The 144,179-nt window shown below is 33.8% G+C and overlaps 8 protein-coding genes across 9 annotated transcripts; 2 read left to right on the top strand and 6 right to left on the bottom strand.

The window, feature by feature from the left end:
- Positions 1 to 16,327: 16,327 nt before the first annotated feature.
- LOC126728634 (uncharacterized) lies at positions 16,328 to 18,634 on the bottom strand. Its single transcript, XM_050434429.1, has one exon. It carries the CDS (start codon positions 18,632 to 18,634, stop codon positions 16,328 to 16,330), a length of 2,307 nt encoding a protein of 768 aa, XP_050290386.1.
- An 18,607-nt stretch (positions 18,635 to 37,241) lies between these two features.
- LOC126726895 (uncharacterized) lies at positions 37,242 to 38,855 on the bottom strand. The gene is made up of 3 exons (XM_050432308.1): positions 38,721 to 38,855; positions 38,226 to 38,310; positions 37,242 to 38,114 (listed from the first exon to the last, which is right to left on the bottom strand). Exons 1-3 carry the CDS (start codon positions 38,733 to 38,735, stop codon positions 37,525 to 37,527), a joined length of 690 nt encoding a protein of 229 aa, XP_050288265.1. The 5' UTR covers positions 38,736 to 38,855; the 3' UTR covers positions 37,242 to 37,524.
- Positions 38,856 to 52,332: 13,477 nt separating this feature from the next.
- On the bottom strand, positions 52,333 to 53,398 carry LOC126728633 (alcohol dehydrogenase class-P-like). Its single transcript, XM_050434428.1, has 5 exons — positions 53,380 to 53,398; positions 53,268 to 53,329; positions 52,979 to 53,074; positions 52,718 to 52,879; positions 52,333 to 52,459 (listed from the first exon to the last, which is right to left on the bottom strand). Exons 1-5 carry the CDS (start codon positions 53,396 to 53,398, stop codon positions 52,343 to 52,345), a joined length of 456 nt encoding a protein of 151 aa, XP_050290385.1. The 3' UTR covers positions 52,333 to 52,342.
- A 345-nt stretch (positions 53,399 to 53,743) lies between these two features.
- LOC126728632 (alcohol dehydrogenase 1-like) lies at positions 53,744 to 55,283 on the bottom strand. Its single transcript, XM_050434427.1, has 3 exons — positions 55,257 to 55,283; positions 54,219 to 54,265; positions 53,744 to 54,092 (listed from the first exon to the last, which is right to left on the bottom strand). Exons 1-3 carry the CDS (start codon positions 55,281 to 55,283, stop codon positions 53,744 to 53,746), a joined length of 423 nt encoding a protein of 140 aa, XP_050290384.1.
- Positions 55,284 to 68,380: 13,097 nt separating this feature from the next.
- On the bottom strand, positions 68,381 to 77,586 carry LOC126728631 (uncharacterized). The gene is made up of 6 exons (XM_050434426.1): positions 77,473 to 77,586; positions 77,014 to 77,098; positions 76,463 to 76,877; positions 69,861 to 69,885; positions 69,365 to 69,449; positions 68,381 to 69,253 (listed from the first exon to the last, which is right to left on the bottom strand). Exons 1-6 carry the CDS (start codon positions 77,485 to 77,487, stop codon positions 68,664 to 68,666), a joined length of 1,215 nt encoding a protein of 404 aa, XP_050290383.1. The 5' UTR covers positions 77,488 to 77,586; the 3' UTR covers positions 68,381 to 68,663.
- A 17,871-nt stretch (positions 77,587 to 95,457) lies between these two features.
- LOC126726894 (heavy metal-associated isoprenylated plant protein 7-like) lies at positions 95,458 to 105,589 on the top strand. 2 transcript variants are annotated; one of them, XM_050432307.1, is made up of 5 exons: positions 95,458 to 95,687; positions 95,976 to 96,141; positions 96,626 to 96,819; positions 100,195 to 100,285; positions 105,011 to 105,589. In XM_050432307.1, exons 1-5 carry the CDS (start codon positions 95,679 to 95,681, stop codon positions 105,337 to 105,339), a joined length of 789 nt encoding a protein of 262 aa, XP_050288264.1. In that variant the 5' UTR covers positions 95,458 to 95,678; the 3' UTR covers positions 105,340 to 105,589. The 2 variants fall into 2 exon arrangements, with proteins under 2 accessions (XP_050288264.1, XP_050288263.1); XM_050432306.1 differs by lacking the exon at positions 95,458 to 95,687 and having other exon boundaries at positions 95,964 to 96,141.
- A 23,005-nt stretch (positions 105,590 to 128,594) lies between these two features.
- Positions 128,595 to 133,190, top strand: LOC126726893 (oligopeptide transporter 3). Its single transcript, XM_050432304.1, has 7 exons — positions 128,595 to 128,782; positions 128,878 to 129,412; positions 129,756 to 129,853; positions 130,516 to 131,085; positions 131,628 to 131,883; positions 132,027 to 132,209; positions 132,299 to 133,190. The coding sequence occupies exons 2-7, from the start codon at positions 128,897 to 128,899 to the stop codon at positions 132,911 to 132,913; spliced, it is 2,238 nt and encodes a 745-aa protein (XP_050288261.1). The 5' UTR covers positions 128,595 to 128,782; positions 128,878 to 128,896; the 3' UTR covers positions 132,914 to 133,190.
- A 3,195-nt stretch (positions 133,191 to 136,385) lies between these two features.
- On the bottom strand, positions 136,386 to 140,740 carry LOC126726892 (SNF1-related protein kinase regulatory subunit beta-2). The gene is made up of 4 exons (XM_050432303.1): positions 140,481 to 140,740; positions 138,484 to 138,662; positions 138,216 to 138,378; positions 136,386 to 136,894 (listed from the first exon to the last, which is right to left on the bottom strand). Exons 1-4 carry the CDS (start codon positions 140,706 to 140,708, stop codon positions 136,568 to 136,570), a joined length of 897 nt encoding a protein of 298 aa, XP_050288260.1. The 5' UTR covers positions 140,709 to 140,740; the 3' UTR covers positions 136,386 to 136,567.
- Between the last annotated feature and the right edge of the window lie 3,439 nt (positions 140,741 to 144,179).

Here is a 144,179-nt window from a genome sequence, read left to right as displayed (position 1 = left end):
ACCCCTTTTTCTCCCCCTTGTTATGAAAAATGGTTACTGTTCCGTTAAAAATTTGATCTTTGATAAAATCTTTTTTTTTTTTTTTGGGGTTAAAATCTTTAAAAACCTCGTCAAAATCTTTGTGCCTCTCCATTCCTAGGACAATATATACGGTTATAATAAACACCTATTAATTACCACAAATATAATTTTCAAATTTTTTCTACCAAAAGAGAGATGATATTAACTATAAAAAGACAATAAAAGGAGAAAGAAGAACTTTGGCAACTAATCCATATGAAATTTCTCGTGAAACTCTTCCTATATCTTTGGCAAACTAGTTTGAAAAAAGAAACTCTTCAAACTTTACCTATATCTTTTTATTGGATGTGAATTTTGAAAATTCAACCATTGGATTGCATGTTCTTATTATATTCTTCATACTTGCAAAATTTCAAGAAAATTAAATATCAATAACTATGTCATCAATGACATGTTTAAATTTCGAGTTTTTTGTGGTAATTATATACAAAAAATAAGTTTTTTTTTATTGAATAGTAAATAACATCCGATTTAAATGAAATATGATATGTATGTTAAGAACATAAAGAATATATAATTCAACAATTAGATTTTCAAAATTCACATTCAATAAAAAGATATAGGACAAGTTTAGAGGGCTAGTTTGGAGAAAAAACGTGTCCCTTTTATAACGATTATTGTCTGAAAATTGTAATATGTTCTTTTACAAATGATTCTATTCTTAGTAATTAATGGACTGAAAGTATGATAATTTATTCAATGTATTGCCCTAAATATTAACTTGGTAAATACTCCGTTTTTTTTTTTTTTCCCACATGGAATTTCGTATTTGTTATTTATTTTAGTTAGTAGGCATTTATTACCAACTATATCTGAAAACTGATGTGAAATTTTATAGGGAATTGTTAATATCAAAAAAATATCATCTGAAATGCGTTACCTTGGCTTCCCAAAAGTAAACATCAGAGTGGCAAAGTGCAGTGAAGAGAATCTGTAAGCGGACTTCATTTTCCTGAGGTGGTGCCACCTCCACTTCTTCAATCACTAATGGTTTTCCAGCCTCCCATGCCACCGCGGCTTACATTAAAACACATATCCAATTTAGTCCACTAATTAATTCCAATACAACATTAAAGTTTCAACTGGTTACAACTTCATAGTGTTTCCAATAAAGACATCTATAATTCAAATGGATCTTTCCTGTTATAACTATCAAATTATCAAAAAAAAATTAAATTAAATTTCAAGAATGATGGAAGGGGCATCAATCTATGACATTTGCCAATATCCTTGTAGCTCAACTAATTAGCATCTCTAAGTATTTCTAAATGAAAACATCAAGTCTATAAATCTCTCCATCCCCAACTATCAAATTATCAAAAAAAAAAGTAAAGTTAATCTCCCCATTTTGTTTCAAGGTTCATTTAAACCCTCTGCCTTGGAAAAGAAATTATATATATAGCCAAGGTTTTATATATATATATATATATATATATTTATATATATTATTCTACTAGTTTAATTTATCCTTTAAAATATTTTTGCACATCCTAATCATAGATCAACCCATCTCAAAACCAAACAACAATACAAATCACATATCTCTATGACACTCCGTTTCTGATCTGATCTCTGATCTAATTCTCATAAATCTCATCTCTTTTCTCTGTCTGACTATTTTAGTATCTCCGACTTTAAGAGTAAAAAGTGGGTATTTGTGAGTTGTGAGTATCTCTCTCTTTATTTATATTATATGTGTGTAAGTGTCTTTGATACAGATTATATTCGTTATTTTTTACTTTTTAATTTGTTATAATGTTATTTGTATGAAATTTAGTGTGTGTGAAGGTGTGCATGTATAATATAAATATAATATAATTTTATATAATTTAATAATTAATAAATGCAAGGGGTTTATTACATGTACATGTGTATTATTATCATGTTATAATAACTTTTTGTAATAAAGTTAGTGTTTCAAGAAAGGAAAAAAAAGTAAAGTTAGTGATTGTTCAAGCATATGATTGGTTAAGTAAACACTTAGTGTATTACTTATGTATGAATGAGTGTAACTATGTGGGTCAATAATTACAATACTAGTGGGTTAAGTTCATCATTTAGTTTAAAATATTTTTATAAAAAACAATGAAAAATAGATAATGACAATTACGTAAAAATAAAAATGTTATACTAAATTTTTTTAAAAATGGAATGTTATACAAATTTAAAACGAAATAAAATGGTCATACCTACTAACATTTACAATAAATAATAACAACTAACAATGAACTATCATGTAATGATTTTAAAATATGAAAATTCGTTCAAAATAATAATAAAACTTCGTGTATTTGCTTATGTTTGTGTGCACGTGTGTTTTTTTTTTTTTTTTAGTTTGTTTATTAAATTAAATAAATTTTAATAAAAAGAGAATTTAAATATATTGAGTGTGCATTTGGCACAAATTAAAAAACCAGTTTTTTTTACTATTCAACTTATTTTTACTACTATTTATGAGTCTCATTGCACTTTTTAGTAATATTTATGAGTCTTACTATATTATTTCAACTCCTTTTAACTTTATCTAAGGTACTTTCAACAAAAAGTTTTCAACTTTAGTTAAATAAACTGTTCCTACAAATCTGACACAGAATAATAAGCCATGAAGATGTCAACTCACGAAAATGCAAACACCGAAGCATGCATGTCTCTATTCTCTAAACAACAAAACTAAAAGGTGATCAATTTATACATATAGTCCGACTTAAATAGCTGCATAAGATCAATCAAAACGAAAAAAAAATAATTATAAACAGAAACAGAGAAGAAAACAACAATAAAAACATGGTCATATTGAGAAAAGAAGAGTGTGGTGGTTCACCTTTGCACTTAATGACCTGACCGGCTGTGCTTGACATGGCTAACTTGGAATGCGACGACTGTTATTGTCTGACTGAAATTAGATCACTTTTGTTTTGAATGTGAGTGCTCTGTTTTTGTCTCTCTGTGATAGTATTTATACTATTGGTCTAGACTTATTAAGGATGGTCCAACTAAGATTTTATCTTCCATCTATCAATTTATCAAAATAAAGATCGACTGTCATCTATTTAGGATATTTTTAGATTGCTGATGACATAGTTAAATCTAATTCATTTTAAAATAGAAAAAGTTTGCCTACAAATTTGGTCAACGATATAAAGATGAAATGTGTCATTGTCATTTACATTCACTTACGCTTTTTTTGGGAGTTCATAAAGAAATGTAATGGAATGATCATAAAAGAATGAATTGAAATATATTTAAGCAAAGGAAAAAAAAATGGAAAAGAAATGAATGAAATGGAATGGAATTATGTAACTTTGTTTGGATATTTTAAAATAAATGAATGAAAGATAAGTAATCTTGTTTGGGTGTTATATAGAGGGAAATGAATGAAATCATTTTATGATAATATTATTTTTAGACCCCTATTTTAAAATAAAATGCTAAATATATAGGGGTATTTTAGGAGTTTTAATAAAAAAATAATTAAATCTAATTCTATTCCCTTTAATTTCTCCCAATTTTAAAGGAAATGAAAATTTGAGGTTTTGAGGTAATAGAGAAGAATAAGTATTCCCCTACCCATTCCATTCTCTCCCACTTAAATTCTCAAAAAATGGAATGGACTTTCATTCCCTCCATTCAAACTCTCAAACAAGGGAATGGAAAAATATTCTAAAATTATTCATTTTCATCCCATTCCTTTCTCTCCTCCCAAACGAGGACTGAGAAATTAGTAAGACTTTTTTTAGTTGCAATTTCTGCTGGACTAGTAGAGTTTGTAGTACTGCAATCCATGCTACTGCTAAGTTGGGCAGTAATCTTAAAAGCCATTTTTCTTGTAATAAGTTCAATCTCCCTTCTAGTATTGCTGATGTTTGTTGGGATCATAGGCAGAGCTTGGGAGTGCCAAGGGGGGCCATGGCCCCCTTAGTTTTGAAATGGAGTTTGGAAATTTTCCATTAATCTTCTTTTACATTTGGTAATAAATCTAAAATTACACAAAAATGTATTCACTGGCCCCCCTGAGAAAATTTCCTGACTCTACCACTCTTGGGATGATTGTTCTTCTTACATTCCTTTATAGCTTTAAATCTTGAATTTATGCCTTACATTAAGCCCAATTTATTCCCTCCGCTATCTTCTCATGGGTGCAAAGGTTCAAAGGTACTAGCTTTCTAACTGGCACCACGAAACCTAAGCCACCATACAATGAGAAGCTTGATTTGAGTAAAACTTCTTAAAAATGCATTGTTAAGAAGATAGTTTTGCAAAAAGGCTCCAAATGCCATCATTTTTCAAAAATGGGCTTCTCAAACAAAATAAAATGAAAACTTTTCGAGCCTAGCTTTAAATAAAAAGTCTTCTGATGGGGCATTTTTAAATATTCAATAGATATCATTTTCAAAACCATTTTTGCTAAAAGGTATAAAGTTTTAACATTTCTTTAAAGCCTTAACCAAAAACCCTGGATTTTCACTTTTTAAACTCTCTTATTTACACGCACACACACACACACAAATCCTGGAAATTATTTTTTTATATAAAACTCTATCCTTAAATAACATTGATTTTAATTTTTTTTTTTTTTTTTTTTTTTACAAGATAGAATTCTACTCAAGTCTAATCTAAGTGCTTGTGGAGTGACCATCGCACCAAGGGAGTGCGGTGATAACATTGATTTTAATCTTGAATATGGTTTTCTTAGGTGCATAAAAATCCCTTTTCCTTAAAATAAGATTGCTCTTTCCTTATATTTTTCCCATTAAAATAAAAAAAAAAAAAAAAAAAAGGCCTTTTCTTAGAAAGTCAAGAGTAAAACCTTTTTCAAAACCCTTTTCCCAAAAGTGTTGTGAAATTTTAAAGTACTCGCAAATGTACGAACCATACCAAAGTATAGTTGGACAAGAATGAGGTCGAACCCACAGGGACTTGTATGAACGTAAGAAAATTAATTAAACCTTAATCAAATTAATCCTGATCTAGTTTAAATAAAAATTGGTTGGTTGCAATAAAATAAACTAAGCAAATAATAAACTTCAGCGAATAGTTAAACTAAGCAAAAGATATAAAGCAATGAAAAGATGTAAGCAATCAAGGGAAAGGAATTAAGGTTTTGGAATCCGCCTTGTAAGTGATATCAGCATATATTTATAATCATTAATTTTTCCCAACTCACTACATGATAATCTAGAAATCAATCTTGCTATCATGGAAAATATCATCATTAAAACTTATGTTTAAAAATCTAAAGCATGTTCTTCTTCGCTTCTTAAGTATAAAACCAAATCATTAATTGTATCCGTAGCCAAACAAATCATAATATATATCCAATTCTAAAAATTAAATCATAAATTGTATCCATTGACAGACAAATCACAAGTGATATCCAATTTTATAATCAAGAATTAATAAACCAAGTATTCAATTAATTAAGACAAATCCTAAATCATGAGAAAACATGATTGAACTCATATCTAGAATCTCATCTTAGTCAATTGATATGAAGTAAGAACAATTTAAATCATTAAAGAACAACTATTGTGGGAAAAATCAAATCACATAAATATTATTGATAATCCTTAACAAGGTTTCATCCTCAATCCTAATTATAAATTTAGCTACTCATAATAATTGAAAGAAAACACAAAAATAAAATACTAAACATTAAACTAGACAAATAAAATAAAACTAACTGTCACCGAAGAAAACCAAAGAAGTAGTCGCACTCTCTATACATTCAGCCCTCAGCCCTAGCACTAGCCTCCGCCTACCTGAATTTTGCCCTAAAGAGCCTTTAAATAGGTCAAGGACTCCTATTACAAGTTGAATTCTCGTTTGGAGAAAATCCCAGATTTTTAGGCTTCACTTAACCGATTATTTTGGCCCATTTAACGTCAGAATTCGGACTTTTGCTAAACTACAAAGTTGTAGCCCTTTAAGTTAACTTTTCAGCCCAACTTGAATCATCTTGATTGGACATCTAAGCCGAAAGTTATGCCAAACATACTAACTGATGTGCAGTCTGGAATCCTAATTCGAATTGGACTTGGATTTGGTGCAAATTTCCTTTGATTCTTTACTCCAATTGGACTTAAATTTAATTGGGTTAGTCTTTTCTTGAATTCATGCCTGGCTAGATGTAAGTTGGCTTGAATCAATTGGCCTAACCCCACTTTGCATGTAAAGCCCTTGTTACCTACAACACAAAGATATTATATAATCAGTCACAAAATAACATAAAAGTAAGGCTAAATATGTAGATAGGTGAGTACTTTATTGTATATATTTCATACACATCAAAAAGTTTATAACATTCTTCCTTAAAATAAGTCTTTCCCAGCTTCTCAAAAAAAAAAAAAAAAAAAAGTCTTTCCCAAAAAAGTCTTGAGCTTTTTCAAAAGGAAAATACTCATTTTTTTCAAATGTAAATAATGGTGTTTTTTTTTTTTTTTTTACCTCTCTACATAAATAAAATTGTTTTCAATCAATTTCCTTTCAATGACAAAATTTTTAAAGAGGTTGTGACATGTCCATAATTCATTTCAATTGAATTAATGGTCTATAATCAAGCTACTACATCCCCCCCCCCCCCCCCCAACCCACATACTAAGCATTTTGGTTTGTTGTGTTTATGCATGAGAATAAATATGTTTATTGCTTTAAAGGGCATAATGTGACTTTTTCCTCTCCTCTTCTCTCCTTTTTGCTTTATATTGTAGAGTAGTATATATTCATATGCTAGATACATAGCAAATAATACTCACATGCCAGCTATATATATTTACTATCTTGCAATGTAATATTCACATGTTATTTTTATATATTCACATGTTTGATTGTACATATTCTTTGCAATAATATTCATATGTTATGTATATGTATTGTTTGTACAAACATTCTTTCAAAAACAAATGCCAAGTATTTAATTTATTTTTCTAAAATGTAAACCTTGTGATTAAATTAAAAGAAGGTACTATCCTTTGGATAGGCAATATGGGGTGTCTAACACCTTCCCCACTCGTAACCGAACTTCTGAGTCTGAGAATCTTTGATTCGAAACTTTGGTTACCTTAATTAATTTAATAACCCTTGAATCGATTTTTTGTTAATTAAAATAAATTAGACAAATAGCTGACCAATCACACCTAGAACAAAACCAATGGTTGGTGGCGACTCCTTAAAATAAAATAAGAAAAGAGACTCACACATTCACACACCTCACCCTAGTAACACATACACACAATTAACATGTTGCCAAGCATCTAATGCGGAAAAACTCGGGGGAACACACTGTCGATACCTCCACACTCACCAGTGCGATGATGAGTACGACTCTAAACACCATAAACAGCAACGCGTGCGTATAAGGGAAGGAAATGGGTGTCCCTAAAAGTGTGCACAGTGGGTGTGAATTATAAAGTGATCAATTTTATTTTGTATTAAATATATATTAGTAATTTAATATCATATGAAGTAAGTGGCCTATTCAGCGTTAGTGGATTCCAGTTTCACATTAAAAACGATTTTGTTTTAGTTAATAAAAAATCAAAAGTTCAAAACTCATTTACCTCTCCATCTCACACTCTCACTCTTCTCTTTTGATAACCTCATTTGGAGACGCATATTTTTAATCATGAATGCCATTAACGGATTTATCTAAATTCATATATTCACAACAAACTTGAACCCCCCCCCCCCCCCCCCGCCTTTTCTACCATAGCTGTCCATACCACCAATATTGCAATTACTTCTCTCTTTTTATAATCTCATCATAACATAAACATAAATATTAATGGAAAATTGAGGTGGCCAGAATATACTAAATTATCTATGGGTTAATGCTAATTAAATGATAGAAATCACAAGTGGAATTCACCCTTCTAATTGAACAATAAAAAAAAATACACACTGATAATGTCACATCATATTCAACAAGAAAATATATGATTCCCTTAATCACAGGACAAACACCTAAGGCAATTGCATTGAAAACCAAACCCCTTTGACAGGAGGGTTTGACGAGCATCATGACCCATACTTGCATCAATATAGCTGTAAGCGACTAAATTTCTAGTTTGAGATTAATCAAACAAGTAAAATAGTTTCACAAATGCGAATTTTGTATTGATGATTGTGTGGTACAATTCTCTGGAATTACAAAAGAGTGATCCTCTGATTCGATCTCCTTGCAAAACTTATTGATTAGATTTATGGTAATGTGGATTTGACTTGAACACAAAATATCCTTCAATTTGGTTGAGGGATGGATTGAAGATTACTGAAACGGAATTACAATGAATCTCTGGCTATGAGCTTGCTTAGAAATCCTTTGTCCTTCGCGTTCTTCGTGTTCTTCGTGCGTTCTTCGTCTTCGAAGGTTTTGTGGTGGAAGTTCTTCGGAGCTTTAGAGGCTTGAATCCGTTGAGCTTCAATGATTTGTGATTTATTGATGTTTTCAGACACTTTTGGCTGGATTCCTGTGAACTTTAGGATCTAGGCAGATGATCTGGATGATTCTGCTTCGAATGTTCTCCGATTTTGGGGTTGAAGTTCTTGAAGGCTTTGAGGCTTGATCTTCGCAGAGCTTCTTCACTTCTAAATTTTTTTTTGGTCCCCCTCAATGTCTCAGGAAGGCTTCTATTTATAGGAGTTTTGGGGTGGGTGAGCGACACGTGGCGGAGCTTGATTGGTGACACATGTCACAGCTTGATTGGTCCGCTTAAGTCATCGCTTACACGTGCGAGGTTGCTTGAGTCATTGCTTACACGTGCGAGGCTGCTTGAGTCATCGCTTACACGTGCACTGATGCGTGATTGGCTCTTGCATGACACTTGGCCAATTTCTGTTGGCTTCTGAATAGTGATAGCAAAACCTAGCAATACATGGTGTTCTGTAATTGGCTGTATTTTGTGGACTTGGTAATGTGATGTGTCAGCTTGTGATAGGTCGGGAATTTTCCCTCTCTACAAATGCCCCCTCGAGACTCGTTCACGCACACAGATTGATGATTGTGGTGTGGGAATGAGTTTCGAAAATGGATTTTTGGTACTTGACTCTTTAAGTGAAGCAGTTGAAGGTAGTGGAGCTGTTGAAGGTGGTGGAGCTGTTGAAGGTGGTGGAGCTTTCAGGAGGATAAGATTAAGTTGAAGTACTTTCAGAAGAGTATTTTGGATCGTTGGCGGCGATCACAAGATGTTGAAGATGGGGAAGATGAGAGAATGGTGGCTGGATACAGCATGCAGGGTCATGGAACTAACCTCGTGTTCTTAAGAACTTCTGGTGAAGTTATTTCAGAAGATCACGCGTTGGATTTCAACGAGGACAGGTGGGAAAATGGTTGAATGCACCTGCATATTTGTATCACCCAAATTAAGTTGAAGTAATTTCAGAAGCTTATGTATTCTGGGTATGCTGGTAGCGGCAATGAAGCAGATGGAGATGAAGCAAAGCAAACGAGCAAAGCGTACACCACCATGGTACTGGCCCTGTATGCTGGGACCCTTCTGGTGTAGATGTTTATGGGAAGTACCACTTTGAATATGGGATTGACTGTGCGTTGCATGGGGTCCGGCAGTAAGTAATTGAATGCGCCTGTGTAATGGGACCATGCTAACGGACATTATGTTGAAGTAATTTCAGAAGAGTATCTTCTGAAATTCTTCAAGCTGATTTTAAGTTGGAGTAATTTCAGAAAATGAGTTTTGAGGTACCAGCAACGATGACCTTTGGGTCCCCCAGTAGTGGGGACATGGAATAAGGCTTTGATGACCATTTACCAGCACCAAAGGCTGAATTCTGATGAGCTGGCGCCTTGGAGGTTGTTTTAAGTGTTGATGGAAAACAATTTGTAGGATACCCCAACACTTTTTTACCATCTTCATCTACTGCCACTTGTTGGAAAAGCACAGAAAAAATGAAAGATGGAACCAACTTGTGAACCTGGTTTGGAAACCAGACAAGTTGCTGTTTGTTCCGAACCACTGCTGCTGCTGGAAGATCAAGCAATTGGAAAGAGACTACAGGAGCCCTGAGGTTAGGAACAGGTGTGTCCGCTGGACTTGGATTCCCTGGCCAACCAAGTCCACGGAAACATGGGAGGTCGATGCAGACCTTGTTATGAGTAATCTTATGGACAAAGGTGGTCGTTAGGTGGAGAAACAAAGTTTGTTTGGATCTCAAAATTGCAATGATGTTGTAAATAGGGTTTCGATCGAACCATGGGAGGGTTGATCTCAAACCGATTATGAAGCAAAATCGGTTGCTAGGTGTTGAGAATGATGAGGTCATAGTGAGAAATGGTTGTGAAAATGAGGATTTGAAAATCTGAAAGAGGCAAATCTTCATTTCATGATTCAGTGTTTTTTTTTTTTTGGATGAGTTTTCGATGAACCCGGCCCTCCTATTTATAGTAGAGAGATGAAGAATGGTAGGTAGGTAGTTGAGAATGGTAGTTGAGAATTTTTGGTGAGAATGGTAGATGGGAACGGTAGGTGGGAACGGTAGGTGGAAATGGTAGGTTGGAACGGTAGGTGGGAATGGTAGGCACCGAACGGGAATGGTAAGTTGGAGACTGGTAGGCACCGAACGGGAATAGCAGATTGAACTAATGACCTAGTGTAATTTTAAGACACACTTGTGAGAGTTCATTTGTACTTTGAAAGGCAAGCCTTGATGGAATCTGGAGAATAACCCTGCGAGGATCCCAATTAAATGGATGAATCTCAAATTTTGCTCTTGAGGACCTAAGTTTTGAACACTTGGAATTGAGTCATTTTTGCAATTTTCAAGTCTCAAATGACAGAACGGACTCCAAAATCGGAATGTACTCGAAAAGTTGAGCAAGATAGGTCCATCTCAAAAATTTTGACATTTGGTCAACATTCGCACAAAAGTCAACTTTTTTGGAAATTGGACGTTTGCACAATTTCTGAGCTTCGAATGAAGAAACGGGTCCCAAAATCGGAATGTACTCGAAAAATCGAGTGGGATAAGTCCGTTTTGAAAATTTTGACTTTCTGGTTAATATTTGCACAAAAGTCAACTTTTTTGGAAATTGGATGTTTGCACAATTTCTGAACTTCGAATGAAGAAACGGGTCCCAAAATCGGAATGTACTCGAAAAATCGAGTGGGATAAGTCCGTTTTGAAAATTTTGATTTTCTGGTCAAGGTCAAAGGTCCATTTGGTCAAAGTATTTTTTTTTTTTTTTTTTTTTTTTGCAGGCGGTTCGGATCCGGGTCAAATTTCCGGGTCGGTCCGGGTCGAATCTGGACAAACAGGTCAGCAGTGGATGACGTCATCCATGACGTCACAGTGCTGAGGGTGCGTGTGGCACGAGCGGCACGTGCGGCATTTGTGGCACGTGTGACACATGCGAGCGCTGGCTGTCCTAATCGGCGCGTGGGACTGAAGGCCGCGAACGCCGATGTTGCCGGAGGCGCGTGGCGGTGCGTGGCTTGACGTTTGGGCCTGAAATTTTCAGGTTTTGCAGATTGGAGGCCTTAGAACACGATGGTATAGTCAGCTTTCCAAAATCATGGGCAGATTTGCACAGATTTGAAGGATTAGGCCGCGGATCGTCGCTAGCCTGTGGCGGCGCGTGGAGGCGCGTGCCTAGGATTTTGGACCTGAAATTTCTGGGTTTTGTAGATCGTGGGCCGTAAAAGACCATGGTATAGTCAGTTTTCTAAAACCATTGGCAGATTTGCACAGATTTGAAGGATTAGGCCGCGGGTCGTCGCGAGTCTGAGGCCATGCGTGGCGGTGCGTGGTGGCGCCGCTGCTGAAGATTTTTTCTGGGTTTTGTACACCAAAGTCCTTAGAAGATTTATGTGGATTGATTTCTTTGTGAAATCTTGTCAGAAAATTTAGAAATCCAAAATGGAGTCCGCACACATTGTTGGATTTGTTGCCACCTTGGTCTACTTTGGCGGGGGCCATTCTGACAATGCTTGACAATCCAGGCAGAGAGTGGTTCCAGAGTAATCACTGAATATCTCTGTTGTCCTCAAGAAGTCGGTGACATAGTAGAACAAGAAGCTTTCCTTCATCGGTCTAGGATGGGAGACTGAAAGCATTGCTGGACTTGTTGGCACCTTGATCTATATTAATGGTGGTTGTTCTGACAACATTTGACAATCCAGGCAGAGAGTGGTTCCAGAGTAATTACTGAGTGTCTCTGCTGTTCACAAAGGAGTAGAACAAGAAGCTTCCCTTCGTCAGTCTAAGACTTCATTCACAGTCTAGTGTCATAATTTCTGAGGTCTAGTGTAATTTTTTTCTTTCTGACAGCATGATACATTTATGGGCTTTGGTATTTCTGATTTTTCAAATGGGCACGTCACCCTTTGAAAATATGGCACTTTTAACTTTTTTACAGGTGTATTTTTTTGTTTTGTCTACTAGCTTCTATGGATCTCTATATAAAGCCACTCAGGACATGCACTAACTCGTACAAAGGTAATCTCTAATAACAGAATACTCTATAGTAACATAATACTCTGTATGGAGAAACCATGCCCACCCCCTTTTTATTTTATTTTATTTTATTTTATTTTATTTTATTTTATTTTATTTTATGTTAATTAATTTATTTTCTATTATTTGATTTTTTTTTTTTTTTTTTTCACAGGTATCATGATGCTCTTTTTTAAGGATTCGAAAATTGGTGAAGAACCAGCCTTGTTTATTTATAAGAAGAAAGATGACAAGGATGCGAAGCCTACGACCTTGATTGTTCGTCCGCCCACAATTGGAAAATTTTCAGAGAAATGGGGTCGTAACTCTTATCCTCTCAATTTGCCGAAATGGTCACAGGTTGTTTCTTCTAATGGCGGCTCTAACTTGGAAACAACCATCCTTCTTGCCTCGCATCACAAAAATGTTGCTAAATCAAAGCCGTACAACACTTTGGGACGGGAGATAATTGCCAAACATGCGGATTGGGATTTTTCCTTTAACGTGAATGGAGGATCTTCTTACTTCTTCCTTTATTGGGATTGGCTAGAAGATGTGCTCAGCCGGTGTAAACAACTCCTTGATGTGACCCACCTCTACAGTGCGGACTTTGCTTCCTTATTCACATATGATTATGATGAAAACCTCATGAAAGCATTTTGTGAGTGTTGGAGTCCGTCCACTAATACCCTCCATACCTCCATTGGGGAAATTTCCATCACACCATGGGATCTTTCCATTCTCGGTGGACTTCCTTGTACCGGTGCATTTTATGATGAAGTAGTACCCAATGCGGAAGAGCTAGATGGGATCAATGACCAAGGACGACCTTATCTACCGTACAGCTGTCGCTACCTCTTCCTGGCGTATCATCATCTTCAAAATCGGCTGAAGAAACAAGGGAAAGTAAGTGTTCGCGACTGGATTACTTTTTGGTATAGAGGAAATAGCAAGTATTCGGCTCCTAGAAAACCAGCGAGACGGACAACCATTCCCAAGTATAGTCAGAATCCCTCGGGTGAGATAAAGGAGCATGGGCCATGGCTTGATAAAGAACACGGGGTCTTTGTGGATCTTCAAGTTGAAGGTGTCTTAAAGGAGGAGACTTATTTATCGGCGCTTCTTTCCTGTTGGCTGTGCATATTTGTCTTCCCTATCAAGGATCAGAACAGCATCCGTCCTGGCACTTTCAAAATTGCTAGTTCCATAGCTAATGGTCGTTCATTTGGCCTTGCTTCCCCAGTATTGGCTAGCATTTATCGTGGGCTTAATTCCATTTCTTCCTCTTCTACCCCGAGCAAGTCTGGAGCTAGCTTTGCCATCCATTATGTTCATGCCTGGGTAGGTCATTTCTTCCGAAGCAATCGCCTCACCCAAGATAAACCATCTGATGCTTTGATGACTAAATATTCTGGTGTGGGCTATGTCTCTCCGTTCAACGAATTCTCTGCACGCAAGCATATACGAAACGCCACCAACTTTCTTTGGCACCGAACTGCTTTCAAGAAAAACTATGACCAGACTTTTATTGACAATGATCATTTATCCGTTCAGAAGTTCGACTACTTTATAAGCCTTCGCTCTGGGTACTTGTCACTTCGATGTGAAGACCAACATATTGTAGAAGCATATAGTCCTCACAGGTTCAGTCGGCGCTTTGGATTTCATCAAGACATCCCAGGTGATTTGAAGGAAGAAATTCACACCGGTTCTTTAAAAGACCTCTACCAATTCTATCAATCCTTCTCTTGCTGCAACACAGATTCTAAGATATTCATTCCAGCTTTTGCCACAGACTTTGGAAGTCGAGTCAGACATAGCTACAAACAATGGTGGGAAAGGGTTTGCGGCAATGATTTTACCAAAGGAACAGACCTCCTAGCTGACATCGCCTCCTTCCCTGTTAAGCCACTAACATCCAACAAGCCTCAGAAGGGAAAGAGGGAACTACAAGACCCATACATTCCACAGCCTTTGTCAGAGTTTGCACGACGTCGTCTTGAAGATGATAGTCATTCAAAAGCCTCATCTCGACATATCGAAGTCACCTGCAGTCAAGGCACCAAAGGTCTATTTGTTGTACCAGTTAAAGATGCCAGTAAGATTTCTGAGGAGGAAGTGGGTAACGACCTGGGCTATAATTGGAAACAATCGAAGAGTCCAATGGAGGGTGTTGATGTGGAGATTTCTATTAATCATGCACAGCTTCTTTCAAATAGCGAGTCTTCTATTTCAAAGCCATCTGCAAAGAGTTCGGATCTTGAGAGGTGTGAATTTGCTGATGTTGGTACGTCATCCCAATTTCCGATTGAGACAGAAAGGGCACCTCTGCCATCCGTACAACCAGTTAAACCTCCGGAAGTCTCTGTGTTTCAAGCCAAGGCACATATTTCTTTTGTGCGTAGGAAAGGGGCTTCTATGCTAGGAGATGTTCTTCTAAACAGGCTTTCAAATCTTTCCGTAGACACCATCCTCCCACAAGCTGAAGTACAAGAGATTTATAGTGGGGTTAAAAGTCTTGGAGTGGACCCTCAACACTTGCGCGAGAATGTTGACAAATATTGCGAGGGTATTGTAGACTATTTGAAGATGAAGGAATTTCTAAACCAACGACCAAGTTCTGTCATCTTGTCTCAACGCCAGGCTGAAGTTGAATCCCTTTTTTCTGAAGCATCGCAGAAGAAAGCGTCTTTGAAGACTGAACTTGATGCTGTTAGATTGAGGATGGTTGACTTGAAAACTGAGCTTGTCCAGTTAGAACAATTATTGTCTCAAATTGAAACTCATCAAGTTGAACAAGACGATGTTGTGCAAGACTTAGAAGAACAACTTGAAGAAGTCAAATCTACCCCCGCTCTTGAAGACCAGGATATGGAGGCTTTAGAGAAGATACGAGCCCTTCTGGAAGATAATCGTTCTAGCTTGAAAGATTTGAAATGGATGTCGTAATTTCTTTCGTTTTAATTTCCTTTATATATGTCAACATGCTTTCCTCTTGTACTATATTTCTTTCGTTAATCAATAAAGAAGACTTTATTTTCTGTTCCTTCATCATTTTTTTTTTTTTTTTTTTGAGACTGAACTTAGCAAAGGATACTAAGTTGCCTACGTACCCTTGAGAGGGATCAAGTCATCACGTAGTTCAAAAGATTTTTTGTGTTTTTTTTTTTATTTTTTTATTTTTGCAAAAAGGGGGGGCGCAATGTGTAATAGTGGGTATCACCACTGATCGAACCCGAGATGGCCTCAAGGGTGACACGGGCGTCCAACCGCTACGCCACACTCGCAATTGTTGACATGGAGTGAGATTAATTTCTCCTTATTGGTACACTTTCAAGCATGGAAGCATTTGAGGAACTTCCCATTGATGGGGCCGATCTTTGCATCGTCATTGTTGATCAACTTGTGAGCTTGGTTAGTGTTTGCCCCCTGCTTGAGAGTTGGAAGTACACCATAAGCAATGGTCACATGGTTTGACTTGACAACTTCATTGAAGTCTAGATCAATCTTGTTTTCTTTGGCAAAAATGGAGGGCTCATGTGTGTAATCCTCGCCCTACGCCCCACGGTATTTCATGGGTACCAATTGCGCATAGTGGGTATTACCACTAATCGAACCCGAGACCTTGGCCTCAAGGGCGACATAGGCATCCAACCACTACGCCACACTCGCAAATGGTGTCATAAAGGGGGATTAATTTTTCTTTATTTGTACGCTTTCAAAGGTAATGGGAAGACATCATGTACCCTTGCAGCGTTATGGTGGGTAGTTTAAGCTCTTACCGAGGAGCACTCCTCGATCTTTAAGCATAGAAGCGTTTGAGGAACTTCCCATTGATGGGGCCGATCCTTACACCATCATTATCAATCAACTTGTAAGCTCCATTGGTGTAGACTTCTTGCACAACATACGGTCCATCCCATTTTGAAGTGAACTTATTGCCTGTACGATGAGTTGTGATGATAGGTCTTCGAACGGCGAGGACTAAGTCACCAACTTGGAATGATCGTGGTTTGACTCTTTTATTGAATGCGCTTGAAAGACGAGCTTGATAGCATTCAAGGCGTTGTTGGACCTCAAGCCTTTTTTCATCAAGTGCCTCTAATTCTTGCAACCTGAGCTTGGCATTTTCTTCTCCAGTCAATCCTTCTTGAATGGCAATCCGTAATGATGGGATTTGGCGTTCTAAAGGAAGGACAGCTTCTACTCCATAGACAAGAGAATATGGCGTTGCTTGAGTAGGCGTTCGAAATGTTGTTCGATATGCCCATAATGCTTCTCCGATTCTTTCGTGCCAGTCTCGCTTTGTCTTGGATACCACTTTTTTCAATAAACTGCCAAGTGTTTTGTTAAACGCTTCAGCTAGTCCATTTGCCGGGGCATTGTACATGGAGGAGTTGTATTGTTTAAATTCAAACTTCTCACATAGCTCTGTCATCAGCCTATTGTAGAATGGTTTGCCATTATCAGTTATGATATACCGAGGGACACCATACCGATAGATCAAATGAGTTCGAATGAAATTGACCACCGTTTCTTTCTTCACTTCCCTAAGGGGTACAGCTTCCGCCCATTTTGAGAAGTAGTCAGTTGCGGCCAAGATGTACAAGTGGCCACCGGATGACTTTGGTAATGGCCCTATTGCATCAAGTCCCCATGCATCAAAAGGCCAAGAAGCTACAGTTGGGTGTAAAGGTTCTGGCGGTTGGTGGATGAAGTTTGCGTGATACTGACAAGCTTCACACTTTTTAGCACATTCCATAGAATCTTGCACCATTGTAGGCCAATAGTAACCCATTCGTTTGATCCTATAATGTAACTTAGGACCTGACTGATGTGCGCCGTATATTCCAGAATGAGCCTCCTCTAAGGCTTGTTTAGCCTCCTCCTCTCCTAAGCAACGGAGAAACAATCCATCAAATGAACGGCGGAAGAGAGTGTCTTTATAGTAAATGAATCGAGCAGCCCTCCGCCGAATTTCAGTCTTATGGCGTTTATCATCCGGGAGTCTTCCATGTTGAAGATATTCAATGATCACTTGTCGCCAATCTTCTTTTTCGACAAGGCATACAGAAATGATGTTGGCTTGCTCTTCTTCTTCTTCTTCAACCACGAGAGGTACCACCCACCTTTGGGAAATAGCGACCTTGGTTGTCTCTTCTTGGGATAATGCTAAGGCAGTAGCTAAATTAGCTAAAGCATCGGCCTGTCTATTCTCCTTCCTCGGTATATGCTCCAATGTGATGGCTTCAAAATTTGCTAGCAACTTCTTCGCATATTTGCAATAGGGGATGAGGTCTTCTTTCTTGACGTCATATTGCTCCAAGATTTGGTTGATAACTAATTTGGAGTCTCCCAAGATCTCAAGTTGCGATATGCCCATCTCAATAGCCATCTGTAGACCAATGATCAATGCTTGATATTCGGCCACGTTGTTAGAGCAGAGTTCGCTTAATGAGAACGAGTAAAGAAGTATTTGCCGTTGTGGAGAAACAAACACTACACCTGCCCCCGCTCCTTCTTGACGTGCAGCCCCATCAAAAAACATCACCCATGGTGGCATTATTTCAATGTAAAACACATCTTCATCCGGGAAATCATCAGAGAATTCCCAATCAGACGGAACTGGGTGATCAGCTAAGAAATCTGCCAATACTTGTCCTTTGACAGCTTTTTGTGGAACATATGCAAGGTCATATTGCTGAAGCAAGACTGCCCATCGAGCTATACGACCCGAAATCACTGGCCTGGAGAGGACATATTTGATCGGGTCTGCCTTTGCTATCAAACGGACCATATATGCTTGCATGTAGTGCTCCAGTTTGTTTATGGCAAAGAAAAGAGCGAGACACATCTTTTCAATAGGAGAATAGTTTAATTCAGCCCCATTGAGAGTTCGACTTAGATAATAAAGGGCTCTTTCTTTCCCCTCTTTATTTTCTTGCGCCATAAGAGCACCTAGAGACCTTTCTTGGGCCGCAATATACAGCACCAAAAGCTTTCCTGGGATAGGAGCACCTAAAACTGGAGGATTAAGTAAGTATCTTTTGATGCATGCAAAAGCATTGCTGCAAGCCTCATCCCATTCAAAGTGGACATCCTTTTTCATCAATCTATTGAAAGGTTGACATCGACCAGCCAAATTCGAGATAAATCGTCATATGTAGGCCAATTTTCCCTGCAAGCCTCTAAGTTCTCGCAGATTCTTGGGCTCTGGCATTTTCTGGATTGCTTCAATTTTGGACTGGTCAATTTCAATACCGCGGTGCCTCACAATGAAACCAAGAAATTTTCCAGATGTTACGCCAAAAGCGCATTTGCGGGGGTTCATTTTAAGCTGATATTTTCTCAGTCGGGTGAACACGGATCGTAGATCTGCCAGATGGTCTTCCCTCCTTTTTGTTTTAACCACCAAATCATCGACATAACACTCCACGTATTTATGAAGTACATTATCAAAGATCTTCTGCATGGCCCGTTGATAAGTAGCACCAGCATTCTTTAGTCCAAAGGGCATCACTTTGTAACAGTAAATTCCCTTAGGGGTACGGAAAGCTGTAAGCTGCTCATCCTTAGGATTCATTCGAATTTGGTTGTAACCCGAAGATCCATCCATGAAAGATAAAGCTTCATGACCAGTAGTGGCATCAACCATGACCTCAGTGATGGGTAATGGAAAATCATCTTTGGGACATGCATTATTCAAATCACGGAAGTCAACGCACACTCGGATTTGTCCATTCTTCTTCTTGACAGGGACGATGTTAGCAATCCATTCCGGGTATTGCACTTCGCGAATGAAGTTTGCTTCAATGAGCTTATTGACCTCGGTTTCTATTTGAGGGATAAGCTCTGGCCGAAAGCGTCTTTGAGCTTGTTTGACTGGGCGCACGCCTTTCTTTACTGCCAAATGGTGTAGAGCAATACTTGGATTGAGCCCAGGCTTTTCCTTGTAAGTCCAAGCGAACACATCTTTGTACTCTACTAGGAGCTTGAGGTATCCTTCTTCTTCTTCAGGAGTAAGAAGCGCACTGATGAAAATTGGCCGGGGTTCTTCAACAGTTCCTAAATTGATCTCTTTAAGTTCATCAACTGTAGCTTGTCCTCCATCTTCCAAGGCTGGAGGAGCTTCATCGACCTCTTCATTGGTTGCTTCAGCATCTGACAATGTACCCTCTTCTATTGTAATATGAAACGAGGATGATACCTCTTCAATTTCCTCATCATGGACGAGTGACTGACTTGTATGTACAATCGTTCGTCTTTTGACTTTGAGCGATCCTTCAGTGTTGATCTCCAAGGTAAAGTTACGTTTCATGCGTGAAGGAATGCTACTGCGGATTTCATCATTGGCTTTCTTCTCCCCTTGAACGTCAAAGTTTATTGGACTTTGAGAATGACTACCAATAGGCCTTTTCGTTGCCCCCAGTCGATCAAAGACTGATTTACAAGCAAGAGTGTCCCGATTTGGTGTTACACAAGCTGTATTTAACCTGTTGAACACTGTGATTCGTGATGACGAGGCCTCGATGCGATCAAACACTGAGACATGGGGTGAAGAATGGTCTTTTCTTTGATTTGAACTTTCGCCGACCTCCACCGTTATGTATTGAGAACTCGAAGGATCTCTTCTTCTCTTGATCCATATCTGAGCTGGTTGTTCGAGAGTATAACCTAATCCGGTCTTTGGGATAGGGATTTTATGCCCTTCAAGCCGCATTTTCCTTTGTGTTTTGCTAAGGCCATGCATCTTTTCTCCGGTGGCTTCTGGAATTAGCTTCCCTAAGTCTTCTTGTTTTGAGAAATCGTAGCCTGCTTTGGCTAACAGCCTATATGCCTTTGGGTCGAACCATTCTTTCGTCCGCTCACTTGGTAGAATACCATGCTCTATTGGACTTTGTGAAGACCTCACGAATCCATTTAACAGCTTCGAGGGCAAAGGATTTGTGGATGAAGTTAAAGGCATGACATGATTTTCTTTCAATATGGCTACATCCTTCATCGTGAGCTTTGCAGGTCTCGACATATCTTTTGTAGGTTGAAGGCATTCCGCGAATGGTGATTGTCCATTCTTGCGATGTGATAATGGTATATACCGAAGGAATGGTTCTGGACCTTTCTTTGGGGAAGAGATGTCCTTTTTGGCGATGAATTTAACATGCTCCTTTTCATCTTGTTTACCTTTCATAGACGGGATCTCAACTGAAAGAACCTCGTTAGAAATGTCTTCTTTTGCATAAAATTTTGCATCAGCAAAATGAGCTTCAGTTTCTGCAAAAGGCTTTAAATCGGCATCGACCTTTTTTATTCCATTTTGAAAGAACTTGAAGCATTGATGCAAGGTTGATGACACTATTCCATTTTCATGGATCCAAGGACGTCCTAACAACATGTTGTAGGTCGTCTTAGCGTCAATGACGTGGAACAAGACGTTGCTTTTCAATTCTCCAATGGATAATTCTAGGTGGATTAGGCCGATTGCACATTGTCCTCCTTGATTAAAACCTTGGATGACCAAACGACTGTGTGATAATTCTTCCATAGTAAAACCCAGTCGTTTCATGGTCATTTTTGGAAGTATGTTAACAGCTGAACCTCCATCAACAAGGACACGCTCGATCCTTTGTTTACGAGCATAACCAGAGACATAGAGTGGGCGATTGTGGGGCTTAGAGCCTAACAATAGATCCTCATCAGTGAAAGTCAAATCTGGAGAGCATGCGTAACATCCCTGTGTTTGTTGAAGCGTATTGGTATGAGGGGCGTATATCTCTGGCTCCTCAAGAGCTCGGGTGAGCACTTCTTTTGGTGATGTGGAGGATTGCAAGGGTTCAACTTCATCGACCTGAGATTGGAGTTCCTCCTAAGATGATAAGGTCTCTTTTGGATCATCATGGTCAACGTCCTCCTTTTCGTCCTGGATTTCGCAACGAGAAACTGTGTGGACGGCCTCAGCTGAGTTATTTTGAAAGAATTTTCTGGGGAAGAATTCTTCCAATGTGATGAGATTTCGAGATTTTTAGGTTTGTGCTGAATCTTCATATACTTTTGTTCCCAGTCTCCTTTGCCTCTTATCACTCATTCTTTTTGACCAAGGCTGAATCTGGTTTTGTGCTCTTTTGGACTCTTGGGTGATCAAATGGGAATGCTCGTTTCTTCTTCCATCTCTTGCGAACAACCATTGTCCAACCTTCTTCCTCGTCCATCGTTGACCTTTTATCATCGTTTGAACTATAATGAGGTGCTTTTTGTGAGAGCTGAACTTGAACCGGTTCTAAAGAACCAAAATGGATGAGCGTGGTATTTGCCCCCTTGCTTAGTATTTGGAGACAGGGAACTAGATAACTCACAAGAAAACGTGACCAGGTTTGACTGAGCAACATCATTAAAATCCAAGTCGATTTTCCTTTCCTTGGCTAGCTTCATGATGAGTTCTTTAAGAACAAAGCATTTTTGGATTGGATGACTTATGATGCGATGATACCTACAATAGTTCGGATCATCAACTTTTCTCATCTCTTCCGGTCGTTTGCATTCTGGCAATTCAATTAATTTCAACTTGAGCAGTTGTTCTAGCATTTCAGGCATATCGGCGTCTAGGAAAGGATAGACCTTTTGTTCCCATTCCTTAAGTGATGAGCGACGCGTCTCATGTTGTTGACCTCCTTCAGGCCTCTTTTCATTGGCCTTCACATTTTTTGTTGAAATTTTGATTGGGGCAGGATTGACATTCATTGAGTCTTTGATATTACTTTTTGCATTTTTGTCATTTTTCCTTATTTCCCGTCTTTCTTTCCTTTCTTCAGGTACGGGAGGTTTCGTATTTCCATGGCTGGAAATACTTAATTCCATGTCATGCGCACGAGTTGCCAACTCTTCAAATGTTCGAGGCTTTACTCCTTGAAGGATGTAAAGGAGTCCCCAATGCATGCCTTGGATGCACATCTCTATAGCAGATATTTCAGTAAGTCTATCCTTGCAGTCTAGACTCAAAGAACGCCACCGATTGATATAATCAACGACGGGCTCATCCTTCCACTGTTTAGTATTGGTAAGCTCCATCATGCTTACTGTGCGTCGTGTGCTGTAGAATCGGTTGAGAAACTCCCTTTCAAGTTGTTCCCAGCTATCGATTGATTCAGGCTCTAAGTCTGTATACCAATCGAAGGCATTCCCTTTTAGTGAACGGACAAACTGCTTTACAAAGAGGCCTCCTTGAGTCCCTGCATTCTCGCAAGTTTCCACAAAGTGAGCAATGTGTTGCTTAGGGTTTCCTTTGCCATCAAATTGCAAGAACTTAGGAGGTTGATACCCATTTGGCATTCTCATGTTATCGATGCGCTTTGTATAGGGTTTGGAATATATGAGAGAACTTGTGGAAGAACCTCCATATTGTGCTCGAATGGTATTTGTAATCATATCCTGCAGCTGTTGGACAGATATTGAGGCCATTGAGGTGGAATGTCCATGTTGAGAAGTGCCTTCACCTCCTTTTCCTTTATCACCTTTGGCGTTTTCTCCTTTGAAGGTAAAGCCAGGTGGCGGCTCAAGGCCAAGACTTGATTCACCCGTCTCTTGTACCTCCAGCTTATTCATTAGGGTTGCAATTTTGACATCCTTTTCTTCAAGTGCCTTTGTGAGAAGGATGACCCTTTGTTCCATTTCAGCCATCTTTTCTTCCATCGTAGAGGTATTAGTCATCATTACTGGCATGACCTCTATAGATGACGGGGAAAATGATGAAACAGGATGAGTCAATGGTACTTTACTCCTTAAGTTTCTCATCACGGGTGAAGAGTTGATAGAAAAGGTCTTTGTTGGAGATGATTCATTACTGGTCTCCAAATCTTTCGAGGCAGATGAATCTTTAGTGGTAGCTTTCCTATTTGCAAGAAAGTCTAGAGAGGTGACAGCAGGAGATTGGCTTTCTTGGGTTGGTTGAGGTTGGAGTCGATCAAGAGCTTTAGACCGACTGCGAGTGATTGGGCCGACATACTCATCAGCACTGGAATCATCAACCACTGACTTTCGAACATTCTTGCTAGAGGCCATTGAAGCTAGTAGCAAAATGACGTCGAATTTCTTTTCTTATGAAGGAGGAAGAGATGAGAGGCAGAGAGGTCCCACCGGGCGTGCCAGAATTTGTAAGCGACTAAATTTCTAGTTTGAGATTAATCAAACAAGTAAAATAGTTTCACAAATGCGAATTTTGTATTGATGATTGTGTGGTACAATTCTCTGGAATTACAAAAGAGTGATCCTCTGATTTGATCTCCTTGCAAAACTTATTGATTAGATTTATGGTAATGTGGATTTGACTTGAACACAAAATATCCTTCAATTTGGTTGAGGGATGGATTGAAGATTACTGAAACGGAATTACAATGAATCTCTGGCTATGAGCTTGCTTAGAAATCCTTTGTCCTTCGCGTTCTTCGTGTTCTTCGTGCGTTCTTCGTCTTCGAAGGTTTTGTGGTGGAAGTTCTTCGGAGCTTTAGAGGCTTGAATCCGTTGAGCTTCAATGATTTGTGATTTATTGATGTTTTCAGACACTTTTGGCTGGATTCCTGTGAACTTTAGGATCTAGGCAGATGATCTGGATGATTCTGCTTCGAATGTTCTCCGATTTTGGGGTTGAAGTTCTTGAAGGCTTTGAGGCTTGATCTTCGCAGAGCTTCTTCACTTCTAAATTTTTTTTTGGTCCCCCTCAATGTCTCAGGAAGGCTTCTATTTATAGGAGTTTTGGGGTGGGTGAGCGACACGTGGCGGAGCTTGATTGGTGACACATGTCACAGCTTGATTGGTCCGCTTAAGTCATCGCTTACACGTGCGAGGTTGCTTGAGTCATTGCTTACACGTGCGAGGCTGCTTGAGTCATCGCTTACACGTGCACTGATGCGTGATTGGCTCTTGCATGACACTTGGCCAATTTCTGTTGGCTTCTGAATAGTGATAGCAAAACCTAGCAATACATGGTGTTCTGTAATTGGCTGTATTTTGTGGACTTGGTAATGTGATGTGTCAGCTTGTGATAGGTCGGGAATTTTCCCTCTCTACAATAGCAGATCCGGAGCTCAGCCCCTAAAAAATACCAAACAAAGTTTGTAATGCATTGATATTAAAGAGAAGTGTAAGAATTCGCAAAGATAAGTATGCATAAACATAAACTACTTAGCTTAAAAAAAAAAAAAAAAAAAGTTTGCCAAAACCGGCTTGCAGAGGTACAGTAGTTAGTAATGGTTAAAAACCATTGATCTAACATTTTTCCCCCAGTGCTTATCCACACTGCAGCAGAGCAAACAGAAAAAAGGAGCTCAAGAAAGTGGTTTTAAGAACTATAAATTATGTTTGGATAGACTTTGTTGAAAATATTCCTTTATTTGTTGTTTCTTTAATTTAGGTACACCCTCCTCTCATGAAGCTCATACATTTCTTGCCAATAGCATATGATCATATCAACGTTGTGTCTCAACTAACTGCCTTCATACTCTCTTTTTCCCATATCTCATAATTTTTTGTTCAAATGGGCTCTAGCATACAAGCAGCTTGATGGGGCCTCATCTAACAAATGAAAATAGCCTTACTTTGAAAAAAAAAAGATGCTGGAGTATGAAGGCTACTTATAAATATGACAGGACAAATCTCATTGAATGCAGCTTCACATCTGTCTATGATTTCTCTTTCTCTTTCAGAGGTATAAGGTTGGTTAGGGAATGTGTTACGAAATGCAACGGTTGTGAGAAAAACATGATAACTGAGTGTTGAACCTAGGATAGTATGGATAAGTTGTGGAGATCTAACTCCTCTATCAGCTCCAGGACTAGTTGTCCTCCTGATATTGTAAATGAAGAAGATCACACTATTGATGATAATGAGTTAATCCCTGATTTTCGTAATTGGAATGTTCCTAAAGTTGATACTAAAACTGTTTATAAAACTAATTTTGTTGAAAGTACTTTTTATTCTGCTTACAAAGCCAGAACTGTTGAACAAATATTCTCTATTTCTAAAGTTCATGAAAAATGCTGCTTGTTTACTAAAAGAAATATTAATGAATTCCTTGCTGCCAAAAAATTCAGTTATTTGCATATTGGTATGGTTCAAGTTGCTATTAAACCACTCACCCGAAAGGGTATTAATGCTTCTGTTCTTATGTGTTTAAGAGATGCTAGATTTAAGCTCTTTAAAGATAGCATTCTTGATATGATTACTGCTTCTATGTATGATGGTCCTGTTTATTTTAACTGATATCCTGATCTTATTCTTGCTTTAGATGATCCTAATATAGTTAAAGCTTTGACATTGAATATTGCTTCATCTGGTTATCACATGGAAGAAGATAGTAAGCCTTTTGCTTTGATCTATCTCATTTATTATAGACTGATGGGTACTCAAATGAACCCATGTGCTAAAATTCCTAGAGAACCTTCTAGTAAAACCATGTTAATTCAATGTTCAACCCCTGATGCTAAAATTCAAGTTCCAAAAATTATTCAATGGCAAGATATTAAGCTTCCTAATGATTGGTTGTTCGAACAAGAATCCCCTCCTGCTAAACCTGTTTTTGATGAACTAGATCTCACCCATATTCAACAATATCTTGATGGTACTGTTAAAATAAGATTTCAAAACAATCCACCTTTGAGGATCAACGAAAGAAGACATTCCTTTGCTAGATCGAGGATCAACGAAGGAAGACATTCCTTTGTTGGATCTGAAAGTATTTCAAAAAGAGATCAAGAGATCAATGATTTTTTGAAAAAGAATTTGGAAAAACCCTCTGATTTAAAGCTAAAAGGAGTTTCCAGTGGTAATTCACAAGTTAGCACTCCTTTCTATTCTACTAAAGCTGAATCTTCCTCTCCTCATGGCAATGTTGCTGTTGATGATGAAGAAGACTCTGTATCTGTTACTCCATCAGACTTTGATTCTCCTCCTATTGAAGATCCTCCTGTTTACCAAAATCAATTAAGAGTATTGACTATTTTAAATGATGATTTTGAGATTGATTGGGATTCTTTACAATGAGTTTATGCTTTCAAAAAATAGACCTAAAAGAAAATATTTCCAAAATAATTTTGCTCAGTCTGAAAAAGACCATGATAAGAGAAAATGGTTGGAAAAGATGAATCAATTGAAAAAACATATTTTGTTTTTTGATTTTCTTGAAAACCATTATGTTTCAAAAGATGAGGTTTCAAAACAACATTTAAATGTGATAACAAAAAATCAAATTTTGTTAAAATAGATAAAACCATTATTAGGTCTAGTCATCCTCCTCTTGAGCCAATGTTGATAACTACTAAGAAGGATGAAGTGACAAAAGAGGAAGTGAAGGCCTCTCCTTTCAAAATTGCTAATGATCAAACTCCCATTGTTAGTCTTATTGAACAAAACAATTTTACTAATCAATCTTTGCATATTATTGGTCAACGGCTTAACCGTATTGAAGAAAAAATTGTTGAAAAACCTGTTTCTGAAAAATCTGTTTCTGTTAAAACTGAGAAAATTTGATTGATTTACCCAGTCAAAGAGAAAAAGTTATGTTTAAAACTTCTTAGTCCAAGACTCTTGAAATTGTTGAAAAAATGCTTTCTGATTTAAAAGTTAAAACTGAGGGTACTTCTACAAGTACTCCAGCTACTCGAACCACTACGAGTACTCCAACTATTCGAACTATTTCCAAAAAAGAAATTGTTTCTGAAGAAAATACAGATTATGATACTGTTTATTCTGTTTCTGCAAAAAGAATCTTTGATGATGATTTACCAGAAATTAAAAGATTTGTTAGAAACTCCAAACCCATGTCTTTTACTTAAGACTGGTATTCAAAACTCATTCCTCCTGATATGCAGTTTGAAGAGAGATCTTTTCAAACACAGTTTTCTGTTTCTACTGACAAGCTTTATGAATGGAATATTGATGGTTTGTCTGAACAAGAAATCATTAATAAAATGAGTCATATATCTATGGTTGGTATTGCTTATCAAAATAATCATGATCTTGATCAACCTTAAATTGTTAATTTACTTGTTACTGGTTTTTCTGGTACTCTTCATGGAAAGTGGGATTCTTACATCACTGAAGAATCCAGAGAGTCTATTAAACATGCTGTTAAAAACAATGATGGAGGTTTGCCTATTTTTGATGAAAGTATTGGTCGTGGTATTCCTGATGGTGTTATTACCCTGATCTATACTATTCTCAAACATTTTGTTGGTACTCCATCCAATATTTCATCTCGTGTTTCTGATTATTTGAATAATTTGAGTTGTCTTACCATGTCTGATTACAGATGGTATCAAGATGTTTTTACTTCCAGAGTGATGCTCTGGAAAAATTGTCATAAGCCTTATTGGAAAGAAAAGTTTATTGACGGTTTGCCTCCTATCTTTGCTCATAAGGTAAAACAAGAATTAATGGGTAAAAATGATTCTGTTGATTATGATAATTTAACCTATGGTGATATTTTCAGTACTATTAAAAAACTTGGCATCAATATGTGTAATGATGAAAAATTGTTAAAACACCAATTAAAGAATAAAAAGAAAGCTAAATATGAAATGGGAAATTTCTGTGAACAATATGGTTTGCCTCCTATTGCTCCTTCCAGGAAAAAAAGTAAAAAAACATGATAAAAGCCATAAAAAATACAGAAATAACTTTGTTAAACCTAATGATTTCTATGCTAAGAAGAAAAATGTTTCTAAAAAATATGTTAAACAAAGATCAGGTAAAGGTAAATGCTTTAACTGTGGTAAACCTAGACATTTCAGTAAAGACTGTAAGGAAAAACCTGGTAAGTTAAAAAACAAGTTTAACATGTTAAATATTAATGATAAAGAGCAAGAAGAATTATTCAGAATCCTTGAATCAAACAACTCGTCTAATTCTTTGGAAGATGATTTTTCTTCTTCATCTAATTCTTGCTATCAATCTGCTGATGATTCTTCTGATTCTCCTAATATTAAAATTGGCTGTAGAGATTCTTGTTGCAATGTTGTTAAAACTGTTGATGCTCTCACCAAGAGTGAAGAAGATGAAAAATTAATAATTCAACTGATAATTCAAATTCAAAATCCTGAATTACAAAAAGAATATTTGGATAAGTTTAAGAAAATTTTGGTGAAAGAAGAAACTGGTAAAAAACTAAAATCAACTATAAGCTTTGAAGAAACTTTGGAAAGATTTAATAAAAAGAAATCCAAAGAATTAATTGTTAATGATCTCCAACATGAAATTAATATTGTTAAACAAGAAATAAATGAATTAAAACATGAATTTAAAAGCATGAAAAGTGATAACAATAATCTCAAACAAGAATTGATAGTGTTAAAAATTGATAAAAATCTTAATAAATCTGGTAATGAACAAGATAAACAAGATGAGCACAACGATGAAACTGAATCCAGTCAATAGGCTCTTCTTTCTAATAAAGGTATTGTTGATGATCCTCAACTTGCTCTTGTTAATAAAATACTTCCTCCAAAATGGTTTATAAAAGTTAAAATTGTTGTTTCTCCTGATTATCATTTCACTGTTATTGCTATGATTGATTCTGGTGCTGATATGAACTGTATCCAAGAAGGATTGATTCCTTCAAAATATTTTGAAAAATATACTGAAAGATTGGTTTCTGCTAATGGTTCCCAAATGAAGATCAAATATGAATTGAATAATGCTCATGTTTGCCATGATAATGTCTATTTCAAGATTCCTTTTGTTCTTGTTAAAAATATGGCCGATAAAGTGATTCTTGGTCTGCCATTTATTAATGCTTTGTATCCCTTTCTTATTGAACATGATGGAATTACTACTGATCCATTTGGATAGAATGTAAAATTCAAATTTGCTTCAAAGATTGAAATTGACATCGATAATCTGTCCTATAAGAAAGACTCCCCCATGAATGAACTTATTCAAGAATTAGTGATGAGTTTTTGCCAAAATTTCACTGATGATTATAAAGGTAATATTCATAATACCAAAATGTTAAGTACTATCAACTATTCTAATATTATCAATGTTTCTTCGCAAGAATCGGAGAATGTTTCATGGATAAATACCACTAATAAGTGGAATAATACTAATACTTATACCACTAGTAAGTGGATTATTATGGCTTTCTCAGCAGAGAGGAAGAACAAGGGAAAAGCACTAGCACAGGGCTATTCTCAAGACAAAAGGTTCCCAGCGGGACAACCTTTTAAAATGCTTGAAGGCGCATCTTCTAGTGTCTAGTGGATCAACATCCCTTCAAGGAGATGTCCCGGCAGAGGTGACATACTCCTTCTGGTGATATGGTAATTGCTTTACAAGAAGTTTTGTCTCGAAATTTACAATTCCACAATGGAATCTATTTAGAGTTACCAAATTCTATTAAATTCATTCTTGATAACTTTCAATTTGCTTTTACTAGAAATCACCATAATGTTTTCCAAAAAACCCTTAAAGCCCTTGAAATCCACCTTGTTAACCTTATTGCTCAAAATGAGGTCCTTACTGCTCAAAATGAGGCTTATATTAGCCACCGTGGTAACCTTGCTCCAGAAAACAATTTTGTTTCAGAAAATAACCCTGTTGCAGAAAATGAGGCTCTTCAAAGCCATCTTAAAGCCTACATTAGTCAACTCTTTGGCAAAGAGGAAATCCATTCAATGGATAATGAGACTATAATGGATACTGATTATGCTAGATTGAGTCTTAAGACCGAATCTCTATTAAGAAGTGTTGTTGCCAACTTGTCGACAAATATACAATTACGTATTCTGAGAAGCAAGGCTATGCATAGGTCTGTTGACCTATGATTCAAATATTTCAAAAAACTTGTTACTACCACTATTTCTGATCCTAATGAATTAGACGAAGGTGATAATGTCTTTATTCAGCTTGATTGGGAAGAACACTTTGGGAGTACTCTCAGAGTGTATGAAAAGAAACACTCATTTCCTGGCCTCTTGATAAATTATGATGATGGTTCATATATTGCTAGTGATTCAGATGATGATGATGACAGGGACCCTAACTGGCTTTCCCAAATGTTTGAATATGGCTTTATCAGGTTCATAAAATTAACAAGCCATTATCAAGCCAGCCAACTCCCACAAATTATTCAGGATGCTATTAAAGGATTTAACAGTCCTTTTGTTTCCATCAGATGCTGGAGTACGTTGCCAAAATGGAAAAGAGATAATTGGATGAATGTCCAGCCCTCAAAGCATCTCATTCTCATTAATGGTCATACTCACCAAGGGCCATGGTTTGAAGGAAATTCTCAATTGTCCTTTGATGATCCTTTTGCTCTTGCAGAATGTTGGAGAAATTATTTTAATAACCAAATTATTAATGTTGCTAAGAATTTATGGAAAAATTATCATTTCATGGGAAATACAGATAGGATTTCTATCTTTGGTCCCATACCATATTCTGATGCCATTGCTCATTTGCGAATTGTTGATCATTGTAATCCAAGAAGTCTTCTCATCCTAGGGAAAACTCCAATGTTTGAGCCAATTTTATATTGTGGATTCTGTAATCAGTATGCTATTTACCATGAGCATGAATGTGATTCTCCACAAAGCCCTTTTGATCCTTTTGATGGTTATCCATCCGATACTCCTTCCACTGATTAGTGAGTTCATTCTTGAGATTTCTACTGTTTGAGACTGTTGCTACTTATTTGTCTGGCTTGCACAAAAGCAAAAATACTTCAATGGCTTTGAAGAATATGTTGCTGAAAAAGCGGAACTGTTTCAAGATACTCCGTATTTAGCGGAAGATTTTGATTCTCCTATTTGTCTGGCCTGCACAATGGCCAAAAAACTCCAATGTTTACTACTGCTAAAAGCTTGTTTCCCACCAATATGATACTTCTGAAAATTCCTAATAATTACTCTCAATTGGCACAGGATGACAAAGTTTCTTGTGATTGGTTCTTTTGGGCACCAATAATATGGCCTAAAAAGGTGGTCTAGAATCTAAAGACACCTATTATTTGGCCTAGGTTCTCAGATTTTCAGACATTCCAGCTCTACGGAAGGTTCCCCAAAATATGGAGACAAAAAAGAAAATTTACTATTCAATCACTATTCATCCGTTACTATTCATGACACTATTCATTCTGAATTTTGCCTATTTAAGGGGGGTTGTCTCTTATGTTTAGAACAAGTTTTACTTAAGTTTTACTTCAAGATTTTCTTTCCTTAGAACTCCTTCTCTTAGGAAGCCTTCTTAGAAAGAGAATTCCTTGTTTCTACTACTACCTTGTTCACTACAAATTGTTCACTACAAACCTTGTAACTAGGACTAGTTCAAGCTTTGTAACTGTCAACCTGTTCTGAGATCTTGTATTAACTACTACTACTGCTGTAAGTGTTTTGTACTACTTTCAATAAATAAGTATTTTTAGTTTTATGTTCATTATACTACTTGTTACTACCGCCACCTTAGACGGATTGCTGCCATATCGAACGGTTCTAAATTGTTTTCATTTACTTTGAATTATTTTTTATATATACTACTTGGCTGGTTCTACCGCCTTTATTATTGTTCTAACTTATTACTTTACATTACTTTCATTATATTACTGTTTGGCTAGTTCTACCCCCTTATTATTGTTCTTACATATTCTTTTACATTACATCCATTATATTATTACTGTGCTTCCGCCTTTAGCTGCGCGTCTTTCCCCCTTTATGGTATATATATATATATATATATATTAGTAAAGGTCTATCCTCTGCAACAAACGTGCAAAGAAATTGATTGACATCTGACTAATTGTTTGACATACATTTAAAATTTATTGAGCATGGTGGCTAATTCTTTTGGCCAAAGAATGTGCACCATCTACCATTCTTTGAAATTTGTGTATGTAGCCATTCAGTGCCGACCCAATAAATTTCGAGGCTTAAAGCTATAGCTTTAAATGGGTTTTTTTTTTTTTTTTTTTTGTCACTTAAAATAATATCATCATAAGTTTTTATTAAAAAATAAATAAGCTTACTTTTTAAAATGACTACTATTATTATTATTATTATTGGTTTTGGGAAAATGCTAAAGGTATAACAACTTTTACTACAAAAAAAAAAAAAAAAAAAAAAAAAAAAAAAAAAAAAAAACCTTCCAAATTGATATAATAATGAATGTGATTGATGACACTTCAAGAAAATAATAGACAAGTATTTGAATGAACAATGCTAGGGAATAATACTATAAATTTTACAATATGAGGCATATCATCAATCACAAAAATGAATTCAAATATGCATTTATTTGATTGTTGTAGTCCATCAATTATATTTAGTATAGTCACATCAATTTGTAAATGCTATGTAGTAAAATTTATAATATTTCAAGTATTTTCCTATTTGAATTACTTTTTATAATTGGTGACACATTTACTTGTAAGAGCTATCTATTTAAATTTAGGGTCTTCTTAAATGTGGAGGAAAAATGTGAAAGTAATGTGAGCGTTTGGATTCAACTTAATCCAGCGTTTTCAATTTGCGTTTGCGTTTTGCTGAAACTGGGACCCACGCGCACGGGAGGAAACGCAAGGCTGCTGAGAAACGCAAGTTTTCAGCCGCACTATTTGACCAAGTCAACCGTGAACAATGCACCTGTGCACTGTCTACGGACTCTCAAATTCCACTTTTCAACAATTTTTTTATTAAAAATGGGTCCCACGGCACTATTCACACATTTAAAAATTATTTTGCTACAATATTTTCAGTTTCAGTTTCCAGTTTCAGTAAAAATAAGTTCAATCCAAATGGACCCAATATATCTTTTTTATTAAAAAAAAAAGAAAAGAAAAGAAAAAGTGATTCTTCTAAAATTTTTTGGGTCTTCTTAGAAATCATTTTTTACCCTCACATTTGGGGCCTTCCACTACTAAGGGGGCCCTAGGCGACCTAAGTGGCCTAATGCCTAGAGCTAGCCCCTACAACCATCTATGACCCTTAGAGTCACAGTGGAGGAGGTAAAGCCACCAAAAAGCTATTTTTACCACTCAATGACCAAAATACATGCATTATCAATGGTTGTCAAGCTAAAAAGTTTGGCAACTTGCTACATTAAACTATCATCTTTAATAGTTTACTATAGCAACAAAGTTGTATAAAAAACAAATTTTATTTAGTTTCTCTTTGTTCTTTCATTATTATATATTTTCTCTTTTTTCTTTCTTTCTTCTTACTTCTCTCTTTTTTTCTTTGGTCGAGCCTCTCTCTTATGGCCTGTTTGGAAGTTTAGAGAATGAGGAGAGTAGAGGGGAGAAGAGTAGTGGAGAGGAGAGTAGAGTGGAATGGTTATCCTCCACCTTGTTTGGATGTTTTTAAAATTAGTAAGGGGGAAGGGAGTAATTAACTCTCCCTGTTGTTTGGATGTTTTAAAAATTAGGATGGAAATGAGAGGAAATGATTTAAATAGACAAATTTACCTTTATTTGAAAATGGACTTACAACATTGGTCTATGATTAATTTGTTAGATAAAATAATTATTTAATCAACATTTTCATTCCATCAAATACCATTGATAAAAGTATAAAACTATCCATCAAAAAGAAAGATATATATAAATATATATAACTACTATTAACTATTATAAAATAATTTTTATTACCTCAAAAAAAATTATAATAAAAATAAAATAAAATTTTCTTTATTGTATATACATGTGTTGTATTGAAGAAGAAAGAGTTTAACCTAAAAAAAAAAAAAAAAAAAAAAAAAAAAAAAAAAAAAGAGGTTTTCCCAACGAAAGCGAACCCCAAGGAGAACCCGTCGGAGCGAACCACCATAGTGTCAGAGTACGGCGAGTGGCGAACCCCAAGGAGAACTCGTCGGAGCGAGCCACCATCGTGTCGGAGCACGGTGAGTACTCGCTGTTGTTGTCGCTCACTGCGTCAACGGAGACCAGAAAATTGGAGCAACGCGCTCTCATGGGTGTTGTGGGATCGAAGCTCGAGTAAGCTCTCGGAGACCAGTTCCCTGAAGGTGAGTGCTACTTCGGTCTCGAAAATTTCGACAACACTTGCTATTGCAACGGCGTTTTGCAAGTTCAATCCGAATCGTTTTGCTTCTTTTTTTAAAAAAAAAAAATTTGTTTTGTTTTTATTTTTTGTTTTGATTTTGTGGTTAGGGTTTCAATTTCTAATGGAATTTGTATTTCATCACGAGCTTGAATTTTTCTTGTTGGGTTGCCTTATTTGCAAAGTCAATATCAAAGGTAAATAATGAGATTCAAATTTTTTTTTCATTCACCTCAAATTTTCTCAGGAAACAAACAAAGATTATTTATATAATCTATTTGTAATTTTGTTATTTTAGAAAGGGTAAATTAGGGAATTCATTTAGTCAATAATTTATCTACTCTACTCTCCCTTCAAATCTCTCCAATTTGGAGAATTAAAAATGAAGGGTTGGAGGTAGTTGAAATCCCTCCAAATCCCTCCCCCTCCTTCCTTAAAAAACTTCCAAACAAGGTAATTAAATTACTCTCCCTCCCTTTACTCTACTCCCCCTCCTTTTTTAAACTCCCAAACAGACCATTAGTCTTCACTCTCACCTCTCTTAGCACTCTTACACTTTCTCTTTAGTCTTTTATCTTTTGTCAGTGATGGTGGCAGTGGTGAGTCATTTTGTTGCTAGTGGTGCTGGTGGTAGTAATGGGTCATTGGTGTGGGTTCAATGATCCGTGGGTTTGGGTTGGGATCGAGCTGTGGTTTGAGGTTTGAGGTTTTATGGTTTTTTTTTTCCCGTCAATGTTGGTGGTTGCTAGCAGTGGGTTGTGGGTGGTTGGGTTATTGTTTGTGGGTTGAAGTTTTATGTTATTTTTCGCAGTGGTGGTGGTGGCTAGCAATGGGGTTGTGGGTTGTTGGGTTCTTGATGGTGGCTAGCATAGAAGAGAGAGAGATGGAAAATAAGATAATAGAGAAAGATGAGAGAGTAAGAATAAAAAAAAAAAAAAGAATATTCAAATAAAATGGAAAAAAATACAACCTTTGATATTGAGTGTATTACAAAGTGGGTTGTTAAAATACAACTTTTGAGTTACTAAAACTTAATTTTTTAGCATATTCACTATAAATACTCTTAACATTGAAGAACTCATTAAAATTAGTTAAAACGAGGAGTCAAAAGTAGGCAGTAGAGGGTGAATGACTAATAATAGGAGCTTTTCATTATTTTAAAAATCATTACAACTCAAGTAACATTAAAATGAACAACCATTTTGTCCCCCAAAGACATTGACTAATCAAACCCACCGCCGCCCCCCTCTCTCTCTCTCTCTCTCTCCCCCCCCCCCCCCCCCTTTTTTTTGGGTAAATCCTAGAAACCAACAAAAGAAAATACAAAACTCAGCTGGACCATGTGACATAGGCAACTAGAGATCACTTTTTTTTTTTTGTTTTCTTGCAAGTAGGCAACTTGAACATGATGATCATCATCAATCACCATGCATGCAAATTTCAATTACATGATGGTGCATAAAGGGGAAGGTTCAGGACTGAAGTGATCAAATTGATTTTGATTCACATTACAACTCCTTCTACACCCGCGACTAAAACTTTCACAATTTGGCCTTCCATGGCAGCTGCACAGTCACATCGGGGTGGCCTACATTGGCCACAATGGCATGACCCCTCACTACGACCTTGAACACATTCCGTACAACAACAGGGTCCCAAATCCAACCGGTCCATATATAGCCATAGGCAATTAGAGTCTAGAACATATTTTTTTTACTTGCAAGTAGGCAACTAGAACATGATCACCATTATCATCATCATGCATGCATTCAAATTCCCAATTACATGCTGGTGCATCCAGAGGAAGTTTCTTCACGAAAGAGACTGATTGATTGACATCCAACCAATTGTGTGAGATGTATATAAAATTTATTATGTTTAGTGGCTAATATCTTTTGGCCAAAGAACGTGCACCAACTACCATACTTTGAAATTTGCATATGCAGCCATTTAGGGCTGGCCTAGCAAATTTGGAGGCTTAAGATGATAGCTTTTTTTTTTTTTTTTTTTTTTTTTTTTTTTTTTTTTTTTTTTTTTTTTTATCATTTAAAATAAAATTTAACTTGTATTTTACTTCATGAATTTTTTTTATTAAAAAAAATCCATTATTCTTACTTTTTATATTTTAATATGACAATTATTTTTATTTTTTTGGTTTTATGAAAATGATAAAAGTATAACGAATATTACTATAAATAACTTAAAAATTGAAATAGTAATAAATGTGACTAATTGGTGACAGTTTAAGAAAATAATAAACGAGTATTTGAATGAACGATTCTATAAATTTTACAATATAAGGCTTACAAAAATGTATTACCAATTACAAAAAATAATTCAAATATACATTTATTAGGTTGTTGAAGTCTACCAATTATATTCATTAATTGTCATATTAATTTGTAAATTTTATATAGTAAAATTTATAATATTTTTCTATATGATTTTTTTTTTTTAAATATTGAAATTCTACTCTAATCTTATCTAAATAAATATAAGTGTGAATTTTTTTTTCCAAAGACTTAACCACAATTTATTTTTTACTCCTAACATTTTTTGTGGCAGGGGTGCCTAGGCTGCCTAATGCCTAGGGCCCTGCAGCAATCATCTATAACCCTTAACAGGAAGAACTCAATAAAATTAATTAACAAGGGAAATCAAAAGTAGGCATTACACATTGGATAGGGAATGATTGATAGAAGTATTTTAATATTTAAAAAATCATTACAACTCAAGTAGAGTAACACTAAAATGAACATCCATTTGGCCTCAACCACATTTATTAAACAACCCATATATACACATCCTGATTAATCTTCTTCTTTTAACCCAGACAGACAATTAAAAAAAAAACCAGCCGGACCATGTGATAACAAAGGCAACTAGAACATTATTTATTTTCCTGCAAGTAGGCAACTAGAACATGATTACCATTACCATCATGCGTGCTTGCAAACTCTAAAAACTACATGATGGTGCATCCAGAGGAAGTTTCTTCACATCTATACCCGCCACCATAACTATCATAAACGGGCCTTCCATAATAGCAGCCATCATAACATGGGGGTGGCCTACCATGACCATAATGGCATGGCCCTCCATCACGACCCTCATAGCATTCCGTACAACACGTCCCAAACCCAACCGGGCAAGCCGGCACTGCAGGTACAGGAACCGGTTTAGCATGAGGCCATCGCTTAGTACCATGACCACAAAGGCATGGCCCCCCACCACGACGCCCACAGCATTTCGGACAACAAGTCCCACATCCACACGGCCGTACAGGCACACAAACCGGTCCAAGAGTAAGCTTTGAAACCGGTTCAGGGTCTTTCTTTTGTGGTGGATTCTTCTCCTTCTCAGGTGGCTTCTCTTTTTCTGGTGGCTTCTCTTTCTCAGCTGGCTTGGTCGTCTTCTCAATCTCTCTAATCTCGATGCTCTTAATGGTATCACCACCCTTGCAAATTATCTTTTGCTTTACCTTTTCAGGACAGCAACATACCACTTTTATTACCACATAGTTTCCCTTCTCGTCGTACACCTGGTCTTGTATTTCTCTTGTTCACAACACGTATATGTATAATAACTCAGTTTTCTTTTTTAGCCACATAACAACGTATGTATTAGATAACTATCGTTTACTTAAGAAAAGAGCTAGGGACTCACGAGGGAATTTACAGAGCACTTCCTTGATCTTCTTGCGGCAGCGATGGCATTGAAGGTCGACCTTGATCCACATAATTGTTGTTTTCTATAATAGTAGAGAAATTGTGAGCATGTTATCCATATTTAAGCAAAAATAGAAAATAGAAAAAGCCCCCAAGAGCAATTATGAGCCGAAAGAGAAACTTGGAGATTTTGTCGGCAGAAGAATCAGAACAAACAGTATCAAGTTCTGACATGAAAAATTAATGATTGCGCGTGTGAATGAAGTGCGAATTTATTAATTTAATCTGATACTCTCTTTAGCTGCAATTGAGTGAGATCCCAGTCTAACAAGTGAAAATTTTAAATAAGATTTAAGGTGGAAACAGGTACAGTATTATATTAAAAAAAAAAAAAAAAAGGTACAGTATTATATTAACGCTTTTTAAAAAAATTTAAAATATAAAAAAAATAATAAATTTACTCATTTAATCTAACGTTTCAAAATTGACAAACCTTTTCCCCCGTCATGGCTCTATAGCTTTGAATTCAGATCTCAAATTGAGAAATCAAGTACAAGACTTGATTCTCCAAAAAAAAAAAAAAAAAAAAAAAAAAAAGAGTACAAGACTTTTTTTTTTTTTGAAGAGAAAAGAGTACAAGACTTCAAGTATGAGGAGCACAATGAGTACATATTTATCATGCCAAACCACACCTTAAGAAGACCATTTTTTTACTTAAAACAATAAAAGAAGATTTAAAACGTCATATGTCGTACGTCTTGACCCAATCGTAAACATCATATGTCTTCGTCTAGCCCAATGGGATGTAGACACGTGGAACTTCTTCTTTATTTAAAGAAACAAACACATGCAAGAGAGAGCGACACGTGGGGCATTTTTAATTAAATATTATGATCTAAAGTCTAGAGTCTGGACCCATTATTGTTATTTTATTTGCAAAGTGTGGTTTTACCTTGAATTCTCGCTATATAACGAATTGTGATGGATAAGATTGTGTTTCTACCTAATTCATTGACTTACTTTTATTAATCATAACTCATCATATAACAAATTGTGTTAAAAGTTGTGTTGTTAGCAAAATTCTTTTACCTTTATTTGTGATTGCTGACCCTACAATTATTATTTGCATGTGCCGGCCTTGATTGACCCACTTCACCTTTTTCCAACCTTCCTACATTATTAAGGAACCATTATTAGTTTGGTTTGTTCATTGTTAATTTGGTCGGGTGCAATTTGACTCATGCACGTGTTAAACATTAGCATAAGGTCTCTCAAATGGTATATGTTAGTATATTTTAGCATCAAAGTACCAAAACCTCCCGTTACCCGATTTATCACAATTATAATATGTAATTTGTAACCGTCTTAAAATTCAATGTTTAATTTAAAACTATAGGATCTAATTTCAAACAGTCCTTAAAACATACCGTTTAAAATGTAAGACACCAATTTTTAACTTTTTTTTTTTTTTTAAAATGTAATTATCAAAAAACAAATTGAAAATGCTATGCTCGGGTTTGATCAGTGGTGGCCTTACTTGCCTTAAATCAAAGTTGATTTTTTTTTTAAATCTAATATTCAAGAAATAATTTAGGGGACTTGGATTTTCATATATAAACTTTCACATTTTAAGCTAAAATGTCTCTTCGGAAAAAATGGAAATATGAAATGTACGAGGAAGTTAATGCACAAAAACATTTTATGCAAGATTAGCAAAAAAAAAAACATTTTATGCAAAGAGTGGTTGGACTGGGCCTAGGGCCAAATATTGCCATCAAGTTTGAAGGCCAGGCTTCAAAATCGCCTAAGAGATGGACTGGGTGGAATGCAGACCTGCCCAAATACCTAGTCAACCCAAAATGCATTTGAAAAAGTACTGAAACTTGTGATTTTTTTTTTTTTTTTTTTGGGATGAATGAAAACTCTCTATTAAAAAAGATGAAGAGCCAAAATTACAACTAGCTGCCAGCTTCATCCCACACAACAGGGGCAAAAACTGGAGACAGCAGCCAAGATCAAAAGAACAAAAAAACAATTAAATGATTGGCCATTTTGCTAGAGAATGAGCAACCGTATTGGCTAATCTAGGACATTACACCATTATTGATAAGCTACCTCACAATATTATGTATCAATCAGATATGTTAACTTTTCCTATTATAGATTTTATTCTTAGCATGTGCTAATGCAGCCTAGCAATCACAGTACATGCATACAAAGGCAATAGATAATTAGTATGCAATGATATATCAATTAATAAGCTTCTAAGCCACTCGGCTTTAGACCCAACCTTTTCCAAGGCTACTAACTTTGATTACATGGTGGATCTCTCTATACAAGTCTACTTGGATGACTTCCAAGAGACAACCCCTCCAGTTAGTGTAAATACATATCCATTAGTGGGCTTTATCTATCTATATCAGATTTCCAATTAGCAATACAATATTTTTCTAATATAGTGTCAGTTTGGTAAAAATTATTTTTGCCAACTTATTTTACTATTCAATTTATTTTTGCTACTATTTATGGGTCCTACTGTATTATTTCAGTTAACTTTCATATTTATCTACAGTACTTTCTGCAAAAAAATTTCAGTTTCAGCAAAATAAGCAGATCCCCAATAGACTTATATTAGGATAACCACAATATGAAAAACCAAAATCACAAGTACCCTCTAAATATCTCAACAATCTAGATATTTCATCTCAATGCTCCATACTAGGATCATGAATATACCTAATCAATCTACCTACAACATATGCAATATCAGGACAAGTTCAATTTATCAAAAACATTAAACTAGCAATAATTTGTGCATATTTATCTTGTGGGAAACTATCACCACGATTTTTAATCAAGTGCACCTTTGAGTCAAATGGAGTAGACATAGGTAACATATCAAAGAGTTTAAAATTTTTAAGAATTTTCTCTACATAATGAGATTGTGATAGTGTAATGCAATCATTATCCTTGAGGATCTTGATGCCCAACATTACATTTGTCTCACCCAAATCTTTCATATCAAAGTTAGAGGCAGGAAAACATTTAGCATTAAGCACAATTTCAAGGCTAGTACCAAATATAAGCAAGTCATCAACATATAAATGTATAATGACACATTCATTATTATTAAACTTGCTATATATGCATTTATCCACACCATTAATCACATATCCATGTGTAAACATAACATTATCAAATTTCTCATGCCATTGTTTAGGTGCTTATTATAAACTAGATAAAGATTTAACTAATTTACAAACTTTGTGTTCTTGTCCAAGAACAACATGACCCTTCAGTTGTTCCATATATATTTCTTCTTCTAAATCACCATTTAGAAAAGTAGTTTTTACATCCATTTGATGTACAACAAGTTTGTAAATAGATGCAATGACAAATAAAATTATAACAAATACAATTCTAGTATAATCAAAGAATAAGTATAAAAAATAAATAAATAAATAAAACTTTGATAAAATATATTTGAAGGCACTCAAACTGAGCCACACACGCCAAATTCTATTTGACACACTAATTAAGTATTTAGGCAGGTTAGCTTGTTGTGTCCTAAATACACTAACTATTATATTTATTTTATGTTTTAGTGAATTAAAAAAAAAAAATTGTCATGGTTCAACCTCGGTTGAACTTCTGACCTAAAAAACCTTAAACCTCTCTTTTTTCTAGTTCTTTGAACAATTTGAGTTTTAAAACTATGACAATATTCAAAGCAAAATAAATGAATAATGAACAATAAAAATAAAAAAAAATAAAAAAAAAAGGTTTAAGGTTTTGGGCAGAGAATCACCAATGACACCACCAATAGAGCTATCGACAACAACGCTGGTGATGACACACGAGCCGAACAACTAAACTCTCTTGTCGCCCCAATCTATTGAACTCATCCTCCCCAATCCTTCCACCCGCTCACACAACAACGCTGGTGATTTTAGAATTTGCAAAACTCGATAGATCAAGAAGTATTGAGCCTCATTAAATCTCGATAGAAGCAAGTATCGAGCCAGGTGTCGAGACAATAGTTTTCAACTTTTCACATTTGCTTTTTTGTACAGTCTTCATGTCTTCAATAGTACCACTTGTAATATCTTTTCAACATACTCATGATATTCTTGAATCTACTTAGAACTACCCAAAATCAAGTAAAGTGTGATTTATTATAGGATATACCAATTACATAAAAATATAACCTAGCAAGTTTGATTAAATAGTCCATTAAATTGCTAGAAAACAATAAGTAAAGGACAAAAGAAAGTTTTACGTCCACTCCTTTACATTGTTGTGGGTTCCGCTACATTAACGCCGAGAAAGCAAATATACATAAGAATAAGATAAAGAAGGTTGGTAGCAGTGACGGAACTATACTTGGCTGTGGGGGGTAGTGCCCCCCCCCCCCCCCCCCCCTCCCCAAAATTTTTCAAAATTTTTTTCAATAAATTTGCAGTTTGTCCCCTCAATAATATTATTGATCTTTTTAAAGGCTATAAAAAATTTTATTGATCTAAAATCTAAAATAAATTTAACAAGCTCAACAACAAAATTTACCAATAACAAACTTAAGCCCAAACAACACCCCAAAATAAACTCACACAAGACACAAACAAAAAATAAAATAAAAAATTCCTAAGCCGATTCTAAATAGTCTAAGTGAACACCCACACAGATTTGACAACACGCAAGACACTCAAAATAAAAACAAAACAAAAAAACACAAAAAAAAAAAAAAACATAACTTTCTAAATGAATACTTATTTTGAGTTTCAAAAAAAAAAAAAAAAAACTGCTTGTACTTATGCCCCCTAACTCCAAGTCCTGGCTCCGTCCCTAGCTGGTAGCAATACAATTAATCTTTAATAACCATTCGAATTGCGTCATGCGTGATTTCATGTCCAACTGCTAATATAAATAGATTGGTATGACTTCCTGTTAGCTCAATTGAATCAAATAATGCATCCACCAAAAGCATTTAGTTTGTGTTTTTGAACCTTGAAGCCATTACTCACATATTTTTGTTTGCATATTATTTCCCATCATATATATGTTTGTGTGTGAACAGGTATATACCATGATATACACATTTATATATTAGAAGATGGGTGCAGAGATATGGTTTAGTAGTGTATAAAATGGTCCATACACATGATTAAATTATAGAAAGTAATTATGTTTGATGTTATGGAAATATTAATGCACGAATATTCAATTAGTATGTAATTTATTCGTGATGCTTGGGAGTTAGTTTTGTTGGGTTATAAATTGACTCAAATTAATTAATTCAATAACTCAAGTTGACTAATTAAGTCCAATTACATGCAATATAGTGGGGGCACCAACAAATCACAATTTTAATCTAGAGTGCAACAAAAATTAAATTTAACACAGTGATTTGTTTATTAATTGGGAAAACCTTTACGAGACAAAAACCTCACTAGGTAAATTTTAGGTCACCACTCTCAAAAATCCACTAATCAATAATTAAGTTATTACAAGTATAAGGAATCTTGCCACTACTAGGTCTATCCCAAAGTACCTACCTATTGTAGACTCCTTACGCTAATCTCCAATTAGACTTGGTCTTATAGAGACTTTTTCAATTACACAAATCTCCAATTTGTGCCTAATCCCTAGCCACTTGAAGCTTGTTGTTAGATGCAAAGTTCTTCACTACACACTTGTAAAAGAGAAAGCAACTTGGTTACAAAACTCTAAGGCGCATAAGAACACAATAGCTTCACAATAAGTATGTAGATTCTCTGTGTGAGTCTCCGTGTATGATAATAACTATAAAATAATGCTTTTATATCATCTAGTAGGTTAGAGAACAAAACCCAAGAAAAGACACCTCATCATAAGCCGAAAATCATTTTTGAGATTTTAGAATTTACAAAGCTCGATAGATTAAGAAGTATTAAGCCTCATTAAATCTCGATAGAAGCAGGTATCTAGCTAGATGTCGAGACAATAGTTTTCAACTTTTCACATTTGCTTCTTTCTGCGGTCTTCATGTCTTCAATAGTACCACTTGTAAAATATTTTCAACATACTCATGATATTCTTGAATCTACTTAGAACTACCCAAATACAAGTAAAGTGTGATTTATTATAGGATATACCAATTGCATAAAAATATAACCTAACAAGTTTGATTCAATCTTTATGTCTCACTTGTATAGAGATACTTCTATGCTATTAGTATTTAAACTATATTTTACGATAGATTAAATGGGCTTATACCAAATAATTCTCTTAAGAAAAAATGTTTGCCAAATTTTCGAAATGTTTAACAAAGTGTTCTCCAAATAGATTTTCCCAAATGGTTTACAAATTATTTTCACAAGTTTTTCAAAGAATAAATTTTCCATTATACTTTCCAAAATCACATTCTAAGAGGGATTTCAAAGGTCATTAAAAATAGAATCTCTCAAAAATCTGTATGAAAATACCATGGGAATTTTAGTTCTTGAAAATATTTTTCTCTACAAAATCCATGGATCATTTTCCTTTAAAAATCCAATTTTTCTAAGAGACTTTGAAAATTACTCCTTGGAAATGATTTTATAAAGCACATAAGATTCCATTTTCTTAGAAAATATTTTTCCATAAAAAACATATGAGAAAATGATTTCAAGAGAATGTGATATGTCCATGGTTCAAATTAATTGAATTTATGAGATCCAATCAAGCCAAAAAATCCCCCTCCCCTAAACTAACCATTTTGGTTAATGCTATTTTCGCATGAGAATAACACTTAGAAATTTTCTACCAAAAAAAAATACACTTAGAATTAAATATGAAATTTTCTCAAAAAAAAAAAGAAAAAGAAATTAAATATGATAAAATGTATTAAGAGATTACCATTCATTCTCTCTCTCTCTCTCTCTCTCTCTCTCTCTCTCTCTCTCTCTCTCTCTCTCTCTCTCTATATATATATATATATATATTTTTTTTTTTTTTCTACTTAATATTATTCACATGCTAGATATGTGTATATCTAATATTTACATGTTAACTATGTATATATTATTTTATTATGGAGTAAAGTAAGATTATGTTATAGATCTATTTGATATTAATAATTAAAAAATATATCCATAAAGATAATTTCGATTTCTAAGTATTCTCACATGTTGTATGTGTATATGTATGTTATATTCACATGTTATTTATATATTTTTCTTGTAAATAAACCATTTTTAAAAAATGGCAAAAATTTTAGTTACTTTCCAAAAAGCAAATTGTTTGGATTGAATAAAAAGAGGTATTATTCGAAAGGTAAGCGGTGTGGGGGTGCCTAACACATTCTCCGCATATAATCTAGCTTTTAAGTGCAAAGTCTTTGGTTCAAGTCTTTATCCTACCTTATTAGCTTAAGAGTCCTTAGCAAGGCCCTTAGTTAATTAGGCAATTAAAATGAATTAGACAATAGGGGACCAATGACACCTAAAAATACCAATAATTGGCTTGGTGGTGACTCCCAAAAATTAAATAAGTAAAAATTGTAAAAGACTCGCTCACATGTACATCACCCTCATGTAAAAAATGCACACACGTCACACCTCACCAAAATTAAAACTCCTTACAAAGACTTCGTGGAGATCAAAGCTGGTCGGTAACAACTACCCACCGGCTTGTTTGGCATGATTTTGACATTAAATGCTCAAATTTCTTCAAATTTCAACTCTATTAATGAGGTCTTGGGCCGCAAGTTCAGCCAACTAACCCTAAACTTCCTCAATTGTATAAGGACTAATATATATATATATATATATATAAAACCGAAACTTTTGAAACTCCTACAATTTTCCACATCAGCACAATATTTAAAAAATAACTTTTTTTTATAAATTAAAAAAATAAAATTAAAAACTCTAGGGTTGAAAACACGGTTGGAGTTCTATTTTGCTATATTGGAATATTAATAGCCAAAAAAAAAAAAAAAAAAAAAAAAGGCGTTAGACACAATTACAAACTCAGCTGGAATACGAAACCCCAAAACTAAAAACCCTAGAACCAAATCCGTCTTCTTTGTCTCCACTCCCATCTGACCGGATGCTTATCTTTAAAAAAAAAAAAAAAAAAAAAAAAAGCGTTTTACACAAACTCAGCTTGGAAACATGATTGGAGTGTGCAAGAGAATACGCAGGAAACCCAAAACTGAAAACCCTAGACTCAAATCCTTCTCCTTGGTCACCACTCCCATCTGAGACAATCTTTTCCTGGCAACGGTAAGTGATCAAAACACTGCTCTATAAAAAAAAAAACAAAAATTCTGATTTTATATACAAAAATTTTGATTTTCTATTTTCTGATCTATTAGATAAAGAGGTTTTTGTGTGTTTTTGTTGTTGGAATTCTAGATTTTAAGTTTCAGTCCTGGAATTCAATCTCAAAATAAGCAAAAATAGAAATATATGTTTGATTTGATTCTCTCTCTTATATACCTACCCCATTAAAAAAATAAAATTAAAAACTCTAGGGTTGAAAACACGGTTGGAGTTCTATTTTGCTATATTGGAATATTAATAGCCAAAAAAAAAAAAAAAAAAAAGGCGTTAGACACAATTACAAACTTAGCTGGAATACGAAACCCCAAAACTAAAAACCCTAGAACCAAATCCGTCTTCTTTGTCTCCACTCCCATCTGACCGGATGCTTATCTTTAAAAAAAAAAAAAAAAAAAAAGCGTTTTACACAAACTCAGCTTGGAAACACGATTGGAGTGTGCAAGAGAATACGCAGAAAACCCAAAACTGAAAACCCTAGACTCAAATCCTTCTCCTTGGTCACCACTCCCATCTGAGACAATCTTTTCCTGGCAACGGTAAGTGATCAAAACCCTGCTCTATAAAAAAAAAAAAAAAACAAAAATTCTGATTTTATATACAAAAATTTTGATTTTCTATTTTCTGATCTATTAGATAAAGAGGTTTTTGTGTGTTTTTGTTGTTGGAATTCTAGATTTTAAGTTTCAGTCCTGGAATTCAATCTCAAAGTAAGCAAAAATAGAAATATATGTTTGATTTGATTCTCTCTCTTATATACCTACCCCATTAAAAAAATAAAATTAAAAACTCTAGGGTTGAAAACACGGTTGGAGTTCTATTTTGCTATATTGGAATATTAATAGCCAAAAAATAATAATAATAAAAAGGCGTTAGACACAATTACAAACTCAGCTGGAATACGAAACCCCAAAACTAAAAACCCTAGAACCAAATCCGTCTTCTTTGTCTCCACTCCCATCTGACCGGATGCTTATCTTTAAAAAATAAAAAATAAAAAGCGTTTTACACAAACTCAGCTTGGAAACACGATTGGAGTGTGCAAGAGAATACGCAGGAAACCCAAAACTGAAAACCCTAGACTCAAATCCTTCTCCTTGGTCGCCACTCCCATCTGAGACAATCTTTTCCTGGCAACGGTAAGTGATCAAAACCCTGCTCTATAAAAAAAAAAAAACAAAAATTCTGATTTTATATACAAAAATTTTGATTTTCTATTTTCTGATCTATTAGATTAAGAGGTTTTTGTGTGTTTTTGTTGTTGGAATTCTAGATTTTAAGTTTCAGTCCTGGAATTCAATCTCAAAGTAAGCAAAAATAGAAATATATGTTTGATTTGATTCTCTCTCTTATATACCTACCCCTGTTTTTGTTGTCTCTTTGGGTATCAGTAATAATATATACATACATATAAGTTTAGATCTTTCAATTGATTTTTTGTTTGTTAAATGGATCCTCTGTGTTTGTATTTAAACAATACGATTTCAATAATTCAAACACTAACTCAAGCTAATTCTTGCATTGTTGCAGCGGAGACTAGCTTCTGAACTACTAAACGTTCAATTGGAATTTATAAATATGGAGGTATGTTAAATTTATTTTTTTCCCCTCTTTTAACAATTAAACTTATGGCACTTTGAAATTTTAGGTCAGATGGTTTGTATTTTATATGAATTATGTGAACACTTTATGCTTGGGTAGGGGAAGCTATTCGATAAAATGCCTAAAAGAGATATTGTATCATGTTTGTAATAATAAACTTTGTAATTTGTTTAAATTATTGGCTTGGCTATCAGATCTGATTTGATGATTGCAGGTTATCAGTAAATGTGCACATCATGACCACTTCATTAGAGGAGGAGGATCAGCAATAATTGTGCAAAATAGAGAGGAAAAAGGTTTAGATATTTACTCCTTCCAGGTACAACATTATTTGGTTTCATAGTATTGTTTGTTACATATTTACATGTGCAAAGCTAAATACAAAAAATTCCTATGAGTTTGTTCGTTACATATTCCAACACTAATTCTTGCATTGTTGCAATAGAGACTAGCTTTGGAACTGATAAACCTTCTATTGGAATTTCAAAAAGTGGAGGTATGTTAAATTTTGATTCCCATATGTTAAATTGTTTTTTTTACCTCATAATATCTCTTATAGTTAGTAATTTATTTGAATTATTGAACCCTATATGCTCAGGCACGCATCTATATGACAAAATGCCTAGAAGAGGTATTGTATCATGTTTGAAATTTCACCTCAGTATCAGAGGATGTAGCTAACCAGTGCCTATAATCTCTCTTTGATTTGTTTCATTTGTTTCTCTTTTATTTTCTCAGGGCTCAAACTCAGACCCTATCCTCTCTCTTTAATCTCAGCCAAATCCATCACCACTCTCAATTTGCTTCTATTGCTAATGTTGCACAAGGTAATGTTTTGTATTCAATTCTTTATTATATAATATTTTCTCAAATTTAGTCAGTCTTTTGAGATATAGAGCAATTCTTATTGCTTAAATTTTATAAATTTTTTCTGCTATTAGATAATGCAATGGGTCTGAATGATTGATAGGATGCTTTTAAACCCATATATAATGGCTGCATGATAATGATTTTTAGTTATTAGAGTTCTAAAATTACTAGAAGTTAATTTGTAATATCGACATGTTTAATGTTGGCGATGCTCTTTTATTTGTCAGAATTGAATTGATATTACTATTTCATGAATAATACTACATTCTTACATGAAAGCATCTATTAGTGGAGAAGGTTTTGAATTGTCTACTTAATTCAATTGAATGTACGTTGTATATTATGTTTGATAACATATATTTGCTAAATGAGCTTCTATTTGTTTCAAAGGAAAATTATTTATTTTCAACAAAAACAATTGTTTAACAACTTGCTCCGTTGGGTTAAATTGTTGTAATTGGCTGCATATACTTTCATTCATAAGATATGCTTAATTCAAGGGCTTTTCACCCTTGAGGGGCTAAGCAGTTTACTTAGCATCCTGTTACTATGATTGACAAAAGAACCACAGTGAGTAACCATCTTTAATCTTGCTGTTTGCAGCATCACAAATTCACAATTTTAATATTTCATGAAGGTCATTAAAATGGATATTAGCTGGTGTCATCTCATCATATACATATAATAAATGCAAAAAAACCTGCATTTGTTGGGTTTTCTTTGGTTTTCAATGCAACTAAGCAATTGTAGTAGGTAGTTATGGATAAAGAGGTTGAACATGACCTAGGTGCTCTATGAGGGTGCCTTTTTTTTTTTTTTTCTTTCTGTATTCCTAAAAGGATTTAAATTCTAGACATCTAAAGTTTTTGGTGGCATGATTTGTCTCCAATCTAAATTCTAGACCAAAAGGATTCTAATTTTGTTGGCAAAGTTCTGCCTCCTTTGCCTTCCTTTTTGCCAAAAAATTTGTTGAGGACAATATACTCCTATGAAGCTGAAGCTCCAATTGTTTCTAATTGATGCTGGTACTCACAAAATGGTGAGAGACTAAAAAAAAAAACCTCTACTTTTTGATTAGTGAGATTTAAAGTTTAAAAAAAAAAAACAAAAAAACTTAAAGAGTAGCATAATCCTCACATGAGGCTCTTTTTTTGTGTGTTTATTTTTACTTTTTAATTGATTTGTTTGTTTGTAGTTCTTTTGGGCACTTATATAAATATATATATATATATATATATATATTATACTGTGAATGATGCTTTGATAAACATTTTCTTTCATCCTTTTTATTTTCTTTTAGGATTGGGAAGCGTTGTAGACTTTGCATTTTTTTTTTTTTTTTTTTGGGGCTAAATTGAAGTAATTGCCTATTTTTAGTCAAAATTTGTCAAAATTTTTTTACTAAGGTGTTGGTCTTTCTTTCCTCAAGCAAATGAGTTAGGTTGCTTATATTTTGTACAAATGTAACTTTTGCTTGAAACCACCGATTGACAATTTTCATTCTTAAATATTTTAACATGCAGGGGATGTGATGTAGAAGGAGGATGCTTGGGTCAAGACCATCAGGTGGAATACTCTCATGAAATTGAGCAATTGTGATATCTCTTGCAGCTACTATTGGCTTGCAAGAAGGAATGGGAGGACTTTTTTTTTTTTAATAGTAGTGGTTTATCCTAATAGTTTAGTTTGATTTGCATTTTGCTTGCACCCCATTAAGTTGAAATGTTCCCTCAAACATCACTATCTTAGCTTTAAGATAAAGATAGACCTAGCATTATTAGTTACTATTATTGTATAATTTTTTTTCGATGGCCTGTTGTAGTAATTGTGGAAATTGTTAATAGATGAATAAAAGCATTTAGAGTGCGCAACAATTTGATATACAAAATCTGATGTTTAGTAAGCATTTGGTTCCAAGAATACTAAAGTCAAGAGTGTGAAGTAGTTGCATGTTTTTTGGGGCTATTTGCTTTTCTGGCTTAATGTCAATTGGGCAAGAGGTTTTTATGGGATGTTACACTACTAAGTACGCATCTAAACAGGTGTTTGGTATAATAGCAATATGAAGTTGAGACAACTAATAATGAAATTGAAAATTGGGTAATGGTTTGTTGCGTGCCTTAGTTGGAAGTTGAATCTAAATTGGCTCTTCAATGAAAAGTTCATGTAGAATAATTTTTTAAATTATTCGTTATTTATTATTATTATTATTATTATTATTATTATTATTATTATTATTATTATTTGTTGAAAAAATTGATGCAAACTTTGACTGGTGTAAAATGTCATTTTGGTCAATTTTGTAAAAAGTTAATTGCCCATTGAAACAAAAGTGTGTAAATATTAACTATAAACACATCCAATTAAGAAAAACTCCAATCCTCTAATACAACCTTAACTAACAGATAAATGCTATAAATTTGTAAAGTTATTATAAAAATGTGATAAAAGTTATGCTTTTATTTAAAAAAATTAATGCATTTCTGACCCTCTAAGAACAACTTTTCACAATTTAGATTTTACACATACTCTTTCGTGAGCCTAACACATTATAGCATTAAGAAAAAAAAAGTTTAAGATATTATTAAGAAAAAAAGTTTAAGATGTTATAAAACTATAGATTTACTTTTCAAAATGATGTTATGCCCTATTCTTTTTATAGTTTTAATAAAATGTTAATCTATAGCGTCCGTTATATGATGATTGCTTTTAATCATTAGACATAAACTCTTATTTTAAAAGAATAAAATAAAGATTAAATTTAATAGAACAAAAAGATGGATTAAATTTATTTTCCAATAGTTTTCCCGTGCATCGCATGGGTTAGCGACTAGTTATCATTAAATTCAATCAATCAACCATTAATTATGTCCATTTAGGAATTTCATAATAACGGTTCCACCAAATTAAATTCTATGCATGCAATCCTACAATAAATCATGGTCTCAACTAATAGCGTTACGACATGTCCTAAATTTGAATTGGACCTAAATTGGACCAATTAAAACCAATTATTCATTATCACACATGGTTGGACTTAATTCGTGTAGTTGCATATTAACCGTTAAAACTCAATTTCGTGATATTTTTTAATCCGATGGTCTGTTTGAGGCTCTTGACTAGTCATTTTGATTTTTAGGCTTTCAAGATTTATTTTACATGATGCAATTTGAGATCAAAGGTCAAAATTACGGTGTTTCCCTTAGGACGTGAAATGATCGTTTTGCCCTTGAATGAGGTTATTAAATGTGAGTTGCAAAATAAGGTGTATATATTAAAATATCACAAACAAGTGACATAAACTCATACATTGCTTATTCTCCCACACCATATCGGTAATGTTTTAAGCTCCCATGCGGATAACACATCGGAGAGACTCCCCTTTTAACATGTAATCAAACGCTTTGTTGATCTCCGAGAAAGGGACTGAGTGAGTGATAAATTTATCCAGTTCCAATTCCTGCAAAATCAATTCACGGTATCATTATATAAGCATATAAAAACAAAGAATTAGGCCTGGTCGTTACATAAAAGTAACAATCACAAGCTATTACCCATAATAATAAAACATTAACACTTACTCAAAGTATGTCTATAAATTTCATAATAATCTAAGAAAGTTGCAATCCGCTTATTCCATTTTCAGTTGCTTATAAAAAAAAATACGTGTACAAGAAAGAACAATGAAATGGTTCATGAACTGAAAATATAAGCTTACCTTGTTCATGTACTTTTCCACCCGAGCAGGAATATCAGTGCGAGGCCTGTAATTGCCAAAAATGGTACCCTTAACTGTCCTCTCATTCAAAAAATTCATAGGATGAGTCTTGAATGCGTCATCTTTACTTGGCACTCCAACAAGTACTGCAAGACCCCAACCCTGAGAAGAATAAAATTTTAGTGTCGATGGAAACGTAATGGGAGATTTGGAAGCATTCTCTAATAAGAGAAAATGGTTATAAATTTGTTAAATGATTACATCATGAACACATTCAAATGCTGAGATCATGGCCTGGTAGCTTCCAGTACATTCAACAGCCCGATCTACTCCTCCATCAGTCATCTCAGCAATCACCTATAATTGAGTAGGCATAACTCGGATTAGTTTCAACAGGGAGAGCAGTGCAAACATTTTATACACCAAAACAGGCTTTTTGCCTGGTATTTTCAAAAACATAAAATAAGTAGTAGAAAAGAAATCCCAAAATTCATGCTAGTCATGCCAACTGATTAATCACGAAATAGCAAGTCATGGCGTCCAAACTAACCTGTTGAACTGGCTTGTCATGATCTTTTGGATTCACAAACTCAGTAACACCAAAATTTTTGGCTGCCAAAGAGATTAAGAATCAAAACCATCGCCAACATGTAAATAGGAACATATATTTATGTATACCATTAATGACTCACCCCTATCGAAACGAGCAGGGTTCAGATCAACACCAATGATTCTTGAAGCCCCAGCTATCCTTGCGCCTTCACAAGCCTAAATATCAGTACAAGATTAGAGACTTAGAAATTCTTTCTAATCCTTTTGCAGTTGCCAGAAACTATAGAACACAGCAACAAAGAAAACTCACAGCAAGGCCAACAGCACCCAATCCAAAGACGGCTACAGTTTGACCCTTTTGGGGTTTTGCAACATTCAAAGTGGCACCCATGCCTACAAGCACAAAAACAAATAGACCAATGGAAAATAATAAAAAAATAGTAGGAATATTATCACTGATATAGTTACTATTCTTCAAATCAAGAACTCCTCCAGACCTGTGGATACTCCACAACTAAGCACACAAACTTTGTCAAGTGGGGCTTCAGGGTTGATCTTGGCAACGCAGCCAGCATGAGAAACAGTGTATTCGCTAAATGTGGAGGTGCCAAGAAAGTGGTAAATGGGCTGTCCATTTTTGGAGAATCTTGTCTTGCCATCAGCGAGCATATGACCTCTGTCATTATCGAACCGAAGAGTTTCACACAAGTTGCTCTCCGCTGACTTACAGTGGCGGCATTCCTTACATTCTCCTGTGAAGATAGGGAGAACATGGTCTCCTGGTTTGAGCTCAGTCACACCCTCACCTACACTCTCCACAATTCTGAGCAACAACAATACAATCAATTAGTACTTGTTCACGCCATTAAAAAACTATTTACTAAACCTATTAGGATTTTCAATTGTGGTCTGAAGAGAGAGGATCTAAAAACTTAAAAGTTATACATACCCTCCAGCTTCATGACCAAATATGCGAGGAAACAGCGGCTTCTGCCCCTGCAATATAAAGGGACATTTTAGTTTCAACTACAAAATGAATACAGCCTCAACCCCACCAGTCTAATTTGAGCATGCTCAAATTTTACCAATCAATCTGTAAATACATTCATCAAATCTTGTTTATAAATTGCATGGAAATAGTGTGGCTAACTTCAAGCATTTTTCCCCGCACCTTAATACCAAATTTGATTTCAGAAATGGAACCAACAAAATTAATGAATGATTAATTACAAATATAACAGCATTTACTATTTTGCAATAATTCAATATATTAAAATTTCATTCGTATAGTATGGAATTTCTTAAGAATATGTACTTGCCTTGCCAAGCCTAAAAATAATAATTAAATTAAATTAAAAAAAACCTAAAGTTCCAAAACTTGACACCCAATAAAAAATTTTATTCTACTGAGTCTATTGCTCTTATTATATCGATGTGCCCCCTTCTCTCCCAAAAAAATTATAAAAAAAAATAATGGACCTTTCTTATTAAAATATTAATCAGAAATGTAAAAAAATTATATGTTAAATTCTACAAAAATTCCCTATAAAAAAAATTCTGAAGAAATTCCCTATAAAATTACAACCCCATATATCCACATACAAATGCATGCTAAAAATTAATGCTTATTGTAATTGCCTTTGTATTTTAAACTTATGTCTTTTTAATTTGGACAATTTCATGCATGTTATCTAATTGGGTGCAAGTTAGACAAGTGTAAGGTTATCATTTATATTTGAAGAGATATTCTTGTATTTATAGAAGTCTAGATCAATGAGACAAAAAAGAAAAAGTTATCACCCTTTTTCTCTTCTTGTATTTGGAGAAGTATAGAATCAATAGAGAAGAAGAGGAAAAAGTTACACCCCTTTTTCTCCCCCTTGTTATGAAAAATGGTTACTGTTCCGTTAAAAATTTGATCTTTGATAAAATCTTTTTTTTTTTTTTTTTTTTTGGGGTTAAAATCTTTGATAAAATCTTTAAAAACCTCGTCAAAATCTTTGTGCCTCTCCATTCCTAGGACAATATATACGGTTATAATAAACACCTATTAATTACCACAAATATAATTTTCAAATTTTTTCTACCAAAAGAGAGATGATATTAACTATAAAAAGACAATAAAAGGAGAAAGAAGAACTTTGGCAACTAATCCATATGAAATTTCTCGTGAAACTCTTCCTATATCTTTGGCAAACTAGTTTGAAAAAAGAAACTCTTCAAACTTTTCCTATATCTTTTTATTGGATGTGAATTTTGAAAATTTAACCATTGGATTGCATGTTCTTATTATATTCTTCATACTTGCAAAATTTCAAGAAGATTAAATATCAATAACTATGTCATCAATGACATGTTTAAATTTCAAGTTTTTTGTGGTAAAAATTATATACAAAAAATAAGTTTTTTTTTTATTGAATAGTAAATAACATCCGATTTAAATGAAATATGATATGCATGTTAAGAACATAAAAAATATATAATTCAACAATTAGATTTTCAAAATTCGCATTCAATAAAAAGATATAGGACAAGTTTAGAGGGCTAGTTTGGAGAAAAAACGTGTCCCTTTTATAACGATTATTGTCTGAAAATTGTAATATGTTCTTTTACAAAACACTTGCAAATGATTCTATTCTTAGTTATTAATGGACTGAAAGTATGATAATTTATTCAATGTATTGCCCTAAATATTAACTTGGTAAATACTCCGTTTTTTTTTTTTTCCCACATGGAATTTCGTATTTGTTATTTATATATTTTAGTTAGTAGGCATTTATTACCAACTATATCTGAAAACTGATGTGAAATTTTATAGGGAATTGTTAATATCAAAAAAATATCATCTGAAATGCGTTACCTTGGCTTCCCAAAAGTAAACATCAGAGTGGCAAAGTGCAGTGAAGAGAATCTGTAAGCGGACTTCATTTTCCTGAGGTGGTGCCACCTCCACTTCTTCAATCACTAATGGTTTTCCAGCCTCCCATGCCACCGCGGCTTACATTAAAACACATATCCAATTTAGTCCACTAATTAATTCCAATACAACATTAAAGTTTCAACTGGTTACAACTTCATAGTGTTTCCAATAAAGACATCCATAATTCAAATGGATCTTTCCTGTTATAACTATCAAATTATCAAAAAAAAATTAAATTAAATTTCAAGAATGATGGAAGGGGCATCAATCTATGACATTTGCCAATATCCTTGTAGCTCAACTAATTAGCATCTCTAAGTATTTCTAAATGAAAACATCAAGTCTATAAATCTCTCCATCCCCAACTATCAAATTATCAAAAAAAAAAGTAAAGTTAATCTCCCCATTTTGTTTCAAGGTTCATTTAAACCCTCTGCCTTGGAAAAGAAATTATATATATAGCCAAGGTTTTATATATATATATATATTTATATATTATTCTACTAGTTTAATTTATCCTTTAAAATATTTTTGCACATCCTAATCATAGATCAACCCATCTCAAAACCAAACAACAATACAAATCACATATCTCTATGACACTCCGTTTCTGATCTGATCTCTGATCTAATTCTCATAAATCTCATCTCTTTTCTCTGTCTGACTATTTTAGTATCTCCAACTTTAAGAGTAAAAAGTGGGTATTTGTGAGTTGTGAGTATCTCTCTCTTTATTTATATTATATGTGTGTAAGTGTCTTTGATACAGATTATATTCGTTATTTTTTACTTTTTAATTTGTTATAATGTTATTTGTATGAAATTTAGTGTGTGTGAAGGTGTGCATGTATAATATAAATATAATATAATTTTATATAATTTAATAATTAATAAATGCAAGGGGTTTATTACATGTACATGTGTATTATTATCATGTTATAATAACTTTTTGTAATAAAGTTAGTGTTTCAAGAAAAGAAAAAAAAGTAAAGTTAGTGATTGTTCAAGCATATGATTGGTTAAGTAAACACTTAGTGTATTACTTATGTATGAATGAGTGTAACTATGTGGGTCAATAATTACAATACTAGTGGGTTAAGTTCATCATTTAGTTTAAAATATTTTATAAAAAACAATGAAAAATAGATAATGACAATTACGTAAAAATAAAAATGTTATACTAAATTTTTTTAAAAATGGAATGTTATACAAATTTAAAACAAAATAAAATGGTCATACCTACTAACATTTACAATAAATAATAACAACTAATAGTGAACTATCATGTAATGATTTTAAAATATGAAAATTCGTTCAAAATAATAATAAAACTTCGTGTATTTGCTTATGTTTGTGTGCACGTGTGTTTTTTTTTTTTTTTTTTTAGTTTGTTTATTAAATTAAATAAATTTTAATAAAAAGAGAATTTAAATATATTGAGTGTGCATTTGGCACAAATTAAAAAACCAGTTTTTTTTACTATTCAACTTATTTTTACTACTATTTATGAGTCTCATTGTACTTTTTAGTAATATTTATGAGCCTTACTATATTATTTCAACTCCTTTTAACTTTATCTAAGGTATTTTCAACAAAAAGTTTTCAACTTTAGTTAAATAAACTGTTCCTACAAATCTGACACAGAATAATAAGCCATGAAGATGTCAACTCACGAAAATGCAAACACCGAAGCATGCATGTCTCTATTCTCTAAACAACAAAACTAAAAGGTGATCAATTTATACATATAGTCCGACTTAAATAGCTGCATAAGATCAATCAAAACGAAAAAAAAATAATTATAAACAGAAACAGAGAAGAAAACAACAATAAAAACATGGTCATATTGAGAAAAGAAGAGTGTGGTGGTTCACCTTTGCACTTAATGACCTGACCGGCTGTGCTTGACATGGCTAACTTGGAATGCGACGACTGTTATTGTCTGACTGAAATTAGATCACTTTTGTTTTGAATGTGAGTGCTCTGTTTTTGTCTCTCTGTGATAGTATTTATACTATTGGTCTAGACTTATTAAGGATGGTCCAACTAAGATTTTATCTTCCATCTATCAATTTATCAAAATAAAGATCGACTGTCATCTATTTAGGATATTTTTAGATTGCTGATGACATAGTTAAATCTAATTCATTTTAAAATAGAAAAAGTTTGCCTACAAATTTGGTCAACGATATAAAGATGAAATGTGTCATTGTCATGTACATTCACTTACGCTTTTTTTGGGAGTTCATAAAGAAATGTAATGGAATGATCATAAAAGAATGAATTGAAATATATTTAAGCAAAGGAAAAAAAAAATGGAAAAGAAATGAATGAAATGGAATGGAATTATGTAACTTTGTTTGGATATTTTAAAATAAATGAATGAAAGATAAGTAATCTTGTTTGGGTGTTATATAGAGGGAAATGAATGAAATCATTTTATGATAATATTATTTTTAGACCCCTATTTTAAAATAAAATGCTAAATATATAGGGGTATTTTAGGAGTTTTAATAAAAAAATAATTAAATCTAATTCTATTCCCTTTAATTTCTCCCAATTTTAAAGGAAATGAAAATTTGAGGTTTTGAGGTAATAGAGAAGAATAAGTATTCCCCTACCCATTCCATTCTCTCCTACTTAAATTCTCAAAAAATGGAATTGACTTTCATTCCCTCCATTCAAACTCTCAAACAAGGGAATGGAAAAATATTCTAAAATTATTCATTTTCATCCCATTCCTTTCTCTCCTCCCAAACGAGGACTGAGAAATTAGTAAGACTTTTTTTAGTTGCAATTTCTGCTGGACTAGTAGAGTTTGTAGTACTGCAATCCATGCTACTGCTAAGTTGGGCAGTAATCTTAAAAGCCATTTTTCTTGTAATAAGTTCAATCTCCCTTCTAGTATTGCTGATGTTTGTTGGGATCATAGGCAGAGCTTGGGAGTGCCAAGGGGGGCCATGGCCCCCTTAGTTTTGAAATGGAGTTTGGAAATTTTCCATTAATCTTCTTTTACATTTGGTAATAAATCTAAAATTACACAAAAATGTATTCACTGGCCCCCCTGAGAAAATTTCCTGACTCTACCACTCTTGGGATGATTGTTCTTCTTACATTCCTTTATAGCTTTAAATCTTGAATTTATGCCTTACATTAAGCCCAATTTATTCCCTCCGCTATCTTCTCATGGGTGCAAAGGTTCAAAGGTACTAGCTTTCTAACTGGCACCACGAAACCTAAGCCACCATACAATGAGAAGCTTGATTTGAGTAAACCTTCTTAAAAATGCATTGTTAAGAAGATAGTTTTGCAAAAAGGCTCCAAATGCCATCATTTTTCAAAAATGGGTTTCTCAAACAAAATAAAATGAAAACTTTTCGAGCCTAGCTTTAAATAAAAAGTCTTCTGATGGGGCATTTTTAAATATTCAATAGATATCATTTTCAAAACCATTTTTGCTAAAAGGTATAAAGTTTTAACATTTCTTTAAAGCCTTAACCAAAAACCCTGGATTTTCACTTTTTAAACTCTCTTATTTACACACACACACACACACACACACACAAATCCTGGAAATTATTTTTTTATATAAAACTCTATCCTTAAATAACATTGATTTTAAATTTTTTTTTTTTTTTTTTTTTACAAGATAGAATTCTACTCAAGTCTAATCTAAGTGCTTGTGGAGTGACCATCGCACCAAGGGAGTGCGGTGATAACATTGATTTTAATCTTGAATATGGTTTTCTTAGGTGCATAAAAATCCCTTTTCCTTAAAATAAGATTGCTCTTTCCTTATATTTTTCCCATTAAAAAAAAAAAGGCCTTTTCTTAGAAAGTCAAGAGTAAAACCTTTTTCAAAACCCTTTTCCCAAACGTGTTGTGAAATTTTAAAGTACTCATAAGTGTACGAACCATACCAAAGTATAGTTGGACAAGAATGAGGTCGAACCCACAGGGACTTGTATGAACGTAAGAAAATTAATTAAACCTTAATCAAATTAATCCTAATCTAGTTTAAATAAAAATTGGTTGGTTGCAATAAAATAAACTAAGCAAATAATAAAATTCAGCGAATAGTTAAACTAAGCAAAAGATATAAAGCAATGAAAATATGTAAACAATCAAGGGAAAGGAATTAAGGTTTTGGAATCCGCCTTGTAAGTGATATCAGCATATATTTATAATCATTAATTTTTCCCAACTCACTACATGATAATCTAGAAATCAATCTTGCTATCATGGAAAATATCATCATTAAAACTTATGTTTAAAAATCTAAAGCATGTTCTTCTTCGCTTCTTAAGTATAAAACCAAATCATTAATTGTATCCGTAGCCAAACAAATCATAATATATATCCAATTCTAAAAATTAAATCATAAATTGTATCCATTGACAGACAAATCACAAGTGATATCCAATTTTATAATCAAGAATTAATAAACCAAGTATTCAATTAATTAAGACAAATCCTAAATCATGAGAAAAACATGATTGAACTCATATCTAGAACCTCATCTTAGTCAATTGATATGAAGTAAGAACAATTTAAATCATTAAAGAACAACTATTGTGGGAAAAATCAAATCACATAAATATTATTGATAATCCTTAACAAGGTTTCATCCTCAATCCTAATTATAAATTTAGCTACTCATAATAATTGAAAGAAAACACAAAAATAAAATACTAAACATTAAACTAGACAAATAAAATAAAACTAACTGTCACCGAAGAAAACCAAAGAAGTAGTCGCACTCTCTATACATTCAGCCCTCAGCCCTAGCACTAGCCTCCGCCTACCTGAATTTTTCCCTAAAGAGCCTTTAAATAGGTCAAGGACTCCTATTACAAGTTGAATTCTCGTTTGGAGAAAATCCCAGATTTTTAGGCTTCACATAACCGATTATTTTGGCCCATTTAACGTCAGAATTCGGACTTTTGCTAAACTACAAAGTTGTAGCCCTTTAAGTTAACTTTTCAGCCCAACTTGAATCATCTTGATTGGACATCTAAGACGAAAGTTATGCCAAACATACTAACTGATGTGCAGTCTGGAATCCTAATTCGAATTGGACTTGGATTTGGTGCAAATTTCCTTTGATTCTTTACTCCAATTGGACTTAAATTTAATTGGGTTAGTCTTTTCTTGAATTCATGCCTGGCTAGATGTAAGTTGGCTTGAATCAATTGGCCTAGCCCCACTTTGCATGTAAAGCCCTTGTTACCTACAACACAAAGATATTATATAATCAGTCACAAAATAACATAAAAGTAAGGCTAAATATGTAAATAGGTGAGTACTTTATTGTATATATTTCATACACATCAAAAAGTTTATAACATTCTTCCTTAAAATAAGTCTTTCCCAGCTTCTCAAAAAAAAAAAAAAAAAAAAAGTCTTTCCCAAAAAAGTCTTGAGCTTTTTCAAAAGGAAAATACTCATTTTTTTCAAATGTAAATAATGATGATGACAGGGACCCTAACTAGCTTTCCCAAATGTTTGAATATGGCTTTATCAGGTTCATAAAATTAACAAGCCATTATCAAGCCAGCCAACTCCCACAAATTATTCAGGATGCTATTAAAGGATTTAATAGTCCTTTTGTTTCCATCAGATGCTGGAGTACGTTGCCAAAATGGAAAAGAGATAATTGGATGAATGTCCAGCCCTCAAAGCATCTCATTCTCATTAATGGTCATACTCACCAAGGGCCATGGTTTGAAGGAAATTCTCAATTGTCCTTTGATGATCCTTTTGCTCTTGCAGAATGTTGGAGAAATTATTTTAATAACCAAATTATTAATGTTGCTAAGAATTTATGGAAAAATTATCATTTCATGGGAAGTACAGACAGGATTTCTATCTTTGGTCCCAGACCATATTCTGATGCCATTGCTCATTTGCGAATTGTTGATCATTGTAATCCAAGAAGTCTTCTCATCCTAGGGAAAACTCCAATGTTTGAGCCAATTTTATATTGTGGATTCTGTAATCAGTATGCTATTTACCATGAGCATGAATGTGATTCTCCACAAAGCCCTTTTGATCCTTTTGATGGTTATCCATCCGATACTCCTTCCACTGATTAGTGAGTTCATTCTTGAGATTTCTACTGTTTGAGACTGTTGCTACTTATTTGTTTGGCTTGCACAAAAGCCAAAATACTTCAATGGCTTTGAAGAATATGTTGCTGAAAAAGCGGAACTGTTTCAAGATACTCCGTATTTAGCGGAAGATTTTGATTCTCCTATTTGTCTAGCCTGCACAATGGCCAAAAAACTCCAATGTTTACTACTGCTAAAAGCTTGTTTCCCACCAATATGATACTTCTGAAAATTCCTAATAATTACTCTCAATTGGCACAGGATGACAAAGTTTCTTGTGATTGGTTCTTTTGGGCACCAATAATATGGCCTAAAAAGGTGGTCTAGAATCTAAAGACACCTATTATTTGGCCTAGGTTCTCAGATTTTCAGACATTCCAGCTCTACGGAAGGTTCCCCAAAATATGGAGACAAAAAAGAAAATTTACTATTCAATCACTATTCATCCGTTACTATTCATGACACTATTCATTCCGAATTTTGCCTATTTAAGGGGGGTTGTCCCTTATGTTTAGAACAAGTTTTACTTAAGTTTTACTTCAAGATTTTCTTTCCTTAGAACTCCTTCTCTTAGGAAGCCTTCTTAGAAAGAGAATTCCTTGTTTCTACTACTACCTTGTTCACTACAAATTGTTCACTACAAACCTTGTAACTAGGACTAGTTCAAGTTTTATAACTGTCAACCTGTTCTGAGATCTTGTATTAACTACTACTACTGCTGTAAGTGTTTTGTACTACTTTCAATAAATAAGTATTTTTAGTTTTATGTTCATTATACTACTTGTTGCTACCGCCACCTTGGACGGATTATCGCCATATCAGACGGTTCTAAATTGCTTTCATTTACTTTGAATTATTTTTTATATATACTACTTGGCTGATTCTACCGCCTTTATTATTGTTCTAACTTATTACCTTACATTACTTTCATTATATTACTGCTTGGCTGGTTCTACCCCCTTATTATTGTTCTAACATATTCTTTTACATTACATCCATTATATTATTACTGTGCTTCCGCCTTCAGCTGTGCGTCTTTCCCCCTTTATGGTATATATATATATATATATATTAGTAAAGGTCTATCCTCTGCAACAAACGTGCAAAGAAATTGATTGACATCTGACTAATTGTGTGACATACATTTAAAATTTATTGAGCATGGTGGCTAATATCTTTTGGCCAAAGAATGTGCACCATCTACCATTCTTTGAAATTTGTGTATGTAGCCATTCAGTGCCGACCCAATAAATTTCGAGGCTTAAAGCTATAGCTTTAAATGGTTTTTTTTTTTTTTTTTTGTCACTTAAAATAATATCATCATAAGTTTTTATTAAAAAATAAATAAGCTTACTTTTTAAAATGACTATTATTATTATTATTATTATTGGTTTTGGGAAAATACTAAAGGTATAACAACTTTTACTCCAAAAAAAAAAAAAAAAAAAAAAAAAAAAAAACCTTACAAATTGATATAATAATGAATGTGATTGATGACACTTCAAGAAAATAATAGACAAGTATTTGAATGAACAATGCTAGGGAATAATACTATAAATTTTACAATATGAGGCATATCATCAATCACAAAAATGAATTCAAATATGCATTTATTTGATTGTTGTAGTCCATCAATTATATTTAGTATAGTCACATCAATTTGTAAATGCTATGTAGTAAAATTTATAATATTTCAAGTATTTTCCTGTTTGAATTACTTCTTATGATTGGTGACACATTTACTTGTAAGAGCTATCTATTTAAATTTAGGGTCTTCTTAAATGTGGAGGAAAAATGCGAAAGTAATGTGAGCATTTGGATTCAACTTAATCCAGAGTTTTCAATCTGCGTTTGCGTTTTGCTGAAGCTGGGACCCACGTGCACGGGAGGAAACGCAAGGCTGCTGAGAAACGCAAGTTTTCAGCCGCACTATTTGACCAAGTCAACCGTGAACAATGCACCTGTGCACTGTTCACGGACCCACAAATTCCACTTTTCAAAAAAAAATTTATTAAAAATGGGTCCCACGGCACTATTCACACATTTAAAAATTATTTTGCTACAATATTTTCAGTTTCAGTTTCCAATTTCAGCAAAAATAAGCTCAATCAAAATGGACCCAATATATCTTTTTTATTAAAAAAAAAAAAAGAAAAGAAAAAGTGATTCTTCTAAAATTTTTTGGGTCTTCTTAGAAATCATTTTTTACCCTCACATTTGGGGCCTTCCACTACTAAGGGGGCCCTAGGCGACCTAAGTGGCCTAATGCCTAGAGCCAGCCCCTACAACCATCTATGACCCTTAGAGTCACAGTGGAGGAGGTAAAGCCTCCGAAAAGCTATTTTTACCACTCAATGACCAAAATACATGCATTATCAATGGTTGTCAAGCTAAAAAGTTTGACAACTTGCTACATTAAACTATCATCTTTAATAGTTTACTATAGCAACAAAGTTGTATAAAAAACAAATTTTATTTAGTTTCTCTTTGTTCTTTCATTATTATATATTTTCTCTTTTTTCTTTCTTTCTTCTTACTTCTCTCTTTTTTTTCTTTGGTCAAGCCTCTCTCTTATGGCCTGTTTGGAAGTTTAGAAAATGAGGAGAGTAGAGGGGAGGAGAGTAGTGGAGAGGAGAGTAGAGTGGAATGGTTATCATCCACCTTGTTTGGATGTTTTTAAAATTAGTAAGGGGGAAGGGAGTAATTAACTCTCCCTCTTGTTTGAATGTTTTAAAAATTAGGATGGAAATGAGAGGAAATGATTTAAATAGACAAATTTACCCTTATTTGAAAATGGACTTACAACATTGGTCTATGATTAATTTGTTTGATAAAATAATTATTTAATCAACATTTTCATTCCATCAAATACCACTGATAAAAGTATAAAACTATCCATCAAAAAGAAAGATATATATAACTACTATTAACTATTATAAAATAATTTTTATTACCTCAAAAAAAAATTATAATAAAAATAAAATAAAATTTTCTTTATTGTATATACATGTGTTGTGTTGAAGAAGAAAGAGTTTAACCTAAAAAAAAAAAAAAAAAAAAAAAAAAAAAAAAAAAAAAGAGGTTTTCCCAACGAAAGTGAACCCCAAGGAGAACCCGTCGGAGCGAACCACCATGGTGTCAGAGTACGGCGAGTGGCGAACCCCAAGGAGAACCTGTCAGAGCGAGCCACCATCGTGTTGGAGCACGGCGAGTACTCACCGTTGTTGTCACTCACTGCGTCAACGGAGACCAGAAAGTTGGAGCAACGCGCTCTCATGGATGTTGCAGGATCAAAGCTCGAGTAAGCTCTCGGAGACCAGTTCCCTGAAGGTGAGTGCTACTTCGGTCTCGAAAATTTCGGCAACACTTGCTATTGCAACGGAGTTTTGCAAGTTCAATCCGAATCGTTTTGCTTCTTTTTAAAAAAAAATTTTGTTTTGTTTTTATTTTTCGTTTTGATTTTGTGGTTAGGGTTTCAATTTCTAATGGAATTTGTATTTCATCGCGAGCTTGAATTTTTCTTGTTGGGTTGCCTTATTTGCAAAGTCAGTATCAAAGGTAAATAATGAGATTCAAATTTTTTTTTCATTCACCTCAAATTTTCTCAGGAAACAAACAAAGATTATTTATATAATCTATTTGTAATTTTGTTATTTTAGAAAGGGTAAATTAGGGAATTCATTTAGTCAATAATTTATCTACTCTACTCTCCCTCCAAATCTCTCCAATTTGGAGAATTAAAAATGAAGGGTTGGAGGTAGTTGAAATCCCTTCAAATCCTCCCCCTCTTTCCTTAAAAAACTTCCAAACAAGGTAATTAAATTACTCTCCCTCCCTTTACTCTACTCTCCCTCCTTTTTTAAACTCCCAAACAGACCATTAGTCTTCACTCTCACCTTTCTTAGCACTCTTACACTTTCTCTTTAGTCTTTTATCTTTTGTCGGTGATGGTGGCAGTGGTGAGTCGTTTTGTTGCTAGTGGTGCTGGTGGTAGTAATGGGTCATTGGTTTGGGTTCAATGATCCGTGGGTTTGGGTTGGGATCGGGCTGTGGTTTGAGGTTTGAGGTTTTATGGTTTTTTTTTCCCCGTCAGTGTTGGTGGTTGCTAGCAGTGGGTTGTGGGTGGTTGGGTTATTGTTTGTGGGTTGAAGTTTTATGTTATTTTTCCCAATGGTGGTGGTGGCTAGCAATGGGGTTGTGGGTTGTTGGGTTCTTGTTTGTGAATATATATATATATATATATTTTTTTTTTAATCGATGGTGATGGTGGCTAGCATAGAAGAGAGAGAGATGGAAAATAAGATAATAGAGAAAGATGAGAGAGTAAGAATAAAAAAAAAAAAAAAAGAATATTCAAATAAAATGGAAAAAAATACAACCTTTGATATTGAGTGTATTACAAAGTGGGTTGTTAAAATACAACTTTTGAGTTACTAAAACTTAATTTTTTAGCATCTTCACTATAAATACTCTTAACATTGAAGAACTCATTAAAATTAGTTAAAACGAGGAGTCAAAAGTAGGCAGTAGAGGGTGAATGACTAATAATAGGAGCTTTTCATTATTTTAAAAATCATTACAACTCAAGTAACATTAAAATGAACAACCATTTTGTCCCCCAAAGACATTGACTAATCAAACCCACCACCGCCCCCTCTCTCTCTCTCTCTCTCTCCCCCCCCCCCCCCCCCCTTTTTTTTGGGTAAATCCTAGAAACCAACAAAAGAAAATACAAAACTCAGCTGGACCATGTGACATAGGCAACTAGAGATCACTTTTTTTTTTTTGTTTTCTTGCAAGTAGGCAACTTGAACATGATGATCATCATCAATCACCATGCATGCAAATTTCAATTACATGATGGTGCATAAAGGGGAAGGTTCAGGACTGAAGTGATCAAATTGATTTTGATTCACATTACAACTCCTTCTACACCCGCGACTAAAACTTTCACAATTTGGCCTTCCATGGCAGCTGCACAGTCACATCGGGGTGGCCTACATTGGCCACAATGGCATGACCCCTCACTACGACCTTGAACACATTCCGTACAACAACAGGGTCCCAAATCCAACCGGTCCATATATAGCCATAGGCAATTAGAGTCTAGAACATATTTTTTTTACTTGCAAGTAGGCAACTAGAACATGATCACCATTATCATCATCATGCATGCATTCAAATTCCCAATTACATGCTGGTGCATCCAGAGGAAGTTTCTTCACGAAAGAGACTGATTGATTGACATCCAACCAATTGTGTGAGATGTATATAAAATTTATTATGTTTAGTGGCTAATATCTTTTGGCCAAAGAACGTGCACCAACTACCATACTTTGAAATTTGCATATGCAGCCATTTAGGGCTGGCCTAGCAAATTTGGAGGCTTAAGATGATAGCTTTTTTTTTTTTTTTTTTTTTTTTTTTTTTTTTTTTTTTTTATCATTTAAAATAAAATTTAACTTGTATTTTACTTCATGAATTTTTTTTATTAAAAAAAATCCATTATTCTTACTTTTTATATTTTAATATGACAATTATTTTTATTTTTTTTGGTTTTATGAAAATGATAAAAGTATAACGAATATTACTATAAATAACTTAAAAATTGAAATAGTAATAAATGTGACTAATTGGTGACAGTTTAAGAAAATAATAAACGAGTATTTGAATGAACGATTCTATAAATTTTACAATATAAGGCTTACAAAAATGTATTACCAATTACAAAAAATAATTCAAATATACATTTATTAGGTTGTTGAAGTCTACCAATTATATTCATTAATTGTCATATTAATTTGTAAATTTTATATAGTAAAATTTATAATATTTTTCTATATGATTTTTTTTTTTAAATATTGAAATTCTACTCTAATCTTATCTAAATAAATATAAGTGTGAATTTTTTTTTCCAAAGACTTAACCACAATTTATTTTTTACTCCTAACATTTTTTGTGGCAGGGGTGCCTAGGCTGCCTAATGCCTAGGGCCCTGCAGCAATCATCTATAACCCTTAACAGGAAGAACTCAATAAAATTAATTAACAAGGGAAATCAAAAGTAGGCATTACACATTGGATAGGGAATGATTGATAGAAGTATTTTAATATTTAAAAAATCATTACAACTCAAGTAGAGTAACACTAAAATGAACATCCATTTGGCCTCAACCACATTTATTAAACAACCCATATATACACATCCTGATTAATCTTCTTCTTTTAACCCAGACAGACAATTAAAAAAAAAACCAGCCGGACCATGTGATAACAAAGGCAACTAGAACATTATTTATTTTCCTGCAAGTAGGCAACTAGAACATGATTACCATTACCATCATGCGTGCTTGCAAACTCTAAAAACTACATGATGGTGCATCCAGAGGAAGTTTCTTCACATCTATACCCGCCACCATAACTATCATAAACGGGCCTTCCATAATAGCAGCCATCATAACATGGGGGTGGCCTACCATGACCATAATGGCATGGCCCTCCATCACGACCCTCATAGCATTCCGTACAACACGTCCCAAACCCAACCGGGCAAGCCGGCACTGCAGGTACAGGAACCGGTTTAGCATGAGGCCATCGCTTAGTACCATGACCACAAAGGCATGGCCCCCCACCACGACGCCCACAGCATTTCGGACAACAAGTCCCACATCCACACGGCCGTACAGGCACACAAACCGGTCCAAGAGTAAGCTTTGAAACCGGTTCAGGGTCTTTCTTTTGTGGTGGATTCTTCTCCTTCTCAGGTGGCTTCTCTTTTTCTGGTGGCTTCTCTTTCTCAGCTGGCTTGGTCGTCTTCTCAATCTCTCTAATCTCGATGCTCTTAATGGTATCACCACCCTTGCAAATTATCTTTTGCTTTACCTTTTCAGGACAGCAACATACCACTTTTATTACCACATAGTTTCCCTTCTCGTCGTACACCTGGTCTTGTATTTCTCTTGTTCACAACACGTATATGTATAATAACTCAGTTTTCTTTTTTAGCCACATAACAACGTATGTATTAGATAACTATCGTTTACTTAAGAAAAGAGCTAGGGACTCACGAGGGAATTTACAGAGCACTTCCTTGATCTTCTTGCGGCAGCGATGGCATTGAAGGTCGACCTTGATCCACATAATTGTTGTTTTCTATAATAGTAGAGAAATTGTGAGCATGTTATCCATATTTAAGCAAAAATAGAAAATAGAAAAAGCCCCCAAGAGCAATTATGAGCCGAAAGAGAAACTTGGAGATTTTGTCGGCAGAAGAATCAGAACAAACAGTATCAAGTTCTGACATGAAAAATTAATGATTGCGCGTGTGAATGAAGTGCGAATTTATTAATTTAATCTGATACTCTCTTTAGCTGCAATTGAGTGAGATCCCAGTCTAACAAGTGAAAATTTTAAATAAGATTTAAGGTGGAAACAGGTACAGTATTATATTAAAAAAAAAAAAAAAAAAGGTACAGTATTATATTAACGCTTTTTAAAAAAATTTAAAATATAAAAAAAATAATAAATTTACTCATTTAATCTAACGTTTCAAAATTGACAAACCTTTTCCCCCGTCATGGCTCTATAGCTTTGAATTCAGATCTCAAATTGAGAAATCAAGTACAAGACTTGATTCTCCAAAAAAAAAAAAAAAAAAAAAAAAAAAAAGAGTACAAGACTTTTTTTTTTTTTGAAGAGAAAAGAGTACAAGACTTCAAGTATGAGGAGCACAATGAGTACATATTTATCATGCCAAACCACACCTTAAGAAGACCATTTTTTTACTTAAAACAATAAAAGAAGATTTAAAACGTCATATGTCGTACGTCTTGACCCAATCGTAAACATCATATGTCTTCGTCTAGCCCAATGGGATGTAGACACGTGGAACTTCTTCTTTATTTAAAGAAACAAACACATGCAAGAGAGAGCGACACGTGGGGCATTTTTAATTAAATATTATGATCTAAAGTCTAGAGTCTGGACCCATTATTGTTATTTTATTTGCAAAGTGTGGTTTTACCTTGAATTCTCGCTATATAACGAATTGTGATGGATAAGATTGTGTTTCTACCTAATTCATTGACTTACTTTTATTAATCATAACTCATCATATAACAAATTGTGTTAAAAGTTGTGTTGTTAGCAAAATTCTTTCACCTTTATTTGTGATTGCTGACCCTACAATTATTATTTGCATGTGCCGGCCTTGATTGACCCACTTCACCTTTTTCCAACCTTCCTACATTATTAAGGAACCATTATTAGTTTGGTTTGTTCATTGTTAATTTGGTCGGGTGCAATTTGACTCATGCACGTGTTAAACATTAGCATAAGGTCTCTCAAATGGTATATGTTAGTATATTTTAGCATCAAAGTACCAAAACCTCCCGTTACCCGATTTATCACAATTATAATATGTAATTTGTAACCGTCTTAAAATTCAATGTTTAATTTAAAACTATAGGATCTAATTTCAAACAGTCCTTAAAACATACCGTTTAAAATGTAAGACACCAATTTTTAACTTTTTTTTTTTTTTTTAAATGTAATTATCAAAAAACAAATTGAAAATGCTATGCTCGGGTTTGATCAGTGGTGGCCTTACTTGCCTTAAATCAAAGTTGATTTTTTTTTTAAATCTAATATTCAAGAAATAATTTAGGGGACTTGGATTTTCATATATAAACTTTCACATTTTAAGCTAAAATGTCTCTTCGGAAAAAATGGAAATATGAAATGTACGAGGAAGTTAATGCACAAAAACATTTTATGCAAGATTAGCAAAAAAAAAAAACATTTTATGCAAAGAGTGGTTGGACTGGGCCTAGGGCCAAATATTGCCATCAAGTTTGAAGGCCAGGCTTCAAAATCGCCTAAGAGATGGACTGGGTGGAATGCAGACCTGCCCAAATACCTAGTCAACCCAAAATGCATTTGAAAAAGTACTGAAACTTGTGATTTTTTTTTTTTTTTTTTTTGGGATGAATGAAAACTCTCTATTAAAAAAGATGAAGAGCCAAAATTACAACTAGCTGCCAGCTTCATCCCACACAACAGGGGCAAAAACTGGAGACAGCAGCCAAGATCAAAAGAACAAAAAAACAATTAAATGATTGGCCATTTTGCTAGAGAATGAGCAACCGTATTGGCTAATCTAGGACATTACACCATTATTGATAAGCTACCTCACAATATTATGTATCAATCAGATATGTTAACTTTTCCTATTATAGATTTTATTCTTAGCATGTGCTAATGCAGCCTAGCAATCACAGTACATGCATACAAAGGCAATAGATAATTAGTATGCAATGATATATCAATTAATAAGCTTCTAAGCCACTCGGCTTTAGACCCAACCTTTTCCAAGGCTACTAACTTTGATTACATGGTGGATCTCGCTATACAAGTCTACTTGGATGACTTCCAAGAGACAACCCCTCCAGTTAGTGTAAATACATATCCATTAGTGGGCTTTATCTATCTATATCAGATTTCCAATTAGCAATACAATATTTTTCTAATATAGTGTCAGTTTGGTAAAAATTATTTTTGCCAACTTATTTTACTATTCAATTTATTTTTGCTACTATTTATGGGTCCTACTGTATTATTTCAGTTAACTTTCATATTTATCTACAGTACTTTCTGCAAAAAAATTTCAGTTTCAGCAAAATAAGCAGATCCCCAATAGACTTATATTAGGATAACCACAATATGAAAAACCAAAATCACAAGTACCCTCTAAATATCTCAACAATCTAGATATTTCATCTCAATGCTCCATACTAGGATCATGAATATACCTAATCAATCTACCTACAACATATGCAATATCAGGACAAGTTCAATTTATCAAAAACATTAAACTACCAATAATTTGTGCATATTTATCTTGTGGGAAACTATCACCACGATTTTTAATCAAGTGCACCTTTGAGTCAAATGGAGTAGACATAGGTAACATATCAAAGAGTTTAAAATTTTTAAGAATTTTCTCTACATAATGAGATTGTGATAGTGTAATGCAATCATTATCCTTGAGGATCTTGATGCCCAACATTACATTTGCCTCACCCAAATCTTTCATATCAAAGTTAGAGGCAGGAAAACATTTAGCATTAAGCACAATTTCAAGGCTAGTACCAAATATAAGCAAGTCATCAACATATAAATGTATAATGACACCTTCATTATTATTAAACTTGCTATATATGCATTTATCCACACCATTAATCACATATCCATGTGTAAACATAACATTATCAAATTTCTCATGCCATTGTTTAGGTGCTTATTATAAACTAGATAAAGATTTAACTAATTTACAAACTTTGTGTTCTTGTCCAAGAACAACATGACCCTTCAGTTGTTCCATATATATTTCTTCTTCTAAATCACCATTTAGAAAAGTAGTTTTTACATCCATTTGATGTACAACAAGTTTGTAAATAGATGCAATGACAAATAAAATTATAACAAATACAATTCTAGTATAATCAAAGAATAAGTATAAAAAATAAATAAATAAATAAAACTTTGATAAAATATATTTGAAGGCACTCAAACCGAGCCACACACGCCAAATTCTATTTGACACACTAATTAAGTATTTAGGCAGGTTAGCTTGTTGTGTCCTAAATACACTAACTATTATATTTATTTTATGTTTTAGTGAATTAAAAAAAAAAAATTTTCATGGTTCAACCTCGGTTGAACTTCTGACCTAAAAAACCTTAAACCTCTCTTTTTTCTAGTTCTTTGAACAATTTGAGTTTCAAAACTATGACAATATTCAAAGCAAAATAAATGAATAATGAACAATAAAAAAAAAAAAGGTTTAAGGTTTTGGGCAGAGAATCACCAATGACACCACCAATAGAGCTACCGACAACAACGCTGGTGATGACACACGAGCCGAACAACTAAACTCTCTTGTCGCCAATCTATTGAACTCATCCTCCCCAATCCTTCCACCCGCTCACACAACCAGCACAAGGTCATAGTTGTTATTATTGTTGTAGTCAAATGGTGAGATAAATGACAAGACCATGGAGTTCAGTGACACAACAATTCAATTAAGAGATCCTCTCTCTCCTTAATTTCGCTCTCTCTCTCTCTCTCTTTTAATCAGTTGCAATTGTGTTTAGTAATTTTTTGTTCATGTGTGTGTCATATTAACATTAGTCAATTTAAATATTAGACTAACAAAAATTTCAATTTGACACATTTAGTAAGTTCAAAGAGTAAATTGGCTAATATATATATATATATATATTAGTAAAGGTCTGTCCTTTACAACAAACGTGCAAAGAAATTGATTGACGTCTGACTAATTGTGTGACATATATTTAAAATTTATTAAGCATGGTGGCTAATATCTTTCGGCCAAAGAATGTGCACCATCTACCACACTTTAAATTTGTGTATGTAGCCATTCAGTGCCGGCCCAATAAATTTGGAGGCTTAAGGCTATAGCTTTAAATGGTTTTTTTTTTTTTTTTTTTGTCACTTAAAATAATATCATCATAAGTTTTTATTAAAAAATAAATAAGCTTACTTTTTAAAATGACTATTATTATTATTGTAGGGGCGGTTTTCGGGGCTCAGGCCCAACAGGCGAGCGATTCTGGCCCAAAAGTCCCTCAACAATGAATTTGTAAAGAGTAGGTTACAGAACTAGGTCTTGACAGCGTGAACGTAGTTACGAACAAACCATGCAACCAGTTGGACGTGGGGATATTCTTCTAAGCTTTTGGGATAACAGTCTGTGGGGCTGTATCTTCTGCTTTTTTCCTCCAACTCCTTTCTCTTTTTCTCTGTTTTTCTTCCTCTTGCTTGCGATACCCTGACCATGGGGATTTTCTTCTCTTATATAGCATCCTTTCTACGATAATGACCCTACACTTGTTAATCATCTGGGCCTCTACTTGAGTGCCTGTCCCATAGGACATCCTCCTTCTTTTCTGTGAGTTGCACTGGCCAAGATAATCCTATTCTCCTGTCCTTTCCACATTAATGCGGCTGGAAAAGTTGCTCCTTGGCATTTAATGCGGCAGTTGTGGTTGCCCCCCCCCCCCCGCGCGAACGTCAAGCACTCTTCCTTGATATTGGATGACCTTTCGCCATGTAAAGAGAGTGAATCGGACTCCCATTTGGTGCGTCCGAGGAGGTACTCCTCCTCGGACGCCCCTAAGCAAGCCCGGCCCAACATGATTGGGCTGGGGGGTCCTCCGCCCGTGTCTTCGCTTCTTATTGTGGTTGGGCCTAGTACAGGTACTATGGCCCAACGTTGACTAGTGAACTTTTACCCCCACAATTATTATTATTATTATTATTATTATTAGTTTTGGGAAAATGTTAAAGGTATAACAAATTTTACTACAAAAAAAAAAAAAAAAAAAAAAAAAAAAAAAAAAACTTATAAATTGATGTAATAATGAATGTCATTGATGACACTTCAAGAAAATAATAGACAAGTAATTGAATGAACAATGCTAGGGAATAATACTATAAATTTTACAATATAAAGCTTACAAAAATATTTCATCAATCACAAAAATGAATTCATATATGCATTTATTAGATTGTTGTAGTCCATCAATTATATTCAGTATAGTCACATTAATTTGTAAATGCTATGTAGTCAAATTTATAGTATTTCAAGTATTTTCCTATTTAAATTACTTCTTATGATTGGTGACACATTTACTTATAAGAGCAATCTATTTAAATTTATATTATCTTTACTATTATTCAATTTTTGGGGTCTTTTTAAAAGTGGAGGAAAAATGCAAAAGTAATATATCTTTTTTATTAAAAAAAAAAAAGTGATTCTTCTAAAATTTTTGGGTCTTCTTAGAAATCATTTTTTACCCTCACATTTGGGACCTCCCACTACTAAGTGGGCCCTAGGTGGCCTAAGTGGCCTAATGCCTAGAGCCAACCCCTGCAACCATCTATGACCCTTAAGAGTCACAGTAGGTAAAGCCCCCAAAAAGCTATTTTTACCACTCAACGACCAAAATACATGCATTATCAATGGTTGTCAAGCTAAAAAGTTTGGCAACTTGCTACATTAAACTATCATCTTTTAACAGTTTACTATAGCAACAAAGTTGTATAAAAAACAAATTTTATTTAGTTTCTCTCTGCTCTTTCATTATTATATATTTTCTCTTCTTTCTTTCTTTCTTCTTACTTCTTTCTTTTTTTTCTCTAGTTGAGCCTCTCTCTTAGTCTTCACTCTCACCTCTCTTAGCACTCTTACACCTTCTCTTCAGTCTTTTATCTTTTGTCGATGATGGTGGCAGTGGTGGGTAGTTTTGTTGCTAGTGGTGCTGGTGGTAGTAGTGGGTCATTGGTGTGGGTTCAATGATCCGTGGGTTTGGGTTGGGATCGGGCTGTGGTTTGAGGTTTGAGGTTTTATGCTTCTTTTTTTTTCCCCATTAGTGGTGGTGGTTGCTATCAGTGGTTTGTGGGTGGTTGGGTTATTGTTTGTGGGTTGAAGTTTTATGTTATTTTTCCCAGTGGTGGTGGTGGGTTGTTGGGTTCTTGTTTGTGAATATATATTTTTTAATCGATGGTGATGGTGGCTAGCATAGGAGAGTGAGAGATGGAAAATAAGATAATAGAGAAAGATGAGAAAGTAAGAATAAAAAAAAATATTCAAATAAAATGGAAAAAAATACAACCTTTGAAATTGAGTGTATTACAAAATGAAATGTTAAAATACAACTTTTGAATTACTAAAACTTAATTTTTTTTAACATCTTCACTATAAATACTCTTAACATTGAAGAACTCATTAAAATTAGTTAAGACGAGAAGTCAAAAGAAGGCAGTAGAGAGGGTGAATGATTAATAATAGGAGGTTTTCATTATTTTAAAAATTATTTCAACTCAAGTAACATTAAAATGAATAACCATTTTGTCCCCCAAAGACATTGATTAATCAAACCCATACATATATATCCTTATTAATCTCTTTTTTTTTTTTTTTCTTTTTTTGTAAATCCTAGAAACCAACAAAAGAAAATACAAACTCAGCTGGACCATGTGACATAGGCAACTAGATCACATATTTTTATTTTTTTTCTTACAAGTAGGCAACTAGAACATGATGATCATCATCAATCACCATGCATGCAAATTCCAATTACATGATGGTGCATAAAGGGGAAGGCTCAGGACTGAAGTGATCAAATTGATTTTGATTCACATTACAACTCCTTGTACACCCACGACTAAAACTTTCACAATTTGGCCTTCCATGGCAGCTGCCACAGTCACATCGGGGTGGCCTACATTGGCCACAATGGCATGGCCCCTCACTACGACCCTGAACACATTCCGTACAACAACAGGTCCCAAATCCAACCGGTCCAAGAAGAGGCTTTGAATCCAGTTTTGGGTTCTCCTTAGTTGGCTTGGACTTCTTAATCTCTCTGATCTCAATGTTCTTAATGGTATCACCACCCTTGTAAATTATCTTTTGCTTTATCTTTTCAGCAGAGCAACATACCACTTTGATTAACACCAAGTTTTCCTTCTCGTTGTATACCTGGTCTTGTATTTCTTTTGTACACAAAAATTACCGACACATAATATATAACTCAGTTTTTTTTTTTTTTTTTTTTTTTTTAGCCACATAAAAACACAAACTTGTACATTCATATATACACTCAATTGAACTTGAGAAAGAGAGACTCACGAGGGATTTTACAAAGCACTTTCTTGATCTTCTTGTAGCAGCGACTACATTCAAGGTCGACCTCGATCACCATCAATGTTGTCCTCTATTAAAAGTAAAGAAATTTTGTATATATGTTTATCATATTTAAGCCAAAAATATAAAAAGCCAAAGAACAATTATTAGCAAAAGAGAGAAACTTGGAGATTTTGCCGACAGAAGAATCAGAAAAACAGTATCATGGTTGTGACATGAAAAATGAATGGGAAGTGAAAGAATGAAATGCAAAATTTATTCATTTAATCTAACATTTGCCCTTCACGTATGAATAAATGGGAGGTAAGGAGGATATAGGGGATTGAATTAATTCAGGATCTCTTGTTTTGATACTATGTTATATTAACGATTCTTCTAAAAGTTTAAGTTATTAAGAGATGATGAATTTATTTATTTAAATTATCAATTATAAAATTGACAAACCATTTCCTCCACCATGGCTCTATAGCTTTGAATTGAGATCTCAAACTCAACCAAAAGTACTGAAGGGGCTAGCACTGCTTGATTGAGAAATCAAGTTCAAGTATGAAGAGGCCACAAGAGTTAGTGAACACAAAGAGTACGTATTTATTATGCCAAACCACTAATAAGATGTAAAATGTCATATATTGTACGTCTAGCCCAATGGAATGTACACACGTGGAGTTTTTAATTGAATTTCATGGTCTATCATAAGGATTAAAGAACTTGTCGTTATTTTATTTGTAATTGTTAATTCTCCGATCTATCTTTGCATGTGCTGCCATGACCTAACTCACCTTCCAATTTTTCTACCTTATCCAGGAAATTAATAATAACCTATATGACACCGTTCATAGTATTGTCAACTGCAATTATTATGTTCATGCACTCTTAGGCCTCGTTTGGGAGTAGTGAATGGAATGGAATGGAAAGAAATAAAAATAATAATTTTAGAATATTCTTCCCTTCCCTTCCCTTGTTTGGGAGTTTTAATGGAATTGAATGAAATGGGTAAAAGGAAACACTCATTCCTCTCTATTTCCTTAAAACCTCAAATTTTCATTCCTCCTGAAATTGTGAGGAATGGGAGGGAATAGAATTAAATTTAATGATTTTTTTACTAAAACTCCCAAAATACCCCTATATATTCAACCCTTTATTTTAAAATAGGGGTCTAATAGTAATATTGTCATAAAATGATTCAATTTCATTCCCTCCATGTTGCTCCCAAACAAGATTACTTACATTCCATTCATTTTCATTCCTTTCCATTTCTTTATTTTAAAACATCCAATCAAGATTACTTAATTCCATTCTTTTCCATTCATTTCCCTTACTTAAATACATTCCATTCCATTCCATTCCCTTATGATCATTCTATTCCATTCTCTTATGAACTTCTAAATGGAGCCTTAGAGCTTGAACATCAACTAAGATCCATATTTTTTAATACACTAAAAATTTATTTTATCAATTTTAGGATAACACTTTCAATACACTCTACGTCATATCTTCCATTTTAATATTACAATACATAAAAATATTGTTAAAAACATCCCAGCTATATTAAAAAATTAACAAAACAAAACCCAACACCACCATCCATCACCCTCACAGCCCTCCATCACCACCACCACCATAGACATAAAGACCACCACATTAGAACACCACATAACACCCAGAACCAAACCCACCACATCAACACCATAAAACCATGAAACCAAAAACCATCGCCAAAAATCATTCCAAACCTAGCCACAACAACCCCCCCCCCCCCAAAAACCAACAACTATACCGCCCAAAATCACCACTACCGCAACTCCTACCCACCACCACAGCAAGACCCAATTCAAAAGACCAACCCGATCCCAACAACCAAAACCAAATCAGAAAAATCAAACCTGCTTTCTATATGGTTATCACTATCCACGTCAAGCCACATTAGGCTCCAACCCAACCAACCCACAAAATAGACCCATGAAGCTATAGCTTGAGAGAGGGAGAGAAGAGAGAGGTTTGGGCAAGATGGTGAGCTGTAGTGGCAAGAGGTTGAAGGTTGGTTTGATGAGAGAGAGAGAGAGAGAGAGAGAGAGAGAGAGAGAGAGAGAGAGAGAGAGAGAGAGAGAGAAGAGGTGAATAAAATAAGATTTTTATTTTTACAATTTGGGTTTTTGCTGTTCTACTAGTAGAATGGTACGAACACGAATGGTAAAAAATTTTAGCATTTGAGATATCTCATATAGTTTGTTTTTTGGTGTTTGGTGTATTAAATACTAAAAATTTAGCATTTAGGACACTTGATACTAGTGCTCCTCTTTGTTTTGTTTTTATTTTTTATTTTTTGTTTTTTATTTATTTTTTATTTTTTCAAATTTTATTAGAAACTGCTCCTCTTTGTACTGAAACTTAAGGATTCCTCATTTGGATCTTTGATTTTATTTATTTTTATTTGGTCAACTTGATATAAGGAATCACATATGCATGTGTTGATATGTTCTAGGTGGAAAGTTGGAGACTTGGAGTCAAGATTCTAGAATATAAATATTTAGAGTTTGGACTGTTACCATTATTGTCGTTTGTCATAAATTATTCCTTCTATTAGTATTATGCCATAAGATGCACATCTTAATAAATAATGGACAAAGTTTAGCTACAAAGTTGATTATAGCTTAAAACTACAAACTCACTCAATAAAATAAATATCACAACATATTTTGAAAATCTAACCGTTGAATTACATGTTCTTTACGCCTTTAAAACACATGTTAAATTTTGTGTCAATCGAATATCATTTATTATATGATCTATAAGTTTATATTTTGTGCATAATTTTAAATTACAAAAACTTGCAATTTAAAAAATTTATTGATGACATAGCTATTGATCTTTAATTTTCTTGAAATTTTGCAAGTATGGAGGATACAAGAAGAAGATGTAATTCAATGGTGGATTTGTCGAAATTCACTTCCAATAAAAAGATATTAAGTAAGTTTGTAGCCTAAAACTACAATTAATTTTGTAGCTAAACTTTGTCCATAAATAATTATATGTAAATTAAATGAAATAGTTCAATAATATAATTAATTAAAATTTAATAATAAAAAAGTTAGTAAAACTAAAACTACAAAAGTTATTTTAAGTAATTGTATGAGAAATTCATATCGTGTAAGTCTAAGTTCTTTTTTAATCAAATATTATTATATAGTTTAAAATATTCTAAAATAAATAGTTTTTTTTTTTTTTTTTTTTTTTTTTGGTAATCTGGAATTTTATTAAACAGAAAAACAACTAAAGGCCAGAGGCAACATCAGTGCCTAATCTGACCGAATACAGCCCACATCTATCTGCCTCAATAAGAGGGATCAAGTCCACAGGCGGACTAGACAGAAGAACAAAATTTATAGATTGAAAGAGGCCTAATCTAGATAGCTTGTCCGCGCACGAGTTGGCTTCTCGAAAGATATGTCTGATATGGCACCGAGGAAAGAGAGCTAACAGATGTTTACAATCGTCAAAAAGAGGGGAAAGTATAGTGTTAGCGAAGGCCGGGTTATTGAGAGCAGCAACTACTGCACTAGCATCCAATTCAACCATGACAGATTGAAGATTCAACTGGTGGCAGAGCTGAAGGCCATCCCGCAGCGCCCAAACCTCAGCTATAAAACTGTTGGTGTTTCCAATATGTCTCGAAAAACCTCCAATCCAGTTTCCTTGCTCATCCCTTATCAGACCTCCACAACCAGCAGCATTCGAAAGATCTGAAGCCGACCCATCTGTATTTAATTTCACCCAACCTGTATCTGGTTTCTCCCATCTGATTTGTCTAAACATTCTAGCTTGGTTTCCTTTAGACCGACTGATGCACAAGGTATATTCTGTGGCTTGCATGATGATGTTCTTGACCAAAAGCGGATTTGCTCCTTTGCCTTTAAAGACCGCTTGGTTGCGTTGATTCCAAATAAGCCATATGGCAAACGGAAACAGAACATTCCAAGGGGGATGATTTGAAGAGGACAGCCTCTTTGGCTTTGTGTTGGAATTTAGCCAATCATTGATTCCCTGCAAGAAAAAATTAGGATTGTTGCTTTGAGCCCCAAGATGATGCCATGTTGGTTTAACCACATTGCAGTCTCGGAGTGCATGGAGAATGGATTCATTTGCTTCATGACACATCGGGCAGGAGCCATTTACTTGCATACCTCTTGCTGCCAAACAGTCTATCACACCTATGGCCTGGTGAAGGCACTTCCACATGAACATTTGGATTTTTGGAAGGGTAGACAGCTTCCAAATCCACGTGCCATCAAAGGTGAAAGTGTCCTGGTAGTCCAAAGCTAAGAGGTAAGCACTCCTAGTATCAAAACCCCCTTTAGGGGAGAATTTCCACGCTAGCTTATCCCCATTTCTCGCAAAGATAGGAGTAGGGACAGCCTGGACAGAGGCCTTAATTTCCGGGGGAAAAACGAAAGGAATAGAGCTCCACTCCCAACCATTAGTAGTGCACACATCTCTGACTTTTAAGTTTTCAGTCCCATGGGGGAGGGGGCCTTGTAAGAGATTCCTTAAGGGGCCAAGATCTGACCAGCAGTCAAACCAGAAATTCAGCTCGCTATTGTGGCCGGGCACCCATTTCACTCCCTTTTTAAACACCTCTTCCCCTTTTCTCAACCCTCTCCAAGTGGGGGAGCAAGCAAGTCTAGCTGCATTTCTAGAATTAATGCGTTGTCTAGTGCAATACTTCAGCTTAAGGACTTTAGACCAAGGAGCATTGCCTTCCGTATGCAGCCTCCAGTTGAGTTTAGCCAAAAGGGCTGTATTCCTGCCTTTGGCTGTTTGAAGACCCAATCCTCCTTGATTTTTTGGTTTGGTGACTTTGCTCCAATTAACCCAGTGCATTCTTTTGGCTTGATCAGTGGTCCCCCAAAGGAAATTCCTGTTCACCCGGTCTAATCCATCTAGGATCTTGCTTGGCAATAAGTTGCACTGCATTACATAATTAGGAATAGTGGATGAGGAGGATTGAATAAGAACCATTCTACCCGCCATGGATAAAAGGTTAGCTTTCCAGCCCGCGAGTTTTTTCTTAACTCTATCTAGGACAAAGGAGAAGTCTTGCCTACAATTTCCTGGGTGCTTAAGCGGAAAGCCCAAATACTTTCCCAAATTAGAAGTTGGGGTAAAGCCGAGACTATTTGACAAAGCTTCTCTTTGCTCCGAGTCTACATTTGGAGAGAAATAAACCCGGGACTTCGCTGCACTAATAGTCTGGCCCGACTTAGCACAAAAAACATTAAGAACTTCCCTGATAGCTAAGCAATTCTTCGGGTTAGCATGAGCAAACAGAACCAAGTCATCCGCGAAGAAAAGATGGGAAAAAGGCAACCCATTCCTAGAGGTTTTTACTGGGTTCCAGCTCTTATCCGCACATTTCAGCTCTATCAAGTGGCTCAAAAACTCCATGCAAATGATAAAGAGATAAGGGGAAAGGGGATCCCCTTGCCTAATGCCTCTTGAAGGCCGAAAAGGCTCCAGGCAGCCCCCATTAAAGAGAAGGGAGGAAGAGACTGAAGAGAGGCAACTCATAATTAACTCAATCAAACTACAAGGGAAGTTTAAGTTCAGAAGCATTTCACGGATGAAACTCCATTCAATCTTGTCGTATGCTTTTTCAAGGTCAATCTTGATGGCCATAAGGCCAGTTTTCCCTTTGGTTCTACCAATAGAATGGACTAGTTCTTGGACAATGATAAAATTATCCACCCCTCTCCTCCCCGGAACAAACGCAGCTTGGAGAGGTGAAATTAATCTCTCTAGATGAGGCCTGATTCGAGCTACAATAATTTTAGTGATGATCTTATAGACCGAGTTGCATAAGCTGATAGGTCTATAGTTGGCGATAGTTTCAGGCCCTTGCATTTTAGGGATAAGAACAATATGGGTTTTGTTGAGGTAATCAGGGATTTTCCTTTCAGCAAATACTTTCAGTACTTCATCCTTGACTGAGTCACCCACAGTAAGCCAAAAACGTTGGAAGAACCCCGCATGAAGGCCATCAGGGCCTGGAGCCTTATGAGGTTTCATAGACCATAAAGCATGCTTAATCTCATCAATGCTAACCCTCTCTTCAAGGGAATACTTCACCTCATCAGTAAGTTGAGCACGCCACTGGTATCCCACATTTGGGACCCACTGACCACTTTCCTGAGAGGTGGTATACAACTTGATAAACCCTCTTCTAAAATGCTCTATCACCTCCCTTTCCTCCGTCAACCAACTCCCCAAATCATCCATAACTGCTGCAATGTGATTTCTCTTCCTTCTTGCAATAGTAGAAACGTGATAGAATGATGTATTACGATCGCCCTGAATCATCCAGTTAATTCTGGATTTTAGGGCCCACAGATCACGCTCCTGATCAAGAAGAAGCTCAAGCTCCTGATGGAGATGTTTTTCTACAGTAATGAGATCATTTCTCGGTTGGACAGCCAGCGCTTTCTGAATCCCATATAGTCTAGCAATAACTCTCTTTTTCTTATGGTGAACATTACCAAAATGAGTTTTATTCCATACCGACGCATCCCTAGAGAAAGTGTTGATACACTCTGCCAAGTCTCTGCCTCCATTCCAGGCCCGAGACACCACACTAGGAAAGGTGATATCAGAGAGCCAGAATTCTTGGAATTTAAACGGTCTAGTAAGATGAATGGCCCTATTGGGATGAGACTCCATAAGAACCGGGCAATGGTCTGAGTGACATCTAGGAAGATGCGTGACTTTTGCATCAGGAAAAAGCAGACACCAATCCGGGTTCATAAAAAACCTATCGATTCTCTCAAGAATAAGATTATTAAGATCTCTTTTGTTTGACCACGTGTATCTCGGACCCGAGAACCCCATATCAACCATGTTACAAGAATCAAGACAATCCTTAAAAGCTAAAGAGCGATTAACATGAACTCCTCTGCCCCCATACTTATCCTCCTCAACTAAAGGTTCATTGAAATCACCAGCCATAACCCAGGGTTTATTATGAAGCTCAGCCACCTTAGACAGATTATCCCATAATATATGCCTTTCCTCACTCCTAGGACTAGCATAAATTGCGGAAAAAATCCAGGTAAGATTAGAAGGGCGTACCTTAACTTCAACATGGATTTCCTGCTCTGTGTTGGCTAATGCTTCCACTTCCACTCTGTCCGAATTCCACAAAAGCCAAAGACCTCCAGTGTATCCTATCGTTTCAGTGTGAATAGCCCCATCAAACGGGAGCCTGTCTGTAATCTCTTTGGCTCTAACACCACCAAGCTTCGTCTCCATGATTACCATAATGTCAGGACCATGGATTTGAACCAAATCATGAATGTGACTCTGAAAGTTGGGCTTCAGAGCGCCCCTGCTGTTCCAAATGATGATCTTCATTATGGGGTAATGGACGATTTTGGGGTACCCTTCAAAAGGATGATTTTGCATCACCCCCTTCCTCGGAGACCATTCTGTCCTCTTCACCACTTTCGTCACTAGACCCATTCCTGGAATGCAAGCTAGCTGAATTACCCACGCCCCCAGCTTCAAATCCCAAGCTTCCTTCACCTTCAAGATGAACCATCTCGTCGTGCACATGGCCCCTGCTATGATCTGGACTTTGCTGACCTGAGACTTTTTCCTCGCCTTCCCCCTCATTAATGGTGCCCACACCATCTTCAGTAGTAGCCGTGAACATGAAGGTGTCACAAGGAACCATCTCAGACCCATGGTTGGCGATTTTTGAGGCACTAGCAGAGAGGGAAGTAAGTGTTGACGACAAACTTTGGAGTGGGTTTTTGACAACGCACCCAGGGAGAGTACCAGAAGGGAAGTTTCTAGCAAGTTTCTTTTTGCTTCTCACTGAGTGAGACTTTTCCTTTTTGTTTAAAACTAACTCGGGTGGAGTTTCTGGCTTACCAACACAAGCGGCAATGGGCTTGCCTTTTGTGTTTGACTTCAAATGTGGGCCAAAGCCCATCGATGAGCTACTTGCTGCCAAATGCTTCATATTGAAGCCCATCTCTGTTTGCTCAGCCCGTAAGCCCATCTCTGTTTGCTCAGCCCGTAAATTCTTGGACGGGAATTGGTTAACAGACTTCCCATATGATTTGGTGGTCCCTGCCATGTTGGGATTTTGTTTTTTCCCCCTTGCAACTCCTTTTTTCCTGGTAACAACCATCCAGGGACCGTACTGGCACGAGGCCTCCTCCACTACACTCGTACCCGACGTGGATTTGTCAGTCGAGGTACTGGGCAACTCAGTACGACATTCCTCATGCCCATTGCATGACCCATCGTTCTCAACCGGAGAAGCCGCCGCCGTGTCCACCGAAACTTTGTTCTTTCGGACTGTGTATGGGCACGCTTCCTTCAAGTGACCCACCCTTCCACAGGAAAAACAGAGCTTCTGGATTCCTTCGTAGATCACGGCCTGTTCGAACCGCCCGATGAGAATGGTATCAATCAAGGGCTTGTTGATATCTATTTGAATACACATCCTCGCATACTTACCTCTAGCTTCCATGGCAGTATGCGTATCTATCCTAAGAACCTTCCCAATGGATTCGCCGATCTCTCTCAGAATTTCCGTCTCATAAAGTTCAAAGGGCAGCTCATTGAGGCGAATCCACACGGCAACCAGAGATATGTTCGCTGTGGAAGGCTTGAAAAACGGTTCCCATGGCCTAATAGAGAGGAAATGATCCCCCAAAAACCAAGGTCCTCGTTTTAGAACAGAGTTTAAATCGTCCTTGGAGAAGAAACGGATCAGGAAAAATCCGTGGCTGAGATCCACGACGTCCATTCTACCTTCAGGTTTCCAGATGTGATTTAATTTACTCTGCATGTAGGCGAAACTAACCGAACGCCCTACCAGCTTAACAATGATAGCTTTACACCAGCGCTCTCGTAAGCGCTTTTTGGTATCTTTCGATAGCTTGATGGCTACCAGACCTGCGCGGAGTTCATTGATATCCTCATCTTCATTTTCCGAGTCACTTTCATCGTCCATATGGTCCGTGAAGTCAAAAGCATGGGCAAACGCTCCAGGGATTTCCCCCACGAGCTTGTCTCTGAAGGACGCATTAGACTGGTTCCAATGGTTGGAGTTGTTTTGCGGAGGATAGCCGTCGCTGGGACCCTCATTAAACTCGGCATGATGGCTGTCTTTCACCTTCTTGTTACTCCTGGCTAGCTCTGCTTCTTCTTCCCTGGAGAGCGTACGAGGCTTCATGGAGAGCGTCATAAAATTCGTTGTTTGTTAATTTTTTGCTTGCTTGCTTATAATAAGGCATGGACAAAGTTTCTCTCCAAACTAGTTAAAAAAAAAAAAAAAAAAAAAAAAAAAAAAAAGCTCTTTAAAATCCTAGTATATCTTTTTATTGTAAGTGAATTTTGAAAATCTAACCGTTAGATTACATAAACTTTATATTCTTACACACACATGTCAAATTTCTTTCAAATAGAATATTATTTACTATTCAATGAATAAACTTATTTTTTATACATAATTTTAGATCACGAAAACTTAAAATTTAAATATTTAATAACCATCTAACTTAATTAACCAAGGATTATTGATCAAGACTATAGTCGGATCAGCTACAAAGCGCCAACTACAAGTCATAAATCCTTCAATATAAAACGAACCATTGTTGATAAAATACTTTCCAAAACTGCGTGTCGTTTAGCTGCAAGTGTTTTTTTTTTTTTTTTTAATTGTTCAGCTTTAAACGACTTGTCACAGACAAGGCCTAAGGCTTGGGTGTTTCTCTTTTTATTTTTAATATGAAACCTTTGGCTTTACCCTCTGCTTGTCTTCATTGACTGGTTTAAACACAATTGAGCCAGGCCTTGCATTTCAATTGCATGCTTTTAATTTTTTTTCCTTTCTTATTTTTCTATAATGTTATCAACATGGATCAGCATAGATGTGATCTGTTAAAACATCCTTGTTCAAATTTTACTGTTGTATTGTTGCCATTTCACCACATAAGTTTCTTATTTGAACAAACTTACCTCTTTAGTAGATTCAAGTATAGATTTTTTAGTGTATTCATCAATATATATTAATATGTGTGTTACTTTCTTCTTCTTTTTTTCACTAAATATATAGGTGTATTACTTGTGAGTTTCAATTTTTTTTGGTAACCTCTTTTTTTTTTTTTTTTTTTTTTTTTTTTTTTTTTTTTACAAAGGGGAAGTTATATTTATTCAAACAGACAGTTTAGAAAAGTACATAGTTTGTTACATAACACTTTCTAAGAGTGTTCATTTGACAAACATCCCTGAAATACTTTTTATACAAAAAACTCGAGCAAGACTCATATACAAAAATTCTATCCATTTGCAAGTTTCCCTTTTTAGCTAGTTCATCAGCCACTCCATTAGCCTCCCAGTATATGTGAGCAAGAAGGACGATTCACTTGCGAGTGATAAAGGACCTACAATCATTAATTAAAACATAAAGTTGTGGCATATAAGCACCATCATGTGTTAGCCATTGCATAACCAAGGTAGAATCTATTTGTATAATACGTTTAAACCCCAAATTCCATGCTAGATTTAAACCAAAACGAATAGCTTCTAATTTTGCCATGTTATTGGTAGTTGTTCCTAGATGGATAGAAAATCCTTTTAACAAAACCCATTAAAATCACGAAACCCCCTTCACCAGCTCTACCTAGATTACCGAAAGAACTCCAATTTGTGTTTAAAGTGATAAATAACTCTAAGGAAGGTTGCCAAAAGATGTTTTTTGTAATATAAATTTTTTGATGTTTTAAAGGATATGTAGAGTAAAAGAATTCAATGGCTAAATGAGTGGTTTTGTGAATTAGATGTGGAACAAAGTTACAAGAAGCTTTAAAAATCCTCTCATTTCTCAACAACCATAATTGCCAAACAGATAAAACAAACAAGAGTCTCAAGGGGGCTAATTTTCATAACCAGGAATGTGAAGGGTAGATTTTTTTCTTAAGCCAAATTTGCAAGGGTTCTTAGAAAAATTTTAAGGGTCTAACCCCAAGAAATGAATTCCATATTGAATAGCCCAAGGGCAGCCTCATAGTATGTGAATTGTGGACTCAACTTCATTACATCTAGGGCAAAAGGGGCTAATCCCATGTTGATGTTGAGATAGAAATTTGCGAGTAGGAAGACAGTCATGATGGACTTTCCAAATGAAAATTTGAATTTTTTTTGGACATGAAATCTACCAAATCCATTTCCATTGATTGGCTTGATTAGATTCTGATTTTGGATAATAAGTGGATTGAAAAGCAAATCTGGCGGAACAAAAACCATTATTTTCTAACTAAACTAATTTAACTTGAGTATTTTGAAAAAATGGAACTAGAATTCCTGGAATAATAGACTTGATTTGTTCCAGTATGGGCATTGATAAACTATCAAAATTCCAGTTTGGGCTTTGCCTAAGAGTGGCAACATTACCGCTTTCTTCCCGAAATTGCAGAGGGCCTTCCAATAATTTTCTTAAAGGGCCCTTGGGAAACCAAATATCATGCCACATGTTTATATTCATTCCATCTCCAAAAACCCAATACATATTTTTAAACAGATTGCAACTACCAAAATGAATAGCTCGCCAAATATGAGAAGCTGACTGGGTTATATGACTATCCTTGAGGAAGGTGTGTGGAAAATATTTGCTTTTCAAAACTTTTCCCCATAATGAATCTGGATTCATTCAAAGTCTCAAGCTTGATTTATAAGCATACAGTATTCATGGCTCTCGTGTTTTTTTTTTTTTTTTTTTTTTAATGTTTAAACCACCCATTTCTTTAGCCTTTGTAACCATATCCCAAACTATGGTATGACACAAGCTGCTAAATGAATCAATCCAGGCCTTGCTAGAATCAACCCTTTACTATGCTTGTGGTCTGTTTATGTGGCTATGTGAATGAATGAGTTTGGGCAGCCTCATTAGTAGTCAAAGTCCATTTGGTAAGAGTTCTGGGCTAGACTCCCCGTTAAAAACCTGAGTGTTGGCTCCAAAGAATCATGTGTTACCCCTTTGACAAACATGATCCAATTGGAAAATTAAAAGATCTTTGCATATGCATGGAACGAGCATTTAAGGTGTAGATAATTGAAGTTTTCAATTGATCTTTTCTTTTCTGCCTTAAGTCTTATTAATCTAGATTTTTTATTGATGAACTTGTTCCTGTACACAGACAATGTTATATGTGCCATAGATATACACCCGCGGTGTGGTTGATCCACTATTAGTTTCTTATATGTGTTATGTCGGCCATCTCTTACTTGTTTTTTCTTTTAATCTTCTTGAATTACAATGGTAACATTTTTAGACAAAATGGTTATAATCTGGATTGCTTCTAAATTGTTAGATATATATTAGTCCAATAGTATAGACCCAAGCCCAATCCAACTTTGTGTGCAAGCCAAATCTCCTACTTATACTAGAACTTTATTAAATATAGTTACTATATTGTTAGTATCGGGTTTAGTCTACTGTACATATTCAGGTTAAGTTCATTATAATACAGGATTTGTACTACACTCTTATATAATAAAGATGTAGCCCTTTAGATTTTCTTCCTTCGACTTAAGTTTCCGCATCTATTCTAGCATATTCAACATGGTACCAGAGCTAATATTCAAACCATTCGATTCCTAAGATTGACTCAAGAGGATGGATTACAACCTAGACTCTTACAAATTGAACCCAATCCTAAAAGCAAGCACTCAAAAATCTGTAAAATTTTCCAGATCGATTGGTATGATTGGTAGGCCTAGATGAGCCTCCCCATCTTAAAGTCCATGGGATGGGATGGTAGCTAGAGAGGAGAGTCAATTCACAATATGAAGAGTCATATATCAAACTTTCATTTTCAATTTTCCTTATTGGACAATCCAACTCCCACCATTCTCTACCTTCCGGGGACCATAATTGAGATAGTATGTTGTCTTGCGGAATTTATCAATCTGTCATGGCTTTTGCTTTCACGATTTCAGAATCAGCTTTTGATCTTTTGGTAAAGTTCTGCGAGATTCGTGCGTTCGTCCTCTTTCCTTTTTGTAATTATATACAGACAATATATAGTATCTACATTCTACATTCTACATTTCTCTATGCCAAATTCCACTTGTTCATTTTTTTTTTTTAATGAAATTTCCCCTTATTCTTCTTCTTCTATTTTTTTTTTTTAATTCCCCTTACTCTTCATTTAAAACATCTTTTTTTGTTATTTTATTTGTCATCTTCCTATTAAAAAAAAAATGTAATTTGTTCTCTTAAGCAAAATATGTACTTCCTTATTTTCTATATATATTTCAAGACAGATTAATAGTAAACTAAAAATACCACAAATATATACAAAACAACAAAATAATCTGTGATAGTAAACCATATACAATTATAACTGTTAAATAAATATAACATGTAACCCAAAAATACTGAACGAGAAACAACCATCAACTCCAAAACAATGTACCATATACAAGCTAGTCATGCCAACTTAAAGTGAAAGGGTATCGGTAAAGAAGAGTGAGAGTGTGAGATGGAGAAGTGAATGAGGTTTAAATTTTAAACTTTTGATTTTGTATTTAGCCAAAACCAAAGTCGTTTCTAACATGAACTTGGAATGCACTAATGTTGAACTAGCCACTTATTTTGCATAATATTAAATTAGGGTCATGCTACATACTAATATGTATTTAATATAATATATATATGTTGGTGCGGTGTGATTACTCCATTTTGTGGGCGATTTTGATTAGTTTGGATGCAGTCATGCGATTTGGTTAACACCCTAGTGTGAGAATGATCAAAGGGAAGATAGGAGGACCCTTTTTTTTTTTTTTTTTTTTTTGGGTCATGTTAATAAATGCTTTTAAGGTAATTATTAATAAATTATAATAGAAAAATTTTGACATCACTTTCATAAAAAAAATATATAAAAAACTATCAACAACATTTATTATTTTATCATTCTCTCAATAAAATGCTTCTAAAAATATCTCCTAAATCAATATCTTTAAAGCATCGGTTATCATTTGCCGTTCTTTATTATCATAGAAAAAATATATAATATAATTAAAGGCCAATTTCTTTGACTTTATGGGATTCTTGGAGATGGTCCATCAGCCTGTTTACGTAAAGACATGAAACCAATAACCTTTTTTTTCCGTCCTCACTTTTTTTCTCATACCATTTTCATTTCATTGGAGACTAGGTAGATGACGATAACGCTTATCTTCACACGTGTCATCCAGTCAATGGTCCTTACTGGATGGGGTCCCACTCCGGTTCTACCTTTTCCTTTTCAAGATACCGAGTGATTAGCCTTCCCAGGCCGACCATACGTTGGGTTTTCGTGTGTGCGGCCCAACCGTGGGCTTGGAATCCAAAACCGTGGGCTCCATCCCATTTAATAATTGTTTTTCAAATAACAGCCGCTGAAAAGGGCTTTTTTTTTTTCCCACCCACACCTTTAATAACGGTTATATTCCATACATACATAAAAATAAAAATAAAAATGGTATTAATCTTCAGCCACGAACAATTTTTTGTCTACATATGAAAAAGCATCTGGTTACAATTTACACTATGCTTTAAAACATTAGTCATAATCATAAGTTCAATACCCGCTCATAACATTTTCACAATAAATTTTAAGTAATAGGTTATTATTGGTTGTTATAGGTGAATAAAAAAATAATTTAAGTTATGAATTCAAATTATAACCGATAATAACTTACCATCTATAATTTATTATAAAATTGTTTTGAAAATATTGTGAACATAGCACTTCTAAATAAAGAATTCAATTCGAATGAAAAATAAAATATTACAAATGTTGATGTTAAATTTTCAGGTGACCATTATTTTGTATTGGTACATATTGCCATATTGGTAATATCTCTCTCTTTATTATTATTTTTTATTTTTTAATATCATTGGCAGAAAGAAAAATGATTGTTTAAGATAAACTTTTATGTATACGTTTAAGAAGTACACGTAATCATTTAGACAGAACAATTTGATTTCGACCAAAACAGGATTAGATCACCTTGTCTCAATAAGACTAATCATGTAAAAGCTAACCTTATCAAAATCATGTAAAAAATAAGGTAAAAGCTAACCTTATCAAAATCTTTTTGGACTTTCTGTCAGCCCTTTTTTGGGTGACTCCCTGAATCACCTCGTAATGTATGCGGCTAAGCTATGATTCTTTCTTTCTTTTTTTCTTTTTTTTATGGGAGGCTAAGCTATGATTCAACAACCACGCAATTCATTTAGTTAATATAATATGCTTTTAGTTTGATCATGAGGTATAGGATGAACTACAGCTACTATTAGTATGTAGCACAATTTTTGCTACAATTTGGACTTTATGGTAGGTGATGACTGATGATGATGACATCCAAAATGTTAGGATTTCATAAGATGAGAGAAGAAAAAAAAGGACATCCAATGTTAGGATCTCCCACCCATTACGTGGCATTGGATGACAAAATTTTCTTGTTAATCGACTTGAGGATCCCCATAATCAGCCGCATATATTATTTAGACAAGTCACATTACTTACTAAATATGTTATATGACTAAAAGTATACATTGATAGTTTTATCAATTGTTATGTTGTGGTTTCTAAATAAATAAATGCCTTTAAAAGAATATTCCTCCAAACCAACTTAAAGTTAAACTATTTCTGTGATGGGATAATATCAGAAAGAGGACATATTATATAATAAGTGTTTCATAAAAATAATAATAATAAGTGAATGCAAATCCTGTGTACCATTTTTTGTGTTTCACTAATCACAACTTCTCATGAGTTTCTTTAATTTTCCTTATAAAATGACAAAAGTTTAAAATGTAAAAAAAAAAAAATTAAATAAATAACCACATGATATACCATAATTAGTGGAACATAAAGTGAAAAAAAAAAATGTGATACAAAAGATTCATATTCAGAATAAGTCTTGTCGGAGGAGGGAGCCTGAGGAGAAAGAATCATCAAGTGAGATACATTCGAGGTGCAACTGGGCTGAACTATTCACTAGGTCTACCCAATCCAGTTAGGATGGTCAAGTCAGGGAAACCAAGAAGGACCACTCGTTCAAGGAACAAATACTTCTCGGGAGATTGGAGATCAACCACCAAGGCCTTAAGCTTGGAGGCCGAGGAGGATTATAGTAACATGAAAGTAAGAGTAAGAGGAAGTTTCTAGATAAAGCATCCACCACCTCCACATTTAATGCACTTTACCAACTCAGTCTGCCACATTAATGGCAGAATAGTCCCTGAACAATGCCCCACAACCTGTATCCTACTTTATCGCCACCAGCAAGGTACTAATGGGACAAGTATCTAAAGTAGGATCTATGGCCATCCAAGTAGAAGGTTGGGATGCAAGCCAAACAACTATATAAAGAAAGGAAAGTCCTCCTTGAAGGGCGATCAGAAAAAGTGAAGAGAAAAGAAATAGAGAGATAGAGAGAGAAAGTAACTATTGTAAAACCGAGAAGTGTATTCCTAAAGAACTATGCTCCTCGGCCAGTCCGAGAAAGAACTTAAATAAGAATTTCTCTTTCCTTACTATAATTCTTTACCAAAACTGTCGTTCTTGCCAATTTTCTTTCTCTAATTACCAAATCATGGCTACAAGATTTTAAAGGGTTGACCTCGACCATCCACCTCTACAAATTAGTTGTATTAGGCTTCCATCCTAGCCTAATCTCATCCAAGTTGGGCCGAGCTGCTAGATTTGTCCACTACAAGTCTAGCAGCATAAAATTTGTCATGCATTTTTCTTACATAATTATTTATATATTGTGATTTATACATAATAAAAGTGAAGGTAATAATAAATCAATATAAAAGGAATAAAAGACCTATTCCATATTTAGTATTTCACTTTTTACTTTACAAACCAGAGAATTTCATGTGTGTTATATTTTTTTCGTTTTAAACTGTGGTTATTTTATAAAAAAAGAAAAAATGATATGCGACAAGTTGTTTATGGAGCATAGAGTGAAACCCACTCTACTAAGTATTAATTCCGATCCTATAAACTTTGATTTTTTTTTTTTATTAAAAAAATGAGAATATTAATTGGGTATTAGAGGATGAGCCACAAAGTTTGACAGTAGAGGACTTGGAGATACTCCAACATGAATTAGCAGCTTGAATGAATAAAAAAAAAACCAAAATGATAATCGTTTGTTTGTTATGTTAATTGCAAAATTTACTTGTGCTAGTACATGTACTTTTCTTTTTATTTCATTTGTGGCCTTATACAAGAAGTTCAATGTGTGTAGATAATTGTTCCAAAAAAAAAATTGTATAAGATAATAACTTAAACTTTCAAGAGTTGGTTGAAGATGATGACAATGATGATGGAGATACTAGTAACTAATATGAATTTATGAATGAGGAGTGTATTGAAAATGAAAGATCTTATAATGAGGTTCATGCATTGGAGTTTTTAAATGAAGATAGAACTTCAAATTTTTTTTTTTTACCTCATATCATAATCAATGAGATTGGACCAACTACTGAGATGTGCAATGTGCATAGAATATGATTCGGAGTTTCAGATTTTTTTTTTTCAAAAAAATTGAAGACATGTAATATGGTTTTATTTAATAAATAATTGGATGTGATTCTATGACATCATTTTATTTTATGTTTCTAGTGTTGTTATTAGTGAAATCTTGATATTGGATTATTTAGGTGGCAAGTTAATTCTAATTAATAATTTAGACATGCTTTTTTTTTTTTTTTTTGTTCAAATTACATATTTATGTTTTTGATTTCTCAAACTTATTTAAATACCTATATATTTTTTATTTAACAATGGGGTTCAACCAGCAAGGGATGAACTAATGACTTAGTAACTTGACTTGTAGATCGAGTTAATGCCTAATTAGGTTTTAATAATTATGGAGTGAAACAATCAAAATGGGACAAAATGATTTGTATTTATATAAAAGTGATATTTAAAAAAAAAAATCATTTTAATGAATCATAGAAAAAGTTGCCTTTAGCATATATATATATATATTTGTTATGTGAACTCGAATGTCCAAAACTTTTTGAATATCTGACTATTCTTTTAAATCTAACACAAAACCAACTAATTACATAAAAAATCCTTGAAAGTTATCTCCTTAAAATTTATCTATATTATACTCTAGATGAGATATGTATCAGATCAAGAAGATGATGAATTCATCAAAAAAGAAAAAGAAAAAAGAGAAAAATATCATGACAAAAAATATTGGACTACACTATACTCTACATTGTAGATAGGAACTATTTGACCAAGTTGTCCTACTCTTTTAATGTGGTACTAGTACGACATGCAAAGTCATTTGAAAGGAAATGAAGGGCAATTTTGTGAGAAGCTGAGTCAGCTAAGGACGTAATGTCTAGGCTGCATTAAACGATTCCACCTCAGATTTGCAGAATCCCCATGTTACTTAAATGTTCTTTCTCTCCCACACACCACCACACATAGAAAGAGAGAGAGGGACGCCGAGACAGCGAGAGAAAGAGAAGCTTGAACAGCCTCCATTGCTACCATAACATACAGCCTTTCTCATTAGACTATCTCAAAGAAGAAAACTTTCAGAGTTTGAAAAGCATCACAGATATGGGTGAAGTAAGTTCTTTTATTATCACACAGAAATTGTTTTTTTTTTTATATATTTTTGTGTGTACATTTTTTTCTTTCTTTCTATCATTGTTTGTTTGAACAAGGACTACTTAATTTCTTTGTTTGATCTTCTTAACTGTCAAAATGATTTTGTTTGTAGCTTGGTTCCATGTATTTTGTGTTTATATATGTAGGTTATTTTTATAATTTTATATATGTTATGGGAGAGATATTTAAAAGCTCAAGTTTCTGATATTTGTATATATTCATGATATTTTCTTTATGGTACTGAAGGAGAACAAGGAAGAGGAAAAGAAAGAGGAAAGCAAAGAAGAAAAGAAGGAAGAAGAGAAAAAGGAAGAAAAGAAGGAAGACGAACCACCAGAGATTGTACTCAAGGTTGATATGCATTGTGAAGCCTGTGCTAGGAAAGTGGCAAGAGCCTTGAAGGGATTTGAAGGTCACTTCACTTCCTTATACTCATTTTATTCTAAAGCCATTTTGAATTTTTCACCTATCTAATTTGGAAATGCATGTAGGGACTAGGGAGAGGCCTTGTTTCTAGCTAGCCATTACTTTTATCTTTTTTTGTTTTTAAGTAAATACCTGTACCAATCAAAAAAAAAAAAAAAGTAAATACCTGTAACATGAGATCCATTAAGCATATTCTTAATCATTATTACGCTTTTGTTTTTGCTCCAAACTCTTAATCATTACTTTATAAAACCTTTTAGAGGGCATATATAACATCGTTCATTAGCCAACAAGAATTGGTATTTAACTGAGATTGGAAAATATATCATAATTTTAGAAATGTTTAACACGTTTTTTAATTAGAGAGAACATAATTTATGTGCACCTTTTTTTTCCCTATTTTTACCTACCATAGAAAAAGATTACTGCAAAAGTTAACAATGTTAATAATTATATAACTTTTGTTACAGGAGTGGAGGAGGTAACTACAGATAGCAAGACCAGCAAAGTGGTGGTGAAAGGTAAAGCAGCAGACCCAATAAAGGTATGCGAAAGGCTACAAAAGAAAAGTGGAAGGAAGGTGGAGATAATTTCACCTTTGCCAAAACCCCCCGAGGAGAACAAAGAAGAAAACAAGGAACAGAAGGAAGAGAAGAAAGAAGAGGTAAATTCTTAGATGGACAGTGTTCACACAAGTAATTTGCTGTTTCAATAAATTAACCATACTGGCACTCTAGCAGAGAATTTTACAGATTTTTTTTTTTTTTTTTACAATCATACCAATAGTTAAGATTAGTTAGATAGGGTACATAATAAAAATAAGTGTGTACCATAATAATAATAATAACTGTGTACCATATAGTACTAAGTATAAAGTATATCAAGATATCAAGTACAAGTATGGTGATAAAGTGATTATCAAAAAAAAAAAAAAAGGTATGGTGATAAAGTTTATTATTGCCAATGAATAGAAGATTGAATTCTAACTTAAATTAAAATAGATATTTAAAAAAAAAAAAAAAAAACTTGTGAACCTACATAATATATATATATATATATGATAGCGTCCAATTTTTTGGATTCGACAGCTCAATCAATGAATAATCATTCATGGACTCTGATAAGACCCTTCAATTTAACATCATCTTAAAAAATTATTAATATTTTGATAGAAAAGAACCATCAAGCCAAGGTATCATAAATTTAATGATTATCATATGAGACTGTTTGTTGGTAGAAATAAAAAAATGCAAATGATAGAGAGAGAAGGAGAAAGGGTGGTAAAAAGTAAAAAGAGAAAGAAAGGACGTTACAAGTATCTAATTTTATTATTATGGACCTAACTAAATGATCTTTAATGTGAGTACCAAAATAAGTTTCACAAATCTATTTAAACTTTAAACAAAATCTTTTTTTTTTTCTTCTCTTTCTTTCTTCTTTGTGTGTTTGTTATATAAAAGGAAAGTGATTATTCCATGTTGCTCATGAGAATGAAAACATGTTCTATGCAGCATAATTTGCCTCATTATATTTTAAAAGTTATTATACTTTTTTAATAGAATTTATAGTGTGTTAAAGTCTCCTTCCGTCTCCTCTCGTATTTTCAAATGATCTAGAAGGATCGCATTGGCATCATCACTCCTTCCCATTTCCTTTCCCTCCCTTTTTTTCATTGATTTCAAATTTCTCTCCTCTACTTACCTTGCCATCTACATTTCTATGTACTCACCACAGTCTAACAGTCTCAAAAATTGAGGTGATAATGAAATGAAGGCATGTAAAGTTTCCTATCGACTTTGGACTCCAGCCCACAAACCCACTTGCAAGTTGCATGGTTGTAGCCACTGTTTTCATGCTGACACATGAAAGTAACAAAACAAAATGGGCAGCAAAGGTTAACCCCACTACTTCTCTTTCGCTCTCCCAAGGCCCCAAAACATTGACCCCACTTAAATAGCTAGGCACATTTTACAATGACTGTCACGGGCTAGCTAGGCCAAAACCACAACCCACAAATACCAAAACTTATATGTACTGGACTGCAACCATCACGGGTTTTTCACCCCCCCTTCCACTCGTGCCTAGTTTAGCGGAGAAAATTGTTTTTTACTATTTCATTTATAGTAGAGTAATGTAGTAAATTTATGGGAGGAAGAGAGAGTATCGTTTTTTTCATGCTTCAAAAATATGGAGAATTTTCTCTAGTTTTCCTTTTATTTACCCACAATGAAAATCAACATATACGACATTGACCGAGAAAACTTTAAAGTTCATATTTGTGTTAGGATTTTCTTAACGATGCTTTAAGGTATGCGTTAGTAAATTATTTTTTAAAATTTTTTATAAAAAAATGAAAAAATAACTAATTGATTTAATAGTTTTTTCAGTTTTTCATAAAAAATTTTTTATTAAAAAATAGTTAAATGTATATCTTTAGAGTATACATTAACTGATCCTTTCGACTTTTGTGTTAATATATTAGTCCTTTTTATCGGTGTTAAATGTATTTAAAATAAGAAAAATATGAGCTCTTTGAATAGGCCGGTCGAGCATGTCTTGTAGGCAAGGCTTATAATTGTTGTACTCTTGTCCTTTGAAAGTTACTTCCTAACCCTATTTTGACCTTTTATAAAAGAATAAAAAAATAACTAATTGATTTGACAGTTTTTTCAATTTTTCATAAAAAATTTTCTATTAAAGGATAGTTAAATGTATGTCTTTAAAGCATATATTAACTAATCCTTTTGGCTTTTGTGTTAATATATTAGTCCTTTTTGCCAGTGTTAAATGTATTTAAAATAAGAAAAATATGAGCTCTCTGAATAGGCCGGTCGAGCATGTCTTGTAGGCAAAGCTTATAATTGTTGTACTCTTGTCCTTTGAAAGTTACCTCCTAACCCTATTTTGACATTTTATAAAAAAAATGAAAAAATAACTAGCTTTTTTTTTTTGAGAATAAAAAAAATAACTAACTGATTTGATAGTTTTTTCAATTTTTCATAAAATGATAGTCTTTAAAGCATACATTAACTGATCCTTAAAAGGTTTTCTATTAAAGGATAGTCTTTAGAGCATACATTAACTGATCCTTTTGGCTTTTGTGTTAATATATTAGTGCTTTTTGCTGGTGTTAAATGTGTTTAAAATAAGAAAAATATGAGCTCTCTGAATAGTCCAGTCGAGCATGTCTTCTAGTCAAAGTTTATAATTGTTGTACTCTTGTCCTTTGAAAGTTACCTCCTAACCCTATTTTGGGATCTTCAGTTTACTTGCCGCCCAGTGCCCACCCCACAATACGAAATGTAATTCAAACAAGAGTAGTTGGACCAAACATTAATTGTTCATTAAAATGCTACCCCAAAAATCAAAGAAATAAAGTACTATATACTTGCATGACATGACAAGCTTATTTAGGATTCGCAAAATACTTTAATTAGTTAAGAGTCTTGTAACTTAATTAGTTGACGCTTTTTAATATTTTTAAAAGAAACATTTACTCCTCTCATACATTGTTTAAATATAAGATGGATTTTAAGATGATCAAAAGTTATCAAACTTGATCGTACTCATAAATATGAAGAATTAAATATGGCTTATGAATCATTAGACAAACACCTTATCATTGTTAAGACATTGAACATCTACTACCCACTCTTTTTTTATTAATGTACTTATTAGGGTTTTTGAATTAAGTAATGGGAAAAATTAATAGATGCTTTAACTTTTAATAGCATTGGTTTAAGAACTATTTTTTAAAACTTTTATCAAAAAAGAAAAAAAAAAATTACTAACTTTTTTTTGCTGCTTTTTATATTTACCATGAAAGTAATATTCAATTTTTTAAAAAATAGTATATTCATAAATGCTCTAAAGACACCGTTTTAACATAACTCTAAAGTAATCTTAGCCTCTTAGTAATATTTATTAGTGACACTACAATGAGAAAAGATTTATAGAAAAAAAAAAAAAAAAAAAAAAAAAAAGACTAATTGTTTAGAAATAATTGTATTTGACCAAATTATTGAATCTCCTTTGTCAGCCTCCTGCTGTTGTAACAGTTGTACTAAAAGTTCGAATGCATTGCGAAGCATGCGCTCAAGTTTTACAGAAGCGAATCAGAAAGATAAAAGGTACGGTACATTTGTCATTAATCACTATCATTTCTTACTTATCTAAAATTACTAGATCATGATGTCACCTTCTAATCGTCTAACACTACCCTAAAGATTATGCCCAAATCAGAGTATACATGCTCACAAAAATTGCCTTATTTTTTTATTTTTTATTTTTATTCCATTAAATTGGGAAAGTCACCACACTTTTCCTATCTGGTTTCTCAAATACAAAATTAAGTGAACAGTTTAAATGGTAAAAAGGTAAAGAACAATATCCCTTGCCTTTAAAATGGAACTGATATAACACTGCGAACCTTTATGTGGCATTTGGTATGGAGGAATTCATATTACTCTTGGCATTCAGATTCCTAAAAATGTGATTCTTAAAAATGTGATTCCTTTCCATCTGGATGCCTAGGAATGTAGCTATTCATATGTTTAGTTTCATTAGAAATCTCTTAAGATTCTTAGGAATGTGAGATGATAATATTTGGTTTATTCCCAAGAATCTTAAATGAATTATTTATTTTTCCCATTCTATTCTTAGATTTGAATGTTCGGTTTAATATTTTATCTTAATTGCTTAAATGATAAGGAAAAAGGGTTAAAATTGCCAATTTATAAAAAATACAATTTATTTTAAGTTTAGGAATCTGGATACTCACATATTTTAAAGGGAATCCACATTTCTACTTAGAGGGGTTTAAAAGGAGAATCCAAATTCCCCTGGCATCTGATTCCTTAGCGCAATTTGCAACCAAATATGGGAATCTTTAAACATTCTTGAGAATTCTAAAACATTACCCTGTACCAAACGCTATATTAGTGCGATAGTCACCCTACAAGTATAAACATTTGTGGAGTGTAAGGGACAAGAATCCATGTTCAAGTCTTCGAAAATAAACTTCACATACATACATTTAGATTATGTTAGAGTAGAAATCTATTTTAGATATATATATATATATATATATAAGGAAATGTTAACGAGTACTCTTAGGGCATTGTTTAACAATCCATTTTAGGAAAGTTTTTACATCACTTTTTTGGGAAAAAAATAGAAATTATGTATTCAGGGAAAAAAAAAAAGTTATTGATCCATTGGGCCTAACGCCATTTGCAATTTTTAGATCTTTTTTGTAGTTTAGGTGGCCAAGGTAATTTGTGGGCCTTCAATTTATAATGATAGGAGGCCATGACAGAAGTAAATATTTGAAAACTGAGATTTGGAGTTTCTAGAGTAATAATCAATGTTAAATAATTTAAATTAAAAAATCACTTTACATGTCTAAACCTATACAATTCTATATAAGAAAAAATATAATAATAATATAAATAAATTTAAGACCTTGTTTTTCATAGATAACAAATGCAATAGAATCTCTAAATTTGAACCACATATTCTTAATTTTCATTTCTTCTAAAATATAATAATAAAAACATAGTGTCCATTTCTCTAATTCTTCAAATAGAAAAATACAAAAAAAAAGTTTTCTTTTTGAAAAAAAAAGTTTCAATTAAAAATATTTACTGAATATGTTTTGGTTTAATGAACTAATAATTAGAGAAAAATAATAATGATTCAATCATTTATCTATATCTATATATTTATTGGGAGCAGTTTGGGTTTAGTGTTCAGTGGCATTGAATCTGTTAAAATAGTAACATGTGTCCATTTTTGAACACGTGTCACAATCTGACCGAGTCCATTGCACTAAAAGTACTGGACCTAATCCTGACCCATATTTATTTATACTATTATTTAAGTAGTTTCTATTTTTTAAGCTAGCTTTCAAATCGTGGACTCTAAATTTTTCATGTCCCAATATACCCCCAAATTTATCTATTTGAAAAGTTTAAATAATCGGGTTAGATAAATAAAATTACAAATTTAAAAAATCCCTCGTCTAGAAATCTAAACATCCCATGTTTCAATTTCAATTTAAATAACGATCCTCATCCAAACCCACTATCAAGCTGTTATATTCAACTAAAACTTATTCATTAAACCAATCAAAAAGTTTATCCACTGACAAACAGTTACAACCATTTAAAACTTCACCAATATCTATATACTCTCATTTTCTTTTAAAATATAGAATTTTTTAAGAACGCTAGCACACAACAAGGAACAGGAAAATTGGATGCCCCTTGTTCCTAATGAGTTCTGGTAGGTCATTCTTTTGGTTACTTTTTTGCCTTTTTAATTCTTTTATTAGTTTCATGCTTAAACGATGATTTTGTTGAAAACCATCTTAGACCAAGAGTTTTAAACGTCTCACTCATATTTTTACTAATATTACGCATTTAGAAAACTGATATAAATAGAAGTGTCATGAGGCTAACTTCAAAAAATAACAAATCCACACATGAACATATGAGTTTTTGGTAGCTAAACATGTAAACCTCAAATTTGGATGAAATAAAAAAGAGCGAGTTACGTATCTTATAGAAGTAACAAGTGCAAGAAAATGATGTAATCAACTGATCATTTACATAAGAAAAAGAAAATAAGGTAGTAGTCATTTACATAAAATGCTATTTAAAAAAAAAAATACAATATCAGCGGGCCATTAGATAAAATTTACATAAAACTTTTTTTTTTTAAGTATATAAGGGTGGAGGAGGATTTAAAAAGCTAGGGGCTCACCTCGTTTCTCTGTTTCAAAAGTGTTTAAGGGCATTTACATTAATCTCCCTAAATACAATAAGAGATCAATTTAAAGGGTGAATCCCAAAAAAACACCTCCACATTGGCTTCCCTATATATCCTCTAAAATAACATTTTACTATTTTGCTTCTTTAAACACGTTTTTATTTTATTATTATATATATTTAGTGTCTCAGTAATTGATATAAAAAAAAAAAAAAAAAAGCATTTTGTATTTTGAAAAGTGAAAAAAAAAAAGAATAAATAATATTTAAATTAATAAAAAAGAAAATAGAATAGAGAATCAGATTTGAGTGTTTACTAACGCAATTAACTAAAATAGATAAAAGTAAATTTTTACTTAAAATACAGAGGAAATTTTTTGAAAAGTCGAATACTCAAAATCCGCAATTCCTTGACAATGATTATTATCTATCAGTTTCAAGACTAACATCATATTTGGATTAGCCTGGCTAGTTTTGTTTCTTTAGTGGACTGAATAATAATGAATATGAAAAAAAGAAGTTGATTATACAATGAAGTTGATTACAAGTGTTTCTTTACTAATTGCTCTTGCTCTAATCAAAAGATAATTCTCCCCTGAAGAAGATTCTTTTCTTTAATAGTGATGCATGCAATCAAATCTATTCGTATTGCATGTCAACTGTCAATCACTTTTTTTACTTTAATTTGGATAAAATTTGTTCGATTCCTTTCGGTTATCTTTTTGTATCCAATTATACCAACCCAATCCAAAGTCCAAACTCCACACACGTGTGAATATATTTCGGTTTTTATACGTGAAATGGATTATATAAAATCATTCAAATTTTACAACTTAATATGTTATTTTAAGCACAACAAGAAAAAGTAATCAAGGACATTACAAATTTCATTATATAAAACTTACAAACCAATGTTTCAACTTTCTTGTCATCAGTGGATTCTAGTTAACTCAACTGGTAAAATCTCTGATGGTTGTATGGAGTTCAATCCCCACCTACACCAAAAACTGATTGGTGTTTTGAACTGATGATAAAGATCTATCATCAGGAGCGGATGCCATAAGTTGAAACTCTTTAAAAAAAAAAAAAACTTTCATGTCAGCAATTATAAAAAAAGTAATTAGGATATTTATTATATTATTGAAGTGATATTAATCACATTCATTGTTAACTAATTTTAGTATTTTCCATTTATTAATTATATTGTTGATGTAATACTAATCATATTCATTGTCATATAATTTTTAAATTTTTTTTTTAACTATATTAGTAGTAGATTTAATATTCCTTTTTGTTATTAGGTTAGGACTTTAAAAGCCAATCAAATCTGAAAGGATGTCTTCTCAAAAAAAGAAAATTTGTCTTTCTCAAAAAAAGAAAATTTGTCTTTCTCAAAAAGAAAAAAATAAAATCTGAACGGGTGGATAACCACGGTCACTCAAGTAATTTATATGTGTTCTTCTAAAAAAAAAAAAAAAAAGAGTAATTTTTATGCCTAAACTTGGATGCCATGTAGAAATAAATGGTAGATTACATGGGTCAACTTTTGCTTGAGCATAATTCTCTCATTTTAACAACCAAACTTCCAAGGTTTACTCCAGTTTTAACCCTCACCCGATTACATGGGTCAACTTTTTCTTGAGCACCATTGATATAGATGCATTTTATTGTTTGTGTTGCTAAAAAATAACTTTTTAGCATTTTGAGAGCTTTGATCAGTTTGTTGTGAATGCTCTTAGTGCTTTCTAACAAATGAGACTCCGGGAATGTAAGAATATAAAATAAAATCCATATTGGTACAAACACTTGTAAAAGATGATGCTATGCTAATCAAGTATAAATGAAAAGAAACTTAACGAGGATTTCCTTAGGTCTTAGTAATGGTTGATCATAACAGCGAAAGTCATGTCGAACAGCTTGAATATAAGTTGTTGATTTATAATCATGATTCATGAATATTCCCAATAGTTCAATATTAACCACTGTAGTAGCCATAGAGCACCAAAAAGAACACACACTATATATGTTAGCAACTGTATTGAAGTCCCTATTGGATGCACTTTGAGAAGTTGGACTGTACTGCAGGCGTTGAATCAGTGTCAACAGACCTAGCTAATGATCAGGTAGTAGTAAAGGGAGTGGTGGAACCAACAATGCTGGTTGATTATGTGTACAAGAGAACCAAGAAGCAGGCTTCAATAGTGAAAGATGAAGAAAAGAAGGAAGAAGAGAAGAAAGAAGAAGAGAAGAAGGAAGAAGAAAAGAAAGATGGTGAAGAAGGCAAGGGAGACGATGACAAGAAGAGTGATATCAAGAAAAGTGAATATTTGCCACCCAAGTACTTGGAGTATACGTATGCATATCCTCCTCAGATTTTCAGTGATGAGAATCCTAATGCTTGCTCTGTTATGTGATTAATGCTATATGTATGTACCTTTGATGTAGTTTTAGTCTGCCCTATGCAATTTTCTAATATGTACTTAGATATGTTAATAAGACATTGGCAAGAACAGAAATCAAGGGGGCTATGCCGACCTCGGCATCCCATATAAATATTATGCGTCTTGAGGTTTGAAGTATGTACCTGTGGACTATGGACATCTCTAAAAACTGGCAGTACTGAGCAATGTTGGCCTAAGTTTTTGTATCTAAGAATTTGGCACAGATAGTTGTGTTTATTTCATTAATAGTATTTTAGACAATGAAATTCATGGGACCCCTTGATTAGAAATAAAAAGATCCTAAGAATTTTAACTATTTTATACTCTGAACAATAAGTTGAGAATAAATTTAATTTGGATCTTTACTACAATAGTAGTTTGCCACATTAGATTTTTCCAAATAATAGTATAGAGACTATCACATACAATCAATTCAATTCTACAAATAAATTAACATAAAACAAAAAATTAAAAAAATCGTACAATCATTCAGTACCCCTCTCTCTCATCTTTTGCCACCTTAACCGTCAGTGTATTTGTCACCACAAGATCACAATTCCTAACAATTTTCCTCCCTAAGATAAAATACAAGGTGTTTCGGATGCATGCATCCTCACACTCACATGAGAGTGGATCCTAATTTTCCTCCCTAAGATAAAATACAATGTTGTTTCAAATGCACGCATCCTTCCATTCACATGAGAGTGGACCCCACACTCCCTTACTAGTCCGTAACCCCACTCTCTTTTTCTCTCAAACCTAGCTCTCTCTCCCTCTAAAGTCTAACCCTATTTGTTCTCTCAAGCTCAGCCATAGGCCCATAGTCTAGCCATAGCTCTTATTATCTCTTGGGATCACTTTTCTCAATCTAAGCAAATAAAGCGTTGGGCCATATGCTATGGCCTTTAGCATTTACTAGCCGTTAATTGGTTAAAGTTTGATATGGTCTGTGTTTTAATTAGTAAGTTTTTTGGATTGCAGATCCCTTGTGGCACAACCGTGACCGGAAATATTTATTAAGAAACCAACGTGTTAGTGTGTTGATTCCTTGGCATGTAATGGAGAGCTCAACAGCAGGAACATGTTAGGACAATTGTCCGGCTTTTTGCTATACTGTAGATTATTGGGACATGTTGGGCTTAATTCACTTCACGTATTTGTAATTAAATTTTATGTGAACTCTGCAACTGTGTCTAACTCATTCAATTCTTTCATGCCAAAAAAAAAAAAACAAAAAACAAAAAACAAAAAAATTGTAAATTATATGAATCAGGGGTGGCGATGGTTTTTTTCTTTTTGAGTTTAATGTCATAATTTTCTATGTTTTGAGGATATTTTGGACATAAAAAAAATATGAATTCAAACAAGGGAAACTCCTTAATTAAATATTAATATAGATAAAAAAAAAAAAATCTAAAAAGAGCAGTTTTATTTTCTTTAAAAAAAATTTTGTTTTATTTGAAATTTGAATTGACAAAGAAATGTGGATGAAAAAAAAAAAAAACTTTTTTTTTTTTAACTTATCTAAAATTTAGGCGTTTTTAAATTAGTAATTTGACATGTCTAACCCTATTATTTAACTTCCTAAGTGAAATTGAGGGTATTTTGAGCATCCAAAAATAGGAATCCAAATTAGGAAAATTAACCTCTTAAATAGTACTCCTAATACAAATATTTTAAGAATGGTTTCAAATTTAATCTTATATTTTTAAAGGTTTCAAATTAAACACTAAAGTTTAAGACTATCATAAATTAAATCTTATAGTTTCTCTATAGGTTCAATTGGAGTTTTAAAAATCGTATAAATTTAAATCTTGAATTTTTTTGGATTTGCTTGAGTTTGATTGGGAGCTTAAATTGATACTAATGATGTACAAAAGAAATCAATGGACCACTTGTCCAAAACTGGAGGTTTGGAAGACTTGTACACAAAAATCACCCATCCAGAGAGCGGTGTTGTGTCAGCCTAAGCTCCTCTAATGCTTAAATAGAACTCACAAACACCCAAAAGAGTAGTTAGCAATGAAAATTCTAGGCTTTTCTCTTATAACTTGTGAGCGTGGCTAGTTCTTTATATAGGCGTCATCATCTAACCATCATCCTAAAAATCTATTCCTTTTGCTTAATTAATTGAAACATGATGCGGGGAAAATGAGCTAACATATCAAAATATGCACCAATTCCGAATTATCTGGGTTCGTGGAGACTAAGGCCCTGTTTGGATGGTGAGTGATTGATATCTCATCACTCATCACCCAAAAATCATTACTCAAAACTCGTCATCCTATAACTTATTTTTTAGGGATAATTACACTTTACCCACCTGTGGTTTACCTCTAATTCTAAGTGCCTACCCGTGGTTTGAATTTTGACACTTTGCCCACCTGTGATTCTCACCGTTATTGTGCCGTAACCCACCTCTCTACTTTCCGTTACTCTAACACAGAAAATGTAAAAACAAAACCCCAAACGGATCAAAACACTCCTCACATGAAGAACATACACAAACACATGAAGAACATACACAAACATGGATTGAAAAAAGCAAAGATCAATTTCAATGAAAAAAGCAAAGATCAATTTGGCATCTGAAACTTTTTTCTCTTTACATATGTTTAGTATGAAGCAGTAAGTTTTTCAAAAACCTATATCGCTCTCACTCAAATCTTGAATATGAAGAACATACCAAAAATCTGAAAAATTATAGGAAGTTGAACCCAAAATAAAACATCTAAATCATCAATAATAAAAAATCGAAACCCACTGCCCACTGCCCACTGCCCCTGCCACCAGCCACCACAACCCACTGCCATAGCCACCACCACCCACAATCTCAAACCCCAACCACCAAAACTACAAACAAGTCACAAACCCAAAATCAAACCACAAACAAATCACAAACCCAAAATCAAATCACAAACAAGTCACAAACTCTAACCCATGACTGCTGAACCACCAAAACTGCAAACAAGTCACAAACCCAGGCAGTGAAACCGAGTGGTGGCATCGGGATTTGGCGTCTCTGTCGGGTTTTGATTCGGATTCTAGTACCTGCACTTCTTGGCTATTACGGCGAAGCCACATGTACCAAAGCCATCGCAACAAACAAGGACGAGTTCTTTGAAGGAAGGGAAATACTCAGCGAGATATTTCAGATCTTCGTTGGTGACTGACATGCGTTTCAGGTAGACTTTTTTCGAGCCAAGGATAGGCGAAGCTCAAGGCGGCGACCCACAGCGCGAAGTGGGCCCCCTATTCCAGCGACATGAGGTTGAAGTCGACGAACCTCGATCTGCCCTTGATGGCCACGGCCCGAACCCGAGGGAACCGGGACATGGCCCATCTAGGCGAGACGAAGTAACAGTTCCCGATGAAGAGCTCGGATCGAGTCAGGGCCTCGACTTGACACCACGACTTGCAGACTAATGAGGCGGCGTTGCGGTCCCCCCGGGAGCTGAGGAACTGGAGCACGTTCTTGAGGACATTCTAAACTCAAATTGACTTCTAATTTAAGCCAAAAAAAATACCCATAAGAAATAAAGAAAAAATAAATTCAAATTATTAACTTTCATACACCATTCAGATGCATTTGAAGTGATTTTTCTTATCAAAATTAGAGGGTTTGAAATTTAAATTTCAAAACAAAAACCTGGAGGTGCAAGTTAAGAGATTGGACCTGATGCTGTGTATATTTGGATTCAAGGTTTAACATCACTTGGAATTTTCCAGTGGGTTTAGGTGGTGCTCAATACTTGGTTCGATTGCATTTCTATGATATTGTTAGTCCTGCACTTAACTTGCTGTACTTCAATGTATATCTCAATGGGTACCTGGCTTATGAGGATCTTGATTTGTCAGTACTTACGTCCCATGTGCTTGCATCTCCAATCTATATGGATTTTGTTGTGGATCTTCGTTGCGTTGGTTGGGAGTGAGTGAGTTTCGGGAGATAATGAGTTTTGATCCATTTGGGGTTCTGTTTTTTACCTTTTTTGTGTTAGAGTAACGGAAAGTAGAGAGGTGGGTTACGGCACAATAACGGTGAGAATCACAGGTGGACAAAGTGTCAAAATTCAAACCACGGGTAGGCACTTAGAATTAGAGGTAAATCACAGGTGGGTAAAGTGTAATTATCCATATTTTTTATCATTTGAAAATTCCTAACTTACACACAATGCTATTTGGCCCTTAAACCTAGTTGAGTTTTTTGAAAACTCAAAAATCTCAACCTTTTGTGGGACCCACGGACTGACTTGGTACAATGGAAACAGATTGCATGGCCTAACTCATGGGACGTAGCTGGGATCCGAATCATCCACCATCTTATAAAGAGGGTGTGTTGATGACTTTGCGGACAAGAGTAGCAAGACAATATATCAATACTTATCAAATAAGATATAAAAGTTTAGGGTTTGATTTAAAACTAAGGAACTATAGCATCCAATATGTAACAATCTTAATTACAGAGTTTAATTTGAAACCATCAACATCAAAAAAAAAAAAAAAGAAACCATGCCTAAAAATAATACAAGGTTTTTGCGTAATATGCGCATTGAAATTTATCGTCCACTAGGCTCTAGCTCAGCTAGATACTATGGATGAGAAGCTACCAAAGAGTACTTGATGTAGCTTGTCCACATATTATTATTTTGAGGTACAACTGATCTGACATCATATTGATGCACATACATGCATAACTGGGTTTGCCTTGGACACTTTACCTAACGGTTCCTATCATTGCATGACTTGAGCAGAAAAATATCTTATTCTTATGAATTGAACTTGCACATTGATCGGCTTGACCAAATAAAAGCACTGTTTGACTAACTTGTCCATTAGTTTTTTCAAAGCCCTCATGGATATTTGATATTCTTGGGCATGAGCAGATAAACCCATTCCTCAGAAACCTCTCACAACACTGGACCTGTTCTTTATCAGCTTTGTAGGCTGCCTAGCATTGGTTACAGAAAACTATTTTCTGCTTGGTTCAGTGTATAGTAAACATAAAGGATCATGGTTTTGGTATAGCAAAATTTATCACGATTTTGAGATGGTGCAGCCAATATGGACTAGAAGAAAAAAGAGCCCAAGTTTGTGATCCTAAAATATTAACATGAATTTGAAAGATATTTGATTGGAGGGAACAATTTGCATTTCCACTTATGGTGCTTATAGTGCAGGTACTCATCAAGCAAAAAAAAGAAAAACAAAAAAGTGCATGTACTCAAAGAAAATATTTACAAATTTGAAGGTTTAAAAGGAGTGGACAATGGCTCATGGAATGGAAGAAGCCTTATCATTTTTAATGGGACACTTCTTGTATCTTCTATGGATGCCACACCATTTGAACCACTCATCCAAGATGCCTATGGTCCATATTACTGTTGTCAAGATCGAGTGGCGAGAAAAGATCAATGAAATGATGCACGGCCATGAGATTCCTCTGTCACTCCAATTCCAAGAATCAAACGTCTGAAAGAAAATGATGCTATCATCTCTTTGCATGCGTGATGCCCCCTTTGTGTCTTCTGGGGCTGTTCAGAACCAATAAACACTGGAGCCTACAGAATTCATCAGCTCCAGCTAGCTAACACCATAATAGTAAATGATTAAATCTCATTATCCTTGAAAAATGTTGTACTGTTTACAATGCATTAATCAATGCAGCCATGCAATTGAATTTATCAATTTAGGAATCCAAGGTACAACACTGACTTTTGCGCTTTACATGCATTTGCTATTGGTTTGGGCTCCCTTTTAGGACTCCTTTGAAACTGAAATGCATGTGGAAAATTACATTGTGACTTAAAAACTCCCAATATGAAGTATTTTTAGCACAGCATGGTGTGGTGGACATTATGGCATTCACAAAGTTGAAGAAGACAAATTAATGGCGTGTGGCGTGCAAAGGTAAAGGTATTCAATTGCAGGTTTAAGACAAATGGGTCAATTGCAAGCTGGCTGTGTTGGACCACATGGTCATTAGTGGATCAAACTTTAAAGCTGAATGAGAGTGATAGCTTAAGTTCAGGCTAAGCAGAAAAAAAGATGAAGCAGACTGGTTTGGTCCATTCGTTGAGAGTGTTGTGGTGGGGTGGTGGTACCCCGTGCGGCTGTAAGTGAAACGTAAAGAATAGTAAAGGTATACTTTTTATGCTGAATGTTATGGTTCTCTCTCACTTTGTGCCGTGACTAGGTGGATTGTCTTTCTATAGGGGACCCTTACAAGATTCCGAACCTTCAAGTAACAATAAGGCCCAACAATCACATTCAAATTTGGATTAATTAGGCCTTCCATCCTGCTTTCAACAAGGGGTTCACATCTATGACTATCAGATTACTAGATTAGTATGTAACAAAAGACTTGAGCCCGAAATCTCATGAATCATGAGAGGCCGAGAAGTTGTCAGGTACTTTAATCCAGACAAATATATTGAAAAAAAAGAAGAAGATATTTTTCTTGTGTGAACAGCCTTTACAAACTTTGAACATTACATGCGAAAAGCGAACTAAATGTTGGCTAGATTTATCTAAAAAAGAGTTTTTCCATGCCACTCATTTTTTTTTCCCTTTTTTTCTTGAAAGTGCTGGCTTAGTGTAAATAAAAACATTGCTATCGGCTTTCTCATGCCACTCATACAAAACATAATTTCAATCCATCCATATACCTTCTTACAGATTTGCTCCTTTTCTTCTTCTTCTTCTTTTTCATTTTCAAATGAGATGTAGCCATCACAGAGCATAAAGCAATGAAAAGGCCTTCCAAAATGGCCCAAGTCAAACCTAGGCCAATGATGTATCATTATTAATTGGTGTTGCAAGAGAATTACACAAATTTATCAACTTGTGTTCCATCACTACTAGTCAGTAATGAACAATATTGACAATAGAATTGATTTAAGCGGTTCCAAGTTGGGCCTTTAGTTCATCTTCTGCATAATGATACACATACCCCATACCCCTTTGTAGTCGCTTTTCCCACCATTTAGTGGGGGCATAGACACCTCAATTAACATCATCATTATGCTATGCAAAGTGATAGGTACAACATGGAATCTCTCAAATATCAAATTATCTATCATGCTGCATAAATCTATCATTTAGCTATGATGCAAAGTTAATTAAGAGAGTCTTTGAATGGTTTTCCACAAAGTGATTGGCTGAATAATGGTTCAAAATATGATTTCCATTTTCAAAAAAACAAATATAGCCCTTCGAAGTTAGAACTTTGAAGTAATGTGAGTTGGTACATGGACTTTCGATTTGAACAAATAACCCCGAATTTTAGTTTTATAACAAATTAAATCTTTTGTATAATCACATGATAAACACTTAATTTTTTTTTCCCATATCATCAATAATTTTGAAATGACATTAGTATCGTGTATTCATTATGTGACTAAATTTGTTAGTTTTAACATAAAATGCTAACATATAAGGTGCAGTACTTGTGAAGTTATAAACTTATAATGATCAAATTGATACTCATATCAAAATTCAAAGGTGATATTTGTACAAATTAACTTCTGTAATGTCCGATTTTTGGTGTTTCTAATAGTGGATTCAATCTTATTCAAATGTTTTCAAGAGGCAGAATTGACACTTCTTTTTCCATTTACAAGGTCAACACCCCCACCTTCTAATGTTGCCATGCTTATTTCATTTAATGAAAACTACAATATTCTAATTGCGGCCAAGCATAAGCATTTCCTCATATAATGAGAACTACTCATTAAAATCACAGAGACAAGAGCCAAATCCCATCTTTGGTCCAAGATAGATTCCCATACCTACCGACCAAAAATAAAAATGTGCTTCAATTTGGAAATGGCTTTGATTTTTTTGATATGGGCCTACCTAAACTATCAAAAACGCTATAATTTTTCTCACCCCCTCCACCACCAAAAAATAATAGCAAAAATTATTGGAAGGGGGTGTATTACATAGGCCTAAACATAACTTTAATCTTCAATGAGCTATTAAGCATGGACAGGTGGTTTGTTTTAGACCGTCGATTTGGGCTTAACCTTGTTACCTGATAAAGAGCCCTCGTGGTTCTTTTCCTACATAAAATTCTAATTGCCATGGGAAACCTCTTTTACCCGATTTTTTTGCTCAAATGGCAGGTCATACCTACCTAGCAGAAGAGAAAGATTTTATTTGCAATTCCAAACATCTTTGCAAAAAGCATTTTATTAGTTTAATTAAACTTTAAACCATTCGTGAATCAGAAATGATTTCCTTCATCAAAGGCCAATAAAAATATAGCACTTCGTCTATCTTACAATAGACTAGGCCAACTTACTGCTTACTGATTTTGTATTGTTAAATGAAGTTTGCAAAATGACATACATTTTTAATGTAACCAAAAAAAAAAAAAAAGTCTAATAAAAATATTTTTAGACGAGCTATGTATGATTCGAGCTATCTTATACTTACATTTAGGGGTGTGCATAAATCAGATTGGGTCAGGTTGAAGAGCTTTTTCAATCCAACCTACTGTGGTAGGCTAAAAAATATCCAACATAACCCAACCCAACCCATCATAGGGGTCCAACCCAACCTACATGGATCGAGTTAGGTCGGGTTGGACCCATGGGTTGGATTTTTTTTAATTACTATTATTATTATTATTAAATTGAACATTAGAACACCACCACCACAAATAAGAGCAAATTTATAATCAAATAATCCTGAGCATAACACCAAACAAACACAAATTATATGAGAAGAACTTAGGATTTAGGTTTTATTTAGGAAGAGGGGAAAAAAAGTAAATAACAAAATTATATAATATATATTTTTAATATATTTTCTAAATTTTAAAAATTTATTAAATATAGGTGGGTCGAGTTAGGTTAGGCGGATTTTTAAATCTCATGACCCGAACCCAACCCAACCCATTGTAAAAAAAAATAATAATAATAATAAATAAATAAAATAAAATAAAAATTCATAACCCAACTCAACCCACTAACCCTTAAAAACCAACTCAACCCGGTGGGTTGGGTTGGGTTAGGTTAATTTTGACAAATTGGTAGATTTACTGCACACCCCTACTTACATCCATCTTAGTCATTTCAAGAAGATTGTTATTTTTTTCAAAAGTTTCATCTATGGTAGGATAGATGAAGGAGTAATCATTTTCTTTGATAGAAAATGCAAGCAAAAAGTATGTTATAGTCTATGCTTGTATGATAAAAGTATCCATGTGAAACTTGCTTGGGATGGATATTTATTCTTCTATTTCCTCTAAAAATTTTTGGATAATTGATTATAGTCTTTATACAATAAAGAATGGAAATTTAAATTTTGATTCTCATAATAAAAGAGACTAGGGCATGCTGACAAACTACGAGACTCTTGACAGATATTTCATCTTTTATTTAATATAAATAGAAGTGAACTTTACCATTCAAAAAAACCCCTCTCATTTTTGTTTATTATATTGAGAATGAAAAGGTAAGAGGATGAAATTTATCAGGATATATCCTAAAATCCACTTCAAAAGATGTACTCTTAGGTGTTGCCTATTGTCGAAATGTTTTCCATTACTTATGTCTTAGGTTGCGTTTGTTTAGGATGACTGAAATTGTTAGTCAATTTGCAAATAATTTCCGTTTAACCCAGTTAGCCATAAAATAAAGACATGTTGGGCGTAAAATGTTATACTCTTTTATTCGCAATCATAACATTTTACACCTCATCCAAAACTTAACCCAACCTCCACACCACCACCCCCTACTGTCAGCAGCCCAACCACCACACCCCAAAACTCCTCATTTTTTATCACAAGTGTGTTGCGTATGTTTTCTGGCAAGTTGTTAATAATTGAAGCTAAACTAAAGGAAAATGAACATATAATATAAAGGGCTTCAAATTATGTAATCTATGTAATGTTACTCCTCACCAAGCAAATGGCATAGAGAGCGACCCGTGAGGCAATAAGGCCCACTTTCCCTTTGTTTGATATAAGTAAATGTGATGCCCTACATCTTTCAGGACTTTATAATTCCTTGTCCTACTACTCTTTGGCTTGTGCCAGCTTGTGTGTGAAGTGTGAAATGTGAACCATCAAAGTTTTTTTTATTGAATTATGAGTTCCCCCCATGGACAAAAATTTGTCCTCTTCTATCTCTTTTATTCTCATTTCAGGTACACGAACACTCTAAACCCATACTTGTTAATTATCTCTCTCTTAGAATCTCAAATAAGTTGTGGAGAAAGAGATAATTGATGGGCCATGGCAAGAAAATGATAGCATGATACTCCTTTGTGAACAAGTTGATTAAAGAGAGCATAATTATTTTTGCAAACAAAATTTTCTTCTAAATCAATAATATCATTAATTGGAAGAATTTTCCCACAAAGTGATTTAGGGGAAATTATGTGTTTTGATTTTTTTTTTTCTAAGCCTCTCATGGGTGACAAAAGTCATTATTTAATGTTTACATAAGTATGTATCTGGCCTTTAGATTCGTTAAGCACTAATATGAGAGGGACCCTCAAGTATAATTTCCCATCATATATAACTAGTATGTAGCCCCGTGCTACCGCACGGGAATGGATATTTTATTAATCATGAGTTTATTCATGTTTAAAAAGCTCAATTAAGTCTAAATTCATATTATTAACCAGAAAATTTCATTAACAAAACTTAGCAGTATATATATTTTACACAGAAAGATGAACCTTGGTGACAATGTTTATCCAAAAGATCCATTCACGCTTTTGAATCTTCAATCTCTATTGGTGATTGAAATTTTCACAGCTTAAAAAATTTAAAATTAAAAAAAAAAAATCCTCAGATTTGTACTCATTTTGTAGTTTTACGATGGGTCATTTTGTAACATGATGGACATTTGTGTGAAGAAAAAACCTCTGAAGTTCCATGGTAAATAAAAGAAATTCTCTCCAATCTCTTTTTATAGAGAGAGGGATTTGTGCGTGTTTTTATTCATCCTTCATAGTTGTATTATCACGAAGCAGGTCCAATGGATTTAGATTGGTACTACCGATTCCCAAAGCATGAGTGTTTAATGTGTTATTAATTTCATCTCATTGGCTTATGCACATGACAGCAAAATTAAAAATAATTAGATTGTACACGTGTATAGTAAAATTGGACTCCAATTTTAGATTCTAATTGAACAATTGGAATGATAATATATGATAGTAATAACAATAGGAAAATTCAAATAAAATTTCAAATTAAATTGTAACAATCTGAATAAAAAATTCCAGTAGAAAGACAGGGTGGAGTGATCCACTCCAAGAAGGCGACCAAACTTGCGTAAATATAGAATAATAAATCTCTCTCCGGAAAATTTACATTGTTCATAATCTTTACCTTCACTGAACATTTTAAAAACATAGTGACTCACATCTGCCATCCAGACATCTACAGCCGGGTCCTCTCCAATTCGCGTGAGATTCCATTGATCACTAAGTTCCTTTGCAGTCTGCAAAAAGTATCATCCATCGGTCCACAGCAGTGCTTTCTTCATTTTATAGGTGCCAAACCTGAACAAAAAGCCAAATATAAGGATAGTGAATTTTAGGCATAATGTGCATCTAATCAAATGTAAACAAAACTCAATGTCAGAACCAAGAAGAAAGCACTTTAATCCGAAACTCAGTGCAAATGTAAAGATGCAAACTTTGTAAGCAATTTATAACAAAGATGCAAACTCTGGCTTTGCTATCTTTTTGGAAATTATGCAATGTACTCAAACCAAGTTCTTATCACCGATATTAATCTCTTTGGTTTTCGCGTTTGACTACAAAATCAAGAAAAAACTTAATTAGCACAGTAAATCACTTGACCCGATACATAGAAGTGGTTTTAATGAGAATGAGCCTACATACATTTAGCCACATGATGCAAAATTCAACTTTAATTTTAGATTCTAGACACATGGCACAAAATTAGAGTTCTAATTTGGAATTCAATTTCACACTCTCTCTGCTTCACCTATTATTTTATATATAGATTACTGTTTGACCCTTTTACCAAGAAATCAAAATACCCTTAATTTATTCACGTGCCTTGTGTCATAGTCGGCCCATGACATTTTTTTTTTTTTTTTTATAGATAATTACAAATTTAGAATATGCTGCTAACTCACAGCTCGAATCATTTCCCCTCAGTCCCCTAAGTATTTTGTATATGGAGAGGTGTCAATTCAACTACAAAGCCTTTGGCGGCCCATTACATTCATATAGCAGTTTCCATCTTGTACATCAAAATGTGGGAGAGATAAAAAAGATGCAAGGCCGTTTGTCCGCTTTGGCTAGCCAAACATGAATTAGTTCATAGATCTTTGGACTTCGACTACTAAGGATTAAAGACTTTACAAATAAAGCATGTGGATTGGTATCCCATTGCTATCATTTTATATGTATATGGTTACAATTATTTACATTCTCAATGTGCCTATGATGTAGCACCGGGTGGACTGTTAGCTAGTGTGTATCATCTTACGAGAATAGGTTATGATATAAATCAACCAGAAGTAGTATGTATAAAAGTATTTTGCCCCAACATGGAATCCTAGAATTCCGTCTATTTTTTGGGTTTGGAAAAACATGAGCATACATTGGGTTTGGAAAGGCATAAGCATACACATCAAAAGCTTTATAGTTCAAATGAGCGATGACTCTACCTTATGTACAAAGTGCTTGGATTCAACGGGGTGGAGTTTAAATTGTAAAATAAGCAACATATTGATTTATATATATATATATATATATATCTTTAAAAAAAAAATGCATATGCATCAATTCCATGGTAACAGCTTGTGACATCACGTACTAGATCTTCATTTGCTAATATAATTACTCTCTTTTTTATGAAATATAATTACTCCTTGATTTATTTTTTTTTTTAAGAGAGTTTCAACCTCTCTCTCTCTCTCAAAAAAAAAAAAAAAAAAAAAACTCCTTGATCCATACAGAATTGTAAATTAATACTCGCGTGCTTTTATAATCGTTTAGTCCATCGTGCCCCATCCAAAAGAAAAGTTAATTTTCACCCCCCCAAAAAATAAAAAAGAAGATAAAGATAAAGAGAATTTTTTTTGCAGTCAAGATCCATGCTTAGCTTGTCACATGACATATTAGATTCTCATTTGCCAATATAATAATTAATTACCCCTTGAAACATAACTAATACCCACTTGCTCTTTTATACTAGATTATCATTTGCCCATATAATTATTAATTACCCCTTGGTCCATAATTAATACTCGCTCTTTTATAATCCTTCGGTCCATCGTGTGATAGTTAAATTAACCCTCCCAAAAAAACATAATTTTTATTAAATGATTTTTTTTTAAAGAAACGATAATAGGTTTTATTCATCCAATATCATGATATATTATAGTAAATTTTATTTATTAAATGATTGTTAGGTGATGATAAAATTTTGTTTCATTCAATAAATATGATATGGATTTGACAACCTGAATGGCATCTCCTTTTAAGTTCTTTATGGTCATTTACTTGCTGGATGCACATGATGGACAAGTGTAATTTATATTTATATTTGAAATAGATATTCATGTAATTAAAAAAGTTTAGAATGGATAGAATAGAGAAGAAGAAGAAAAATTACAGCCCATTTTCTCTCTTCCTTGTTTTGAAAATAGTTGTTATCTTACAAAAAAAATTGTCATTTAATAGCAAAATATTGATAAAAACTCATCAAAATCATTGTGGCCTTATATTCCAATCCAATATCAAAACGACAGGAAAAAAAAAAAAAGGAACTAAAGTGATTCGACTTTCGAGTTAAAAATAAGAATAAAAATGGGGGTCTCTGACTTTCTTTTTGTCGTTCTTCTTTGAGATAATGATATGTTTCCCATAATCTTATTTCTCTTTTGGCTTTTTGAGCCCTTGTGAGTCCCATACTCCCATTTCCAATTGACCCATAAATATTCCTACATGGAAACAACACAAAACTCATGCCCTTCTCATCTCATCCCATGGCTCGATGTGTCCAAAAGTGTTTGATGTAAATCTCTCTCCTCCATAGTCTAGTTCTATCTCATCTTGTTTGGGTTGGGAGACTTCTGAGCAGGGGACCCATATTATGGGCAACCAAATTATATATATGATCGGCAATAGAAGTAATTTTTGAAAAATTATAATATGATACGGTAAATTGGACACTGTTACGACACAAATATGACATGGATATAATACTCCAAATAAAGTGTTAGTGAATCTAGAAGATCAAAGATGGGACTAATATTGGGGACTTTAATTTGTACCATCTAGCTTAATTTGCACATACATGCACAGAGAGAGAAAGTTCTATAACAATCTGATTGGAAGCACATGCAGGTTTGAAGTGTGATCTCCTGTGTGAGAAAGTAGGGTCAACCCTACGAGTTCAATCAAGGGACCCTCCACTATGAAAAAATCATCGGTTTATAGCCCGCCTTTCCTTTAGCGTGCGTTCACCAATCACCATCTCCAGTTCTTGCCAATAGTCTACTTAGCTAGACCCCACTGCATGGAAAAAATAAGCAAAGGAAAAGTACATTTTCTTTCACTCAATTTCTTCTCGCTTTCAATGATAGCAAATTCATCTCTTTCTGGATTGATTAGAAATTCAGGTAATGTTATTGTTTGGTAAAAAAAAAGGAGAGAATACTAAAAAAAAATAAAAAATAAAAAGAGCTGTGGTTTTTTACTTTTTGTGAAACATCATGTGGATAGTATTTAATTTTTCTATTCAAGCCTACCATCATTCATTTGCTAAATATAGGTGAATATTAACTAAAAAGAAAACGAGAGTGGGAGAAAATAGAAGTGTTAAATCACCATTTTACCCTTTTTAATCCTTTATATATTGTTTTTGCATCCTTTTTTATTTTGTTAAAAAAAAAAAAAAAAAAAAAAAAACAAGAGTATGATTGGTAAGATAGTAATGTGTGTTTGTTTATTAATATGCTAATAATCGAGAGTTTTAGTGCCAAAAAAGAAAAAGAAAAAAAAACGAATGATTAATATTTAAAAAGAAATAATATAGATTTAATCAACATAAAATATACAAAATTTGAGTTTCCAAATTGAATATAAAATAAAATAAGTAATTGGTGGTCCTCATGGAGAAATATTATGTGCATCATCATTAGATTTTGGTAACATGCTTGTACAAATATTCTCCTTAAACGCAGTATAGTACAAAAAAAGTACTTTGTTTAAGATGCATTTGATGTCTACAATAGTTATAAAATTCCAATAACCTGTTTTATTTTTATCCAAAAAAATAATTCACCTATTTTATATTATTTGTTAAAAAAAATTGATTAAAGAATAAAATGTCAAACATGAGGTATAAAATCAACAAATTGCTAGTACTAATCCAATATTCCAAACGACAATATGATATCATCACATTGGTAGTTAACAAAAACTAATAAAAAACTAAGAAGAAGTCACAGCCACACAAATGAAGAACCAGATCTCGTACGAGCACAGAAATATGATAGTTTGAATCGGATGCGAAATATAGATGAGGAATCAAGGAGAGGAGAGGCAAGTGGACAAGTGATCTGGGACTGGGAGTGATGAGAATTGTGGAGAAACTATGCTTGTGCATCACTGCATAAACATTATAATAACTAGTTTATTAGCACTGCAATATTCTTTTTTTCTTTTTTTCTTTTTTTTGAGAAGTAGGTCAATGCATTTTATTAAGGTTGGCTGTTGAAATCAGGTTAAAATACAGATAAAAAGTCTGGTGGTACGTCTTCCATCCAGACGGACCTATAAGGGAGGAGTTTTGCTCTCCTCACTAAGGAATGAGCCAGCTTATTACAATGCCAACGTACAAGAAAAAAAATTAAAAGCTGAAAATGTGAGCTAAGATATAGGATGTCCCGTGTAAGATGTCCATATTGTGTTAAGCTTCTGCCACCATTCTTCAGTGCTTTAAACAGAATCTCCAAGTCGCCTTCAAGTATTATGTTGTCAAAACCAATTTCCAGTGCAAGCTCAAGCGCTCTTCTTACTACTAATACCTCAACCTCGATCACAGTTGATGGCAGAGGCAGTTGCTATGTTAGTGAAGCCATTACAAGACCTTCACTGTTTCGGATGACAACCCCCAGGCTAGCTTTGTTGTCTTCAACAAATGTTGCAGCGTCAAATTTGATCTTGTACCAAGGGGTTTCCAGAGCCAGAGGAGACCAGGATGTTTGCTGTTGGCAATATTCAGGAGTGTAATTTATACATAACTATTTTTTTAAGAGATAATTTCTCCTCTCTTAATATTTGTTTTTTGTCATCAAAATAAGACATTAATTAGTTTTTAGTATAGGCAATAGTCAAATCCTAAATCTCTTATATAACTACCTAATAACGAGTAATAGATAGTACGTATTTATAGTATTTCATAGAAGCGTAATAAATTCAATTGGAGCCTTTATATATATATATATATATATTAATTTAGATATATGAATAAGTATGTAAATATAATTAACATATAATTAAAGAATAATTAGATTCCCCCAATAAAAAAATCTGCCAACAAAAGTCAGATTTTTTGTGGTGGACACTTGGTATGAAATTGAAGAATATTCAATATATAAAGACAGTTGACATAAAATAATTAGACATGTAGAATGATACTTGGCATAAAATTAGAGTACAATTAAAATCCAATTTGTATTCTTAATTGAACTTTCTCTCAATTTTTGCTTATATATATATTATATAAAAATGGGAATTTTTGTGTGAATAATATATATAGCTTCTATTACAATATTGATCACCATGGTCCAAAAAAACCCAAAGAGCAATGAGCATGCAAAGGTTTACCTTTTTTTCCACCAAACATATTTAGAAATTTGGGCTCTAATTATACTTAAAAAAAATTGACATATGTTTTATCATGTGCAATACATATCATTCAATTAATTAGGTTAAATGAATTATGTACATTGCACATGTTAAGAACAAGTCTTATCTTCTTATTAGTAGCTAGAGCCCAAAATACCGAAAATTTGTTTGGAGCTAAGCATTATCGCCCAATTAGTACATTGCGTGTATGTCACTCATGATGATTGTCAAAGTGTGGTCACTACTCAATAAATTCTCATCCTTACCTACTGCTACTATACTAGTACTTGGAGAATAATTTTGAAATGATTAGGTACTCTCGGATCCAACTATTAATACTAGTACTAGTACTAGTATTATTCTATTTCATTTTGCAACGTGTCGCCTAGTAAAGAAAGATACGTGTTATTTATGATAGTATGGTATATATCTTCTTCAAAATGTGAGGTCATTGTTGCCAGCACTTTTGGAGTTGGCGTGACGATGTAAATGTGTGTTATCAAAAAATGTGGGGGTCATAGTCAATGCTGAAATGGTATTATAGTATTGTATTCTTCAAAAAAAAAAAAAAAAAAAAGTATTATAGTATTGTAAGATGTCTTTGCCACGTGGGATCTCAATGACCTTTGTCTTTTATGCGGAGAACATGAGTTGCCCACGAACTTTTAGTCCTACGTGGATGCCGTGTGTCCCAAATTTAACGGCGACAGTACGTATATACTAAAGTTCTGTTCAATTCAAATGACTGCGTTGACTGCTCCGTCAGCTTTCTCAAGCTAATGTGGGTTCCCACCTTGTCCTACGTGGGACTTTTCCCAAGTCCCATTGAGAAACCACGTGTCATTTTGGTTCAAGAAAATCTGGGAATACATTTTTGCCACTAATAATTCCCCAAAAATAGTTCATTTTTTATAATTGGATTATAAAAAAAAAAAGTTGTTTTAACTAATATAAATTCATTTAAAAGATATAATTTAAAATAAAAACTAATTTAATGTAAACATTTTTTTTCCCAAAATGTTGGGACCTCTTTCCACTTGAGAGCCTTAGATCATTGCCTGATTAGCTTAGTAGAATAGCTGGGTTGGTTATGAGAGCAATAATGAAAAACTAATGAAAATATGTTTCTTCTATTATTGGATGTGATATCATTGTCATCTTTTTTCTCTTTTTGTTTGTTTTCTCAGAAAAATGAGGACAATACAAAATATCGCCAAATATGCTTACAAACTTTTCATTGATAGGATTTTCAAAAAATTTTCAACTTCCTCGACTACCAGTGATATCACATATGACATATGTATGGGCTATAGGCTGCTTCTCTTTGACCAGTTGCTGCTGTTATTATTATTATTATTTTTTTTTTTTTGGTCATGTTTTTATACCTATTTTACTTTCATAGTTTCATTATATAAACCATTTAAGCGGATTTCAAGGTTCTTTTGTAGCAATTGACCACTAGTGCAATTGTACGGTACACAGTGTTGCAATTCCCTTTAAATAACAACCTCAACAACAACATTCTAACTAGAATGAGAAAATTTTACTCAGCAAATCAGAACATATTCATTAAGCTGCAACAAACACTCATCTACCTACTACTATTTTTTTTTTTTTTAAAGTTACTACCATATCAAATGCATGATACAAAATTGCAATATGATAACAAATTCCGTTTCTAACACACCATCAATGAGTCCAAACTCCATAGCCTGCAAATTTATCTATTTCTAGCCATACAGAGTAGAGATAGCTTACAACTATTTTCTTTTTATTTATATTTTTCATTCCTTTTCTCTTTTAAATAATTAAATAAATCGAAGATTATCAACAACAACAACCAAGAGAAAATAAAATAAAAAAGAAAGAAGAGATGTGGAGAATGATATGAACCATATATCCAGAATTGCGGCTTGGTTTTGGTATTATTCGTGGGGAATCAAAACCTTTAAGGACCCCACCACGCAACAAGGGTTTCTCACATTCCCTGAATACAGATCTGACAACCCATAATCCATCATGTTCTCTTGCTTCTACATTCAACATCACCTTAACCAAAAAGAGTTTCGTTCCTTTTCCACATCTTCACCGTCTCATTCACTCCAACAATGCTACAATCACAACAAATTATAATTTTTGTTACGACTTATCACATAATGCACAAACAAACTTATATAGAACCACAATTTTTTCTCCATCACTCATAACTTGTCACGTGAAAGTTTGTGTGGCAAAAATTGTGTGATCTGTGTGTTCCTTGAATTTTTCCATCAACTCTCTCATTCTCTCCACGGCAGTAATAGTTGGATTGGGATGAACTAATTAATGGTTTTTACTCTCTCATTTTTTCAGGTTACTAAAAAAAAGCAGCATATAATTAGGAATTAATGGACAGGTGGCACATTTTTTAATCTATAGAGCACGAGATGAAACAGACAGACAGTGAGACATAATGAGAAAGTTGAAGGAAGACCCAGACGAGAAAGTTGTGGGGTGTGGTTTGCTTTTGAATTGGTGGGCCCATTAATGAGGTGGCATGCCACGTAGGAGAGTTGTATAAGAAGAGACGTGTCAAGGTCGTGGACTACACTTTCTGTGTTAGTCCTAAACGAGACAAAGTGTGTCAAACTCATCTTAGCACGTGATTACACAGGCTTAAGTGAAGCAGCCAAATTTCCCGACTCTAATTAATGCTTGGTTATCTCATGTAGTATATAAATATAATCACCACCACAGATATTCTCCATCATGAGAATGCACAGCCACTTTGACTAGATTGAATTATTAATTACAATCAAGACTCCGATGGTACATGTTGGGTGGGTGTGAGTGATCGAATCTATACTGAAAATCATCTTTTTTATTCAGCCAAAAAGAAAAGCAGCAAGGAAAAAGGTTGTGTCCTAACTTTGTGTCGAGCTACCACGTTATATTTTTTTCCATTATACCAAGCTTGTGACTCAAACCGAAACAAACGGTAAGCTTTCATGAAACCTTTTTTTAGTCTCTAGATATTGTTTATAATGATAATGACAAAAACTGTCAATTGGTATTTTTTTTCTTTTTTCTTTTTTCTTTTTTCTTTTTTCCCTTTCGCATTATTGCATTTGATGGCATTAACTTGTCATATTGTTATTAGCTTACGTTAAAATCAATTAGATGGCAATGTATGTGAGACTTGAAGGTTATAATTTATTGAAGGAAGATGTGTTTGTTTTAAAATTATGAATAACAGATATGGATGGGAACAAATTGGAAATATCCCATTTACATGTGTTTGTAGATTTGGAAATTTGGTTAGAAGAGCCATAATCATGGTTGGAGTTTATATCCCGGGACAAATATAATATTACATTCAGGAGCGGAGCCAGAAATTTTGGTTTGGAGGGGCCAAGTTGTGATGCTAATTTATTAGTTAAGACAAACCTCTACACACACATGTATATATAAATTAATTTACTAAAAGAATTTATCATCTTCTAAATTTTAATGAGTATATAAAAGTCATGTATTTCTTCTATTAGACATGTACAAAAATTTATCATTTTCTACATAGTTTAATTTGTTAAACCTCTTAAATTATATGATTTTAATATAATTTCTCTTTCTCTTAATAGCACCATTGAAATAACTTAAAATTTGGGGGGGTCAACTTCAATTTTTACATGCTACATTTTTTTAAATGTAAATAATATACATACTATAAATTAATTTTTTTAAATTTTGGGGGGCCTTGGCCCCCACCTTTGTGCGTGGCTCCGCCACTGATTACATTACCTATTCAATGAAAGCATGATTTATTGTTTTCAAAAGAAAAAAAAAATGTGAATATACCCCAAGTACATTCAGAATAGTTAACGGGTGTAGATTAAAAAAATTATGTTTTAGCAATTTGCATTAGTAACCAACAAACCATGTTATTATTTATTTATTTATTTGTATTTTTTTGAGAATGGGGACTACTTCTTGTATTAAAAAAATCAAACAGTGTATTCATAACTTTGTAACTTGGATAGAGGAATGTCCACAGTTTATTGAATCTTTTGTGTTTCATGATGCTATGTACCTATCCTCTTTATAAATAAAAGTTACAGTATTTCTAATAAATAAATAAATAAAAAAATCAGATAGTGGAACATTTTCCACCCATACTAATAAACCTCTAACATATTTGACATGTTTAGCGAGATTATGAACTACTTTAATTACCGGTAAAAAAATTTGTATTTGATTTGCTCTATTATTTTAAATTAATATAGAAAATAATTTAATTGGAGATTGCAGTAGCATATTTGTGAAGAAATTGAGTAATGCTAGGAATGTCTTTCGATATTCTCAAATTAATATAGAATTTTAATTTAAATTGGAGATTGCGGATTTAAGAATATTTTTAAATTGTTGTGATATTTTTGTTGTGTATTTCAAACAAATTAGATGAAAAAATATTTTTAAAATTTTTACTCCTGTCTTACTTGTTGCATCGCATGACAAGACTATTCACGGTGAGTCTCGTAAGTCGTGACATGACAACTTGATTGATTTTTATTTTTTTTTTGATGAGAACTTGATTGATTAATTACCATTAAAATCAAATGATTTCTGAATTTTCCAAACCATGTCCATCGTGGACTCGTAATTTTTTAGTATGAAACGGTCAATATTTGATATTTCTGTAATTTACAGTCGTTGCAGAATAGTTATTAATCATTTATAACATCTTTTAAAGCCATTTAATGTTCTTTCAGTCTTTTGTATAAAGTATTTTTCCAATAAATAAAATAACTTTTTTTCTGCATAATTTATAAAATAAAAAGTCTACAAATAAGTAAAATGGTGATGTTAATAATAGATACATAATGTTGTAAAAAATTTTGTGCCATGTTACATTGTTATTTATAAAACTATAAGAAACAAAGCAAAGAAAAGAAAAAACAACCCTCAAATTATGTTTATGCGCATATTATACATGAATCCAGATCTCTTATATGTTTATTAGAATTTGACAGCATACCAAAACAATAACATCTTACAATGTTATGGTTGGATGATACAATCATCATCTTATGTAATAACTAAGATGTGAAAGGATACCATCTATGATCACTTTAAGAAGCTATTAGATTGCCTAAATCAACAACAATCACCGTACAAAAATTCTCTTTCATGCATAGTGTTCCACTAATTTTACTAGATTTTTATGTGTTCATTTAAACTTTAATTGTCTTATGCATGTAATCAACATGTTTTTCCACTCCACACACACATATACATACCATGTCATTAAAACAAATTATAAATATAGCATGTCATTAAAAGGAATTAGGAGATGTAAATTGTTAAGATTAATATAATTAAAAATACTTGACATAAATATATGAAATTTAGTCTTCAAAAAAATTAGTCTTTAAAATTTAACCCAAAAGAAAATAGTCTACAAAGAAAAAAAATACACGTGAAAATTCATTTACATTAATACAATTTTAGTGAGTTTGAGGTTATAAAATACTAAAAAAAAAAAATCACCGCGCACCCTTGGTGCGGTGATCACTCTACAAGTATAAGTGCTTGTGGGGTGTGGGGGGTAAGAGCCGAGATTCAAGTCTCTTGGAGGGAGCTTCACACACATATATACTTAGATTAGGCTAGAATAGAAATTTTATCTTGTAAAAAAGAAAAAAAAATGTTATAAAATAAAATCACCTTCTGTTACATATTTTTAAGACTTTTGATAAGGGTAGGCCAGCTGTGATTGTTTTAAATAAAATGAATTACTTTTCAAAAAATATTTTATAGAAAACTATTTTATTTTTATATGTTTGATTAAAACCTTAAAATGAGTTGTAAAATTATCTTTTAACTTCTACGATTTAGCTTCGTATGAGATAATATTGTTTTCCTTATTAGTTTCATGTGAATTAAAGTTATTTTTATAAAAATAATAATAATAATTCTATCTTATACCAAGTTAGATAAAAAAAAAAGTTAAGAAATAATTCTTGTTTAATGATATTAATAAATACTAGAAAAAAAAAAAAAAAAAAACTATATTCACATCAAGTTTGACTAAAAATAAACGGAGCAGTTACTTTAATAATTTTTATGAGGAAAAAAATATTTCTGATAAAAATATAATTAACTTTTATTTATTATTTATTATATATACTCCTTTGTGGAAATGAGGTCAATGATTAAGTCAGCAGTCAGCACTGCAGCCAGAAAGGCAAAAATCTACCACAGAACAGAATCAAAGTCACATACCCATTTCGTAAAACAAACTCACAGTGAAGGGTATTGTGGTCACACAGCAAATTACAGTACCCCGAAACTGCTCACACAACACAAACTCTTATATAACCACCACCTCTCTTTGACACTTTGAAACCCAAAAAAACAAAACAAAAACAAGAAAAATTTGTTTGTTTCAGACATTATTATGTAACATACATAGTCTCTCTTTCTCTCAGTCCATAAGTACAGCCCCCACTTTTTTCTTTTTTTTTTTCTTTCGGATAAGAGTGTGACACAGAAACAAAAACTGAGTCTTTATTAGCCACTGATGGTACTCACTATTCTGTAACTCACTGTTTTTTTTTTTTTTTTTTGGATAAGTGTAACTCACTGTTATATATCTCTTATCTTTGTTTGTTTGTTTAGCTCTTGCTAGCTATTATCAATGGCATCCAAGAATCAAAGTGAGTACCAAACAGACACAGAGAAATCAAACGGTGGTGGTGCTAATGGGGCTTCAGAGGAAAGGTGTCCCATTGAGGAAGTGGCACTGGTTGTGCCAGAGACTGATGACCCATCAATCCCAGTGATGACTTTCAGGGCATGGTTCTTGGGCATAACTTCATGCACTCTGCTCATCTTCCTCAACACTTTCTTCACCTACCGTACACAGCCACTGGCTATCTCAGCCATTCTCATGCAAATTGCTGTTTTGCCCATTGGGAAGTTCATGGCCGCCACGCTTCCAAGGAACGAGTACAGCCTTTTTGGGTGGAGATTTAGTTTGAATCCTGGACCTTTCAACATGAAGGAGCATGTGATCATCACCATCTTTGCCAACTGTGGTATCTCTTATGGTGGTGGTGATGCTTACTCGATTGGTGCTATTACTGTCATGAGGGCTTATTATAAGCAAGGCGTGAGCTTCCTTTGTAGCCTCCTCATCGTTTTGTCCACTCAGGTATTGTTTTTGTTTTTTTAATCTTTCTTGAATTCTTTATTTATTTTGGGTTTGTGGGACTTTTAATATGTTTTACTATTTCAGTTTCCTTGTTTAGTATTGTCATTAATGAAGGGTTTTTTTCTTAATTGCTTTTTCTTGGGGGGTGGGATTTGGATGATGATTTCAAGAACCGAAGGGTCAGTAATTGTAATTGGTCAGAATTTCTGAAGATACCTATCTAAAAAAATAATAATAATTCTTAAAATAACTTTTTTTACCATTACTTGTCAGTTCTGAAAAGTGTAATTTTTAAGATATTTTATGTGTGTTTAGTTAATTTATTTAATTTGTTGGTGAGCAGATTTTGGGATATGGATGGGCTGGAATGCTTAGGAGATACCTTGTTGATCCTGTTGAGATGTGGTGGCCTGCAAATCTTGCTCAAGTTTCTCTGTTTAGGTCTGTTTTTCTCTGCCTACCATTTTTTTTGGTCCCTTGATTTATTGATAGTTTAGTAAGAAAGGCTGTGAGACAAAGCAAACGGCAACTTAGTTTTGAGAGGACCATATATTTTTTGATAGTTTAGATTGAACACAACAGAAACCTCCACTTAGCTGACATGAGTTTAGTTGTTTGACTTAATAGAGGTGATACTTTAATTTGTGGTAAGTGAAAGCAACATAAAGAGCATAAGAGAATAACCAAATGAGGCAAAACAAGTGCTTTGGTGGCAGAGCATCAGCTTATTCTGTCATGGACTTTTAACTGGAACAATTATAATGTTTTCAATTTATAAGTTGAATAAGATTTGCATATAACATAGATATGGGGCACTGGTTGAGAATTTGTTTCCTGGGCTATTTTGCCCGGTTGGTGTAATATTCGCTTCAATGACACGAGAATACCAATTATAAAAATTGGGTCAAGTTGAATGATGAACTACTTACTAATTGTTATTGGTAGTAGCGGAGAATTTTAATGTGAACAAAGCAAAAAGTAATCCAGGTTAAGAGAACTTATGTATCAGCAAAACTTAGAGAATCTGAATTATATTTTTTGATTAGCTGTTATTTATTTCCATCAGTTTGACATTCATTGAATCATTTACTTTGTTGTTACAGAGCACTACATGAAAGGGAGCCTAAAAATAGTGGAATGACCCGGATGCGATTTTTCTACATTGCCATGGCAGCAAGCTTTGCCTATTATGCACTCCCAGGATATTTATTTCCAATCTTGACATTCTTTTCGTGGGTCTGCTGGGCATGGCCACATAGTATCACGGCTCAGCAAATTGGGTCTGGTTACCATGGACTTGGAGTTGGTGCCTTCACTATTGATTGGGCAGGGATATCTGCTTATCATGGCAGCCCACTTGTGGCACCCTTCTCTTCCATTCTCAATGTTGGGGTTGGATTTATTATGTTCATCTACATAATTGTCCCTTTGTGTTACTGGAAGTTTGACACCTTTGATGCTCGGAAATTCCCTATATTTTCTAATCAGCTCTTCACTCACAGTGGGACAAAATATGATACCACTAAGATCTTGACTCCACAATACGATCTTAATATTGCTGCTTATGATAGTTATGGGAAGCTCTATCTTAGTCCTCTATTTGCCCTATCTATTGGATCAGGATTTGCAAGGTTTACAGCAACCCTCACTCATGTGGCACTCTTTCATGGCAGGTAGGCTGCTTTCAAACTTGGAGTCATGTACAGCAATTATACTTTATTAGATATTACCATCATTTCTGGTAGTTATCATTTAATCAACTGAGATTAGGGCATCAGCATTAAACATTAAAGTATAGGAAACTTTATCAAGTACTATACTTGTTCATATCTGATGAGCTTGCTACTAAGGTCTGGTAAGATTAAAGAAGTACAGGATGCTCCAACCAGTCTCCTTTTTAAAGCAGAATAAAAGAAGGATATTCTAAATCAGTTTTTAACAATTATGAATACTAAGCTTTGTCCTGTTTTTGTAATTCTCCCCAAACTGATGGCTTGTGAATACTAGTTTTAAGAATTGTAGAATCTAACTCCCTATTTTCCTTCATGTTTCTCTCCAAATGCTTGGAATAAGTACAATTCACAGGAAAGAACTGGATGAAAATGTCATTTTCCCCCATATTATTCACAACTTCAATAACGGTCTTCAAGTGTAATTAGCTGCTTTATGATTATTATCCTGTTTGACTAAATTACAACCGGTTTCTGTTGTCTAGTGATATTTGGAAGCAGAGCAGATCAGCAATTAAGAATGCAAAGTTGGACATCCATGCAAAATTAATGAAAAATTACAAGCAAGTGCCTGAATGGTGGTTCCTTGTTTTGTTAATAGGGAGCATTGTTGTTTCTCTTTTATTATGTTTTGTGTGGAAAGAAGACGTGCAGCTTCCATGGTGGGGGATGCTTTTTGCCTTTGCCTTGGCTTTTATTGTTACTCTCCCAATTGGGATCATTCAAGCAACTACCAACCAGGTATAAATTTTTATTCTGGTTTGTCGGCTTTCTTGTCTTTTTATGTTTAAAATCCAAGAATCCAATTTGGATTTATAGCTGGAAGGACTAAATTGTAGATTTCATAATGTTGACATCTCAATGTTTTTGCAACTACTATGCAGCAACCTGGATATGACATAATAGCACAGTTCATGATCGGTTATGTTCTGCCTGGAAAGCCCATAGCAAACTTGCTTTTCAAGATATATGGAAGAATCAGCACTGTCCATGCTCTCTCCTTCTTGTCTGACCTCAAACTTGGGCACTACATGAAAATTCCACCTCGGTGCATGTACACAGCTCAGGTTCTGCAGCTTGGAAATATGGTCATTTAAGAAATTTGAATTTTGTTCTTAGAATGTTAGTTCCTGACCTACTCTTTTTCTTTTTCCAGCTGGTGGGAACTCTAGTTTCTGGTGTAGTGAACCTTGCAGTTGCATGGTGGATGCTGGAGAGCATTGAGAACATCTGCGACGTTGAAGCACTTCATCCTGACAGCCCTTGGACCTGCCCTAAATTCCGAGTGACCTTTGATGCTTCTGTGATATGGGGTCTGATTGGACCAAAGCGGCTCTTTGGACCTGGGGGGTTGTACCGTAACTTGGTATGGTTGTACCTCGTTGGAGCTTTCTTGCCAGTTCCTGTTTGGGTATTGAGCAAAATCTATCCAGACAAGAAATGGATTCCATTGATAAACATACCAGTTATATCTTATGGTTTCGCTGGAATGCCACCAGCAACTCCCACCAATATTGCAAGCTGGCTTATCACGGGAACCATCTTTAACTACTTTGTGTTCAAATACCATAAAGGCTGGTGGCAGAAATATAACTATGTTCTATCTGCTGCATTGGATGCTGGGACAGCTTTCATGGGTGTCCTATTGTTCTTTGCTTTGCAAAACGAAGGCAAAAATTTGAAATGGTGGGGTACTAAACTTGACCATTGTCCTTTGGCATCATGCCCAACTGCACCAGGCATTGTCGTTGAAGGATGTCCAGTTTTTTAAATAGTCCTGCTTGTTTGAAGGTCCAAAGACAAGGTGGGAATGGTGTAGTTTGAGAAGAGGAGCCAATTTTATATGTTAAAAGCTGGACGTATAGATTACATTGAATAACCAATGGCTTTGCATTTTTGTACATGCTTGTTATCTCTAGGGTAGGTGAATGAGGGTTTTCCCCTTTGTGCCTGATAGTAGGAATTGATATTCCCTTGAAATGTTGTTGTCAGTAGTTTGATAGTTTCACATCCTTAATTAAGATGTTTGCATTTGCAATTTCTCCCTACTACTCTCCTCTGAGCCTCTTGTTAGATTCTAGATTGCTTTTGCATTTACTTTTTGGTAATTCTTCATTCATATTCTAGTAGCTATGAGGACCAAGAAAAGCAACAGGAAAAGGCATTGCCAGAATCAAATAAGAAAAAGCAGTCCACAGGTTACAACTAAATGAGAGCAACTTCTATCTCTTGTGCTCACTCTTTAAGGTGGAATCTAATATCAGTTCTGTTAGCTGGTGTTCGTTTTAGACATTTGGAATGAGAAGCCTAGATGATAATTTAGTGGCTGGGAATCTAATTCCTAAATAGAACTTCTCTTTCAACCTCTAAAATTTAAAACCATGGGACCTTTTTCTAGGGGCTGGTAGTTTGAGTTGAAGACTGTATTACAGAAAGCATGTAGTGCTTGCTTTTCCAAGGAATAAGTCTTGGTAAAGATGGGCTTGGCAAATTCTGTCAAGAAGTGGCCTTATGAACAGCCAATCGGATATAGCAATTATTATTATTATTTAATTATTATATTCGATTTGGAAACACTAAGAGATATCAGTTGAGCTATAAGGCTTTTAGCAATGATCATTATTCATTCCTAGGTTCCTAGCCATAAAACCCCTACTTTTCTATTATATTCCTTTCTTTCTTTATCTGTTTTTCAAAATTACCTTGCTTATTACTATCTTAATTCAGCATGACCTTAAAAAAGAATGTGGTTTTGAATACACAATTTGTGTTGGCGAGCATCAAATAGAGCATAAACAAATTGGTACGCAGTACATTGATCAGACTATTGGCAATGTACCGCAGGTCTTATTGACCACAAGGTGTGTTCTGTTTGGCATGAATGAGCTGGTACAGGCAAGTAGAGTGTACACAAAAGCCATAAAAACTGAATTAACAGATCAAAACCAGCCACTAACAGCGATCACCGAAGGCATCGACCGTGGTGGTTGGAAAAAAAAGAAAGAAAGAAAGAAGCAGGACACCGATTATAATGTGCAGCTTGGCTGTCAATTAAATGCTTTAAACCTATTTAAATTTTAGTCTTACATTTATAGATTATAGATTTTATACATGAGCAGAAAAGTCATTTTGCCCCATATGCAATGAGGAAGTGGAATCAACAGTTCATCTGTTTACCTCATGTCGTCTTTCTAGAGCTTTGTGGTATGGAAGCCAATGGGGAATTAAAATTGATGAATTTATTTTCCAAAGCCCAGACCAATTCACATGCCTACTTTTGAATCCTCCTTACTCCTTAGAATGTGTCCAATAAAGGAGCTAGTGCTTTTTGGAGCTATTCAATGTGAAAATTTTGGCAAGCTAGGAACAAGAAAGTTTTTGAGGGAGTGGAGCTGTGTTTTTAAATCTATCAAATCTATGCTGGCTAGTACAATGTCAGAGCACTCATCAACAATCTCCCTTCCAAGGCTACAGCAACGGCCTAGAAGGTCAATTTCATGGGTTAGGCCAGAGGCAGGAGCTATAGAATTCAATGTGAATGCAGCGGTGGGGTTGGTCTGTCTATGCTGCAGTAGCAATGGTTGTTAGTGACTAGAGAGGAACACTGTTATTTGTCTGCTCAAAAAAGGTAAACACCAGCAATCCTCTTCATACAGAAGCAGAAGCCCTAAAATGGGCAGCGTCATTAGCAGCGGCACTATCATGTTGTAGAGCATCTCCAATAGATGCTCTATATCTATTTTTTGGAGCAAAAATATCACTGTTCACACTTTATTCGTATTCTAACATATTTTTCATTTTCATTTTTTAGATTCGCTTTGCTATAGTGCTTCTCTATGTATAGAGAACACTGTAACTTTTACTATTCATTCTCCAAATGTTTTTTTTTTTATTATAATAATAAGGTATTGATTAAAAAAAATGTTGGAATATGTGTAGTTATTAAAAAAAGAATAAAGAATGAATGAAAAAATAATACTTAAATGAGATGGAGAAAATAATAGAGAATATGTTGAAAAGTGTATTTGAAAAAGTAAGTAGGCAAAAGCTAAATATTACTGTTTATTGTCCAAACAGTACAAAAATTTAGCTAATCTGCTGAAAATACTCTAAGAGTATCTCCAGCAAATTCATCAAATTTTTGTACTGTTTGGAAAATAAACAGTGACTTTTACCTATATCTACCTACTTTTTCAAATACACTTTCCAACAGATTCTCTATCACATTCTCTATCTCATTTAAATATTATTTCTTCATTCATTATTTATTCTTTTTTTTACTACACATCTTCCAACATTTTTTTATTCAACACCTAATTATTATAATAATAAAAAAAATTAGAAGAATAAACAGTAGCCCATCAGACTTGATGAGCTACTGTTCATGAGCCCAAAAAAAATTTGGGTATAGAGAATTCATTGGAGTGGCTTTTTTTGGTCTCATTCTCTATTATAGAGAATAATTTGCTTTTGCATAGACAATTGGAGATGCTCTAATGAGGTTATTTTTGAAGAAGACTCACAGGGTGCATTCAAGCTCTTCGTTGTAATAGGCTGAATATTCACTGGAGGATCAAAAATGTTTTAGAGTAGGCCATTAAAATTGGCTGAATCTATCCCAAATCCATCCTTTTGTTGGTCCCCTAGAGATGGTAATAGGACAGTCCACTCTTTAGCAAAATGGTGTTTAAGATCTAAAGCTACTGGCTATTTTGATCTTTGTAATTGCCCTCCTTGTTTTGTTAATCTTATCATGGAAGAGGCCAGTTCTGTTGTAGATGTTTAATTTTTTTGCTGCTGTTGGAATAAATTTTTTGCAGTTCATCAGAAAGGAAAAGTCATTTTGCCACTCACCCTAAATAAATTTTATACTTTTGGGCTTGTACTTGTCTTTTACAATATGGGAAATTACTGTGTAAAAAAAGGATTAAAAAAATTGAAGGCCCAGCCCAACCCCATAAACAAAAATGTGATAATCCAGCCTCAAGAGTCAAGACCATTTATACCTTTAAGGAGGGATAAAAGAATGAAGACCTTATATATTTAAGGAGCAGAAGGTAACCAAATTATGAGAGAAAATTTTAGTTAACAATGCCAAAAGGGGAAAAAAATTCAGTATATACTTCAATTCAGGCTTTCACTTCTCAACTGCAGGAAACCTATATAATTCATTAACGATTACCATTAAGAACCCAAAGTTTCATCAAAGAATCAAGCGAAAGAGCAGCTGAACATCGCAAACAGAAAGAACAAGCAATAAATTTTCAGATCAATGGTCATCAAGTAATTCTATTATGTGAAATACAACAGTTAAATCTCATTTGATGCTCCTTCCTGAGTAAGCTCTGTCGGAATAACATTACCTCTCAACATATATTGCTACATAAAAGTGTTAAGATTACAATGTTGACATGGATGTGTATGTTTACCTCTGCAAGGACTTGTAGAGCACCACTGTCACATACTTGGCTATAAACCTATGAGTTGTACCAAGTGCTACAACTGCAGGGCCACTCTTCCCTTTTTGCATGTAAAGATGATTAAGCACAACATGTTGAGGTCTTGATAAAGGAGGTGGAATTTCCATGTGGGATGAAGGCACATTAAGTAAAGTCATTTGTAAGTGTGGTGGGACCAATGGTGGCTCCTTCGCAAAATCTTCTGATCCAAGCGGCATATTGTTATAAGTTGACTCTGGGGACTGAGGAGGTTCAAAACTGGAAATGCTTTCAATGTCTTCGGGAACATAGTCCTGCACATTACAACAATAAACAAAAACTACTCAGTCTCAATTATAAAATCAAACCCCTAAAGCAGCCAAGCCTTTCCAACATATTTTGACTAATGGAAAGTTAAGTGTATGACTGGAAAACTCCTAAACGAAAACCACATTAAGATAAAGATGACCTAAGCGAAAGATGTATTGATGACTACTTGCACGTACAAAAAAGAACAAAAAACATTATGCCATAGTCAAATGATCAAATCACAGCAAACACGCATGCACAAAAAAGAACAAAAAACATTAATATATTCTGTTGTAATAAATGGAAAACATTAAAAATATATATATATATTTGAATGACATCAGCAGTATTGCATTACTTAAATAAATATAAGCAAGATAATTACAAGAATAACTGCCAGGAGAGAAACACACTCTTAGAGAAAAACACGAGCAAAATCAAACAAAACATTTGAGAAGAAAACATTAAACAATTAGAGGCATCAAGAGTTGAAATTGAGGCTGAATCAGAAGTTGCCACAATCTTGATGCAGACAAACAACTAGGATAACAATTATCCTTAAGAGAGCTACCATAGCTGACTAGAAATTTCTAAAGAGGCATTTTGACCAGTATTGGTTAAATAATTGACTGAGAGAAGCAAATTTTTGTGCAAATCACTTTGCTAGGCCCACACCATATGTTGTTCTCTCACTACTCTGAACATTGATAGTCCAAGCTAATCTTGCATCCATGCGCCAAACTGGTAATAGTAATAAAACTTATAATAATACACAGAGAAAGAAATTCCCACAGCCAATAAATTACAGACAATTACAGGTTTTGTATTTTCATATGGATTATGGAGCACCAGAGGTTAATATTAGTTCATTGAATTCAACAGAAAAACCAAACTTTATCATCCTTTCAGATCCCAGAAAGAGCAAGAGAGAGGAAAATGAAGTAGAAGGTAGTTTTTCGTGTCATTGTGTGATATTAGGAAAGATTAAACCATTTTAGCGGGAAAACAGATAGAGGCAAGACTAAAGCAAAAAGGAACTGGGTTGACATAATAAGAAAGAAAACATTACAAGTTCTACAATGTACAATAGCAATGTTGAATTGCTAAAACAAGAATTAGTTCGTACCAAAGATTTTAGTTCATATACAATCTTGTATCTTTAGGACAAATCAAAACTCATGCATCCAGCTTTAGCTTTCTCATCAAGATTTTTTTTTTTTTTTGATAAATTCATTGAGATTAACTATTACACAAGTTATCTACACTATAATTCACACATTCATCTGGTACACTGGCATAAACCAGAAAAGTGGAGAAGATATTAACCTGCAAGTCCAAAACATGGTAAGCATTGCCTGCCTCGTCTTGGATGCAGGGCAACTCAGGAGCATACCTCCAATGTCCATCAACAATAAACCTGTACTGGTAAACACCGGATGGTAGAACTTTCATGATGGTGAAGTCTTTTCCTGATCTCTGTAGGGGCAGTCTGATCAACAAGGTACAAGGGATATTAGGAGTTTAGACAGCAAATTAAGCACAACTGCAATTTAGAAAATGAAAATGTAAAAAGAAGGCACCAAATTTCTGGAACCTTGTCCTCCAATCATCCCACGATCCCTCCACAGCTACTTCATTTCCATCATAGCTCCATGTAATCATTGTAGGAATTCCTTGCTCAGTGCACATGTCTTCATACCCTGAAGCAGTTGGTGTCCATGATTGGCTCGAAGCATACATCTCATCTGGTCTTTGTAGTGGAACCACCGGGACCTGGAAAGAATAAAAATGTAAAATATGCAAAAATACACTTGGATGGAATATGTATAGGAACATCGAACAGCTAGGAATGTAAATAAACCAAACCTAGTATTAAAAGATAAAATTGGATCATTTCATTTTATTTCAAAAGCAAACAGACCTTGATCTTATCACCAAGCTAGATTACATTTTCTAGCATGAAAAAGTTTCTTGTAGAACAACCTGGAACTTGTTCACAAACTACTTAATTAATTTATCCTTTCCCCATTGATGGCAAACACCATGATTAGATTTTTTTTTTTACCCCTTTCACAAATCTATGCTAATAAATAATAACTAAATTATAGTTGCAATTATATTATTTGAGACTGAGTATAATTTACCAATCGAAAATATAAATATTTGAGTTGATTAGAGAGAATGATTCTCATTTATAAATTTATAAAAATTACAATTACCAACCTTGTAATGTTAAAAATTATATATATATTTTTACTAAAAAATAGATTGTTTATATTATTAATAAATTAGAAATAATCATTTGATATCTTATGAACTTATCTACAAACTTACACAATGCAATCTCACGCCCATGTAAGTATATTTTTTCACATGCATACATATGAACATACAATATTATATATGCTCTATACTCAACCTAATTTACAAACACGGTATTATTTTTGAACTCGGCTTGTTTAATTGTCAAGCCTAAACATTGCTTTTGCTTGGCTTGCTTACTAAATAAACAAACATAAGCAACCTTTTTCCCAAGCTAAGCCCTATCGCACACATACGAATAAAAACAGGCCACATACATGTGCAGTTAATAGCAACATATTTCAGGGTAGAGCAGGTTATATATATACAATAGAAATGAATTTACCAAATAGTGATTCAATGGTATTCAAGATGTTTCCCAAGGGAACTCAAATAAATCTCAAGCATAGAATCTAACAAAGTAGCAGTTTTAGAAGTTGTTATCCTCTAATACTTCTACAAGCACTGCGTCTACAGGCAAGCCTTCCCCTCCAAAATAAAAAACAAACAAATAAATGCACACAAAACCCACCAAAACAAAGGGGATATAAAGTCATGCTTTAGTCAAAAGTTGTTAATGAAAATAAGATCCTCTCTACTAAGCTGGATCGAATCAGCAAGTCAATTCCCACATAATAAATAATCAAAACTCGGCAATTGGTGCTATTTTTGCACCTAAGACTGTGTGGCTCCTAACAGATGATTATATTTCAACATCCACCCTCGATTTCAAAGACCAAAAGTACAACCTAATCATAAAAACACATTGCAAGAGGCAAAAGCAATGAACTTTTTGTCTGTCAAACAAAGCAGAAGATATGGTAAAAATGTATAATTAAAGGCTGCTGAGTTTTGAAACACCAGTATTCCTTTTGGACTTTGCATCAAACAAGTAGTGAGTGTACGGAGACTCCAGACAGAACATTAAGCGGCAGGGAAAAATAATAATTTGGGGGTTATCTCCAAAAGATCTCCAACAAGTAAATTTCACTTTCTGGAAAATAATCCACGTATAGCACCTTCTCAACACTATTTTTAACCAATTGATCAAATTTCCTATTGCCACATCACTCTCCCAGCCCCAAACACAATGTTATTACAATCAAAAGCTATGAACTTGCCCAATATTCAAACAACCCAATAAGTAAAAAAGGAAAAAAAACTGCAATTGGAAATAACTGATATCAAATCCAAATCTTCCTGCCTAAAATTCACAACACTTTCAAAAAAAAAAAAAAAAAGGGCAACAGAAATTAAAAAGAGAAAGAGACAGAGAGAAAAGGAACTCACTTGAGGAGTGAACATCAAAGGTGACTGGGTGGCCCTAGGGCTATGAGGAGGTGACTGACCCATCAAGTCAGGAGGAGACACACCAAGGGCTACACTTGGTGCAGCCATGCCTTCATCCAAACCACCATCAATACCAATACCAACACCACCACCACCACCTTCCACACCATCTTCCTCAGCCCCAGATGGGCTTTCATCCCCATCTTCTCTTCCATTCACATTCCCCATTTTTTATTATCACCTTCCACCACCCCCAACCCCAAGCCCCCCACAACAAAACCAACCCAACCCACCAAAAAAAAAAAAGAAAAAAAAAAAAAAAAGGATAGAGAACCCACTTGCAGAATCTCCAATATGATTCCCCCACAACACCACAATTCTACTTTTACCCTCAAAACAATATGAAAATTCAAGACCAACCCATCATAGATAACCCCATTTTGGAGATTCTCCAAAATGTTAAAACACTAAACATATATCACAAAATAAGGCTTTTTAGAAGCACCCAAGAGAAGCGCAAAATGAGAAAGTGAAAGGCAAAGTTAAATTTTTTTTTATTTTTTTATTTTTTTTAATTTATACAAAAAAAAAAAAATACTGCTAATTTAATTATAATCTCCGATGAGTTTGGAAGATCGAATGGTGGCCCAATGAATATGATGTTTTGGTTAGTGGGGGGATGGTCGTCACGTCATCATTTTGACAAAGTCCTTTGCTTTGCTTTTTATTATTTACTTCTTTATTTTATTTTTTATTTTTAACCCAAGTGTTTTTTGTTTTTTTTGTTTTTTGTTTTTTTTATAAAAAAATGTGTCATTTCAACGACTCAGAATGTAACGCCATTGAATTTGAGGTGGAGCTTTTTAAAAAACGTCACATTCACCATCATTGTTAACTATTTCTCAAATATATAGCATTATTAAAATTGTATTATTATATTCTAGATTTGCGTAAATTGCACTCACCAGTGAAAGTGAAAAAGACAGTAAACCAATGATTTTTTTTTTTTTTTTAATTTTTCGTTTTTATTGTTTTTCCCACCTCTGTAAATTATTTCATTTCATGACATGACTTCTATGAATTTGATTGCAGACATGACTAGAACTAGTGTCCTCAATTTGCCTTTTTCTTTTTCTTTTTTGTTGCTCCTAAGGTATATTCGATTGTTTATTAAAAATTAGATTTTACTTTTCCTCTAAGTTTAGGCCCCCTTCTAAATTAATCTCTAGACTTTTTTATAATTAAAAAAATAATTGAGAGTGAGATGATTAGAACCTTGGACAATTTCTCTCCAAATTAATTTGAAAATAAACATTTTAAACTCCTCCTATATTTTATATTATTGGATGAGTATCTTGAAAATCTAACAGTTGGATTTAATATTCTTTATATTCTTCACACGTATGTCAAATTTAGTTTAAATCAGATGTTATTTACTATTCGATCAATAAATTTATTTTTTATGCATAATTTTTTACCACAAAAACTTAAAATTTAAACAAGTAAAAAATGACATAGTTATTGATCTTTAATCTTCTTGAAATTTTGCAAGCATGAATGATATAATAAGAACATGCAATTTAATGATGAGATTTTCAAAATTCACATTTAATAAAAAAATATATATAAAAGGAGTTTGAAGGAAACCTTTTCCTAGAACCCTAAGCAATTTTTTTTTTTTAAATGTCTAAACTCTGAAGCTGTCACTTGAGTTCAAACTTCCAAATTCCAATGCTCTTGACATTTCTAGACTTTGAAGACTCACAATTTTTACTCTTCACTCATGGTTATCAAAATCATGATCTAGATCATAGGATCGCATGATTTTACGATCTCACCTCATCAAAACTTTTAGAATCATACTAGGATTGTAAAAATTGTAGGATCATAAATAGGATCTTGTAGGATTGTATAAGATCCTATCGATCCTACCAAAATATCAATTTTTGGTTTTTTTTTTTTTTAATGGTATAAATTTTTGGTTTTGATGAAGTTTTAAAGGTTTTTATTTTTCTATGTTGTGATGGTATGAATTTTTTTATTATAATTATTTTATATAATTATGTTAACCTAAGCAAATGCTTCATCATTTCTAAATGAAAGTTTTATACTTGCTTTGCTACCTTTTAAGCTATAATGTAGTTAAATTTGTTTGATGAATATACTAATTTGTGTTCTAATATTACTAAAATGTTTTTCTTGTATATAATTTTATTAGTATGCTCTCTCAAAAAAAAAAAAAAAATTATTAGTATACTTGTATTTGTATATTGATTGGTTGATTTTTTTTGAGCATGCTCTATAACTGTTCCTGAGTGGTATAACTTGAATAGTTGAGTGTGAAGTTGTATCTTGATCTTTTTTGCAACTCTAGTATACAAATATACAATATCTACATAGATGATGAATTGGATGATGATAATTAGGACGGTGGTTATAGGAACCCTAGAATGGGAATAATTAAATATTCACTTCACCTTAATTTTCATCTTACTTTTGGATTTCATATTTAGTTAGCTAGTTTCCATTTGATAACTTATTTTGGATTTTAAACTTAGAACTTGGAAAATATTTCCATATGTGTTGATAAATATTTTGGTATTTAGTTGCTAATTAAACATTTATTGGACTTTTTAGATACATTGTTCAAAATTTAAATATATTTGTTTCGTTAGTATAGACGTAGCGATGTATGGCATGCAAATTGCATCATATGATGCAAATCTTTGTTTTTTCATGGATAAATTCACAAATTACATGATTATTCAACATACAAAGTCATTATGAATATGTTTTTTTACTTTAAATCCGAAAATATGTAGGATCTTACGATCCACAATCCCACCTACCTCCGACGATCTTACGTAGGATCCCGATTTTGACACCTTTGCTCTCACCAATTATATAATATACCTATTTTAATATGATCCATCATATTTTCAATGTCAATTAGCCTAAAAATGACGTTATTTTTATGTTTTAAAAAAATGGTGGGTTAACAAAAATATTCTAACATATATTAATGGGAAAAAAATATTGATGATATTGTACCACTTGAGATTTTCATAACTCAGAGATTAAAAAAAAAAAAAAAAAAAAAAAAAAAAAAAGATCCTCAAATTTAAAGGTATGAATAGTATTTTTAAGGATATTGATTTGACTAAAGAAACAAAACAAGTAAAAACACCTTTGTGGGTTTTTTATTTATTTTTATATTCCAGATTGTTACTACTATTGTTTACTTTCTTATTTTGTATTGGCAACATTGAACTAGACTTAGGTTGCCTTTGATATGGATGGATTTTGGAGTTTTTTTTTAATAGATGAAACTCATCAAATTACTTTAAAAGTACTTTAGCATTCAAATTGTGAAGAGAGATTTGTAAAAATTAAATCCATACCAATATTATAATTAGTAAACGATTTTTTTTTAGAAGAATTAGTAAAAGATTTGTTTGAGTACTAATTTTCAACTGTGTTATAACACTTTCCAAATGCAAGTAAGACATATATTTTTATTTAAACCCAAAGCTTATTATATAGGTTGGAAATGGATGGAGTATCATTCAACAAGAACCATTTTTTTATGAGAGTGACGGACTATATGTAACTCATCAATTAACTTTGAGGTTTTCAATTTATCTAATTTCTCCTCTTTATGGTTAGAAATGTTGTGTAGCATTTGTTTTACGCAGATAT

This window comes from Quercus robur, chromosome 5 (genome assembly GCF_932294415.1).
Source record: "Quercus robur chromosome 5, dhQueRobu3.1, whole genome shotgun sequence".
NCBI classification, from domain to species: Eukaryota; Viridiplantae; Streptophyta; class Magnoliopsida; order Fagales; family Fagaceae; genus Quercus; species Quercus robur.
This window is presented reverse-complemented; position numbering and strand designations above follow the sequence as displayed.

What these genes read in the sequence shown, in the direction of transcription:
- LOC126726895 (XM_050432308.1), bottom strand. An exon ending in AGTGCTCTGTAAATTCCCTC is followed by an intron (nt 38,115 to 38,225) that starts GTGAGTCCCTAG and finishes TGTGAACAAGAG; the next exon opens with AAATACAAGACCAGGTGTAC.
- LOC126726893 (XM_050432304.1), top strand. Translation starts at nt 128,897, where the DNA reads ATGGCATCCAAGAATCAAAGTGAGTACCAAACAGACACAGAGAAATCA. An exon ending in TTCAAGCAACTACCAACCAG is followed by an intron (nt 131,884 to 132,026) that starts GTATAAATTTTT and finishes ACTACTATGCAG; the next exon opens with CAACCTGGATATGACATAAT. An exon ending in GGTGCATGTACACAGCTCAG is followed by an intron (nt 132,210 to 132,298) that starts GTTCTGCAGCTT and finishes TTCTTTTTCCAG; the next exon opens with CTGGTGGGAACTCTAGTTTC.
- LOC126728633 (XM_050434428.1), bottom strand. An exon ending in ATGACAAGCCAGTTCAACAG is followed by an intron (nt 53,075 to 53,267) that starts GTTAGTTTGGAC and finishes ACTCAATTATAG; the next exon opens with GTGATTGCTGAGATGACTGA. An exon ending in TGGAAAAGTACATGAACAAG is followed by an intron (nt 52,460 to 52,717) that starts GTAAGCTTATAT and finishes TTGATTTTGCAG; the next exon opens with GAATTGGAACTGGATAAATT.
- LOC126726892 (XM_050432303.1), bottom strand. Translation starts at nt 140,708, where the DNA reads ATGGGGAATGTGAATGGAAGAGAAGATGGGGATGAAAGCCCATCTGGG. An exon ending in CTTTGATGTTCACTCCTCAA is followed by an intron (nt 138,663 to 140,480) that starts GTGAGTTCCTTT and finishes TATTCTTTCCAG; the next exon opens with GTCCCGGTGGTTCCACTACA. An exon ending in ACCATGTTTTGGACTTGCAG is followed by an intron (nt 136,895 to 138,215) that starts GTTAATATCTTC and finishes TGTAATGTGCAG; the next exon opens with GACTATGTTCCCGAAGACAT.
- LOC126728634 (XM_050434429.1), bottom strand. Translation starts at nt 18,634, where the DNA reads ATGAAAAAGGATGTCCACTTTGAATGGGATGAGGCTTGCAGCAATGCT.
- LOC126728632 (XM_050434427.1), bottom strand. Translation starts at nt 55,283, where the DNA reads ATGGAGAGGCACAAAGATTTTGACGAG. An exon ending in GGCACAAAGATTTTGACGAG is followed by an intron (nt 54,266 to 55,256) that starts GTTTTTAAAGAT and finishes TTTATATTGCAG; the next exon opens with GGGCAGAAGCCGCTGTTTCC. An exon ending in TTTGGTCATGAAGCTGGAGG is followed by an intron (nt 54,093 to 54,218) that starts GTATGTATAACT and finishes GTTGTTGCTCAG; the next exon opens with AATTGTGGAGAGTGTAGGTG.
- LOC126726894 (XM_050432306.1), top strand. Translation starts at nt 95,964, where the DNA reads ATGGTACTGAAGGAGAACAAGGAAGAGGAAAAGAAAGAGGAAAGCAAA. An exon ending in AGCCTTGAAGGGATTTGAAG is followed by an intron (nt 96,142 to 96,625) that starts GTCACTTCACTT and finishes CTTTTGTTACAG; the next exon opens with GAGTGGAGGAGGTAACTACA. An exon ending in GCGAATCAGAAAGATAAAAG is followed by an intron (nt 100,286 to 105,010) that starts GTACGGTACATT and finishes ACTGTACTGCAG; the next exon opens with GCGTTGAATCAGTGTCAACA.
- LOC126728631 (XM_050434426.1), bottom strand. An exon ending in TCCCCTTTATGCACCATCAT is followed by an intron (nt 69,886 to 76,462) that starts GTAATTGGAATT and finishes CTGAATTCAAAG; the next exon opens with CTATAGAGCCATGACGGGGG. An exon ending in GAGCCATGACGGGGGAAAAG is followed by an intron (nt 69,450 to 69,860) that starts GTTTGTCAATTT and finishes CTACTATTATAG; the next exon opens with AAAACAACAATTATGTGGAT.